This window comes from Gymnoscopelus microlampas, assembly GCF_963454915.1.
Source record: "Gymnoscopelus microlampas genome assembly, chromosome: 20".
Lineage (NCBI taxonomy): Eukaryota > Metazoa > Chordata > Actinopteri > Myctophiformes > Myctophidae > Gymnoscopelus > Gymnoscopelus microlampas.
The window spans coordinates 46873362-46991324 of NC_139957.1; the positions used below are offsets into that span (position 1 = coordinate 46873362).

General features: G+C 42.3%; 6 protein-coding genes across 7 annotated transcripts; 2 read left to right on the forward strand and 4 right to left on the reverse strand.

Moving 5' to 3' along the window:
* Positions 1 to 6133: 6133 nt before the first annotated feature.
* Positions 6134 to 7282, reverse strand: LOC311036177 (lactosylceramide 1,3-N-acetyl-beta-D-glucosaminyltransferase A-like; the record flags this gene model as incomplete). Its single annotated transcript, XM_084044709.1, has 1 exon — positions 6134 to 7282. The coding sequence occupies one exon, from the start codon at positions 7280 to 7282 to the stop codon at positions 6134 to 6136; it is 1149 nt and encodes a 382-aa protein (XP_083900835.1).
* A 43368-nt stretch (positions 7283 to 50650) lies between these two features.
* On the reverse strand, positions 50651 to 63513 carry LOC311036457 (amine sulfotransferase-like; the record flags this gene model as incomplete). The annotated part of the gene is made up of 6 exons (XM_084045164.1): positions 50651 to 50772; positions 56934 to 57114; positions 57358 to 57452; positions 60565 to 60691; positions 61532 to 61734; positions 63348 to 63513. The coding sequence occupies 6 exons, from the start codon at positions 63511 to 63513 to the stop codon at positions 50651 to 50653; spliced, it is 894 nt and encodes a 297-aa protein (XP_083901290.1).
* A 3412-nt stretch (positions 63514 to 66925) lies between these two features.
* On the reverse strand, positions 66926 to 96033 carry alkbh1 (alkB homolog 1, histone H2A dioxygenase). 2 transcript variants are annotated; one of them, XM_084045162.1, is made up of 7 exons: positions 95787 to 96033; positions 94381 to 94489; positions 91740 to 91902; positions 89726 to 89816; positions 88215 to 88408; positions 83558 to 84144; positions 66926 to 67053 (listed from the first exon to the last, which is right to left on the reverse strand). In XM_084045162.1, exons 1-7 carry the CDS (start codon positions 95910 to 95912, stop codon positions 67046 to 67048), a joined length of 1278 nt encoding a protein of 425 aa, XP_083901288.1. In that variant the 5' UTR covers positions 95913 to 96033; the 3' UTR covers positions 66926 to 67045. The 2 variants fall into 2 exon arrangements, with proteins under 2 accessions (XP_083901288.1, XP_083901287.1); XM_084045161.1 differs by lacking the exon at positions 66926 to 67053 and having other exon boundaries at positions 83203 to 84144.
* On the forward strand, positions 69163 to 71430 carry LOC311036933 (E3 ubiquitin-protein ligase LRSAM1-like; the record flags this gene model as incomplete). Its single annotated transcript, XM_084045944.1, has 1 exon — positions 69163 to 71430. One exon carries the CDS (start codon positions 69163 to 69165, stop codon positions 71428 to 71430), a length of 2268 nt encoding a protein of 755 aa, XP_083902070.1.
* Positions 74245 to 77352, reverse strand: LOC311036934 (unconventional myosin-Ic-like; the record flags this gene model as incomplete). The annotated part of the gene is made up of 1 exon (XM_084045945.1): positions 74245 to 77352. The coding sequence occupies one exon, from the start codon at positions 77350 to 77352 to the stop codon at positions 74245 to 74247; it is 3108 nt and encodes a 1035-aa protein (XP_083902071.1).
* Positions 96034 to 96393: 360 nt separating the features above from the next.
* slirp (SRA stem-loop interacting RNA binding protein) lies at positions 96394 to 108537 on the forward strand. Its single transcript, XM_084044966.1, has 4 exons — positions 96394 to 96487; positions 97032 to 97090; positions 99576 to 99683; positions 107527 to 108537. Exons 1-4 carry the CDS (start codon positions 96415 to 96417, stop codon positions 107593 to 107595), a joined length of 309 nt encoding a protein of 102 aa, XP_083901092.1. The 5' UTR covers positions 96394 to 96414; the 3' UTR covers positions 107596 to 108537.
* Positions 108538 to 117963: the final 9426 nt, after the last annotated feature.

Consider the following 117963-nt stretch of genomic DNA (forward strand, 5'->3'; position numbering starts at 1 on the left):
ATATGATTGATTGAATAAGGATATAAGGATAATTCCTTTAACCCATTGATACCTGGAACGCATCTGTGTCACTTTAGATGTCTTTGGCTATTCAAAAATAGCAGATCTACAAGCTTGTAGCTTGTAGATCTGCTATTTTTGAAAAATGGTGAAAATTATTTTTTTATATTTTTTTTCCAAAAAACTGTCAGGATTTAGAAAATGTCTAGAAGCGGCCTCAGGTCTTAATGGGTTAACAGTAGAGATGCGCGGATCGCGGTTTTAGCCGCGGTTGCCGCAGTTAACCACGGTTTGGGTGGATTCGGGTCAATCAAATATAATTATGAATTAATATCGGATAAACCGCGGGTGAAATATTGCGGTAAATAAATTAATGACATCTAATATATCTATCCATAAAATAGCTAAATCTCTGCGTGCTTGTGTCTGTGTGATGCGATCACAACATGCATTGTTTTAGCCTATGGAATCTCGGTGCGTCTTTTTTCTTTTTTTTTAAAACTAACGGGGAATACCAGAAAATAATAATATTTTGACATACGGGAAAAGCGGTTGGTGCGGATATTTAAATTGGATAATATAATTATTGTGGTTGGATAACGGGCGGATAATTAATTTGTACATGCGGATTCGGGTGACGTGAGAGGCCATCCGCGCATCTCTAGTTAACAGGTCCGTTCATGAAAGTCCTTGCGGTCTTGTTTCCAATGAGGGCCTGTGAGCGATTAGGGGTTAAGAGTCTTTGCTCAGGGACAAATTTAATGTCATCGACACATTTGCTGGCCTGGCCTGGAGTCGTACCTGTGGCAACCAGGGGCCTCTGGGCTCCCTAGGCGGGCTCACTAACCACTCATACCGCCCCGAATACTTTATTAGCAGTTTGCAAACATCATATAAACATGTTCATATAAACAATATGTAAACAATATGTACAATATGTACAGTAAACAGTTGGGGGGGGGCGTTGACTTTTAAAGGGGCGAGTGCTGCGCTATGAGCTTGTAGATCTGCTTTTTTATTTTTTGAAAAAACGTGAAAATCGCGGAAAAAAAAACATTAGCGAACATTTGTAAAATATTTTGTTCCAGGGACTCCCAGAAATCAAGATAAAGATTTGAGTTAAGAATGTTCGCTTTAAAAGACGTGCTATGAGCTTGTAGATCTGTTCTTTTTGAATAGCCCAAAGAAATGTAAAATGACAGAGAAGCGTCCCCCGGATTGATTGGGTTACGCAGTTGAATTAACCACTTAAAGCTAGTAAACTGATACTTATTTAAGCAGGTCATCTCTGTCCCTTCCTTCACTTCCCTGGACACCCCGTTGTGAAGCGTTATCATCTTCCATACAGAATAGGGATGCTGGGGTTGAAGTGGTTAAATCATAAAACAACATAGACTGGTGCTTTATGGCTGGTCGTATACTAGTGTACCATTAGATACATTTTATTTGTTGTTATTTTTATTTGTTTCTTCGGTTGAGGAGCAACACAGTCCCAAAGACACCTATTGAACTGATTTAATTGGTTAACCCCTTGAACCCCAGCATCCCTATTCTGGGGGAAACATTCTTTATAAAAAAAAATAGCAGATCTACAAGCTCACACAATGCGTTGTGTGTGTAGTCGGAAATAAAGCTGTCCAAGTAGCCTACAGTTTGCAGCTCAGGTCTGTTGCACCTACAATAGAGGGTTGAAGTGCTTAAAGGGATAGTTCACCCCCATAATGACTTTTTTCTCTATCTATTAGTCACCCCATAGAGACTTGAATTCATGGGTTTAGTTTTTCTCTCATTCCTGAGACAATAATTTGATGAGCGGCGTGCAGAAAGATGCTAATGTCTCCCGTAGCAAAACAATCTCCATGAATGCATGGCTTCATGGGGTGTGTAATGTAATTGATAGAAAACCTGTATTTTTGGGGGTGAACTACTCCTTTAATAAAGGCTGTGTTACAACGATGACCCCGTTTCCGACGATAAGGTCAATCCGTGTGTCGGTGAAACATCTGCCAAAGTACAGCTGAACTCCCCGGGGGAGAAGAGACAATATTTGTTTTGTTTTTGTTACTTCAATCAATGTTGAACCGCTGCAGTTTGCAGTTTGTTCTACAAACTGGGTCCTGGGCTATAGAGAACGAATGTTTCACCTCCCCGTGTTTCACCTCCTTCTCTGTGTGGGACTGAGACACATGAACAGCAGTGCTGTAAAGTAACTAAAGTACATTTAGTCAAGTACTGTACTTAAGTATTTTTGGGGCGGTGTAGCCGCCCCCTATAAGTGAGTTTTGGACACCGACCAATCCTGCACCGTGATTGGCCAATAGTCTACAACGCATTGTATACCCCCTAACCCTTCCATTGTTAATGCAAATCGATACTTTTGCAAAGTCAGCCAATCACATTACGGCTAGTGTCATCACCACTAACTGTAATGTGATTGGCTGACTTTGCAAATTCAGGACTGTGATTGGCTAGCGAAACACATGACACATGTGCAGCCCTATGAATAGCAGTATCATTTATCCTTTTTTTAAAGTGAGTCATGTTGTGATGACCACACACCGCCCACTTCACACTGGGTGTGATTTTTTTTTTTGTATTTGTGCTTTACTTGAGTATTTCCAATTTCCAAATATTTTACTTCTACTCAAATCTAAAATGACACAGATGCTTTTCCGGCTTTAATGGGTTAATGTTGTACTCCGTTGAGGGTACACATGGAACCAAATGATGAGGATTTTAATGTGAAACATCGTCCCACACTGACGCAACGTGGATTCACTCTCACGTTCCTCCCCGGTATCAGTCTGGACTTGGGCCCATAGGGAGCGAGTGTGAGGAATCAGAAAATGATTTAGATCCTTTTCACTGTTTGTACGGACAGCAGTTGAAACACAGTCACTGATTGGCCCGATCATCTTCTGATTTCTCATACTCGCTCCCTATGGGCCCAAGTCCAGCCTGATACCGTGGAGGAAGGTGAGAGTGAATCCACGTTATGGGTCTGGACAATGCCAGGCTAGATTTTGAGGCCAGACAAACGTACTAGTCAGAGTCTCCTCATATTGTGGAATAGAAGGAGTGAACATGTTAAACTGAGACAGTGGAATAGAAGGAGTGAACATGTTAAACTGAGACAGTGGAATAGAAGGAGTGAACATGTTAATCTGAGACAGTGGAATAGAAGGAGTGAACATGTTAAACTGAGACAGTGGAATAGAAGGAGTGAACATGTTAAACTGAGACAGTGGAATAGAAGGAGTGAACATGTTAAACTGAGACAGTGGAATAGAAGGAGTGAACATGTTAAACTGAGACAGTGGAATAGAAGGAGTGAACATGTTAAACTGAGACAGTGGAATAGAAGGAGTGAACATGTTAAACTGAGGTAAAGTAAAACCACGTGAGCTGATGACACGAGCAAGGAGGGAGGGGTCTAACCAAAATAATGTATAATTTGTCACATCATTTAAATCGCATCGCGACGCGCTGTGAGCTTGTAGATCGGCTATTTTCAAATAGCCGAAGTCTATATAGGGCTGAAGTGGTTAATGTATGTCTTCTAATAATATTTAACATCTTCTACAAAGTAACTAGTAAATAACGTTGTCCAGAAAGTACAATATTTGCCTCTGAGATGTAGAGGAGTAAAAGTAAAAGAATTGAAAATTTGAAATACGCCAGCAAAGTAAAAATAATAGAAAATTGTACTTAACACATGGGGTGCCGGTTTTAAAAAAAAACAAAAAACAGAGTACACTGAGTGCCAGGATTTTTAACCATTTTTGAGGAGCCGAGATACAGGCTTTTGAAGTCATAAGTTAACCAGGAAGTGGATTGCACCCAATGTGTTAAGTGCAGTACTTGAGTAAATGTACTTTACACCACTGCTAACTGCTACAGCGCGTCGGAGCTCTCCGTGGTGCTGATATGATGGTGTAAGTGTAGTAGCTTCACTCTGTGATGTAACAAAGATACAGAAGATACAAGATATGTTGTATTAATCTGAAGAAACATATTCATATGTACAAAACATGTAACATTTACATGTCGTGTGCACATACAAGCCAGAATCTCCCAGCTACGGAAATGTGTCCAAATTTGTGCTCCCTGTTGCATGCGCGCGTGTGTGTGTGTGTGTGTGTGTGTGTGTGTGTGTGTGTGTGTGCGTGTGCGTGTGTGTGCGTGAATAGGATGAATGTGTCCGTGATTGTGTGTGTGTCATTGGTCCATAGGAGCCTGTTCCTATTCAAGTGCCGCGCTATGAGCTTGTAGATCTGCTATTTTTTAAGTTCCAAAGAAATCTAAAAGTCTTATGCCTTAATGGGTTACAAAGACATTAAAAAAACATTGAATTATATGTGTGTCTCAAAGAATACAAACTGCCCCTTGTTATCTCTGCACGCACACGCACGCACGCACACACACACACACACACAGGAGAGAGAGGGTCTATTCATATGCTCGGCGGGGGGCTTGTTCTCTCCTGTGTCATCAGTGCCCATACTTGCCCATACGTGCCCATAGCCTAGGTGGGGTTGGTGAAAGGGCCTTTCTGTGTTGAGTTTGCATGTTCTCCCCGTGTCTCCTAGGGTAGTTAATACCCTCACAAAAAACATGTAGTAATCCTGGTCACTATACTGCCTCCCCCTGGTCAGCCAGGGCGCCTGATGGAGGGGAAAGGAACTGGTTGGAATAACGTGTTCCTTCCACGCGCTACGTCCTACCAGGGAAACTCCCTCCTGTCAGGTGGCAAGAAGGTCAGTTGGCTCTCATGCATTGAAGGAGGCAAGAGCCCGGCCCTGGCCTCCCTAGGTTGGCAGAGGGAGTGTAGTGCCCAGGATTACATAGACAATTGGCACTGGGTGTAAAAAATGGGGTTACAAAATCGTGGGATAACATTTTTAAACAAATATATATATATATATATAATATATTCACATGCTCTGTCTCCTTCATATGCTGCCATCTCTCATCAGCAGCCTCCATGTCCTTCACTGCAACCATTGTCTGTGTCTGGCCGTGGACCCCCATCTGAAAAAGGTTTTGTGCCAGGGGGACCCCCAGAAGAGAAGATTCATGTGAGCTTGTTGATCTGCTATTTTTGAATAGCCCAACAAATAAATGGATAAAGTAGTTAAGATGAATGTGATTCTAAGTTGACTACTTTTGCTGGGGAAGTCGTCCTTTAATAATAACTAGAAATAATAACCTTCTCAGCCGGGCCAGGCGGCTTATTGTGAGTCAGCAAAAAAAAAGGGGGAAAAAATGCAACATGGTGGAAAACTTGACAACATGACAGACAAACAGGGTTGTCACGCCTTGGGACAATAATATCGACACACATTTACCCACAACCTATTCTATACACGGAGCGCTGCCCTGTAGGTGGCGCCGCCATTGCTGCGGTGTCAGACAGCTGCTGCTGCTGCTGCGGTTCTGTCCGTCTGTTGACGTTGGCAGAGCAGCCATAAACTAGCCTACTGGCACCTGACGGAGGTGCTTCGTCCCATGTTCTGTACGTCTTTGTAAAGGTAGTGTTATAAAAAAGTTAGTAAAAAGCAGGTAAAAGCAGTCAGTGACTGACTGCCACTGACTGACTCCACAGCAGCCACTGACCGAGTCTGACACCGCAGGAAATGGCTGCCTACAGGGCAACACTATGAGCCTTGTCTCATAGTGCAGTGGTTCTCAACCTGTGGGTCGGAACCCCCAGGGGTGTCGCCACATGATTTCGGGGGGTCCCCAGGTGACAGTGAAAAACATTGTTTTTTTTCAAGTAAAGAAAACGAATAAAGAAACACCAGAAAGAGGCAAACATTGTGGAAAATAACAGATCTACAAGCTATTAGATCAGCTATTTTCACAATATTTATCTGTGGAACCATGTCAGACTAAATGTAATGCCTCAACTCCTACAATTCCAAGTGTTTGTCAAGGTGGGGGGGTCCTCAGTTCAAATATGATTAATTTGGGGGGTCCCCAGTTCAAATATGATTAATTTGGGGGTTCCCCGGTTCAAATATGATTCTTTTTGGGGGTCACGGCCTGAATAGGTTGAGAGCCCCTGTCATAGTGTACAGTGGTAGGTGTCATAGTGTACAGTGGTAGGTGTCATAGTGTACAGTGGTAGGTGTCATAGTGTACAGTGGTAGGTGTCGACCCAGAAGGGCAGACACAGGAGCGCCAGTTTCACCGCCTTGCAGTACGTCTCCCCGAGCGGCCCGGAGGCCGCCTGCTCCACCCGGGGGTCCGTGGCCGCCTTCCAGAGGTCGTGCATGTCCTGGCCGTGATGGCCGTGCGACGTCATCATCTGCCTGTAAACGCACGGGTGGTAGGGCGTCTTGCTCCCCCCCCCGAAGAACGCGTGATCCCGCGGCGTGACGCCCGCCACGTGGGCGCAGATGCCCATGAACGCGTCGTCTACGTGGATGGTGGCGTTCAGCGTGAGCGTGGCCCGGTAGATCTTCTCCACCACGTCGTTGGAGACCACGTAGCCGCCCCCGGACGTGTAGTCGGGGTAGGTGGAACGCGGGTACGTCTCGTAGGACACGCGGTGCTTGCTGTTCCGGCTCCGCAGGGCCGGCGCGCCGCTGTGCAGGCGACCCACCCACAGGCCGCTGACGTCGGTCCGGGCCGCCTCCCGCAGGTAGCCCACCAGGTTGGGCGTGTGGACGAAGACGTCGTCGTCCACCGTCATGAGGAAGCGGGCGTGGCCGCAGCGGCTCCGCGCCCAGTGGAACTGCGAGAGCAGCTTCAGCGTGAGGTTGCGGTACGAGTCCACGAAGTCCCGCTGGATCAGGTCGCCGTGGAGACGGTGCTCGCGCTCCAGATCCTCCCGGACGGCGACGCTCTCCGCGCCGCCCGGCTCCGCGGCTCCCAGGAAGAACACCACCTTGACCGCCACGCCCTGGGAGCGGAGGACGCGGGTCTCGTTGCCCCAGGTGGAGCGGATGTCCGCCCGCCGGTCCGCGTGCCTCGGCGCGCTCCTCACGGAGACGAGGAGCAGGACGTCCTGTCCGGAGCACGCGTCGGGGCGGTCCAGGAGGTAGGCGAAGTCGCTGAAGCGCCGGGCCTCTTGGCGCGTGATGGTGAAGTGCGTTCCGAGGAAGGAGAAGTCGTTGATCAGGCGGCGATAGACGTAGGACCGGACGCTGCTCGCCACCAGACCGTCCCGCAGATCCTCAGAGGAGATCCACATCAGGGCCAGCAGCAGCAGAGAGGTGGCGATGATGAGCTGAGCACAGCGCCGCCCGCTGCTCGCAGAACCCAAAGGCACAAACATCTCCGTTAAGAGAAAGTCCACCTCCGATATTATTCTGTCGGTGGGAGTTCGAGTCGGTTTCCGTTACGTTGTCGGTGTGTGTCTGACGCCTCGTGGCGCTGGATCTCTGACTTATTGAGGCCAGCTGGTGACGTCAAGCTGACGTCATCTATAACGTATATGAGCTCTATAATCTATAACGTATATGAGCTCTATAATCTATAACGTATATGAGCTCTATAATCTATAACGTATATGAGCTCTATAATCTATAACGTATATGAGCTCTATAATCTATAACGTATATGAGCTCTATAATCTATAACGTATATGAGCTCTATAATCTATAACGTATATGAGCTCTATAATCTATAACGTATATGAGCTCCAAATTTGGTCGAGGTGTTCGATCCAAATAGGGAAATAACGCGCGTCGCCAGTCGGTTATGCAATCCCCGTTATATATATATATATATATATATATGCCATTGACAGATTACCCGTTGTACCCTGCCTGTCTGTCTGTCTGTCTGTCTGTCTGTCTGTCTGTCTGTCGACAGATTACCCGTTGTACCCTGCCTGTCTGTCTGTCTGTCTGTCTGTCTGTCTGTCTGTCTGTCTGTCTGTCTGTCTGTCTGTCTGTGTCACTATAGCAGTGGCTCTCAAACTTTTTCATGTCAAGGACCCCCCAAAATGATATGTTTTTGGCCGCAGACCCCCATCTCAGAATGTTTAGTTCCAGGGACCCCCAGAAGCAAAGATTTGATTTTGATTATTAGCTCATAGCTACTCATACTCTGTTACAAGTAAAAGTCCGGAATTCAAAATTTAACTTGAGTAAAAGTGCAAAAGTATTGGTATCAAAAGTAAAAGTACTAAAATGTTTGAAATTAGCAGATCTTCAAGCTCACAACGAGCTTGTAGATCGGCTATTTTCAAACAGGCCTATGTATAGACGGATCCACAGAACGGCAATCATAACTGCGTTAGTCAAGCGACACCGCAGTTATGACTGCCTACAGGCAGCGTGTCTGTGGATTAGTCTGTAAAATAGGGCTAAAGTGGTTCATGTATATTTTATAATATGATACTTTATATCTGCAAAGTAACTAGTAACTAAAGTTTTCAAATAATTGTAGTGCAGTAAAAGTACAATATTTGCCTCTGCGATGTAGTGGAGTAGAAGTAAAAGTACTGACAATTGGAAATACTCCAGTAAAGTAAAAGCACCTAAGAATTGTACTTAAGTACAGTACTTGAGTAAATGTACTTAGTTACTTTACACTGGACATCATAGACATAATACCTATGATGCAGGCCTATGGTATGTATGTATCCATATTTGGGCAAAGTTTCAGCCAGATCCCATCCCCATTGAATTAGTCCTTGGGCCAGATGAGATATCGCTACCACTAAGTTGGCAAAACCTTACCTATACTAAATTGTTTTTTGGGCCAATATAAGTAAATAAAAATATGATAGACTTTCCATAGGAGCAGCTTTTTATATTTTTTGACATGTTGTTATTTTTCTCTATAGGCGGATTTTCATTCATAGCCAACAACATATTAAAAGTTATATAACACACTTTTTGGACATCACACTGCTCCTTTTTTTTAATAAATTAAACAAACCTGTGTCCAATTAAAGTAGTTGATGAAGTGGGTGTGGTCTATTTGGTGGTGGAGCAGTTTTTTCAGGAATCAAAGCTGAAGTAGTAGAGGCCCTAGGAGGGGTCCACGCGCGACTGCTTTTTTTTTTTTCTAGTTTTGATTTTTGGCATCCATAGGACCTCTAATATTGGGATTTTGATGATCCCAAGAAAAAAAGTGGTCCCAAGTGTGTTTTTTTCAATGTTTTATTAACCCTATGAGACCTGCGGGATGGCTGGCTGGAACGCCGGCGAGACTGTCTTTCGGAGACTGTGGAACACTCAAATTTAGACGTAGCCCAAAGATAGAGATACCATTTGATTCCAGACAACCTCAGGTTTCCAATGGGACCAACCTTGTCATGCTACCTTGTCGGGAAGGGGGCTAAATACCTAATGATTCAAAGTTAAGACAACATTTTGGCGAGGGAAAAACGACCATCACCATTTTCCAAATGGTCCCTTGAGCTGTCACCTCAATATATGTGAATGAAAATGGGTTACATGGATACCTACAAGCCTCTCCTGTACAGACATGCCAAATGTATGCCTATCTCATGCAGTTCTGGGCAAGAACCATGCAGTGTTTTGCATGCAGTACAAATATGTAATTTCTGCCTATTGTAAAAAGGAGAGCACTTCTAGGAGAGGAGACTGCATCTATAGCTGTATGAGACCACTGTACTGTATCTAGAAACCACTGTACTGTATCTAGACCACCACACTGTATCTATTGCTATATGAGACCACTGTATTGTATATATACCACCGCACTGTATCTATTGCTATATGAGACCACTTTACTGTATCTAGAGACCACTGTATTGTATATATATACGACTGTACTGCATCTATTGCTACATGAGACCACTGTACTGCATATATGAGACCACTGTATTGCATCTAGACCACTGTGCTGCATCTATATCCCACTGTACTGAATCTATAAACCACTGTGCTGCATCCAATCCCACTGTACTGAATCTATAAACTACTGTACTGCATGTATAGACCATTGTACTGCATCTATAGACCACATACATTGACCACTGTACTGTATCTATAAAGCACATTTAACATGACTATGTCGCCACAAAGGCTCGGTAGATGCAGTACAGTGATCTACAGATGCACTAGAGTGATCTACAGATGCACTAGAGTGGTCTACAGATGCACTAGAGTGGTCTACAGATGCACTAGAGTGATCTACAGATGCAGTAGAGGGGTCTACAGATGCAGTATAGGGGTCTACAGATGCAGTAGAGTGGTCTACAGATGCAGTAGAGTGGTCTACAGATGCAGTAGAGGGGTCTACAGATGCAGTAGAGGGGTCTACAGATGCAGTAGAGGGGTCTACAGATGCACTAGAGTGGTCTACAGATGCAGTAGAGGGGTCTACAGATGCACTAGAGTGGTCTACAGATGCAGTAGAGGGGTCTACAGATGCACTAGAGTGGTCTACAGATGCAGTAGAGTGGTCTACAGATGCACTAGAGTGGTCTACAGATGCAGTAGAGTGGTCTACAGATGCAGTAGAGGGGTCTACAGATGCACTAGAGTGGTCTACAGATGCAGTAGAGGGGTCTACAGATGCAGTATCGGTGTCCAGAGATGTCTACAGATCACGACAGTAGTCTACAGACATACTAGAGGGGTCTACAGACACACTAGATGGGTCTACAGATCACGACAGGGGTCTACAGATGCACTACAGTGGTCTATCGATACAGTACAGCAGTCTATAGATACAGTAGCTAGTCTATAGATGCAGTACAGTGGTCTTTAGATGCAGTACAATGGTCTATATATGCAGTACAGTGGTTTATAGATTCAGTACAGTGGGATATAGATGCAGCACAGTGGTCTAGATGCAATACAGTGGTCTCATATAGCTATAGATGCAGTACAGTGGTCTCATATAGCAATAGATGCAGTACAGTGGTATATACAGTATACACACACAATACAGTGGTCTCATATAGCTATAGATGCAGTACAGTGGTCTCATATAGCAATAGATGCAGTACAGTGGTATATATACACAATACAGTGGTCTCTAGATACAGTAAAGTGGTCTCAGATAGCAATAGATACAGTGTGGTGGTCTAGATACAGTACAGTGGTTTCTAGATACAGTATAGTGGTCTCATACAGCTATAGATGCAGTCTCCTCTCCTAGAAGTGGTCTCCTTTTTACAATAGGCAGAAATTACATATTTGTACTGCATGCAAAACACTGCATGGTTCTTGCCCAGAACTGCATGACCATCTTGGATGGCATCTTGAAAATTATGCCTTTCTGCTAAGTATATTTTCCTGGATATTTGGGATGTTCTCAAGCATGCCTAAAGGTACCAGAATCAATTGAAAACCCTTTTGTATCAATGTTTAGGGAGGTTTAGTGGTACCCTTTCTTATAATTCAAGGACCCCAATGGAAACAAGCCCGCAAGGACTTTTTTGGCCGGACCTTTTAGACAAAAGCATTATAAATGTAACTGTGTTGTTTTACATTCTTTTGCCTAATAAAAATTTCAATCAATCAATCAATCAATCAATCAATCAATCAATCAATCAATCAATGCCTATTGACCGGTCTATTTCTCATAAAAAGTGCTTGTTTAAGATAAGGCTGAAAATGACCACCCCAGAATGAAATACTATGGGTAAATTATACATTTCCTGAATCCTTAGGGTCATGTCAGTATTCCAGTTGTTGTGTTTTGTGTCTCTGATGTTTCTTGATGCCACAGAACTAAAAGAAAATATATGGTTTAGGCGGAAATTGTGAGAAAAAAAAGGTTATTAAAGGTTTGAAGAGCTCCAGTGACCACTGTACTTATCATACATACTCACCAAAGGGCTCGAATGAAAGCTCAAAGTGTCCCCTTAAAAATGATACCAAACATAAAATATAAAACATTGTAATATGCCCTGAACGTGAGCCAATACCAAGATATGCACATGTGTCTAAAATGCCATTTTTCAATGGGGGGTGGTAACTTTAGCAGCTGATAACCCCAATTTAGCTGGGCCTCAGGAAGGTCTATCATACAAAAATAATATCTAGGGATGTATAGGAATAAAAAAATCCCAACTAGAATTTGCCATCCCAGGTGGTAGCGATATGTGAGATTTTGGGGTTTGGCCCAAGGACTAAATACAAATAAATACTGGCAACAAAAGACATGTCAGACATGTCATGATAGGTGAACAAACAGTGACACTACTTCATGCAGCGAAGAGAGTGCAGTAGTGTAGAACATTGGTTCTCAAACTTTTTCAGGTCAAGTACCCCTAAATGAATGCGGATTTGGTCGCGGACCCCCATCTGAAAAGAGTTCCAGATGTGGTGTTACACTTTTTTTTTAAATATTCAAACATTTTCAAAGAATATCAAGATTTTTGGAAAATAGCTGATGTATGTAGGGCCCTGGGGGTCCCCGGACCCCACTTTGGGAACCCCTGCATTAGACCACGGACCACCTTAACTCTGAGAGTGTAAAAATGGAACCAAATGGACCCGTAAGGGTCCATTTGGTTCCATTTGTACACTCTCAGAGTTACAGCAACACAAGGGTCCATTTGGTTACTAACTATCCAACATTTATCTGGGTACCACCTGGAACCCACTCAAGGACCCCTGGGGGTCCCCGGACCCCACTTTGAGAACCATGGGTGTAGATGGGGGGAAAAGAGGTGACCAAGTACAGTCCCATAGGGGACCCCGGTCAACACAGTATATAGGGTTTAAAGGATGAAATGGGTGTGTCCTACCTGAAAATGTATTTCCTGTTTACTAAGGAGCTGGAGAGATACTCTATAGCCTCATAATCTATAGAGCTTTAACCTATATTAACAAAACAAAACAATAACACTTTTTTATTTTAACCAAAAAGATATCACTTACAGCACCTTTGAGAGATTAAAGGTATAACGGGTAAGTGACATCCTTTGGTTAAAACAAAAGTTGTTTTGTTTTAAGTACTCGAATGTTCTACTTATATTCTAATAATCATTGCTATAGAGTGTTTGTTCAGTAACAGGAGTCTCCCCGTCTCTCCAGCTCTTTATGAAACACAAAATACATTTACCGGTAGGTGTCAAAATACCAGCCAATCAGGAGAAAGTACCCATTTTTAAGCTTCATTTTATTAGTGTTCCAGTTCCAATTTTGCCTGCTCATTTCTTAGTGTCATCACTTCCTATTTCACTTGTTTAATCTATATCCTGATTGAGTTCTCTATCCTGATTGGATAAAATTGGAAATGAAACTGAAACTGAAACAAAAATGCATTTTCTGTTTAATAAAGAGCTGGAGAGACAAGGAGACTCCTTTTACTGAACAAACACTCTATAGCAATGAGTACTATCACAATATAGAGCTATTTAACACTTATTTTAACCAAAGAAAATCACTTACCCTACCTTTAAGTAAAAGTATCAATACTGCAATGTAGAGGTATGCCGTAACAAATAAAAGTCCCGAATGAAAAATTTACACGAGTAAAAGTACAAAGGTATTGGTATCAAAATGTACTTAAAGTATCAGAAGTAAAAGTACTAAAATGTTTGAAATCAGCAGATCTACAAGCTTGCGACGCGTTGTGAGCTTGTAGATCTGCTATTTTCAAATAGCCTATGTATACAATAGGGCCTTTTACCAACCAATCTCAGCAGTGCTCACCTCGGTGATCTCATTCAAAGGCAGTGGTCCATCCACAGCTCCACCATGCTGATCCACAAGGTCCACGGACCCCCCAGACAGTCTCCATCTCCCTCACCTCCCACTGACACAGTGGGAATAATTGGTGACTCCATGGCCTGGTCAGAAACATTCGTAATTACAATGCATTAACATACTGCTGCCCATGGTGCAAACACAACGTTTATCCTGGATAGACAACTCTCACATCTACATAAACGTTCACATTTCAAATGTTAAGTGCTGACCCCACGGCCACGGATGTTACAAGTTGAGCCGGACCACGATATGTACCCGTATCTCCCGTATTGTTCATTAAAAAAGCATTTTAATCCGATCGGCGGCCATTTTGTATTAATTTGTTATGTATCAGAGTGCAATACACCTCCCCAACCGGTAGTGTCGCATCGTTGAAAGCATCGGGGAAAATTCGGAGAAAATGGCCGGCGATCGGATTAAAAAGCTTTTTATTGAACAATACAGGAGATAAAGGTATTTAGACCTTTAGCAGCTCAACGTATTACATCCGTGTCCGTGGGGTCAGCGCTTTATATTTGAAATATGAACGTTTATGTAGATGTAAGAGTTGTGAATGTAAAATAATCGCAAACCAGGATGGTTTCAAGTGGTTCCATGACGCCTGTGACAGACAGACGAGCGTCATAGCTCTCCCATCCACAATCTTCACGTTGGTGTAAATGAGCGACCCTCCGTTGAAACGAAGACAAACATTAAAAACATCCTTTGGTCTCCTCCTATTAGCTGTGGTAAACATGTCTTTATTTAAAAAAATAAAATAAAAAACTGCCATCGCGATTTGCAGAGTGGTGTAAAGTAACTGAGTACATTTACCCAATACTGTACTTAAGTAAAATGTATCTGTTTTTACTTTACTGGAAACAAACAAATCACTTTGGTTTAATTTGCAACTTGCTGGTTTCACATACAAATATGTCCGAGTCAAACATGGTCATCATCACTCTACAGTTTGTTCCACCACAGTCCCCATACAGCACCTGCCCCCTTGTGGCCAGGTGGTCAAATTGCTCATGTCTCACCCTCAGTTGATGATACTTACATGTGATGTTTTGCCATTAGAATTCCTTCCATTATGCGGCTTAAGGGTCCATTTGGTTCCATGTGTACACTCTCAGAGTTACAGACCTGTAAGGGTCCATTTGAATCCCACCTCTGGGAACCTTAAGGGTCCCTGGACCACACTTTGAGAACCACTGCGTTAGGCCACAGCTAAGAAAGGGTGAAGAGCCGAACATTGATCATTCATTTGATGTGGCCCAAGCTGTGTCTGTCACAAAGTGGGGTCCGGGGACCCCCAGGGGTCCTTGAGGGGAATCCAGGGTGTTCCCAGCTAAATGAGTTAATAGCATCAAGATCAGTCTAACCATTAATCACTTTGCAAATCTGTCTATATTCAAGGGCCTTTGTCGCCGTCATGTGGACAAAATGAGTAAATATAAGTGGAAGTCTCTGTTTATAAAACTTTAAAATAAGATGAACGCAGCATGACGTCAGTTTATACATGAACAAATCTACAAGCTCACAATGAGACGCATTGTGAGCTTGTAGATCGGCTATTTTTTGCGCGAGACACCGTTGTAGAACAGAGTATTTAAGAAATAAAACGGTTGCATTTTGAAAAAAGACCGGAAGTGCTCAACGTTGCGTTGTGTGTGAGGCTTGTCACGTCATGTGTTTTATTTTGAAGAGAAAACGGAAGTGTTCACGTGGCCTTCTTATGTGAAGCATGACACTCAGTGTTTGGGAAATGTAGTCCTTTATAATGTAGTTCTCATAGCTACCCGTGGTGTAGTATGGGAAATGTAGTAGTCGATTGTAGTTCTTCTAACCACACATGGTGGATGGAAAATGTAGTTCCTTAAATGTAGCGCAGCGTTACGTTCGACGTGACAACGTGTTGCTGACGTTATGTGTGACGTATGTCTGTTTATGTAGCTAACGGCTAGCTAGCAGCTGCTTTATGCAGCAACAAACAAACAAACAAACCAATGAGTGGAGGAGGAATTAAAATACAAATCATCATCTTATTATGACGATGCTCTTTGTAAAATGATTAAATGGACTAAATATGGATAAATAGTGTTTGTTGAGTCACTGCGTCACAGTTATAAATAATATACCTAGAGCAGACGAGAGTAGAGTTTGTCCACTAGAGGGCGACACAGTGCATAGAATAGAATTAAAGGCATCATGTTCTAAGTTAAAGCTGTCATAAGATAAATGTTTATTTTATACCCAACTGTAAATAGTGTAGATTACATCAGTCATATTAAACACGCATATTAGACAAACCATAATACAAAGACATGTTGGAAACAATTAAAAGTTATTTTAAAAACACTGATTTGTGTATCAATGGTGATTGTGCAGAATTAACAGTCAACCTGTGAATATAAGCACAATGTCTGTATATGTTTGTATGTATGTATGTATATATATATATATATATATATATATATATATATATATATGTGTGTGTGTGTGTGTGTGTGTGTGTGTGTGTGTGTGTGTGTGTGTGTGTGTGTGTGTGTGTGTGTGTGTGTGTGTGTGTGTGTGTGTGTGTGTGTGTGTGTGTGTGTGTGTGTGTGTGTGTGTGTGTGTGTGTATGTATATAGACACATACTGAAGATACCTTAAGTATGAGAAACAAACTTTTGAGACAAGTATGTTAGTCCTTGTCTTTGTCTTTTGTTTTGTCTTTTGTGCTATTATGTCTTTTTTTGTAGATATTATTCTTTTGATCTAAGTTAAAAGATAAAAAGGGTAGGCATTATAAGCTACGGCTTCAGCCTACACCTTTTCTGTACAAGTACTGTTTTATGTTTTATTTTAAATTGTTGCGTTTTAAAATTTTGAATTCTTGATATAGAAATAAAAAAACATTCATTCATTCATTCATTCATTCATTCATTCATGTCCTCTGTGCCTTGTATGAAATTGCACCCTTCTACCATAATGGTACTAATTTAATTCTTCTGCCATATGAATCTGTCAATCATATTTATTAATTTCATTCACATTTTCATCCTTTAAATTACAATGCGTTGCACCGAGACGCATTGTGAGCTTGTAGATATGCGACGTAGATCTGTGACGTCACCGTACGTGCTCATTGGAGCGCGCTTTTCGGTGAGATCAAAGGGACAGCGCGAGCAGAGGTTTACCTCTCTCTCTCTCACACACACACACACACACACACACACACACACACACACACACACACACACACACACACACACACACACACACACACACACACACACACACACACACACACACAGAGAGAGCAGCAAACACGACAGAGCTCTATTTAATTGTTTGGCAGTGAGTAAAAAGACAGTTTCAACCAAACGTGAACTTTAACAACTACTAATGTAACATTAGTCCACATGGTTATGAGTAAAGTAATAGTGTTTATTAGACTGTAAAGTAATAGTGTTTATTAGACTGTAGAGTAATAGTGTTTATTAGACTGTAAAGTAATGGTGTTTATTAGACCATGTGGTGAAAACACATGTGAATGAATTGTCCATCCAGACGAACAGGTGAGTTCTCTTCAGGTTGTTAGCCTGGCTAATTAAATGCTTAGAATTAAAAGAATGGATGAAATTGTCATTTCAGTTACAGTATGGTAAAAAATAACAACCCAGATAGCAAAATATGGGTGAATCAACGTTGAAAAATAGGCGGCCATAACGGTTGAATCAACGTTCGATCTCAACGTTGAAACTGTACTGAAATCGCAACCCTAATCTTTGTTGATTCAACGTTTGTGTTTCAACCACTAACTAACACTATATCAACGTTGATTCAACCATCATCCAAATGGTATTCTGCACGCTGATTTTATGTTGAATCAACGTTATGAATCAATATTGATTCAACCATCATCTAAATGGTATTCTGCATGCTGATTTTAGTTGATTTTATGTTGAATCAACGTTATGAATCAATATTGATTCAACCATCATCTAAATGGTAATCTGCATGCACATTTTAGTTGATTTAATGTTGAATCAACATTAGGAATCAACATTGATTCAACCATCATCTAAATGGTAATCTGCATGCACATTTTAGTTGATTTTATGTTGAATCAACATCAGGAATCGAACACTGATTTAATTTATAAATTGATTATACTGAATCATGTTAGGAATCAATATTGATCCTGATCATCCAACAACCTAATGGTAATCTGCATGTACATTTTAAATTATGTGTATGCTGATATACTGTAAGGCTACATCTTGTTCAAAATTACCTTACATTTCCCAAAATGTGAAAATATAAAAATAAAGACAGACAATATGATTTGAATCTTCACATTTATTGAACCAAGGCATTTAGACCTGCTTTGAACTGCTTTAAGCATTGTTTTTATGATTTAACAGATGAAATATATAACATATAGAAGATTGTAGATCTGCTATTTATGAAAGAAATCGTGAAAATGTCTGCAAGCATTTGGATATTTTGTACGTGAATATATGCCACATGAGCACTTTACACCTATATAAAAATGCTATTTGAAAATAATTGATCTGCAAATTTAAATTACAAACCAAACCACCATTATTTACAAGCGATTCCACAAAAACAATACCCAACATGGCTTATAATGACCAAACGTGTACTAACTTTGCAGACTAAACCAACGGTCTGACAAAACACACTGACAAGTGCTCTAGTAATACAAATGGCGTAATTAATAAAGCCTAACGGGCCATCCACACCAAGCACTATATGTACACATTTTTAATTTATTTTATAGAATTTAGAGTAGCCAATGATTGTGAACCTCTTTTCGTCCACAAAGTCATTATGCTAATTAATTCCTCACACATTTCTGTGTTGCTACTGCAATTGTAGCCTAGTAGCCCCTCCATCCTTCTCCTCCTGTTCAACACAACTAAAGACGAACAGTATCTGTGTTGATGATGACAATATGAGTGATTTGCTGGAACTCTGGAAGACATGAGCAACTGCCCACTGAAATGATCATGTCTGCACTGTATTTAAACTAAATAATTCTACAACGATAGGATTGACAAAAGTGATATGCTTAGTGTGGACAGCCCCATTACAGTTTGAAAGAGTACATTATTTCACACATGAACAAGTGAACACTTGTCAATTTCAAAAAAGTGCCTTACTTTTACTTAATGGTATTACATTCAAAGTCTTAATAATTTGCAGCTCTAAAGTACTTAAAATGAATAAAAGTGGCTTCATTTAGAACTCCTATCACTTTACAACATTTTCTCATGCATGAGAAAAATAAAATGCATGCATTTTAGTCTACTGTCACAAAGGAGGGCTGAGGACAACCTGCCTACCAGTTATCCACTATACAATCTTTCTAAAATGACAGGAGGTTTTTAAGACTTTGCAGTTTGGGGGGTAGTTTTTTCCTTTCCCAAGCCAAGCATCACTCTTTGAATAAAGTTCAATATGTTCTTCATATCATTAGGGTACTTCAAATTGAGTGCATACGTCAGGCTAGACAGCAGGCACGGTGCTTGAGGGAGGTTATGGAAATTATCCATCACAATACCTCCTTCAAGGATGATGGCTGTTGACACTGGCTGAAGGTCGACACCATCTGAGGGAGGTGAATCTTCACTGCTCACAGTCAGCAATCCGACCGATACCTCTGACCAGGCGTCTTCACTTTCGCTGTCACAATCCTGTACAGAACCAAACAAAAACAACATTACAACAGGGAAATGTAGACACTTCACACACATCTGCATTGAGAAGTTTTATCAACATTGGTTGGCCTACTGTTTTTGACAGTATATTACTCATGGTAAACAGCACAGTAAAATATGTATCTGAAAACATTTTAGGCTAGAAATAAGCAACTTGGTAACAAACATTCTGCATAGTGGCCATCTCTCTCTCCCTTGAGCAACGTGTGAGTGCAGGCTACAAACACTTACACTGCACACCATGTGAGTGAGATTCCACCGTGCTATAGCCTGAAGGGATTGAACCTTCTGATTGGTTTGCAAGGCCGTTTCAGACTGAAACTTCAAAATAAAATTAACGAAAATGTAATTTCACTGGACCTTTAAGGTGTAACTATGATAACTTACCAAGACAGTGGTGTAGAAACTGCTGTGGTCATCTCCAAGCAGAAGAAGGAGGCCTCGGAGAACAAGCCTACCCAGCGCGGTCACGTCGGGTTTCTACAAGTGGATAATGAACAAATAAAGTTCAAGATCTGACCATCACAAGTTACAGTACAGTTACAGCATGAAACACCACAATATATGTTTGATGAACAGTTGCAGAGAACAGTTGCTGATTGGAGATGTGATTTAAAAATAGTACAATCCACAGCATTTAGTTATCAACAACGATCAATAGTTAGCAATACTTTAACACTCTGTAATACAGCCGGGAAGCAAGTACTATTTGGGGTAATAGGTTGTACATAAACTTAGTCATGATAATTACAAATATAAGAAGCATGTTGTAGACTTACCCATCAATTTGCTGCACAATTCCGGATAATTTATCTCTAATGGCACCTTTCTTGGACTTTAAGATAGTGACCAATTGTGGTGTATAGCGATCCAGAGCATCAAAGAAGTCTGTCTCTAGGTGTGTGGTGGCGATCCTGTTAAACTCAGCATAAGCCTACAACACAGCAAACCACAGAACAAAATACAGTGACTAAATACATTTGAAAAAGTGTGTAAATTAGGAAAACATTTGGTTAATTGTCATACAAATAATTATGATCAACAATGTAACCGTTTTGGCATTAAACATTGGACGAATTACATTTCGGTTCCGACTTTTAGGCTTTGTAAACAAAAAAGAAATGACTGACAATGACCGGGGCCAATAATACCATTATGTACTATGGCCAGAACAGGCCAGGCATTTAAAAATGTTGAAAAATAGTGAGAGTAGCCGACCTACATGTTCACAACACATCACTTTGCGAGATGTTGCGAGCTTGTAGATCTGCTATTTTCACTATTCTTCAATAGATAAATGTATACAGATGAACGCTTTTTCTCATAACTGTGATCAGACAATTACCTATATTAAAATTGGCTTACAGGAGATCCCCCATGCCACGCTCATGTCACCATGAGTCAGCCATAACAGGGCAGGGGTCTTCAACAGGGGGTCTGGGACTCCTAGGGGGTCTTCAGAGTTGCTACAGGGGGTCGGCCAAATCTATGTGATAAGATCATTGTTTCTTTATACAAACCACTTGAACAATAGCATCCCTATTCTACGGACAACTTTAGCCGAAAATGGCCGATCTACAAGCTCACAACGCCTCGCAGCGCGAGGCGTTGCGAGCTTGTAGATCGGCTATTTTCGGCAAAGAGGGGAAAAAGAGCAGACCAAGTACAGAGTGAAAGTTTACTAAGTATTGACGTCGTTAAATGTCTGACAATACACATTAACATGAATCCAACATCTATGAAAAGCTTTAATCTGCAACACAATTTTATGTAATATATAGTGGGGGTCCCTTCTTCATCTCTTTCTCAGTTAGGGGGTCCTTGGCCTGAAAAGGTTGAAGACCCCTGATATAAGGAGTTCCAAATGCAGCTACGCCCAATTATGGAGTGTCTAACCTCAATGTGTCATCATGGAATCAACAAACAAATTAGTCAGCTCCATATATACACCTCTTGTGTAATGGTCTCAATCACCTTACATCCTGGGTTCCAAACTGCATACAGCACCAGACATTCCTCTAAAGCATATTTTCATATGTCGCCCTGATAGTTCAATTGGACAGTTAATTCCCAACTAAACTTATGTTGCTCTGTTATTCGTGGGTAAAAAGGTGCTAACCTGTTCCCGGATGTCCTTGTAGACAGATGAAGATGGGCACAGTGCGTGTTGGCAGGAAGGTAGCTGAGGGGATTCTGGTCAGGGCCCAGGCTGACTCAAACTGCATGTGTTGTGCACCTATACAAACACAGAGGAGTGATTTTACACCAATGTCACATGGTCAGAATACAAGTTTTATCTGAACACCAAGGGCTCAGTCACAGGCTGACCCGGTCAGAGAATGCTTTTCATGTCAGCTGATAGAAAACCACCCAGATATCATTATGTGAAACCCCAAAGTTGTGCCGAGGGTAACCGCCTTGGGGTCTAAGCGCTCTGCCCTTCAGAATCTCTATGACCAGAGGACAGTGATGAAAGCAGGAAAGAATCCAAGAGACCCAACTCATAACCTCAGCACCTGCTAAGAAACATAGTTACAGTTCATTATTGTTTATTTAACCATTATGTTAAATGAAACCCCCACCTGAAGTGTGCAGTTCTTCCTCTTGAGGAATCCCACAAATCAAATTCTCCACACCAGGTGGAGAGATTAGGAGATCGAAGGATTGGGTCTACACAGAAGAGAACATAACATTATATAAACAATTGTAAAATGAGAAAATTAAAATAAAATCACTTATGAGTCTACTTATAAGAGTGTATGCAAGCAGTAGGGTATTGTAGATAAGCTCTTTGATAAACACACCATTGTGTGACAACAGTTTGAGAAAAAAGGAGTGGACCAAGTAGAACCCTGTGGACTCCTGTCTACAAAGTATATATTGTAGGGTCTAGGTGGTTAAACATAAACTTGTAGTGCATTGCAGAGTATCAGTCAAATAGAGTATCATTCAAATAGGCAAAACTGCAATAGCAAAATAATGTATTACCATGCCAGGATTGTCTACAAGCCTAGGGAACTATACGCCAATATTTCCGGTAGGCCTTTAGTTCCATTGCTGCGAATCCACTTGCCTCCATGTAGAGATGTTTGATTCATGTAGTCCTCAACCTGGGACACTGGACACCTATTGACCTTCATCCATTCAACCATTTCAATAAGTTTTTCAGGAGGCACATCAGATTCTGTTGAATGATAAGTACAGATTCATTATAGCTGATTTCAAGTATTTGAGGTTCTGGCCTACTTGGAGTGTGTGAAAAGTCGCCAATCGGTCCAGCGGTGCCTGAGACTAGTTTTTAGAAGATGATGGACAGAAGAGTCATGGGACCGCAAATATAATCCCTTGCATCTGTCCAATCTAGCCTGGTGGGGATAATTAACATTGGTTATTAGTATTACCTGGTGTACTAGGGACGGTCTGTTCCTCTGGTTCTTGGTGGTGTGGTCGTTTCAGCCTTCTCATGCGCTTCCTGGTGTTCCTCAATCGCTCCTCCAGGAAGTCTGTAGCAGGTTTTTTTCCCCGGCCAGGTGTGTACCAAGCTGCCTGTAAAAGAGACAATTAGGTTCAGCTTAAATTTGCCTGGCGTAAACCATGAAGATGGTTACATGGGATTTTAAGGAGCAATCCAAAAATGTGCGTGTGACTGTGCACTAGGAAAAACTTTGAGCACATTTCTTTTAGGTGTGTGTGTGTGTATGGAGTGTTCTCCTTTTTGTGTTGATTGATTGATGACTTACATAGCCACTGCCAACTGTAGTACCATCCAAATTAAGGCAAGGGCTTTCTTGGTGACGGCCTGTTAAATAGATGGTAGAAGTTTGTCAAAGAACGATGAAATGAGACAGTAATCATTGTTACAAATATATGACGATTCAAATCCCTGAATTGAACACTGAATGGTTATGCGCTTTTTAAGTGCATTCGATTCTGTGTCATTTTTAGATTTTACCTAAAAAGCATTATTTTACACTTTGGCTACTCAAAAACAGCAGATATACAAGCTCATAGCGTGGCACCGAGTGCTGCGCTACGAGCTTGTAGATCTGTTATTTTAGAAAAATCTTGAAAATGTGTGCAAATCTTTGAATTTTTAACGAACATTTGTAACTCAAATCTTTGTTTCTGGGGGTCCCTATAACAAAATATTTTGAGATGAGGGTCTGTGGCCAAATACATATACATTTTGGGGTCCTTGACATGAAAAAGTTTGAGAACCACTGACATAATAACACAAGTTAAAAACAAATAAATTTAGAAGACATTTTGTAGAATCGGCCTCAGGTCTTAATGGGTTAATTGAAGGTGTGTGATAACCAGTTCTTCTGATGAACTTGGCAAAGTGTTTCACAATGCATACTGATTAATGAACTCATGTTATACAAATGAAATCAGTGGTTCTCAAACATGTTCATGTCAAGGACCCCCTAATTAGTATGTACTTGGCTAAGGACTCAAGATTTACAAAAGTGTTTCAAAAATATTCCACAAATGTTGTTTATACTGTTTTTTAATAGCTGATCTACACCCTCACAACGCATCACCATGCACTGTGAGCTTGTGGATCTGCCATTTTCAAATAGGCAATTTATAGGGTTTAAGTGGTTAAACTGAGTTTCATGCTATATAATCTCATTTAGCTGGGAACCACATGGAAACCCCCCAATGACCCCTGAGGGTCCCTGGAGCCCACTTTGATGATAAACATTACCTGCTTTTGTTAGCTACTGTCTGCAAAACAAAACTTAAGTTAAAAAACGGATTACCAAATTTGTCTGCACACTAAAATCCTCAATGTTAATTTATTCTCCTTAAGGATACATTGGTACCATTTGTACTCTCTGTCTCTTAATTAAATTATTTTACTTTTTACTGTAGGTTAAAAACAAGATTCATATTAAAATAATAATTACAGTCAAAACAAATGTGGCCTCACCAAAGGGATATGTGGCCAAAATTAGCTCTCTTTTAAGAGCTAATGTTACAACTAACAAGTTGAATCATATTTTAACGTTTTAGGATGCCTGGTCGCATTGTAACATCATACATTTATATTAAATGGTGCAAACACATTGCTTTCTATGTAAACGCGGTTGATAAACCGTTAGTCCTGAAACATGATCATATCATGACGTTTTCTACATTTACAACCCATACATAAACGTTCAGATTTCAAATATAAAGCACTTAGCCCAGGGCCAAGGATGTTACAATTTGAATCGGGAGGGTCTAAGTATCCGTACCTCCTGTATTGTTCAATAAAAGTAATTTTAATCCGATCGGTGGCCATTTTCTCCGAGTTTTCTGTATGCTTTAAACTACGCGACCGTCGGTTGGGAGGTGTATTACATTATACACATGCATTACAACTATGAGAAAATGGCCACCGATCGGATTAAAATATCTTTTATTCAACAATACGGAAGATGCGGGTACTTAGACACACCCGATTAAAATTGTAACATTCGTGGCCGTGGGGTAAGCACTTTATAGTTGAAGTATGAATATTTATGTTGATGTACGGGTTGAAAGTGCAAAAAACAGGTTGAAATTCCGGCTATGAGGCTCGTGAAAGGACGAGCGTCGTGTGAACCATGGCTAAAACTCGGTCGTGCACGGTTACATGAACGTGTTAGTTCATGTAACCGTGTACGACCGTGTTTGGATAACATTTTAATTCCATAAACTAATTAAACTTACCTGTTATCTAGTACAGTAAACACGAAAGCACCCCGGTTTGAAAAAGAAATCTCTCAGCCAACAGCCGTTTCCTCTGCCTTCCGGTGTGATTTCAAAACTAACAAGCTCCGCCTTCAGTGTTGCCATATCCGCTTATTATAAGCGACTTTGGGCTTCTTTTTCTGTGAAGTTTTTTGGGCTTGCTTCCTTACTGTCGTTTAAACCAGTGGTGGTTCTCAAACATTTTCATGTCAAGGACCCCCAGATTAATATGTAGGCTATTATCCAATCAACGGACCCCCATCTGAACACATGTTATGCCAGGGGGGACCCCCAATACAAGATTCGTATTAAAATGTTTCAAAAATATTCCTAATTTTTCACATTTTCTTCCAGATAAGAGTTTTGTTTTAAAATAGCAGATCTACAAGCTCACAGCGCGTCGCATCGCAACCCGTTGTGAGCTTGTAGATTGGCTATTTTCAATTAGTCATAGTTGCTTCTTTTGGGCTAATTTCCATAGACCTGGTTGCTTATTTCTATCGCAAAATCTGGCAACACTGTCCGCCTTGTGCATGAAGGATGTCTGCGGTTCTCAACCTGTGGGTCGAGACCCTGACAATTTAAGTAATAATTTTAATACCTTAGAAAATAAATGAAAACAAATCAAAGAAAAAGACTGTAATACAAGTAATCAACAAACTATACTATAAACTGGTCAAACATTGGCCAAATTGTCAAATAATATAAGAAAGAGAGAAAAAAAGAAAATAGCCGATCTGCAATAAGAAGTTATAGATTTTTGAAATAGTTCAAAGTTTAGCTTTTCTCACATTTTTCTAAAATATTTTGTTTTAATTAAAAAACATGTTTTCAGACTCAGAAGAGGACGCTGAATTGAATGGGCTAGGTTTTGATTTTGTATGACCCTTAAAAAGTGGCTTAAACAAGCGTTAAAGTTTCATAAACTTGAAGCTTTTTTCACAAACATATTATTATTATCATTATTTTATTTTGACCCTTCAACCCTCTTATTTAGATGATTTAGAGTTGAATGGTAGGTTAAACAATAGTCTAGAATTGTTTAATAAGAAGTTAAAGATTTTTGAAATAGTTCAAAGTCTAGCTTTTCTCACATTTTTTAAAAATATTTTATTTTTAAATTAAAAAAAACGTTTTCAGACTTAGAAAAGGACGCTGAATCGAATGGGATAGGTCTCGATTTTCTATGACCTTGGGAAATACAAAAGCTCACCAAAAAGATTGGACGTTGACTTTTGAATAAAAAACAGATTTTGTTGAGCACAAAATCTGGAACTAATCGCTCCAGATATTTTTTAAAAATCTAAAACTTCTCTCCATCCATATTGAGAGTAAGCCAGATTTTTTGGCACCAGCCTTGATTTTTTTAGACACTGATAAAGCTCAAAGTTCAGCGAAAAGACTGCAAAGGTCAACCCTCGTTACATTTTTAGAAATTGTATTTTTCTTCGATACTCTGGCTTTAGACTAATGTGATGACGCTGATTCCAAATATGTAAGTTATATTTTTCTCGGAAAACAGGAAGTGCCTCAAAAGGCCACTTTCTGGTTGGTTTTAGGGTGTTCCAGGCCCGTGATAACCCCGATATATTTTTTTTCCAAATCTACATGTAAAATAATGCTAAAATTTGAAATCATCAAACCCTCATATCAAATCATGATTTAATTATCCCTTAATTGGCTATGGTTACGGCTTCGCTATCTCGCTCAATGTCTCGAATACGATAAGGACTTAGGGTCCACTTTTTGGATATGTTGTAGAGCTGGCTGAGACGCACGTGTGGATGTCTTGTTTGTCCCAGTACGGCACTTTTTTTTTTCTGACTTTGTCCTTTGGTATGGTCTTAAGGTTTAAGACTCTATGTGCCTTCCGATAGTGTAGGAGGTCAACTTAGGAGTGTCGTACCGGGACAAACAAGACATCCACGTGTGCGTCTTGGCAAGCTGTACAACATATCCGAAAGGCGGATTCGAAAAACGTATCGTATCGAGATATATTGCTTTATTGCGCATATAATAACTTGACATTGGACCCTAGCCAATTAAGGAGAACGGTAAGGCCGTGTGTTAGGGGAGTTATATGTTCGCGTTCGGGGCGACGCGCTGACCCAGAATTTGGTGTCCAATTTAGTTTTTACTCCTTTCAAACAGTTTTTCACTATTGTCTCGGCCCCTAGGGTGCGCCGAAACAATCGGACAATGGATTATCGATCAGCTCTTCAGTCATTTTGGGGCATAAACAAGAAGATGAAGGATACAATTAATAATGATGATAATAACTGATAATGATGATGATGTTCAAGTTTCTGTAATGATTTTTTTCCCATGATGCATTGCAAAATACAGTTAAACATTGTAAAATGACAGAACAGTAAATTACTGTACATTTTTACTGTAGAAATTACAGAAATTTGTTACAGTGTATACTTTGCACAGTATTGTACCATATTACAATTAATACAGATCCCTATAATGATCCCCCTCATTATATGAATATAGGTCAAATATAGTGATAAAATATAGGTTACGTACCTTGTGTTTTCATGTGAGAAGTGACAAAAAGAAGGTATCAGAATGATTCACAAGTGGGAAAATGAATAAAGCAACCTCTGGGTTAAAAATAACCCAGGCAGGCAATTGAAGCCCTAATAACCCCTTTGACCCATCAGTTTACAGTACCCAAATAACTCATAATTATGACCCAGCCAAATCAACCCAGCAATGTGTTTATAGAAATAACCCAGCATTTTTAAGAGTGTACTAAACACAGTGCAATTAAATGTTACTGATTCTGGGCAAGTAAACAAAGATGTCTTTACTTAATAACAATAAGTAAATTGTATTTTTTAGTACACGTTACTTGATTAAACCTAGTATTGTAACAAATGAGTAAAGCTAACTTATATTTATTTAAGTATAGATAGCTATTGGATTTTACAGTGTAGATTCAACATTGAATCAATGTTGGTATTTCAATAATTAAATGGGAGGAGGGGGGAGGGGGAGGAGGGGGTTGCCCCCCCTCCCCCCAACAAGAAAAAAAGAAAAGAAAACGGCAAACTGCATGGATAAAACGTTGAATCAATGTTGTCATTTCAATCATTAAATGGGGGGAGGGGGGGTGTGAGGAGGGGTGTGCCTCCCCCCCTCCCCCCATCAAGAAAAAAGAAAAGAAAAGGGCAAACAGCATAGATTCAATGCTGATTCAATGTTGGCATTTCAATCATTGAATTTGCACCATAGATTCAACGCTGATTCAATGTTGGCATTTCAATCATTGAATTTGCACCATAGATAAAACGCTGATTCAATGTTGGCATTTCAATCATTGAATTTGCACCATAGATTAAACGCTGATTCAATGTTGGCATTTCAATCATTGAATTTGCACCATAGATAAAACGCTGATTCAATGTTGGCATCACAATCATTGAATTTGCACCATAGATTAAACGCTGATTCAATGTTGGCATTTCAATCATTGAATTTTGCACTGCAATACAACAGTGATTCAATGTTGAAAAACCATCAGTCTTCAATCGTAACCAAAAATCAACCCTAACCACTATAATTCAACGTTGAATAACCATATTTTGCTATCTGGGAACTATTCAGGATGAAGCATTGTTTTGTGCGTGTGTGTGTGTGTGTGTGTGTGTGTGTGTGTGTGTGTGTGTGTGTGTGTGTGTGTGTGTGTGTGTGTGCGTGCGTGCGTGCGTGCGTGCGTGCGTGCGTGCGTGCGTGCGTGCGTGTGTGTGTGTGTGTTGCTGATGAGCATCACACACACATGCAGGCCCAGTCAGTGCTGGAAAGTACTCTAAATGTGTTCTAAATATTATAAGTAAGTTTGACCTGATACACTAGGCCAGTGGTTCTCAAACCTTTTCATGTCAAGGACCCCCAAATTGACACTGATTAGCCCGCTGACCCCCATTTGTAAAGATAAGCCAGGGACCCCCATAAGAGAAGATTATTTTACGGCTCTAGCAGTGATTCTCAACCATTTTCCACAAGGACCCCTAGTTTGACATGCATTAGGGGCTACGGACCCCCATTTAACGGCATTTCTATCTCTGGGACCCCAATATTGTAAAATCTATGTTAATGTAACTCTGAGAGTGTACAAATGGTGCATTCGTACACTCTCAGAGTTACAGACCCACAAGGGTCCATTTGGTTCCATTTGTACACTCTCAGAGTTACAGACCCACAAGGGTCCATTTGTTCCTAATCTTATCATTTAGTTGGGGACCCCCTGGAACTCCCTCAAGGACCCCTGGGGGTCCCCGGACCCCACTTTGAGAACCAAATGCACTAGTTGTGACAGGATACAATATACGTATATCTGGCTCTCGTCACTTGAATTAATGTTTGTTTTTTCTCTCTTTGTTTGTTTCTCAGAGTGGAGACAGACTGTGCTGAGGTAGTTCTTGTGTCCTAAATGGCCAGAAGACTGAGGTTCTCACAATATAACACCCTCCCAGAACATCCAGCTCTAATAGAGAACAGAAGTCCTGACGTCACTCGTTCATCCCCTGGTTCGTAAGGTAATGTCTCTATGGAGAATAACATTGGGTCATCTTAGAATCGTCTCATATAAGAATTGTGGTCCATAAATAAACAAACTGTCTCTACGATATTGTCAGGGAGGAGGTTCTGTATCGTTTATGATAGTCAGTCACTTATATTTGATACAGTCTGTTTCTGGTGAAAATGTAACTAATTCGGTGGAAGTAACATTATGGTTTTCTCACCGTCAGTTGATGCTTCATATCCATAAGAGTCAAACCACCGCAGGGTCATTTGTTTATTGTTGGAACACAGTTCTTATTTGACGGGATATTAAACACGTCTATGGGGATTCAGAACGGGGGGGAAACCGCGAACCATTTAGGATGTGTAAATTACGTCAGACTTCGTGCTCTATAACTACACAGAGGTTATCTGGTGAAACTACCTGAGAATTGTGAGGGTTTTTTTACTTTACTGGAGTATTTCCAATTTGCAGTACTTGTACTTCTACTCCACTACATCTCAGAGACAAATATTGTACTTTTACTCCACTACTATTATTTGAAAACTTTAGTTACTAGTTACTTTGTAGATTTTGATTATTACTAAACATATATTAAACACTTCAGGCCATTTGAAAATAGCAGATCTAAAAGCTCACAATGCATCGCATCGCGATGCATTGTGAGCTTGTAGATCTGCTATTTTCAAAAGATTTGTATCCATTTGAAAACTATTGAAACAGGACATTCTGCATAATGAGTACTTTATACTTTTTTGGGGACTTAACCCAAGACCTGAAGCCGATTCTACATGTCTCCTATAATCCCAATTCTATTCTATAATATTCTGAAAAACCTATGTTTCTATATCAGTGGTGCTCAATCTTTTTCATCTCAAGGACACCCAAAATTATATGTATTTGGCCGTGGACCCCCACCTCAAAATATGTTGTTCCAGGGGGTCCCAGAAGCAAAGATTTGAGTTAAAAATGTTCACTTTAAAAATATATATATTCAAAGATTTGCACACATTTTCAAAAATAGTAGATATACAAGCTCAGCATGTGAGCTTGTATATCTGCTATTTTTGAATAGCCAAAGTGTAAAATAATGCTTTTTAGGTCAAATCTAAAAATGGCACAGATTAAAGTACATTTTGATGCCGATACCTTGTGGTGTGACACACACACACACGCACGCACGCACGCACGCACGCACGCACGCACACACACACACACACACACACACACACACACACACACACACACACACACAGCTGAGTCAAATGACTGATTGACATCACCAGCTGGTTTGGAAGTGACAGATCAATTGTTTCCTCTGTGTGCATAATGACATTTTTAAAGCAACACACAAGGACTAAAAGGGTTTTAAATGTGTTTATTGAGGCTGTTGACCCTGTGAGGAAGTTAAATGATGTGTGGGTCACGTGTCTCTCCTCTGCAGAGCTGGTAGGGTAATCCTGTTGTTTGGGAAAGGGCTGTAGAGCGTTGGTTCTCAGAGTGCGGGGGGTTCCAGGGGGTCCCCAGCAAAATGTGTTAATATAGAATCACAATCATTTTATTTGTAACCACTTTAACCTTTTATACTTTGGCTATTCTAAAATAGCAGATATACAAGCTCATAGCACCGCACCGAGTGCCGCACTATGAGCTTGTAGATCTGCTATTTTAGAAAAATCATGAATATTTGTGAAAATCTTTGAATATAATATTTTTTAAAGCAAACTTCTTTCTTTCTCTCTCTCTCTCTCTCTCTCTCTTTCTTTCTTTCTTTCTTTCTTTCTTTCTTTCTTTCTTTCTTTCTCTCTCTCTCTCTCTCTCAGAGTGCCCAGAAGACTGAGGTTCTCACAGAGATGGCGGGAGACACCACTGGAAGGCTCAACCCGAGGATGCCCTTAGAGATGGAGATCTCTCTATCCATGGATTTGTCTGCCTGGGGGGGGATTCCTCCGTGCGGTTGACCCTGGTATTTGGGGGAACTCCACTGTGGCTCGATTGCTGCTCGATCAGATTTCTGTCGACTACGGTGGTCTCCACTGGTGGTCTCCGCCTAAAGACATCGGCCCGGCGGGGGTTTCCTCTGAAGACACCTCATAGTAGGACCTAATTTTAGGAACTAATGTTTCCTCTTCCTTTGCTGGATTCTGCAGTTGCTTCATGCTGCAGTCTGTTGGATGGTGCTTGTGGCGTATGCATGTTGGATGCTGATTGAGTCGTATGTGTGCTGATGTGGTTAAAGATGTTGCTCTGCTGCTTTTTTTTCCAGGTTGTGGAATCGACAATTGTATATGTCATATGGGATCATCAAAATCCCTATATTAGGGGTCCTAAGGATGCCAAAAAATCCAAACTAGAAAAGAAAATAAACAGTCGCACGTGGACCACTCCTAGGGCCTCTACTATGACTGAATATTCAATTTTCTCCGATTTGAGGTAGGCTATAATGCAGAATGTTGGCTACAGAAAGAGTAATGTTCAAGATACAAAGGTCATCTTGGGCTCAAATTGAAGCTTAGGGACATGGGAAGTTTTCTATATACAAGTGAGGCAGTGATATTCACCATGAAGTGCTGGGAAATAATCGTCTTTGTTGTTATTTGTCAAGCGGACAGTATTTTTTTTTGTTTTTCTGGGGATGTTGTGGTCATATTTAAAAGTACAATGGTAGCAAGCACCATTATCCTATTTTGCTACTTACCCCTATGTGTCAGGATACTCCATGCCGAATTTCATATGTGTAAGACAATTTATGTAATTTTAGTCAATTCATATTTACATTAACATAATTTCGCCCCAAAACAGGGGTTTTTGGGGCCCCTGAGGCCAAACGGCCCTGAGTTGGGGGTGGTCAGTATGAACTTGTGATGGCCCAAGGTATATGCTAACAGGAAATCATAGTGAAAAAAATGTAGCAGAAAACATTCTGAGGGCTGGGCCTGGCTCCCGGTCTATTAGAAACACAACATTGATCTAAATCCATTGAACTAATACAGTGTATTTTATTCAACACTCTTTGTCGCCCTCGTGTGGACAAAATGAATAGAGCAAGTGGAAGTGGTCAATAAATCCAGTGTTCACTCAGTTATCAACATAATTAAAAAAGAGATGACGCAATATGGCACTAGTTTATACAATGTTAGCTGTTAAGATCTACAAGCTCACAATGAGACGCTTTGTGGGCTTGTAGATCTGCTTTTTTCAGCCCGCGACGCCATCGTAGAACGGAGCATAAAGTAAGCATTACACCGATTTTAAGGGGGAAAAAAAGAGTAAGTCAAATGTAGTCAATTTACATTAAGTCCCCTCACATATGCAAATTACATCCTGCTTATTAATTCTACATTCATTCAAACTCTGAAATCTGACTGAGGGAGTCTGGGAGTCTAATGATCATTACAATGATATTGATATGAATGTAAAATTAAAATATGTTGTAAATATTTTCATTTTGATATGGTGTCATGATTGAATGTTATGTTGGTATGGCACACTGATTATCAAGAACATAGAAACATGGCTCTTAATCCATTAAGATCGGGAACACATCTTTGTCATTTTAAGATTTCTTTGGCCATTCAAAAAATAGCAGATATACAAGCTCATAGATAGATCTGCTATTTTTTGAAAAATCGTTGAACATTTTTTGCAAATCTTTGAATATATCAGGCCTATGTATGTTTTAAAGCGAACATGTTTAACTCCGATCTGTGCTTCTGGGGGTCCCTGGAACAACATATTTTGAGATGGGGTCCAAATGCATATCATTTTGGGGGTCCTTGACATGGAAACGTTGGAGCACCACTGATATAGCAACACACTGTTAGGCTTTAGAAAATATCTTTATACATGTATTTGGCCACGGACCCCCATCTCAAAATGTTTTGTTCTTGGCAACTTGGAAACACTTGGCAAGTTACTTTATCTAGTCTTCATTAGGGGGCCAAGCACTTAGTGCTATGGTACTGTATCTAGTCTTCATTAGGGGGCCAAGCACTTAATGCTATGGTACTGTATCTAGTCTTCATTAGGGGGCCAAGCACTTAGTGCTATGGTACTGTATGTAGTCTTCATTAGGGGGCCAAGCACTTAGTGCTATGGTACTGTATGTAGTCTTCATTAGGGGGCCAAGCACTTAATGCTATGGTACTGTATCTAGTCTTCATTAGGGGGCCAAGCACTTAGTGCTATGGTACTGTATGTAGTCTTCATTAGGGGGCCAAGCACTTAATGCTATGGTACTGTATCTAGTCTTCATTAGGGGGCCAAGCACTTAATGCTATGGTACTGTATGTAGTCTTCATTAGGGGGCCAAGCACTTAGTGCTATGGTACTGTATGTAGTCTTCATTAGGGGGCCAAGCACTTAATGCTATGGTACTGTATCTAGTCTTCATTAGGGGGCCAAGCACTTAATGCTATGGTACTGTATGTAGTCTTCATTAGGGGGCCAAGCACTTAATGCTATGGTACTGTATGTAGTCTTCATTAGGGGGCCAAGCACTTAGTGCTATGGTACTGTATGTAGTCTTCATTAGGGGGCCAAGCACTTAATGCTATGGTACTGTATCTAGTCTTCATTAGGGGGCCAAGCACTTAATGCTATGGTACTGTATCTAGTCTTCATTAGGGGGCCAAGGTCCCCTCTTGTTTCTCTGGTTTACTCTTCCACCGTTTTTCCATATGCCAACAATGCAGTCAGTTTTTACAAAACTGCAATATGGTAGAGGTTATATGTGAAATGGCGAAGACACGAAGCGCACAACCATCGCCCAAAGGGCGGTGCTATAGCAATCAATTGAAAAATGCAGGTTGCATCAAATACAAATTTGACGTAACCTTTATAGTATTTAATACATTATGCATTTCATCCTCTATATATTGTCCAGCAAAAGAGGCAACGAAGGAGTATGGAAAGGTTTACGTTTGTCTGTGGATGTGAAATTTAACCAAACAAAAGTACATACGCGTAAAAACTGATGCTTGTAGATCTGCTATTTTCTAAGTGACACTGTTGTACTGACAAAGTATGAATCAAGCTTCAGTGTATGAGTGTTCAGAAATCTCATTAGAATCTCATTTCAAACCACTTAGGAATGTGATCCAAATCGGATTCATATAAATCGGGGAAATAATGCCAGAAAAAAAACTAAGCTAATCTACAAGCTCACAGCACGTCTAAATGCGGCATGTTGTGAGCTTGTAGATGAGCTATTGTCACTATATCTAGATCTACTATGTTCATTATATTTGAAATGGGGCTTAAGTGGAATTTTTATAAAATGTGTTTAAAACTTTGAAAAGTATTAAGAAATTGTAAGATTCTTCAAAATGTAGATCAGCTATTTGTAGGATTTGAACCCAGGACCTTTGGATCATGCAGTGTTTCTCTACACCATGGGGGTCTTCAACAGGGCGTCCGGGACCCCTAGGGGGTCCTCAGAGCTACTACAGGGGGTCCGCCAAATCTTTGTGTGATAGGATTTAGTTTTTTTTTACATTAACCACTTAAACCCTAGAATTCCTTTTCTGAAGGGAACATTAGCCGAAAATAGCCGATCTACAAGCTCTCAACGCCTCGCAGCGCGAGGCGTTGAGAGCTTGTAGATGGAAAAAAGAGCAGACTTAAGTCACAAAAAAAAACTTTAATCTGAAACACAATTTTATACAATATAGATAGTGTAAGGGGTCCCTGCTTCATCTCTATCTCAGCTAGGGGGTCCTTGGCCTGAAAACGTTGAAGACCCCTGCTCTACACAGTGAGCTGTTGAACTGACTGACTGACTGACTGACTGACTGACTGACTGACTGCATGGGTTTGAAACATAACATTGATCTAAATCCATTGAACTAATACAGTGTATTTTATTCAAGTGTCCTTGTCGCCCTCGTGTGGACAAAATGAATAGAGCAAGTGGAAGTGGTCAATAAGTTCAGTGTTCACTCAGTTTATCAACATAATTAAAAAAGAGACGTTTGAGCTAAAAAGCATTATTTTACACTTTGGGCTATTCAAAAATAGCATATCTACAAGCTCGTAGCGCGGCACTCCGCGCTACGAGCTTGTAGATCTACTATTTTTGAAAATTCGTGAAAATGTGTGCAAATCTTTGAATATATATATTTTTAAAGCGAACATTTTAACTCAAATCTTTGCTTCTGGGGGGTCCCTGGAACAACATATTTTGATGGGGGGTCCGCGGCCAAATACATATCATTTTGGGGGTCCTTGACATGAAAAAGATTGAGCACCACTGATATAGAAACACACGTTTTTCAGAAAACTGTTGGGATTTAGGAGACATGTAGAATCGGCTTCAGGTCTCAATGGGTTAAGTAAAACATTTGAGTACTCTTGCCACCACTGGACTGCAGGTCAGCAGCACGTACTGTATCAACGTCTAAGATGGAGGAGATTGAATCTGAAGTGTAAAACGAGCCACGTCAGATATTTCATATTTGACAGAGTTTAATCACCAGCTCTGAGTGCAAAGACAATTCACAACACAGGGAAAAAAAGACAGTTAAGAGACAGAAAAGACGGCTGTTCTCAAACATTTTCATGTCAAGGACACCCAATAATACCCCCTAATAATAATTAATATTAAAACACTGTTTCTCAACCTAGGGTTCTGGAACCACTGTAATGGACTTTAAATTGATTCACAGTTTGATTAAAGCAACGAGTGCATGGACATGCTGTGTACGTTTACTGTACAAAACTACAGCTCTAAATGGAGCTAGGTTCTATTAAAAAAATATTGTGCGTTCTTTCAAAAATAAATACAATTAAATATGTTTTTTTTTTAAACTATTACAAGCTATATGCATACATGTCTAGCCTTTTGGCAGGTGCAACATAGTGTATATGTATTTAAAAAAATCACACCCAGTGTGAAGTGGGCGGTGTGTGGTCATCACAACATGACTCACTTAAAAAAAAAGGATGAATAACTTTTTTTAAAGTCCATACTGCTATTCATAGGGCTGCACATGTGTCATGTGTTTCGCTAGCCAATCACAGTCCTGAATTTGCAAAGTCAGCCAATCAAATTACAGTTAGTGGTGATGACACTAGCTGTAATGTGATTGGCTGATATGAAAAAAGTATCGATTTGCATTAACAATGGAAGGGTTAGGGGGTACACACATTTTTTGGTCGGTGTCCAAAACTCACTTATAGGGGGCGGCTACACCGCCCCAAAAAAAAACATTGTTAATGCAACAAAAAGATCACTAGACTTTAATTGGCATCAGGATTGCTGTTATGAAGAGCGAAACGTCTACAATTAAAGGCAAGCATATAGTGATCAGCTGCGGTATTGCAAAGAAAAGAAAAAAGCATTTCAATCAATGACAATATATAACCTTTTTGGGTTCCATGTATACCGTTTTCTATATGCCCTGTCTGTCTGTCTGTGTGTGTACATCTTCATTATGTGCAATAATAATCAATATGTATTTCAGGGGTCTTCAACAGGGGGTCCGGGACCCCTAGGGGGTCCTCAGAGTTACTACAGGGGGTCCGCCAAATCTTTGTGTGATTTGATTGTTCTTTTTACCGTAACCACTTGAACCCTAACGTCCCTTTTCTGAGGAGAACTTTAGCCAAAAATAGCCGATCTACAAGCTCAGCGCGAGGCGTTGTGAGCTTGTAGATCGGCTATTTTTTGGCAAAGAGGCTATAGGTGTAGAGGGAAAAAGAGCAGACCAAGTAAACAAAAAATGTTGAATCTGAAAAACAATTTTATATGATATTGAGGGGGTCCCTGCTTCATCTCTCTCTCAGCTAGGGGGTCCTTGGCCTGAAAGCGTTGAAGCGATGTATTTATTTATAATATCTGTGTAGCGGTCAATCTTCTTTCCTATACTCTTGCCTATGGTTATGAAGTGTGTGTGGGTCATGATGGCAGATAGGCCTACAATCGGCCCGAAATTATGTTTCTCAGACCGGCGGCTGGCCTCTAATTACATTTACAATTTTGAGGTATCTTTACTTTACTGGAGTATTTCCAATTTTCATTACTTTTACTTCTACTCCACTACATCCCAGAGGCAAATATTGTACTTTTACTCCCACTACAATTATTTGAAAACTTGAGTTACTTTGTAGATTTTGATAATTGTTACAAAAGCATACATTACCCCATTTCAGCCCTTATATATACATTGCAGTCCGGGTTCCAGTCCGGGTTCCTAGGCTCCAATGTAGCCTGACAGCGTGTCGCGGGTTCGAGTCCTGATCCCGACAGCCTTTTTGTCACTCCCCATCTCTCTCTCCCCGTTTCCTATCTAACTTCACTTCACTATCAATAAAGGCATAAAAAGCCCAAAAATAAATATTTAAAAAATATTTTTTTTTAAATAGCAGGCTTTGCTCCACGGCATTGTCACTCAATATTTCTTTTACAGACATACCGTATCCTTAACACACTGGCGAAGGCTGATGGCTAGCCGAAACGTTTGTTCCTTTCTAAGGCATATAGAGAAATGAGAAAAATCATTGATCTTGGCACTCAGTGTGACCCTTCCTCATCCCTCCCCCCTCCCCCAATCGCCATTTTCTTTTCTTTTACAGTTATCAATACAAATGTATTTGCTGATGCTTGTTGGACTGTTGCCTGTAGATGTTGAATGTTTACATGGGCCGCAATGGAAACAAGCCTGTGGCTTTTTTGTGATTCATCCATTTGACTCTTTGTAACGTACTGTTGTACTTTTGAGTTGTCAGTAAAATATTCAATCTATTCAATGAAAAGTCTCTCCCTTTTAAACTCTACAACAATAACCCAAAATACCCCAGAATCACCAACTGATGGGCTGCTTCTGTTTTAAAGGAGAGCACGTTGTTGTGTTCGTCCCAATGTTTATGAGGAACCAAGTATACTTTTGGTTCAAGGAGATACGTTTCCAAGGTAACCCTTCAGGTCCAATATACACAATCCTATTGTTTCACAGTTAAACTGGGTGACACACCAAACAATCAATACAATCCATGGTGACAGAATACAACTTCAGGCTTTTCTTTAAATGCAGGAATAAAAACATTTTGTATTTATAAACGATTTTGCGGTACAGGGCAAAGATAATTAAGACAGTATAATGATCATAATCAATCAATTACAAAAAACTAAAAACTAAAGTCTGATTCCTAATGTTTTATTATGTGGTTTGTTAGGTATAGCAACAGTGGTGGACGTTGCGTTGGCCAGTCTCTTCCATGGCTTGTCATTGTATCTGAACTCCAGAAGAGAACGGGCATAAATAGTGGCCCCTGCAGATAATATACATGAAAATGTGATGTTTGCGCTGTGCTTATATTACTTATAAGTGGAAAAGTACGTATAGGCTCCAGTAAATAATATGAATAAAGGATTTTAAGTTAAAGCTGATCTTATTTTTAATGAAATTCATTAGTATTGTGTTTTTGTGTTTTTATTGTGAGCTTGTAGATCTGCTATTTTTGGCTGAAGTTCTCCTCATAAAAGGGATACTAGGGTTCAAGTGGTATAGGTAAAAAAAAAAAATCATATCACACAAAGATTTGGGGGACCCCCTGTAGTAACTCTGAGGACCCCCTAGGGGTCCCGGACCCCTTGTTGAAGACCCCTGGTCTAGATTATAAATAAAATAATCAATGTATATGTATATGTGTATTTTTATTTATTTTTTAGATCGCAAAAATAGCAGATCTACAAGCTCCCAATGCGATGCATTGTTCATTTAACTTTTCTGTGCAACAGTGTTGTGTTGTACACGTAAGCATGAAGTAGGGGTTCAGTGGACAGATCAGACTTATCGATTGAGTTGCTTTAAAAAAAAATCTATTACATTTATTTTGGGTGTTTTTTGTTATATAAATGTGATCCAAACACAGAACTGGCTCCAGAGATGGAAGATCTCAAAGACCATCTCTCTTGTAAGTCAGCTTCACAAACTGAAATATGACACAATACAATGTGTTTGTGCTACTGGGACGTAAGTCGGGGCTTGATCAACCCTGGCTGGGTCACCTGGGCGAGGGTGCATGTTGTATGTTGCGAGACCCGAAACACCCTATGACCCCAGGCTACAACACTGATGACGCGTCCCAGTTGCATCCATGTGATGTATTTCTTTATTAGTTATTCTATTTATAGTGGCTCATTGGAATTTATAGACTACGTGACAACCAGGAATAGTTTGGTGACCACAGGAGAGACTGTTGACAGCCGGAATGTAGACGGCATCCCGGGAGCAGTATGGGTTAGCGCCCCATGCTGTGTCTTCCGTGAGGAAGAAGCCCAACAAACCCACGGTGAGGCCTTTAGGAGGGCCATTCCATTCCAGTGTACCGCAAGCCGAGCTAATACCATTAGACGGCCCAATCTAGTGGTATCGGCCCAAGGAACCATCACGCCAGAAGGAAATGTTTGGATCGGGGCGGTGCATCTGATCTGCCGCAGCGCTCAGGTCCTGGACCTGGTGAGACGAAGGAGGAGCCCGGCCAGGAGACAACCCACAGTGCCTAGTCCCTCCACGTGCCAGAGCCTCCCCGAGTCCCGGCAGAGTACTTCCGGAGAAGCGGACTGAGTGGCCCTGTCTTTCCCTATAGGACTGACCGTGGGTGCTACTGGGACGTAAGTCGGGGCTTGATCAACCCTGGCTGGGTCACCTGGGCGAGGGTGTATGTTGCGAGACACGAAACACCCTATGACCCCAGGCTACAACACTGATGATGCGTCCCAGATGCATCCACGTGATGTATTTCTTTATTATATATATGTTTTGATAAGGTTGTCGACTTGGTAACGATCAGTCTGGATACATAATGTTGACACAAAACAACACAATACACTTTAAGGACAAAGTGAACATATATCATTTAGCTAAATATTGGTTTACTGCTGCATTAGTCTATGTAAAATTCATACAAAGCAAATCTGTATTAGTATTATTTTTGCTCACCTCCTCAATACCAGAGTGTAATAACTGGTTGTAAGTGAAGAAATGTGCTCCAACACGGGCTAACAGACCAATTTCCAAACTTTTTGCATTTTTGCATGATCACATGACCTCAAGTTAGGGGTTTCACAGAATATTCGGATATTCGAATATCAAAACCACTATTCGACGCTATACATCAAAGTCGATTATTCGCCGATATTATTGTCTCCGCCAGCCCGAAGGCATGGCGAGAGAGTATGTTTTACCCTCCGTCCGTGTGTGTGTGTGTGTGTCCGTGTGTCCGTCCTGTCTGTGTGTTACCAGCTAATCTCCGGCACCGTTGGCCCGGTCGCTCCGAAACTGTGCACACACACTCCCTGGATGCCAATTCAGAACCTCTGCCCCAATGTTTTCACATGGGCCTGTTATAGCGCCACCAGGAGGCCGATTTGTGCAAAACCCATTTTTTTGACATTACTACTACAGATTTTTTTTAAATGTCATGCAAATCGGTACACAGTATCTCTATAGTCATGTGATCAACACGGATCTGTCCCGTTTCCCATATTCCATCCTCATTGCCTATGGTTGGCTTCCAAATTTTGCAGGATTGGTCCGTTTTGAACAAAAAGCCTCAAACTATGCACGCAGCTTGCGATTTCCGTGACATTCCCACTAGGCACATTTACCATTGGCCTGTTATAGCGCCACCAGCAGGTCTAATTTAGCAAAACACATTTTTGGAACAAAATGCCTCAAATCAAGAATGCAGTGTCTCATTGCCGTGAAAAGCCTAAGAATAAATGGCACCCTTTTCACATTGGCCTATTATAGCGCCACCTAGTTTGTAATATTATTTGTATTTATTTATTTTCATTCATTTAGTATTAAGCAGTGGCAATTATATCTACAGCACACATGCAGCTGTGAGATCTGGTGTTGGTACTTCTCCTAATCCATTGATGGTTGATTGTTGTCATATCATTTCATAATGTAGGCTATGCGTGACGTCAATGTTGGTGGGGCGCTAAAACGGCAGCACTCATGTCAGCAAGATATAAAAAATAACATGGCTGTACGCTCGATGCTGACAACAGTGTGTAAAAACTTGACTTACTATTGGTGAGTTTAGTACTGTAGTTTGTTTAACAAGTTAGATTGGAGACGTGCCGTGGCATCCAGGGTAGGACACTCTTTACAGTAGATCTGCGGTGCAGATCTACTCCTACACAAACATCACACAAATCGGTACACAGTATCTCTATACTCATGTGATCAACACGGATATCTATCCGATTTCCCATATTCTATCCTGATTGCCTAAGATTGGCTTCCAAAGTTTGCAGGATTGGTCCGTTTTCAACAAAATGCCTCAAATCATGAACACAGTTTGTGATTTCCATGAAATTTCACACGCACATTTCTATTAGGCCGAGGAAGAAATGCCACCCTTTTACCGTTGGCCTGTTATAGCGCCACCAGCAGGTCTAATTTTGCAAAACACATTTTTGGAACAAAATGCCTCAAATCATGAATGCAGTGTCTGATTGCTGTGAAAAGCCTAAGAACAAATGCCACCCTTTTCACATTGGCCTATTATAGCGCCACCAGGAGGCCACAATAACCTACCTGACCTGGCGGAGACCTGTGCTCCGAGGAAACGTTTTCTAGTTTTCATACTGTAGCACAGCCGTTTGTCTCCACACGCGAGGTACTTTCCACTACCAGTATAGGACCACGATACAAACAAACCCCAGGGCTTTTTGTCTTATGCTTTAAGCATCGTTTTCAAAACCGCAGTGCCGTGCTGTTTTCATACGTGCCAATAAAGTATTCAATCAATCAATAAATCAAAAAAAAATCACACCCTGTGTGAAGATAGCGGCGCCTTTGATACATTATGTCATCGATATGTGTTTATAATGTGTTTATAGCCATGTGTCACATGAAGCTTGACCAATCACTTTGTTGACGTACGCACCTGACCAATCAGAACGTTGACGCATACGGACAAAGTCAGGTATAGAGCAGGATCGCGCCGCTAAAAATAAGCCGTCTTCAACAGGAAGAGATTTGGTCTGTCTCGTGCTGCAGTTCTACTGCAATATGACCATTTATTAATCTCACAAGTACATCAGCTACAGTAAGTAATCCGGAGTCCTAGTCATATTCCAGGAAGGTTTCTATCAAATTACTTATCTCTAACCAATATGCAGAGAACTTAATGTGTACTGTCTCACTGTTGCAAGCGAGTCAGATGGTCTCTTTTACCATACACCCACCGCACTAACCCTCACACAATGTCCACCGTCTGGGCTCACTGACAAAAATATGTTGAACATGTAAGCAAGACTTTAGTCTCAACGTGTGTTTTTCCCCTTCTCTTTAATGGTTAAATGAAAGTTTGTATTTGAAAGGTTTGAAAGGTGTAAAGAGATAGAGACATCTTATAATAATTTTAACAGTTTAGATGCCTTGGTCTATGTTTGGAATGACAGTATTCCCTTAACATGCTGTCTCTGTGATTATGATCTTAAATAATACATCAATCCCGGTAATGATTTGATGGCTAAAACCTTTGATATCATACGCAATGTTGAATGGTTAGAAGGTTTATTTTATGGTTAAACTTGTAGTATTAGTGTGTGTTTTTTTTACATGCAATGTAATTACATGGAATGAAAATGAAAATGATTCGTGATGATTAATGTGAAGTGTATTGTGTGAAACTGTGACTCATAGGCAACTATGTTAGGTTATTTTCCTGGGCAGTGATTTTAGATAATTAATAACAAAAAATGTACCTATCTTACCGAGGGACTGTTATGCTAAGAAGTGGTAGGTCATGTGAGAGATGGGTGAGATATGGGAGAATCGCTGATCGTAATCAGAATTCTTTGTGTGCAAAGCTGTCAACATCGCAGTCACATGGACATTGTTTTGGTTGGTTAAAGATCATACCACTGCAATTCACTCTGTATCATTGTCTGTGTGCAGGGACGTGCACAGATAGACTCTAGGTGGTGCTAGAGCACCTGCCCTTTGCCCTCTTGACCAGAAGTGCCCTTTTGAAAAAAAAGGGGGGAAAAAGGGTTTTTTTCTTCAGTTTACAGCTGGGGTCTTCAACAGGGGGTCCGGGTCCTCAGAGTTACTACAGGGGGTCCGCCAAATCTTTATGTGATATGATTTTTCTTTTTACCATAACCACTCGAAACCTACCATCCCTTTTCTGAGGAGAACTTCAGCCAAAAATAGCAGATCTACAAGCCCACAACGCCTCGCAGCGCGAGGCGTTGTGGGCTTGTAGATCGGCTATTTTTGGCTTTTTTTTATAGGTGTAGAGGGAAAAAAGAGCAGACCAAGTAAACAAAAAAAGTATAATTTACTTTAGGTATAATTTTATTAGGAGCACCTGCCCCTCAAAATGTCTGTGCACGCCACTGTCTGTGTGTGCATGTGCGTGTTTTGTGAAAGACAACATCAAAAGAGAATGTGCCTGCAAATGGCATGTAGGAAAGGGGTTATTGAAGCAGTCTTCCTTTCTGTGTTGGAATACGGAGATGTCATTTATGGAAATGCTGCTCCTTCTGTCCTCAAGGCAAGCCCTTGGATACGTTTTATCATTCTGCTCTGCGTTTTATATCTGGTGAACATTATAGACTCATCACTGCATCCTGTATGACAGAGTGATTTATATCTGAACATTATAGACTCATCACTGCATCCTGTATGACAGAGTGATTTATATCTGAACATTATAGACTCATCACTGCATCCTGTATGACAGAGTGATTTATATCTGAACATTATAGACTCATCACTGCATCCTGTGTGACAGAGTGATTTATATCTGAACATTATAGACTCATCACTGCATCCTGTGTGACAGATACTGCTAAATCGCATCAGTTTTCTGAAAAACGTATGTTTCTATATCAGTGGTGCTCAAACTTTTTCATGTCAAGGACCCCCAAAATTATATGCATTTGTCCGCGGACCCCCATCAAAATATTTTGTTCCAGGGACCCCCCAGAAGCAAAGATTTGAGTTAAAAATGTTCGCTTTAAAAATATATATATTTCAGAGATTTGCACACATTTTCACGATTTTTCAAAAATAGCAGATCTACAAGCTCGTAGCGCGGCACTCGGTGCCGCGCTATGAGCTTGTAGATCTGCTATTTTTGAATAGCCCAAAGTGTAAAATAATGCTTTTTAGCTCAAATCTAAAAATGACACAGTTCCAGGTCTTAATGGGTTAAGTGAACTGGAGCTGGAGAAATGCAGTGCTTTTCATCAAAATGGACTTGGACTGGAAGATGCAACGTTGATTGATTGATTGATTGATTGATTGATTGATTGATTGATACAAAACCATTTGGAAGGACTAGTGGTTGTACAGAGGAGTACTTCTTGAATGGATAGTGCAGTTTGTATGGCTAATACTACACATTCCCCTCTTTGTATTTGATACCATTTCAATAAATAAAACCCTTGGACCCTTTTCTGTGGCCATGCCTGCTTGTCGAAACACACTGTCCACTGGGTGAGCTCCACCTCTTAGATTTTCTGACAGTCATCTACAGCAGTGGTTTTCAACCAGTGGTCCTTGAGAGAGTACCAGGGGGTCCCCAGCAAAATTAGTTCATAGCATCACAATCATTTTTAACCACTTAGCTTAGGCTATTCAAAAATAGCAGATCTATGAGCTTGTAGATCTGCTATTTTTGAAAAACCTTGAAAAACTGTGCATATCTTTGATCATTTATATTTTTTAAAGCGAAAATTAACTGATGTCTTTGCTTCTGGGGGGTCCCTGGCACGAAACATTTTCAAATGGGGGTCCGCGGCCAAATGTATATCAATTTAGGGGTCCTTGGCATGAAAAAGGTTGAAAACCACTGATCTACAGAGTATTAATCAGTGGTGACAGAACAAACCCCCAGGGTGAAACATAGCTCACCTGACACACACTCATTCACCCTTCTGTCTGAGAGGATCCAAGTAGCCAACGAGGTGGTCAGAGAGTTCATCCAGAACGGATGGTTGGTCCGATGGTGGTGTTGATGCTTGAATGTGATGTGATCATGTGACAGCTGATGATGAAACATCAGCAAACAGTTTGGCATGAGTTTGTTTACTGCCAACAACGTGTTTAAATAAAAGATCAAGCAAGGTGACAGTACTGTAGCATCCACTCTGTCCTGCTTTACCAGTTCCTCCAGTGTCTTTATATTATGATCAGGGCAACTGTGTGTGTGTGTGTGTGTGTGTGTGTGTGTGTGTGTGTGTGTGTGTGTGTGTGTGTGTGTGTGTGTGTGTGTGTGTGTGTGTGTGTGTGTGTGTGTGTGTGTGTGTGTGTGTGTGTGTGTGTGTGTGTGTGGTATTTTTTTTTTTTCAGTGTGATGCTCAAATTATTTTTATTAAAACTGTGGTTCAGTAATTGTGTGTGCGTGCCTGGGACCTGTCTCGTCTTTCATTGTATTAAATTGACAGCAAATTCTGATTTTAGTCTTTGAATAACACCATTTAGTTTTAGTCATCTGGTATTGTTTAGTCTCTAGTCTTAGTCGACTAAATATCAAAATCATAGACCTTTCGTCTTAGTCAACAAAATGAACACTGGACAGATTTCATGTATGTGCAAATATACAGTGACAAAAAAACACCCCAAAGTATTATTATTATTATTAAGTTTAATATAGGATGACAAGACATTCTTTTCAAAAGTTTTTCTGAAAATGATAAATGGCGGGAAAAAGTGTTTGCATATTGTGTGAGTTCAAGGCTATAGACACAATGGTAAGGATAAACAATATTAACTATGTGAATGTGGTCTGGGGAAAAAGTTAGATTTTACAATAGCAATAGCAATAGCAAGTGATGACATTCAACCAAGAGCCTTTTGAGATTTGAAAGATATTGTATTCCTACTCACTCAGAAGTCTCCACAAGAAAATATCCATCTGTCTGTCTGTCTGCGCCTCTCTCTCTCTCTCTCTCTCTCTCTCTCTCTCTCTCTCTCTCTCTCTCTCTCTCTCTCTCTCTCTCTCTCTCTCTCTCTCTCTCTCTGCTCACCGTCCGTTGGTTCTTTCCTTGTCCCTTTCTCTCTTTGCCGAAGTGGTGGAAAAAAAACAGACAGGAAACCTTTCTTTTCTTTTCTCTCCTCTTGTACGGCCAAACTAGTTGTTCATATATCCCCTCCTGCGCCTCTTGTGAGAGAGCACAGCACACTACTGAGGAGGAAGAGGAGGGGGGACAGCTTACACACACACACACACACACACACACACACACACACACACACACACACACACACACACACACACACACACACACACACACACACACACACACACACACACAGAGAAGAGAGAGGGAGTGTTGCATACTTTCACGTTCAGTGTGAGGAAAGGATAGTTCATTCATGGTGTGATACTGTATGTACAGTACAATTAAGAGGAGCACTTTTCATAACATGTCTCATTTAGGAGGGTAGAGTAAAGGAATATTGAATTTAGAATGCCCGAGGATTTGGATGTCATCTGTTTGTCTTCAGTGTGAGTTTGATATTATTTGGAAAATGATGCATTTCAGACTCCTCCATTGGCTGTTTCTTATCATAACATTATTGGTGCGTGTGCTTTTGTGTGTGTGTGTGTGTGTGTGTGTGTGTGTACAATTTTGCGTGTGTGTGCGAAAAAATGTCGGTCTTAATTCGGTTATTTATTAATTTTTTATTATTGTATTCGGGTTTTTCTCAGTTTTTGAATTAATTTATTATTATTTTTTACCTCAAAACATTAAGTGTGTGCGAGAAACGGAGAGTGAGGGACGGAGGGAAACGAATACAGATAAAGGCTATAACACAACACTGATTTAGTCAGTAAACTTCCAAATTAACATCTTTCATCCTTCAAATAACGCTACTTGCTTTATTATCACCGTTTTGATTTGATTGTTCTTATTGTATTTGTATATAAAGTGGAACGGCTACATAACAGGGGCCACTTCTCCACTGAAATCAATGGATGCAGTGTTACTTTCTGTCACACTGTTAAGGAACCGCTTTTGAACCTTAAACGTGGTTACGTTCTGTGATATGCTGTTTGACTATGAAACGTTCACACAGGCAGACTGTGAAAGCTGTCTACTTACTTACTTCCACTCAGAGTAGGACAGAGAAAGGACAGCATATGTAGAGAAAGGGAGGGGATGTGCATTCTTTCACACTCATATGTGTGGGGGTCTTGTTTCTGGGAAATGGCCTGATCTGCTGTACAGCTAAAGTTACATGGTGGTAGGAGGGGAGGGGCTTCAAGGATATAAAGATATGTGTCTGTATCTGTAATATTATGTTCCATAAATTGATAAATGACCCAGAATAGAACAAAGTAAGAAGCATGAAATTAGACCTATTTGATGCTGCAGGGAAAATTCTGTTTTCAGCTTCAGCCAGCTGATTGCTGCCCGAATGGTCAGGCTGTTGCACCCTTAATATAAATATAATATAAAAGAGAAATATATAAATGTATAAATGTTGACATGCTCATAAAGTGCTCTCTGCTTAAAGTCAAAAGGTGCAGAAAAGAGCAGCATAGGTTTCGGTATATTTTCTCAGGCTCTGTCTAAGGAGTCTTCCTTAAAAGCTTTTGTGGAGTGCTAGTCTTTTTCGGACAGTTTTCCCCCTTAACTTCGCCTGCCAGAGTTATTTCAGATTTGTTGCTGTTGTCTGCCAGAGATTTTTCATTGAAATTTAAAAAGTACTCAGGAGCCGAGATACTTCATTTTTAAGTTTTAAGTTAAAAAGGAAGTGGATGGGAGTCTTTTCCTTCGAAAAATCATATCTCCTTGGTCTTTGGGTCAAATTGAATTATAATTTTTTTTCAATAGAACGCATTTATGCGATCTTGGCGGCCAAGTGCGCTATTTAATAGATCGCATTTATGCGTGATTGGCAGGAAATGAGTTAAACAGCAATGCCTCTAACTGAACTTTTGAAAAATCGTATAGATGGCATTACATGCATATTTCTAATTTAGAACTCATGGGAGCAAGACAGAGAGTGAGAAGGGGGGCGATTATTCACCTGCACATAGCTAAACCAACCGATCAGACAATTAGTTATGAATAAGTAAATACTGTAGCTAACTAGAACATCTAAGAAAATGTATCTAAGGAAAGTGGTGATGTAGTAGAGTAGTGCCAGTCTATCTCAAACCATAGATGGCAATAGTGTCAGTAAGGTAACAGAGCCTTCATTTGAAGAGTTTGACTGTGAGATGGTGTGTCTGAACAGCTGGATTGACAAAACACAGCAGCAGTGGCGTGCACAGACATTTTGAGGGGCAGGTGCTCAAGTAAATTATACTTTTTTTTGGTTTACTTGGTCTGCTCTTTTTTCCCTCTACACCTATACCTCTTTGCCAAAAATAGCCGATCTACAAGCCCACAACGCCTCGCGGCGTTGTGAGCTTGTAGATCTGCTATTTTTGGCTAAAGTTCTCCTCAGAAAAGGGATGCTAGGTTTCGAGTGGTTATGGTAAAAAGAAAAATCATGTCACATAAAGATTTGGCGGACCCCCTGTAGTAACCCTGAGGACCCCCTAGGGGTCCCGGACCCCCTGTTGAAGACCCCTGCTGTAAACTGGAAAAAAAAAAAAAACTTTTTTTTTTTTTTTCCAAAAGGGCACTTCTGGTCAAGAGGGCAAAGGGCAGGTGCTCTAGCACCACCTAGAGTCTATCTGTGCACGTCCCTGCACAGCAGCTTTCATGGACACTCCACAGCGAACACACACCGCAGAGGTGAGGTCATGCTGACAAAACGTTCCCGCATCACACTTAATCATACTTGATTGCAGCGAGCAGACGGAGAGTTAGTTATTCATCTGTCACCTGTCTTTCTAGAAATGTTTTCCACTGCCTTGTGGTCAAGATCAAGAGGTTTATTTGCCAGTCACGGGTAAAAGCAGAGAAGCGTTGCATTGTATGAGGAATACAAATTGAATTCTTCATATTTATTTTTAATTATGTGTTAATCAGTTGTAAAGGCATAGTGAATCAATGCTGTGTACATTAATCATGTTCCCACCCCAATCAAAAAATATGTATAGTTTCTACAGTCTACAGTCTGCTGTTCTTTTGTACAATACTGTAGTGGTCAACTTTATTTATTTTATTTCTGGACTGACTATAGTCCAGTTACCCTGACCTCCCTTATCATGAATTCCTTTGGAAAACTGATACAAACAGGAACATGCTAGCTTATATGCAAACTCTCAATTTTGGATATACTGTAGGATTACATATAGGGCCAGGCGCTGTGTATAAGACGCTACTGTCACCTTTCATTCAAACATCAGTTATGAGCAGTGCATGTGATTTGGTGTTTGCAAAAGGTGTGTTTAGCACCCCCCAATCCTGCTGTCACTATGAGTTTGCAGCCATGTCAAGAGGGTGGATTTTTACATTTAGCCCAATGTCATGGGGGAATGTGTGAGTGATCCCACGTGATCAGTCTGCAATGCCAGGCTAGATTTTTACTATAGCCTAAAATTAAAGTTAATCTGTTGCTACAGTAAATGCTTCGCAAACTAAAAGTACAAATACAATAGAGAATAAATAATGAACACAAACTATGTGAAGGTGTTTGTTTATAAAATAGCTGTAAATACAGTAGATGCAATGAGATGGCCACTGCTTTCACATACATTGGCACCAATGTATGTGAAAGTTCCCTTACCTGTCAGAGTCTGCATTTATACAGGCACACATTAGCAATGCTAGATGTAGCGTAATGAACAGCCACAACCCATAAGGATGTAATACGTTGCTTTTGTTTAGTAAACAAACTAGTGTAACTGCAGCAATATCACCTTTATCTTATGGAGAGAGAGAGAGAGAGGGGGAGAGGGAGGGAGAAGAGAAGAGAGAGAGAGAGAGAGGGGGAGAGGGAGGGAGAAGAGAAGAGAGAGAGAGAGAGAGAGAGAGAGACCCTACAGTTAATAGTGCTTTAGTCTTTGTTATTGTTCTTATGTTTTTAATGTTGTTAAACATACTTAATTATATTTATTATAATTTAAAAAAGGACATTCAGTGGGGCAGGTCAGAGGTCAGTGATGTCCCAGATGTATTTGACAGGAAAGTCTTTCATCTTCTCCTCATAAACTCTGTCAAAGCGTTCGCTCTGAGACACTGTGAGGTGGTTCTTCCAGTCTCCAATGGTTCCTAAAGGAACACACATACAACACAGGGTTAAAACATGCCTATTAAAACATAAATATTAAAATGACACAGATGTGTTTTTAAGCTTAACGCATTAAGAGCGTTCCCGGTCTTAATGCGTTAAGCATTTGTTTGAATGATTTTGGTTAGTGCTAAAGTGGTAAAGTGGTAAAGTGGTTAGTGGTAAAGTGGTAAAGTGGTAAAGTGGTTAGTGGTAAAGTGGTAAAGTGGTAAAGTGGTTAGTGCTAAAGTGGTAAAGTGGTAAAGTGGTTAGTGGTAAAGTGGTAAAGTGGTAAAGTGGTTAGTGGTAAAGTGTCAGGATGACAAGGCAAGGTCCTTTTATTTGTGTAGCACATTTCAACAACAAGGCAATTCAAATTGCTTTACGCAGAGCATCAAGCAAAGGCAACACAACAATACAATGATAAAGTGACATTAGGAGGCATAAAACTAAATAAGTACAAGTGTATAGATACAGTTACAGTGCTGGCAGGATGGCATGCTTATTCACATTGCAGGAGATTGTGGTATTATGGAACCTGTACATGTCTTCATATCAGGTGAGGACAACAAGACAAACAAGACAAAGTAACGTTTCCTAATATCTGCCACAGTTCACTGAAAATGGCAAACTGTGCGTTCAAGCCTTTGTGGGAGAAAAAAACGTTTTGTTTAGTTTTTTGAAAGACAATGGCTTAATGGAGTATACAGTATGATTTGTGAGTGATCACATACGGTGAGGGAGACCCGAAACACCCTATGACCCCAGGCTACAACACTGATGATACATCCCAGGTGCATCCATGTGATGTATTCTTTATACTGTAGTTAATGACTCTATGTATAGTGGCTCATAGGAATTAGACTACGTGACAACCAGGAATAGTTTGGTGACCACTGGAGAGACGGGTGACAGCCGGAATGTAGACGGCATCCCGGGAGCAGTATGGGTTAGCGCCCCCAGGCTGTGTCTTCCGTGAGGAAGAAGCCCAACAAACCCACGGCGAGGCCTTTAGGAGGACCATTCAAGCAAACCGCAAGTGTTCAGGCAGAGTACTTCCGCAGAAGCGGACTGAGTGGCCCTGTCTTTCCCTATAGGACTGACCGTGGGTAGCTACCTGGGATGTAAGTCGGGGCTTGATCAACCCTGGCTGGGTCACCTGGGCGAGGGTGTATGTTGTAGCCTGGGGTCATCAGTGTTGACCCCAGGCTACAACACTGATGCCATGTCCCAGGTGCATCCATGTGATGTATTCTTTATATATATATCACAGTGGAGACTGGTGCAGGAAGAGGGCAGGAGCGGATGTTACATGTTATCTGTTTACAAGGAGCTGTTTGCTATGAAGGCAAAGGAGGACAGAGAACTGGACAAGTATTGGAGGATTTTCATCAGTCTGGAGTAGACCTGGAACTGTGTCGTTTTAGGGGGAAGGCCAGGGGTGCAATGCTCAGTGGACGGGGTTGCACGCCGAGCAACCACTTATTTGGCCAGGAGGACGCGCAGGCACACGCATAGATTTAAAACTACTTTAAATTCACACTTGATCAAAGTTTACAAAGGCTCCCGACTCACGCCAGGTACATTAACATAGGAATTGGCCTATATGCATATCAATTGTCCATTGTGTGACCTGTACTGTAGGTGTTAAGCGACGTGCGCGTCACGTCATTAAAATAGAGAGCAACCACTTCTCAAATGAGCATAGCATCACTGGGGAAGGCTACTCTGCCTTTGGTGTTGTCCAGTTGTTGAGGGCACAAAGGCCAAGTGTCAGGGCAGGAAGGCCATGAAATAAAACCATTTTTCAGTCCATTGAAATAATTAATTGGATTTAAGGGTTAGGGATGATTTTAAATGTAATATGTTGACTATCTGCAGTGAAATAAATACATAATGGTGTTTACAATCTGATCCATGTATGCTCAGCCCTGCACCAATCAAAGTCACTGGATTGGTTTAAATAGGGACTCAGGGGAGTTAAGAATTCAGAATCTCAACAAAAGACACTGGTGTCTACAAGACTAGTGACACTGCATTCCTTTAAACGCTGTCATGTCTTCATTAATCTGTCGTCATGTACGCTTCTGTTTTGAATCTCCAGTGTATTTTTCCATTGTTCCTCGGCCACGCCCTTACATCACACCACCTACGCCTCATCTAAATACTTTCTCATCAAGATAGAATGCATGTTCATCTCAGTGGAAGCCACAACTAACAGAAAACTAGTAGAACTTGATCTCCTGTGCTCTGAACAGCCAGTAGTCTCTGTTGGGAGTACTTTTATGTCTTCATATTAATTACTTTTTTTAAAATATACCAGTTTAGTATATTTGAGTAGACACATTTCATCCTCTAGGGGCGCATCAGTGAGTGCTGACCCTAGGTACCTGGCTTGTCAGTTTGTTGTTTGTTTGTCTTGTACACTAACATGTACTAACTTTTAGTCACTATAACAAACGCTGTGCCTAGCAAACATGTTGGGGAACATGTTTGGCCAGTGTGTAACTGTGATCTGTGCTCTGGTGATGGCTGCCAGCTACAATAAGGCGCAACGTAACTCTGTTGACAATCCTATATTTTTATTGGGTGACTTCAACCGGTGCGTTATGTCCACCCACCTGCCAAACCTGGAACAATATGTGACCTGTCCTACAAGGAAGGATAAGATCCTAGACCAGTGTTTTGGAAATGTAGAGGGTGCCTATGTACCCAGACGCTGCCCACCTCTAGGACTGTCTGATCATAACATCATCCACCTCCTGCCAAAGTACCGTCAGAAACTAAAGAGGGAGAAGCCTGTTGTCAAGCACATTCAGTCCTGGACAGAGGACTCAATTGAAGAGTTGAGGGGCTGTTTTGATGCCACTGAATGGGACTTATTTTTCGATGACCAGGTTTCCTGTAATAACCCTGAAGTGTTGACTGATACTGTCACCAGTTATATCAAGTTCTGTGTTGACAATGTTATTAAAACAAAGGAGGTTAGATTTTACCCAAATAATAAGCCATGGGTCAATAAAGAAATCAAACATATTCTAAATCAAAAGAAAACAGCATTTCTGGAGGGGGACCAGATTAAAGTCAGAGACCTAGGGTCGGTTGCACCAAGAGGGATTAAGCTTTAACCTGGTTTAAATCAAGGTTTATCTATTAATCCAGTTGCACCAAACTTTAAACATAGTTTCCACTAACCAGGTTTAGTTTTAAACCATCCTTTAATCTTGTTTTTTATTTTCACAGTAAACCTGGATTAATGTTAATCCTGTTGCACCACTACTTTAAACTCCAATTTAAATGTCAGTAAGGGATTAATTCTAAACTTGCAGTACAGGTGGTTTAAATGTAAACATGGCAGCATATATCAGATGGCTTCATGAAAACGAAAGAGTAGCTCAAAGAAAAATAAGGGACCGTCTAAACCCAGTCGAATGTTATGATAATGCTGAATTTAAATAATGAGAATAATTGATAAAATTGGGCCTGCAATTGAACATGGCAGTGACAGGAATGCAGCTATACCACCCAAAGTAATTCTAATGATATTTGGCTCAAGAGAAGAAGTATTCCTTTTTATTTACAGCGCAAATCCAAGATGGCGGACACACAACAAAGTTTAATCCATGAAATAATCACTGTTTAAAGTTTTAATCACTGTTTAACGTTTTAATCACAGGTTAAGGATTTAAATCACAGATTTGTTAAGCAATGCTTAAAATTAAGTGGTGCAACACAACTCGAATTAAAATAAATCCTAGATCAACAAATCTTTGATTAACCCTAAACTAAGCTTTATTTAATCCCTTTTGGTGCAACCGACCCCTAGGGTCGGTTGCACCAAGAGGGATTAAGCTTTAACCTGGTTTAAATCAAGGTTTATCTATTAATCCAGTTGCACCAAACTTTAAACCTAGTTTCCACTAACCAGGTTTAGTTTTAAACCATCCTTTAATCTTGGTTTTCATTTTCACAGTAAACCTGGATTAATGTTAATCCTGTTGCACCACTACTTTAAACTCCAATTTAAATGTCAGTAAGGGATTAATTCTAAACTTGCAGTACAGGTGGTTTAAATGTAAACATGGCAGCATATATCAGATGGCTTCATGAAAACGAAAGAGTAGCTCAAAGAAAAATAAGGGACCGTCTAAACCCAGTCGAATGTTATGATAATGCTGAATTTAAAAGGCGGTACAGATTCAGCAAAGAGTCTGCAATGAGAATAATTGATAAAATTGGGCCTGCAATTATCTCAAAAGTGAATAAAAAAGTAATTCTAATGATATTTGGCTCAAGAGAAGAAGTATTCCTTTTTATTTACAGCGCAAATCCAAGATGGCGGACACACAACAAAGTTTAATCCATGAAATAATCACTGTTTAAAGTTTTAATCACTGTTTAACGTTTTAATCACTGTTTAACGTTTTAATCACAGGTTAAGGATTTAAATCACAGATTTGTTAAGCAATGCTTAAAATTAAGTGGTGCAACACAACTCGAATTAAAATAAATCCTAGATCAACAAATCTTTGATTAACCCTAAACTAAACTTTATTTAATCCCACTTGGTGCAACCGACCCCTAGAGAAGGAAATAAATCGCATGATTAAAAAAGGGAAAAGAGACTTTAAAGACAAGGTTGAAGAGAAACTGAGGAACGGCAATGCAAGGGATGCTTGGAGGGGACTGAATGCAATGATGGGTAGGGAACAAAAAGCAACCCCCCCCCCCATGTGACGACCCTGTTAAACTGTCTAACGATCTGAATATTTTCTATTCTAGAATTTCCCCAAATTCTTTGGCAGGAGGTGGATGATGGGTGGATGATGATTTGACACACATGACTTCAGTGACAAATGCAAGTCTGTTTGTGCAGGGCTGACACTCGCCCCTGTGACAGTTAACCCATTGAGACCTGAGGCCGCATCTAAAAAAAATGTAAATCCCAACAATTTTTCGGAAAAAAATATATATATTTTTTTTTTTACGATTTTTCAAAAATAGCAGATCTACAAGCTCGTATATCTGCTATTTTTGAATAGCCAAAGAAATCTAAAGTGACACAGATGCGTTCCAGGTATCAATGGGTTAAGGAACAGGAGGTCATTTCAATCTTCCAGCAGGTTAACCCTCACAATGCCACCCGTCCAGATGGGCTCAAGGGAAGGGGCCCTGAAAGAATGTGCCATCCAATTGGGACCCGTATTTTACCAAACTATTCCAAATGTTTCTCAATATCAGCTTTGTCCCCCAGGCCTGGAAAACTGCAACCATTGTCCCTGTGCCAAAAACAGGAGCAGAGGGCTCAGGGTCCATCTTTAGGCCTGTTACTATGAGTGGAGAGGAAGTGGAGCAGGTCAGTGACTTTAAATACCTGGGAACGACCATAGACAACAAACTCACCTTTCAGACCAATGCAGTTAAAATCTACAAAAAGGCAAGGCAGCGGCTTTATCTTCTCAGGAAACTGAGAAGTTTTAATGCCAGTAAACACACCCTGACCATGGTCTATAGATCACTCACTGAGAGTGTTCTCACTTTTAACATCGTGTCCTGGTTTTGGGAGACAAAAACAAGCTCACCCAGGTAGTCAACCAGGCAAGTAAGATCATTGGAGACAAACAATTGAAACTTCAGGGCATATACAACCGCTCCATAACCAAAAAAGCAATTCAGATTTACAGTGATTCTACCCCATCCTCTTCGCTCTGAGTTTCACTTGATGCCATCGGGCAGGAGGCTTAGGGCAAGATTAGCAAACAAGAAGGGTTACAAAAATGTGTACAGGTGGAAGCATCTAGGACAGCTAGTGAAGCGTGTGCGCGTGTGCGTGTGTGCGTGCGTGCGTGCGTGCGCGCGCGTGTGCGTGTGTGCGTACGTGCGCGCGCGTGCGTGTGTGCGTGCGTGCGGCAAAGTTCTTTGTCTACCATCATTATGAATTAAGTCACATTTATTGTGCTCATGTAATAACCTTTTATACATGTCCATGTTATGTATATTATTTAATATAAGTGAGCGAGTGAGTATCTATACATAATATATCTTTGACTCAAGTAATGGGGTTGAGTACTTGGCCCACCACTGGTCACTGAGCACAGGTATTTCATGGTATTCTAATATGTGATGATATTATTGCTGTTTGTGTGGGTGCAGGGTGTTTTACCTTTCCTGAGGAACTTGCCCTTGCTCTTGTCCTTGACGTCCTCGGGTAGGAACTCGTAGTTGGCTTTCTGGTCGTTCTTCATGTTGTTGAAGGTGGCTCTCTTCACGATGTCGTCTATCACCGCGTCCGACACCTTCTTCCCCACAAACTCACACACACGCACCACCACCGACCTCAAGTCCTGAACACACACACATCACACACACACACACACACACACACACACACGCACACACACACACACACACACACACACACACACACACACACACACACACACACACACACACACACACACAGAGAGAAAAAAACCCATAAATATAAATTACACTCCAAGTTCAAGTGTGTGTGTGTGTGTGTGTGTGTGTGTGTGTGTGTGTGTGTGTGTGTGTGTGTGTGTGTGTGTGTGCGTGCGTGCGTTCACCTTGATCATCTCCTCGTAGGTGAGGAAGAGGATGTTGAACTTGTCGTGGTTTTTGTACCATTCTCTGACATGATCGAACCAGCATCCTCCAATCACTGCACAGGAACACACAGGGCATATAGAGCATCGCAGTTGCACAGAATCCGGGTGCCGGAAGTAAATACTCAATGCATTTTTCCCATTGACTTTTCCAAAAATATTTATATCAATGAATTCAAGCCTAGAATCAAGCCATCCAGGATTCTGGTGAATCATGACCATAAAACCTTTTTTTCTGTGATTTTTTTAAATTTTATATTTAATGATATGATATACTATGTTTAATAAATACCCTTTGTTTTGCCGTTTTCAAAAAAGTTTTTTCACAGAATCAAACGTTTTATGGTCATGATTCACCAGCATCCTGGATAGCTTGATTCTAGGCTTAAATTAATTTATATAAATATTTTCGGAAAAGTCAATGGGAAAAATGCATTGAGTATTTACTTCCGGCAACTGGAAGTGGGCGGGAACTGCGACGCTCTATTATATAAACAGTTATAGGGTTCAGATTATTATCTACTGGTTTTATGTGTCAGCGCTACCAGCTGGGTTTGCAAAATAAACGGGAGCATCGAGATTGTGTCACTACTCAGAAAATGCACAAGCAGCAAAATGCAAGCGTGGTAAGGTCCGCCATGCAAAATTTAATTAATGATTTATTTATTCTCATTATTGATAAATAAAGCCGACAGGGTGATTGTCCGGTTCGAAGGAGTGAAAATGCTACTCTTAATATAGAACAGTTACCATTACTATGTACCTACAGTACACTGTAGTAGATGTTGAAAATAAGAACCACATAGAATGAAAGTCACAGTACGTGTTTGGTTTGATTGTTTTAGCAGAGAATGCACTTCAGACTTCTGGTGATTAGTAGTTTCGTTCCCTACCTATGTTGAATGCACTTATTGTAAGTCGCTTTGGATAAAAGTGTCTGCTAAATGACTGTAATGTAATGTAATGTAATGTAATGTAGTGTAATGTAATGTAATGATTAGGGGTGATTGCCTAATCACCCTGAGGGGATTTATTTATCAATAATGACCGGCGACCCGGCAATTATCCCGCAATTATTATTATTACACGGCTACTCAATAAATAAATTAAGAAATTGACCCAAAAGCAACAACAAAACTAAGTATTTCATTGCAATGCTTACGGCAATGAAAGTATTCCATAAGTGTTCCGCTGGCGTACGGTCGCCTCGGAAAACAACAAGGAAGTGTTGCTCAAATAGAATACATGTTTGTTACTGCATCGTCTATTTCTCACTTCAAATGTTTTCAAAAACATTGTTGAGAGCAACGTGTAGCTGTTAATGACATGGTGTGTGTGTTTACATGGCTGTCATGTTGGATACAGCGTTACATTCAAGCAGCACAGGTTGATATGAGCAGGTGTTCTGAGTCTTTGACTAGACCAGTGGTTCTCAATCTTTTCAGGCCGCGACCCCCCAAAATAATCCTATTTGAACTGGGGACCCCCCAAAATAATCATATTTGAACTGGAGACCCCCCAAAATAATCATATTTGAACTGGAGACCCCCCAAAATAATCATATTTGAACTGGAGACCCCCAAAATAATCATATTTGAACTGGAGACCCCCCAAAATAATCATATTTGAACTGGAGACCCCCCAAAATAATCATATTTGAACTGGAGACCCCCCAAAATAATCATATTTGAACTGGAGACCCCCAAAATAATCATATTTGAACTGGAGACCCCCCAAAATAATCATATTTGAACTGGAGACCCCCCAAAATAATCATATTTGAACTGGAGACCCCCCAAAATAATCATATTTGAACTGGGGACCCCCCAAAATAATCCTATTTGAACTGGAGACCCCCCAAAATAATCATATTTGAACTGGAGACCCCCCAAGATGATCATATTTGAACTGGGGACCCCCCACCCTGACAAGCACTTGGAATTATGGGAGTTGAGGCATTGCATTTTGTTCGACTCGGTTCCACAGATAAATATTGTGAAAATAGCGTTGGCAGGTGTTGTGAGCTTGTAGATCGGCTATTTTCTAAATGTGTGCTTCTTTCTTATAGAATTTTACAAGTTGGCCAATGTTTTTACAGTATAGTTTGTTGATTACTTTTGTTGCAGCAATGGTCTTTTCTCTTTTCTTTCTTTTTTTTTTTTTTTAGGTATTAAAAAGGTTTTGAAATTTCTCAAATTGTCTCTTCACTGTCCTTTGGGGACCCCCCAAAACATCTTGTGGGGACCCCCCCTGAGGGCCTGACCCACAGGTTGAGAACCACTGAATTAGACAGAGGTCAATTATCCAGAATGAACACACTACTGAATTCAGTGATGGATTCACTTGTGTCTATTAGTCAATAGGAGACCAATCTTAACGAGAGTTTTAGAGTTTATAGTATTCTTTTAAATAGTTATGCATTGGTACAGCGGGCGGACACTAACACAAGCTAAAACAAAATCTCCATGATTTCAAGGCTTCATGGCAGTGGTTCTCAAACTTTTTCATGTCAAGGACCCCCAAATAGACGCTTATTAGCCCACGGACCCCCATTTGAAAAGATAAGCCAGGGACCCCAATAAGAGAAGGTTTTTATGGCTCTCTAGCAGTGATTCTCAACCATTTTAATTTCAAGGACCCCCAGTTTAACATGCATTAGGCTACGGACCCCCATTTAATGGCATTTATACCTCTGGGACCCCAATTCATATGGTAAAATCAATGTTAATTTAACTCTGAGAGTGTACAAATGGAACCAAATGGACCCTAACGGGTCCATTTGGTTCCATTTGTACACTCTCAGAGTTACAGACCCATAAGGGTCCATTTGGTTCCTATCCATCATTTAGCTGGGGACCCCCTGGAACCCCCTCAAGTACCCCTAGGGGTCCCCGGACCCCACTTTGAGAACCAATGCTTCATGGGATGATTAATTCATAGGGAAAAAGAAAAAGCAAAAATATCTGATCAGTAGATTGACTATTTTCTCTTTTTTATGAATTTGCTTTAATGATGTAATTCCCCATTCAGGGATGCTCCTGATTAGAATGGAAACGTTAACAATAATTACAAAAAAAAGATAACAAATATCCCAGAACTTCACAGGTTGCAGAAAGTTTCCGGTTCTTTAAGGTTCTGGGTTAGTTAACCCTTTGCAGTGTGACTCACTCCATCCGGTGAAGAACTTCTCCATCATCTCGTCCCAGTGAGCAGGACTCTCCAGCTTCCTCATGAACTGAGAGAAGTGCATGTAGGAGACCAGGACGTCCTTAGGGTTCCTGCTCACGTAGATCACCTGAAATTATACCCACCTGTTAGTGGTTGGTGCATGCAATGGGTGCATGTGTTGGTGCATGCATGAGGGTGCATGCATTTGTGTGCAGCATGCACTGGGTGCATGCATGTAGGTGCATGCACTGGGTGCATGCATTTGGTGCATGTAATGGGTGCATTTGTTGGTACATGTGTTGTTGGTGCATGCATGAGAGTGCATGCATTTGGGTGCAGCATGCACTGGGTGCATGCATTTAGCTGCATGCATGTGTGTGCAGCATGCACTGGCAGCATTCATGTGTGTGCAGCATGCACTGGCTGCATGCATGTGTGTGCAGCATGCACTGGCTGCATGCATGTGTGTGCAGCATGCACTGGCTGCATGTATGTGTGTGCAGCATGCACTGGCTGCATGCATGTGTGTGCAGCATGCACTGGGTGCATGCATTTAGCTGCATGTATGTGTGTGCAGCATGCACTGGCTGCATGCATGTGTGTGCAGCATGCACTGGCAGCATTCATGTGTGTGCAGCATGCACTGGCTGCATGCATGTGTGTGCAGCATGCACTGGCTGCATGCATGTGTGTGCAGCATGCATTTGTGTGCAGCATGCATTTGGTGCATACATTTGGGTGCAGCATGCATTTGGTGCATACATTTGGGTGCAGCATGCATTTGGTGCATACATTTGGGTGCAGCATGCATTTGGTGCATGCAATGGGTGCATGTGTTGGTGCATGTGTGGGTGCATGCATGAGGGTGGGTGCATGTGTGGGCATGCATTGGTGCAGTTGTGGTGCATATGTGCAGATGCATGCGTCAGTGCTTGTTGTTTTATATGTGTATTTTGCAGAGACCGACCTTGGCCCTCTTGTTCAGGCCTGTGGGCATGTGGTGCTGGTGCAGGTGACTACAGAAGAGGCGAGGGGAGCGCTGGGAGTTGTAGTCCAGTCCTTTGTACTGGTACTCCAACCAGGGCATCCACTGGAACGTGGTCCTGTCCTTCATCTCTGGGAAGTCTTCCTCAAAGATCAGCGTGATGATGCGCTGTGTCCACACCGTTCCTGTATGGAGACACAACTCACTGATGTTACTGTGTCTGTATGGAGACACAACTCACTGAGGTTACTGTGTCTCTATGGAGACACAACTCACTGAGGTTACTGTGTCTGTATGGAGACACAACTCACTGAGGTTACTGTGTCTGTATGGAGACACAACTCACTGAGGTTACTGTGTCTGTATGGAGACACAACTCACTGATGTTACTGTGTCTGTATGGAGACACAACTCACTGATGTTACTGTGTCTGTATGGAGACACAACTCACTGAGGTTACTGTGTCTGTATGGAGACACAACTCACTGAGGTTACTGTGTCTGTATGGAGACACAACTCACTGATGTTACTGTGTCTGTATGGAGACACAACTCACTGATGTTACTGTGTCTGTATGGAGACACAACTCACTGAGGTTACTGTGTCTGTATGGAGACACAACTCACTGATGTTACTGTGTCTGTATGGAGACACAACTCACTGAGGTTACTGTGTCTGTATGGAGACACAACTCACTGAGGTTACTGTGTCTGTATGGAGACACAACTCACTGAGGTTACTGTGTCTGTATGGAGACACAACTCACTGAGGTTACTGTGTCTGTATGGAGACACAACTCACTGAGGTTACTGTGTCTGTATGGAGACACAACTCACTGAGGTTGTACATTTCAGTTGAGTTTTCATTAGTTTTATAAAGTCACATTTCTTTTATGAAAAGGCTAGTTTTAGTTTTTTTTCTCCTTTCTTTTATTGTGATATGGATTAGTCAGGGGAAACATTCAACAAGCTCAGAATAGTTTTTAAGAAATAGCAGATCTACAAAAAATCCACAAAACCTACCCAAAAAAAAGGGGGGGAAAAAGACTAATTGATCCATACATGTAATTTTTTGGTATAAGTGGGTCTAAAGGAGATACAAAATAATAGTTTTGGGTCTGGAGAGAACATGTTTGTGAACCCATGTGCTCCGGACACAACAAGCAACAACCAAGATAAAACTGAATGGCCTGGTTTTGCCAGACTGATCCCTCACACATTCACCCACCGTACTGTGATATCCAGACTGATCCCTCACACATTCACCACCATACTGTGATATCGTGGGTGAATGTGTGGCAATGCCAGGCTAGCTTTTTCAGTCTAACGAAACAAGACAACATTAATTGAAATATTCCAAAAGCCACTAATGAGCCACCTTTTTAGACTTATGCTTATGTTTCAAAAGAGAGAGGGAAAAAAAAGGATTTAATTTATTTTTATAAATAACGAATACATAAATTCATACATAGTTAAATAGCTGATCTACAGGTAAATGCTCATTTTATAAAACATACTGCTCTGTAGGTTTGACTTGGTGGGAAGACTACTTTCACAAAATCCACCATATCCAGTTTTTATGGAACTATTTATCTACTCGATGTCGTTTTTAATGGAATGATGACATACTGTTGTGTTTGTGTCTTTATTTTATTCATGTCTTTTTTTCTTTTTTTTTTAACAGTAGAAGCACTTTAAACTGACATGCATGTATGAAAGCTGCCATACAAACAATGATTATTGTAACACAAGTATGTCAGTCGGCGTCGGTCTGCATAATCCTTTCTTTCCAGACTCACCCGATTTAGGGAAGGTGACGAGGAAAACGTCGTCATCCCTGACCTCAAAATGTTCCAAACTATCGATATATTCCGGTGTCAGGTCGATCGTATCGTCCAAGATGAACACGCTGCCTTTGTACGCGAACAGAGTGTCGCCGAGCGCTTTGTATTCGTGTTGAGCCATCGCTCTGATCACATCAAATGTTTGTCAAATCGGTACCGTAGGTCTCGGCTTTTGTCAGACGTAAGAAGAAGGTTCCAAGAAAAAATATCTAGACCTGCTTGCTTGTAAAACATTTATCAAGTTATTGAAACTTTGGCACCACTAAACAGAGTCCAGGGTCCAATACTGATATATTAAAAAATAACTCCCCCCTGTCAGGTGACAAGAAGGTCAGTTGGCTCTCATGCATTGAAGGAGGCATGAGCTCGGCCCTGGCCTCCCCAGGCTGGTGGGGGGAGTGTAGTGCCCAGGAACACTTAGAAAATTGCCACCGGGTGAAAAATAAGGGTTACAAAATCGTGGGATTAAAAAAAAAAAAAGTCTGGAATTAAAAATGTACTTCAGCTTGTAGATCGGCTTGTTCATCGGCTTGTAGATCTGCTATTTTCAAATAGCCTAGGTATAAAATATGGCTGAAGCGGTTAATGTATGTTTTACAATATAATAATGTATATCAGCAAAGTAACTAGTAAATACAGTTTTCAAATAATTGTAGTGGAGTAAAAGTACAATATTTGCCTCTCAGGCGTAGTGGAGTAGAGGTAAAAGTACTGAAAATTGGAAATACTCTGGTAAAGTAAAAACCCCTCACAATTGTACTTAAGTACAGTACTTGAGTAAATGTACTTTACTAGTTACTTTACACCACTGGTCTCTCTACATCATGTCTGTAGTTTATATTATGATATTTTATTGTTTTGTTGCAGCTGTATATAGAGTAATAAAACTCTGAACTTGTACAGTAGATAAACCTACTGTAATAAAGCTTGTACTGTACGTCCAAAACCCTTCCTTTTGTATGAACCCATTAGGCCCGGGAAAGCATGCGTGTCATTTTAGACTTGAGCTATATTTTAACCACTATAACCATTATTATATACTTTGGCGATTTGAAAATAACAGATATACAAGCTTGTAGATCTGATATTTTTTGTAAATTCTTGAAAATTGGCGCACATCTTTGCAGTGCCAGCTTAATTTTTCGCATATATCACATATTTCACAACTTTCTGCAATTTCACCTCATAAAATTGCAAAACCTGCATATTTCATCGCATAATCAAGGATTTTTGCCCTCGTTTTTCTAGAGGGTCTACCTATAGAACTATCGCCCAAAAGCGGCAGAATTTAGAAGCAGAGGCAAAGTTTAAATATGGAGATAAGATATTTCTGCCTGACAGCAACGATGCTACATTGTGGCCAGTGGTTCATTGGAGTTGAGCCTGATCTCCAAGAATGTAGTATACATTGCACGGACCCAGTGCACGTCATTCCGTGCATAGTCGCCTGGAAACCCCGAAAATCCGTGCATATGTACGGCGAGACCCACGGTGGGCGTAACCAGTTGCAACCCGGAAAATCCTGGAAGCAGAGCAGTCCCCACAACAACATGTACCATTCTGTGCCTATCGGTACGTAACTCAAACGGCGCTGAGTAGGCTCAAGGGAACGTCGCAACGTTCGGGACGGCAACTCGCTCGCTTTAGCTCACTCGGTGGTCCCTTACGTGGCGACAGTTCCCTTGAGACTGCGCGGTGGTTTACCATGGTTTAGTCACAATGGGGGAGATGCGAGGCGGCTATGCACGGATTTTCCAGTTGTCTATGCACGGAATTTGAAAAACATTCAATGACAACCTCTGGCGATCGGGTTGCACACACACGCGCACGCACGCACGCACGCACACAGAGCAGAAAATCAATAGGACAGATTTTCATGACCCTTGTAGTTGAAATCACCTGCGTCAACTTAACGAGGGACACAGATACACACACATGCTGTCCATGTGAACTTCTCTTAGTTAAGGTAGGCTGTATATGTAAGCCTTATAAACCTCTTCAAATATCACACACATTTTCTTTTCTTTTCTTTTTTTTGTACACAAATTGAATAATAAACGTTTCTCTGATGACTGTCCTTTCTGCTGTGGTTGGTTGTCAAAGAGTTTGAATTGGGTGTGTGTGTGTGTGTTATTGTAGGGCACTTGCTAAAACAAGGCATAGGCCTACATCCATAGATATACAAAGGTAGAGGCGGGGCCATACAGTATATATTGTGAAAGGAGGGTTCATAAAGGCACCAATGCAACTAGTCACAACTCATTGCAACAAAACCGTTTTAAGGCCAGACGTCCTCCACACCAATTAATGCAACTCCTTACAACTGCCATCGGGGAGAATGGTTGCAAGTAGTTGCATTGGTGTGGACTGGCCTTAACCCATTAAGACCGGGAACGCATCCGTGTCATTTTTGGGCGGTACAACCGCCCCTATATGTGAGGTTTGGACATCGATCCAAATTGCACCCCCCCAACCCTGCGCTGTGATTGGCCACCAGTGTACCCCCCTAACCCTGCACCGTGATTGGCCACCATGACTCTATTCAGGACTGTGATTGGCTAGAAACACATGACACATGTGCATAGCCCTATAAATAGGACTATGCACTTAAAAAAAACACTTTTATGGTTATTTTTAAGTGAATCACTTCCATCACTGTGATGACCACTGTGACCACACCGCCCACTTCACACTGGGTGTGATTTTTAGATTTCTTTAGCTATTCAAAAATAGCAGATCTACAAGCTTGTATATCTGCTTCTGGGGGAGGGTCCCTGGAACAACATATCTTTAGATGGGTGGTCCTTGACCTGGAGAAGTTGGAGCACGACTGATATAGCAACATATAAAAAATGTGCCCGCGGACCCCCATCTCCAAAGGTTTTGTTCCAGGGACACCCCCCCCCACCAGAAGCAAAGATTTGAGTTACACATGTGTTCGCTTTAAAGAATTATACATTCAATGATTTTACAAATTGAGGCGTCACTAGAATCACCAAACTATAAATTACTTCATAATCATAACTTGCTTTTTTTGGGGTCATTATATTTTCTAAAATAGGATACATTGTTAAAAGGCTAAAATTGTAAAAAAATAAAATAATAGCCAATCTACAAGCTCACAACGCGTCATGATGTGACACATTGTGAGCTTGTCGATCTGACAAGAGTGTGTGTGTGTGTGTGTGTGTGTGTGTGTGTGTGTGTGTGTGTGTGTGTGTGTGTGTGTGTGTGTGTGGGGGGGGGTCTCAGCTTGTATCAGAATGGGGGCTTCATGGAATAAAAGGTTGGACCCCGGCTTTAGCCCGTATAGCATTTAAAGGAACATAACAGACCTTCTGGCACAAAAATGGGGGTCCGCGGCCAAATACATAATCATTTTGGGTGGTCCTTGACACAAACAAGTTTGAGAAGTACTGATTCATAAGGCATTTGTAGAATCGGGCCTCGGGTGAAACAAAAAGAGCTTCATTTGACACGCTAAACCCATACAGTGACGGTACTCACCTGACTTGGGGAAAGTGACCAGGTACACGTCGTCATCTCTCACTTCAAAGTGCTTCAGATTGTCGATGATTTCCGGCGTCAAGTCCAGGTTCTCGTCGATCAGGAAAACGCTCCCTTTGTAGGTGAACAGGGTGTCGCCCAGAAGCTTATATTCCTGTTGAGCCATGACTTTATAACACAAATTATGATCAAAATGCAATAAAAAAACAACAACAACTACTAAACGAGGCGTCTGTAGGGCTATGAAGCAGCCGTTGAGAGCCGGTGTTATTTCATAACGTGTCAGGTGAGGACAGGTTGTGGTTTAACTGCTAGTTTGACCTTTGGTTTAATAATCTGCAGTCACTGCTTTTTTCACAAGCAGCTGGACCTCAGCCTGTTATAACATGCTGGTTGTTCCAGGTCAAACAGACGTGTCTTTGTAGTCCAGGGTTCTGTCAAAGTGGGTGCAGCGGGTGGGCACCCTGGGGGGGTCCCCAGATGACAAGCTTAATGATGTGCACCATTGTTCTCTCACTCAACAGTAAACAAACCAACTGATACCTTTATTCTTCCCTAGTAAATACTGGTCCAAAACTATCGGTCAGATGTGAATTAAATACGTCAATAAATGGAGAAAACTTCTCATTATACAGTAATAGGATTTGGGTTTATTCCAAAGAAGAGCTATTACAAGCTGCGGAAAAAGCATGGTTCCATATATATGTATTCTTCCGAAGTTTTAAACAGAGAATACATAGTTTTATACACATAACGTGGGGTAACGTGGGCCTTTCGTCATCACGTCAGCCGTAAGTTGGGTCTCGACTTGCTCCGTTTCCTGGGCAACCGGGATTGTGGTGACGTTTATGCACAATGTTTATAAGAACAAATCCGTGGGGCAACAAGGTTAAACTGCTATCTGATATTGTTGACATACCAGAACGAGTCCCTCAGATCAAAGCAACGTTGCAGGCACTGCCTGAGGGACCTTGGAAGTTCAACCGAATCGTCACACAGGAGGCAGGCTGGTTGGCAAATATGAACAAGCAAACACATACAAATGAAATATATCTTTATCAGATTGATAAATACATGTTTATAAAAAGATATCACCAACATGCAGTATAAGTGTATACAGGGTATCTGCACATTTACTGTATAACGTTACAATTTAATGACCAATGTCAAGATACCTTTTTAATACCAAATTGTCAAATATTACGTGATGCAACACTTTGTGAGCTTGTAGATCTGCAAATGTCCCGCGTGTCATGTGCTCTGCTTGGCTCTGAGGGCGAGTGTTGGGATTTTTTCTGACTTGAATTTAGACACAGCAGTGGTTCTAACAGTGGGGTTAGGACACAGACAGACATATATACATGTTATGCCTATATGGAGATTTCTGTATATGAGAGAGAGAGAGAGAGAGAGAGAGAGAGAGAGAGAGAGAGAGAGAGAGAGAAGGAAAAGGGAGGGAGCGTATTTCACCCACACAATATCCTAGACCTAGCCAATGAAACCTGAACTCGCGGATCGACCCGTCGTGAAGCAACGTGTTGTCAACGTAATATATATTAAAAACAAATCACACCCAGTGTGAAGTGAACGGTGCTATTTATGAGTTATTAATTTCATCATGCATCTCGGTAGCCAATCACAGCACGTCCTGCGAAGTGACATGCTTACATTTTTTACATTATTATTCATTTTCATCATGCGTCTCGCTAGCCAATCACAGCGCCTCTGCAAAGTTTGAAGTTAATTTCATCATGTGTCTCGCTAGCCAATCAAAGCACGTCCTGCAAAGCTTAGCCTATGGGCGTGTTTTCCACAGCATGGCGTCACAGCGAAAGACCTATTTTCACGACGGAAAGAAAAACTTTCACCACGGATGGGTCCTAAACCCTCTTATAGGAGCGGTTGCACCGCTCAAAAAACAAGGAAACCAGGAGACTTGGTTCTGCCAGACCCCTAGTGGTTGATATCTGCATGGCCGGACTTCGCATGACGTGTGTGCAGAGGAAAAGGACCGACAGAGCCTCCTGTAGGCCGACCCCCTGGGTCTGGCAAACAACAAACATGTCATGCACTTTAACAAATATGGACGTCCTCCACTGCGTGACCAAATATGGATATGTATGACATCATCCATGATGTCACCAAATATAAACATCATGACATCAGAGACAGTATAGGACACACAGTCTCAACGTCACTTGACAAGGTGCGACGGGAGGAAGCCACAGCGTCGGTACTGACAACGGTTCGAACATCTTTGACGATGCCTCTGTTCTTCACCAGCAAGGACTCCAGAAAACGACTAGAACATCAGCTGTGTGCGTCTAGATGTGCGGGAGCCGATGACATCCTGGACATCTCAGCCTGTGAGCTCTCGGAGGTGCCGTCCAGCGCCCTCTCTGTCTGCCACGTTGTTCGGAAGAAGGTTCTTATCCTCCACGGCAACAAACTGAAGTCCCTGTTGCCCAAAAGATGTGATATCAGCACTCTGGCTACTATAAAGGTACTCGATCTGCATAACAATAGGCTGACGTCCCTCCCGGATGACATCGGGAACCTGGCGTCACTGCAGGTTCTGAACGTGGCCAAGAACCAGCTCAAGTCCCTGCCGGACTCCATCGGTGACCTGCAGCTCCTGCAGACGCTCGACGTCAAGGCGAACCGCCTCGGCGAACTGCCGTCCTCGCTGGGCCGCTTGGGCAGCCTGCGCATCCTGGACGTGAGCGACAACGCCGTTCGCCGTCTTCCCAAATCTCTCGGCCGCGTTCGCACGCTGGAGATCCTCGCGCTCGACGCCGGCGAGATGTCGTATCCGGCGGCCAGCGTGTGCGCGGGCGGCACCGAGGACATCCAGAGGTTCCTGTGCGCCGAGCTGGGAGAGGAGTACCGTCCTCCGTCTCTGTATCTCCTGCCGGCGCTGGAGAGCAGCAGCAGCGGCGGCGGCGACTGCAGAAAACAGCCCCGGCAGAACGACTCTGACGGCGTTGGCGGTCCGGAGCAGGCGTGGCAGAGCAACTTCGACGAGTACGAGGAGAGGAAGGATCGGAAGCACAAGGACATGTTGGCCGCGGAGCGCCGCCTGGCGGAGGAGACGTGGAAGGCGCAGGCTCAGCTCCTCCTGGTGAGCAGCGCCCGCAAGGAGGACCTCCTCCACTCAGTGAGGTTGGAGCAGGAGCGCGTGGAGCAGGGCGTCTCCCAGCAGCAGAAGGTCCAGGAGGCCGACAGGCTGTCCCTGCTGGAGACGGTCCGTCGGGCCGAGGACGGCGTTAGCGACCGGCTTACGGACGTCGACCAACAGAAGAGGAATGCCGAGACCTTACGGGCTTTGGAAGAAGATCGGATCCGCGTGGAACGGCTGACCGCCGTCACGCAGGAGGAAGCCAGCTCCCTGAGGAAGAGGGAGGTCGCGGCGGCAATGCAACGGATGCTGTCGGACGAACGCGCCATGAACCTCCTCCAGGAGGCCAACGACCGCCGCAGACGGAGCGCGGTTTCCGAGGCTTGCAGGAGTGCTCAGAGTTTGGACCGGACGCTCGATTGGGCCCTTTCTGTCCAGCGACTGGACAAGTCCAAGGCCATCGGCCGCATCTTGGAAGAGGAGGAGGTGCAGAAGGCCGCCTTCCAGGCCCTGCAGCTGCAAAAGGACGGCGTGCACGGATACATCCGCCAGCAGATCGGCCTCGTAGAGGCCCGGTTGATGCAGCTGAGTAAGCTGGAGCTGAAGAGATGCGACCTGGACGCGGAGAACCTGCGGGAGGCTCTGGAGAAGCAGCGCCCGGCTCTCAGTCACTCGTTACAGCAGCTGCTGAAGCAGAAGGACGAGAGGGAGACGGAGCTGAAGCAGGTTCTGGTCGAGATGGAGCGAACGTCGGCCTCCGGCCGGCAGAACTACTGGATGATCCAGTACCAGAGGCTGCTGGAGTCCAAGCCGCCGGCGCTGCGCGTGCAGGAGGCCGCTGTGGACCCGGCGTTAGTCGCCCTGTTGTCCCAACTGTCGGCTCAGCGCTACCTGCCCGTCCTGGCTCACCACCACGTGACCGGCGGAGACGTCCTGCGCCGCATGAACGCCTCTGACCTCGGCAAGCTGGGCGTCAGTGAGGCGGGTGTTCAGGAAGCACTGCTGGACTGGGCCAAGCAGCGGCGCCGTCTCTCTGCAACGCACAGCGACGATAAGCAGCGGGCGGGGGAAGAAGAGGCTACTTCTTACCCCGACCACCCCCACCGTACCCCCAGCCCCCCACCTACTCCTGGAACACAGGTCCCTCTGTCAGCCTGCAGCCCTGTGGAGGGACCGGCTGAGTCTGTGGAGGGACCGGCTGAGTCTGTGGAGGGACCGGCTGAGTCTGTGGAGGGACCGAGTGGTTCTGGTGAGTGTGTGGTCTGCATGGACGCCTTGCCTCAGGTCATCTTCCTGCCGTGTGGTCACATCTGCTGCTGTCGGCTGTGCGCCGACGCTCTGCACGACGCTCTGCACGACTGTCCTCTGTGTCGTCACAACATCTCCCAGCACGTGCGTCTCTACCAACACTGATACGCAATGCCTCTGGAGCGGCTCCTTCAGAGTTCTTTCAGAACAGTTTTTGAGCATTTTTACGAACCTTTCAAGAGACACCGAATATTTCGCTCCAGGACGATCGACACAGCGAGTGTCACAAAGGACGGAGGAGTGTCTCTGCTTCCATTGGAGAAGGAAAAGCGTGTCACCGTGACCCTCCGTTATAGCTTGTTGTTGCCAAAAACACAGAAAAAAAAACAAGAAAGCAGAGAAAAAAATATTTTTCTAAATCCTTTAACATTAGATGGGACGGAGCTGGGTTTGTTGTGATCACGTTATTTCCGTGTCTACTCTTTCTCAAACTTTTTCATGTCAAGGACCCCCAAGAATATTTTTGTTCCATGGGGACCCCCAGAAGTAAAGATTTGAGTAATAGAATTGCTATATACTGTATATATATATATATATATATATATATATATATATATATATATATATATATATATATATATATATATATATATTATTCAAAGATTTGCAAAATGTTTTACAATTTTGCAGCAGATCTACAAGCTCAGTGTGTCAAAGTGACGCGCTATGAGCTTGTATATCTGCTTTTTTAATAGCTACCATTTTAAATGACACAGATGGGTTAACTTAATTGCCTATACTTCATTGTGAAACTCGATAAAGTTTCTATTTGTGCTGTGGTTTATTTAGTTTATTTATTTGATGCCTATCTATTGTACACTGGCTGAACATGAGGGTAACCTCAATGTTCAAGTTGAAATAAAGGTTTTGAAATGAAATAAAACTAGAAAAAGTGCTCCTCGGAGCACAAGTCTCCGCCAGCAGACTTGTGTTGGGAATGTTGGGAATGTTCTAATTCTTATGTTCTAATTCTTACAAAAAATAGAACATGTTACTGTGTCATAGTAACATGACACAAGTGTCCTATCCGTCTGTATAACTGTCCTATCCGTCCTGTCTGTATAAGTGTCCTATCCGTCTGTATAACTGTCCTATCCGTCCTGTCTGTATAAGTGTCCTATCCGTCCTGTCTGTGTAAGTGTCCTATCTGTCCTGTCTGTGTAAGTGTCCTATCTAATTGTTACAGTATCCGCCATTTCTCATCCATTTTGTGATTATTCCTGTCTTACCTCACTTTGAAAGAGGCTAAGACTCTTTCAAAGTGACACATGTATTTATAGGCCGCTGTACGTCACTAGCCAATCAGATCACACTATTTCACCGTATTGTCACGTGTCACTTGAGGCTTGACCAATGTTACCTTGGCCGAGGGGGGCCGGGGGGGGGGACGGAAAGTGAAAACAATGTCTCCTGGCGGAGACAATGAGTCTTGCTGTAAAATCAAGTGGTCCATGTTATTTGGTTATTATTTAGTATTAGTTATTATTTGGTATTATTTGGTATTAGCACATTTAAAAACAACCGATGTTGACCAAATTGCTGCCCAGGATACAAATAAGACAAAACAAACATATCAGACAATGACAGTATAGGTTAAAACACAAGTTAAAACCACCTAATATGAACAGATGTCGGGTGGAAACCACAGCGATTTAAAAAAATGTACCTGTGTTCCAATTATTTATACACAAGCTCTCTCGTTAATACTTTCCATCGGTTCAATCATTACCATATAAGGAGTTCCCAATGCAGCTACGCCCAAATATGGAGTGTGTTGTCTAACCTCAATGTGTCGTCATGGCGTCAGGTGCAAACAAATCCCTCAGCTCCATATATGGGCAGAAAAGGGGGCATGCCCATATATGGGCATGTACTGATGACATCAGAGATCTCCATATATGGGCATAAAAGGGACAAGGACTGACAGATACAGATCTCCATATATGGGCATGTCAGTGGGATTGGCGGTGCGGTGTAGGTGTGAGGGCCGCGTGGCGTGTCGAACCTCTAGTATTTATAAAACCCACAGACACACTTAACCGCTTTCACTTTGACTTATAAAAATATAAACAAATAGCAAAAAAAAATGCTGATCTACAAGCCCACAACGTGTCTCATCGATGCGCGTTGTAAGCTTGTAGATCGCCTATTTTTGCTACTTTCGGGTGACACAGCATGACGAAGTAAGACATGAATTTATGAGGAACGCGTGGATACAAGGTTTCTGCATGACAGCAGTGATAAGTAGGTGGAGCCAAACAATTAAGGGCTTTACAAACAAAAAATACCATTTTAAAATCTACTGTGTTTGACACAAAGAGGGGGGGGGGGGCTATGCATTATACCTAGCCTGGCTTCAGCCCATAAATCACTAGCCTCGCATTCAGGTTCAACCAAACGAAAATTCTGGCTACATTATAAATGTAATGTAGTATGTTATGTAGACATCCATCCTATTTAGTGTGTATAGTTTCAATGTACAGATTATAGATTTTTTGGATATTCTACTGTTAGACGGATTGATGATAGGTTCTTGGTTTACCTATAATCGTATATAGATGACTATTTCGATGCATTTGATGTATTAACTCGTGTTTTACCTTGCTTACTGTAAATCGATGAAGAGCGTCTGCTAAATGGCTAAATTGTAAATTGTATTCCTCAAAATGTCAGTGGCAAATATTATTCTTTGTACTTACTCCCCTAAAATTACTGCGTTACTTTATAGATTTATAGATTTGTAGATTCATACATTAATCAAGTAAATCCCATTTTATACTGTGTCTATTCGACAATAGTCGATCTACAAGCTCACAACGCATCTCATCACATTGTGAGTTTGCAGATTTAGGCTATGGATCGTACCGGAGGGAACTACAACTTTTCAGATTTTATTCAAAAGACTAAACTAAATCAAAATCAACCCTGGGGGACATTCACAGACAGGTGTCCATTCTTGGCCTTGGCCACCAGTAACTGTGACCCCGCGACGGCGAAGTCAATGACCGCCTCTTTTCCCGGAGCCGCCGTGAACGTTATCCTCCCATCCTGGTTGACGTTTACGTCGTTTATTTTGTCCGCGTAGACGGCCACCTTCGTCACCGTCTCGATCACGTGTTCGCTCCACAGAACCACGTCTCCCTTCGTCTCCTTCTGCTTCTTGTCATCGCCGCTACGGCACGCGTGCAGCACGAACAGGCCGTCGCTGAGAGAGCTGACGGAGACGCCGGTGAGAGCTCCGTAGTCGATGCGCTGCTTGAGTTTGCCGTTCTCCAGGACGACGGCGCTGTTGGCGGTCAGTAGCAGCTGGCGATGCCGGGCTTTGTAGCCCCTCCTGTCGTACTTAATGACCGGGACCACGTACTCCATCTTCTCATTATCGCCCAAAGCCTGGAGCACCTTGGGGTTGATCTGCTCCACGCCGAGTCTCGTGCTGACAAACAGTTTGGCCACGCTCTGCGGGTAGTTGTCCTTCTTGTCCTTGAAGATCTCACTGGCGACGGCCTTCTGCTCCAGCTGGTGCTTCTGTTCGGGGCTGATTCTCTCGCAGTACGTCCGCACCATGTTCTGCATGCACAGCTTACGCAGGAGCTCCGACGCATCGGCGAGCGCGGTCGGCGGCGCGGGCCAGCTCTTGTCCAGCACGTTCCTAGGCAGGCTCCCGCGGAGCTTCACGAGGAACCGGTAGCGGATGTAATCCAGGAAGTATTCGTTCTCCGGACAACGCGGCTCACGGCGGTAGACGAAGCCCTTGACGAACGTGTGGATGGCGTCGGCGGCTCGTCTCCTGCGCTGCGCTCTCCTCCTGGCCAGGACGCCCCTCCACCGCGTCTGGATCACGATCGCAGAGTTTCTGAGTTTTTGGTATTTGGACTTCTGGCTGTATCCTCTCCACCCGGCCTGTAGCTTGGCGGCCAGACCGTGCTTCCTCGTCTCCAGCGCGTCCTCCGTGGCGAACAGCGTCTTCGGGAAGCGGATGAAGATCTTGGACCTGCCCAGTTTGTACTCGTCGGGCTTGTATCCTAAGTGTCTGACCAGCGTGGACACTCCGTCGGCCAGCCTGCCCCGCCAGCAGGGCCAGGTGTCCGGACACAGAGACTTGTACCTCCGCAGGAAGACCTCGTAGCGCCGCCTGTAGGCGAAGCCGGCCCTCCGGACCCTCAGGTTCTCCATCAGCCCCAGGTACTGGACCTGGTGACGGACCAGCGGCTCGTTAAAGCGTCCAGCTTGTTTGGAGTCGTTGGGCTTCATGCAGCGGACGTACGACGGCTCCTTGGATGCCAGGATCTCCGTGAGTCTCGCCAGGCTGGCCTTGAACTGCGTGGCCACCGTTTCCGGGCGCCTCTTGTCCGTCAGCTCCTCTTTGTCGAAGCACCGCCTCAGGATCGTGTTCTTCGACGCGCACATGACCTCCTTCAGGCTCCGGAAGAGAAGGTCGTTGTTCCTGTCCAGGAATCCGTTGACGTCGTAGTCCACCTCCCCGGCGTAGTGCAGCAGTCGGAACTCGTTGCGACCCATCGACTTGCGGGTTTTTCCGTCGGCCAGCCTGTGGGTGACGAGGTGGGCGTGGCCTCCGACGGTGTCCTCCAGCTTCTCCAGGAAGGTGAGGTCGCTGGCGTGGCCGGGCCTCAGGCACTCCTCGTCCAGGACGGAGATGATGCCTCTGAACTTCTCCTCCACCAGGTCGCAGATGATCTTGTTGTCGAAGAAGTGCACCGGCTCCCAGGCGATGCCTTCGGCCTCGTACTCCTCCTGTTCCGACCGGAGGGTGAGCTCGATGAACAGCTGCTGCAGCTTCTCGTTGCAGTAATTAATACAGAACTGCTCGAAACCGTTGTGCTGGAAGACCTCGAAGCCGTAGATGTCCAGCAGTCCGATAACGGAGCAGTTCTCGCGGGCGTCGGCCTCCGCGTCGTACGCCAGCGAAGCGTTGATCTTGTCGACGAGCCACGTGAAGGTGCGTCCGTAAACGGCCTTGGAGAGAGCGTCTCGCGCCAAAGACGCCTGCTCCGGGTTCATTGGGCTCATCAGCTCCTCCCCCCGGGCGATGATCTTCTTGTGCGTGAGAGCTTCGGTCAGCAGCGCTCCGTTCGCGCCCAGCAACCTGGCCAGGCACGTGACCAGCGCGTCGGTGGTGATGTGGGCGTTGCCTCCATGCTTGCCCGCGCCTCCTCCGTACTCCACGTTCCCCAGGTGGAGAACGCCGGCCACGACGCTCAGCAACTCCTCCACCTCGTCCTCGCCGAAGCCGACCACGCTCAGGGCCTTCCTCACCGCCTTCCACTCGCTGCGGTCGTTGATGGAGTGGACCGTGGCACAGTTTCCTTTCACCAGGTACCGGTACCCTTTCGGGTCCCTCTCCAGGCCCAGGCGCCCCAGCAGCTCGTCCCCCCCTCCCTCTAGCAGCTGGTAGAAGATGTGGAAGTTCCTCTCGCCGTGGTTCTGGTGCACCACCCGGGACTTCTCCAGCAGGTAGTCGAGGACGTGACCCCCCACGGGGGCTCCCTTTAAATCAAACTGGATGTCCATGTACTTCCCGAAGCGGCTGGAGTTGTCGTTGCGCAGCGTCTTGGCGTTGCCGAAGGCCTCCAGGACGGGGTTGGACTGCAGCAGGCGCTCCTTGACGGTCCCGACCTGGTCACTGGCAGGACAGGTGGCGGCGTAGTACTGGACCATCCTTCTGGAGGCCTCGGTCTTGCCGGCGCCGCTCTCCCCGGAGATCAGGACGCACTGGTCCCGGCCCTCGGCCCGCATGGAGCGGTACGCGTTGTCCGCCACGGCGAAGACGTGCGGCGGGACCTCGTAGAAGTTGACCCCTCGGTATCTCTCCGTGTGCTCCTCGCCGTAGATGTCCAGGTCCCTGTAGGGGTTCACGGACACCAGCACCGGACCGATGTAGGTGTAGATGAGGTTCTCCTTGAAGCGCTTGTGGAGGTTCTCCATGAAGGCCTCCTCGCTGGTGTGGTTCTCCAGCAGCACGAAGTCCTGCACCCCCACCCGGTCTCTGGCTGTCAGGGACGACTCCATCGTTTCCATCTCCTCTCTTCCTCTGTCTGTCTGTCTGTCTGTCTGCCTGCCTGTCTGTCTGTCTGTCTGTCTGTCTGTCTGTCTGTCTGTCTGCCTGTCTGCCTGTCTGCCTGTCTGTCTGTCTGTCTGTCTGTCTGTCTGTCTGTCTGTCTGTCTGCCTGTCTGTCTGTCTGTCTGTCTGTCTGTCTGCTTGTCTTTGTCAGTAGAGCGAGTCCTTGTTATGAAACGTAAACCTATAGAATGGAAGTCAGTGGAGATGTGATCTCGCTGAAAGCGTGTCCAAGTTTGGAGTCATACGTCACAGACACGTAATGGATGACATGTTAATATGGACTCCAGTTTTATAGAGGAGATGATGATGATGTGGCGTGATGTGATGTCACACTGACACTACCCAGGGGGCATAGCCGACGGCACAGTGATGATATGGCACAATGATGACATCACCAGGAACTCCATATTTGGGCATCTCCGTATTTGGGCAAGGCTGACATGGGACTCCATATTTGGGCATGGCATAAGGATGATGTAACCAGATTAAGAAGAGGGTGGAGCCTATGAGTTGAAGCAGGATGCGTGACCGGTCTGTCTTCCTGTGTCCCTTTTATGCCCATATATGGAGATCTCTATATCTGGCTGCCTCTGTCTCTTTATGCCCATATATGGAGATCCCTGATCCCTTAATAATATTACTTTTATTTTATTGTCTCCGCCAGAGGTGGAGAGTATGTTTTCGTCTCCGTCCTTCCGTGTGTCCGTCCGTCTCAGCCAAGCTAATATTGGTCAAGCTTCACGTGACACGTACCGTGATTGGCTGACTCTTTGCTTTGATTGGCTAGCGAGACGCATGATGAAATAAAAACCTATAAATAGGTGTGTCACTTCAAAAAATCATTTATATTTTTTGAAGTGAGCTTCCATCAGCCAAGCTAATATTGGTCAAGTGACACGTGACAATATGTAATATAAATAGGTAAGACAGGATTAATCAGGAACAGTACTGGCGGAGACCTGTGCTCCGAGGAGCACATTTTCTAGTTTATAATGCTCTTTACATTTACCCTACCTAAAGCTTACAGCGTGTTTTTATAGGAACAATACTGGACGCCTACAGACGGCTTCTGAATCAGTCGTTCTGAAACCTTCTAGTGCCAAGGACCGTCACATTGATATGTATTTGACCGTGGACCCCCCCTACACTTCAGTAGAACTACTGTTCTAAACCAGTGGTTCTCGACCCTTGGGGGGTCGGTCCTCACATGATTTTTTTTTTGGGGGGGGGGTCCCCAGGTGATAGTGAAGTGACAGTCTAAGGACTTTTAAGACCTTTTAATACCTCAAAACAAAAAACTAAAGAAAAAGAGCATTACTGCAACAAACGTAAATCAACAAACTATAGTATAAAACATTGGCCAAATTGTCAAATAATAAGAAAGAGGCAAACATTGTGTAAATAGCTGATCTACAAGCTCACAACGCCGCGGCCTCACAAACGCGAGGCGTTGTGAGCTTGCAGATCTGCTATTTTCACAATATTTATCTGTGGAACGGAGTCAAACAAAATGGGGGGTCCCCAGTTCAAATATGATTATTTTGGGGGGTCCCCAGTTCAAATATGATTATTTAGGCGGGTCCCCAGTTCAAATATGATTATTTTGGCGGGTCCCCTGTTAAGTCGCTTATAAATATTGCTAGTTGTGGGTTGCTGTTTCTTGGGGCTTGTTTCTGAAGTATAGCGGCTTATTTGGGCTTCCAGCTTCCTAATAATGTTGTTTAAACCAGTGGTTCTCAAACATTTTCATGTCAAGGAAACCCTTACATTAATATGTACCGGTATTTGTCCGCGGATTGTATTTCAAATGTTCCAAAAACATTGAAATTGTTTTTCAATATTTTTTGGGAAAATAGCGTTGCGTTGCGACACATTGTGGGCTTTTAGATCAAATAGTTGTGTGTGTGTGTGTGTGTGTGTGTGTTAGCTCATATGGCCTATACTACATTAGTTAGGGGAGACCGGGGACAAAAGTAACACCCTCAATAATTCTAATTAGAAATAAGCTAGAGGGGTGAGACTTCTTGTGCACATGCTCAGTAGGGTCCTCTCTCTGCCTATGGAAGGATAGAATGATCATTTCATCTCAGCAGAAGTTTTCAACAAAGATGTCAGCTGATTTAAACTAAGATGAATTGTATCTCTATGTTATTGGTCACAAATTAACGTCAGCAGCCTATGCTAGTATAGGTGTTTCTAGCTAGAATATGGGATTTTATCATGGTTGCCCCATCGGGGGCAATTGTAACAAAGTGACCGGGGTCAATTGTAACAATGTGTTTCAATGCAAGCAGATTTTGTGTCTGGGATTACATACTTTTATGTTAGTAAATGAACATATTTCACTAAATGTCACTACATTTCAAAGTAAAAATACATTTAAAGGTACAGTAGGGTAAGTGATTTGCGTTGGTTAAAATAATTGTTAAATAGCTCTATATTCTGATAGTACTCATTGCTATAGAGTGTTTGTTCAGTATTAGGAGTCTCCTTGTCTCTCCACCTCTTTATTAAACAGAAAATGCATTTTCGTTTCAGTTTCAGTTTCATTTCCAATTCTATCCAACCAGGACAGAGAACTCAATCAGGATATAGATTAAACAAGTGAAATTGGAAGTGATGACACTAAGAAATTACCAGACAAAATTGGAACTGGAACACTATATAAATTAAGCTTAAAAATGGGTACTTTCACCTGATTGGCTGAGATTTTGACACCTACCGAAAAATGTATTTTCTGTTTATTAAAGAGCTGGAGAGACAGGGAGACTCCTGTTACTGAACAAACACTCTATAGCAATGATTACTATCAGAATATAGTATTTTAACCTTTTAACAAAATGCTTTTTGTTTTAACCAAAAAATATCACTTACCCTACCTTTAAATAAAAAATAGACATACATTTGAAAAAACAAAATTTAAAAATAAAATAATTCGAATAAAAATGTTACAATTGCCCCCAACCACTGTTACAACTGCCCCCGTCACGGGGGCAGTTGTAACACTGTGACTCATTGCATTCAAATTAATATTTTATTCTTGTCCTTATTAGTGAAAGTTTAAAAATGGTATTATTAATTAGGGCACATACATATGTTTCTTATAGCAAAAGATGACTAGGATATTTCAAGTAGTCTGTGAATTATGAAGGCAAATACAAAAAGTGTTACTTTTGTCTCCGGTCTCCCTCTACTTATTTAGGCCTTTTTTCGTAGACCTGACCCGCCTGCAAAATGTGGCATGTGCCAAATTTCGTGAGAGAAACAAGCAACCAGATCTATGAAAACAAGCCCAAAAGAAACGAGTATGGGGGTATAGATGTGTGCAGATGTATAACCCTATATACATCTGCTTTTTGAAAACAGCAGATTTGAAAATGTTTAAGAACCAGTGGTTTAAGAAAACGTTTAGGAAATAAATGTAAGCACACACTTTAGAAACATCAAGCCCCCAAACACTAACACAGAGGCCTCTCTTTTTTTTTTCAAGCACTTTATTTCAAGGGAGGTTCATGACAGTCAAAACACTGAAATAAAAGAAAATAGAAAAATATCAACAGTCACCAGTTCTTTTGTTTAAAAAAACAAAGTGTTATTGTTGTTTTGTTAAGACTAGAGGTCAAATAAATACACACTATGATAGCTGACAGAATCAGATATTGTCTCTATTAACATTAATTTACATTTATTGACCGGGAAATGTAGTTTAGCATCCGCCTAATAGACACTAATGAATAAATAAAGTGTATGTGTGTAGATACATGTCACAAGTGGTTAGAGATCCCTCTAGTGGTCATTTTACGCCACTACATTAACACATTAACCCATTGAGACATGAAGCCGATTCTACATGTCTCCTAAATCTCAACAGTATTCTGAAAAATGTATGTTTCTATATCAGTGGTGCTCAATCTTTTTCATGTCAAGGACCCCCAAAATTATATTTATTTGGCCGCCGACCCCCATCAAAATATGTTGTTCCAGGGACCCCCAGAAGCAAAGATTTGAGTTAAAAATGTTCGCTTTAAAATTGTATTCAAAGATTTGCATACATTTTCACGATTTTTCAAAAATAGCAGATCTACAAGCTCGTAGCGCGGCACTCGGTGCCGCGCTACGAGCTTGTAGATCTGCTATTTTTGAATAGCCCAAAGTGTAAAATAATGCTTTTTAGCTCAAATCTAAAAATGAGACAGTTCCAGGTCTTAATGGGTTAAGACGTATGTTTATCAGTGGTGCTCAAACGTGTCCAATTCAAGGACCCCAAAATTATATGTATTTGGTCGGGGACCCCCATCTGAAAATATGTTGTTCCAGGGACCCCCAGAGGCAAAGATTTGAGTTTTACTCGCTTTAAAAAAATATCTATATATTCAAAGATTTGCACAATTGTTCACTATTTTTAAAAAAAAAAAAAAAAAGCAGATCTACAAGCTCATAGCGTGGCACTCGGGCTTGTAGATCTGCTATTTTTGAATAGCCAAAGTGTGAAATAATGGTTAAAGTGGTTACACTGATGCGTTCTCGGTCTTGAAAAGGTTAAGCAGTAACCATTGAGGAGAGCTTGTGCCACTTGCAAAAATGTAATCCCCAAATATAAATCCATTACAATCCAAAATGTAATCCATTGCTGGTCGCGGATTAGCACAGACCATGTTTATCTTGTGGATTAGCACAGACCATGTTTATCATCTGGATTAGCACAGACCATGTTTATCTTCTGGATTAGCACAGACCATGTTTATCTTGTGGATTAGCACAGACCATGTTTATCATCTGGATTAGCACAGACCATGTTTATCATCTGGATTAGCACAGACCATGTTTATCTTGTGGATTAGCACAGACCATGTTTATCTTGTGGATTAGCACAGACCAAGTTTATCATCTGGATTAGCACAGACCATGTTTATCATCTGGATTAGCACAGACCATGTTTATCTTGTGGATTAGCACAGACCATGTTTATTTTGTGGATTAGCACAGACCATGTTTATCTTGTGGATTAGCACAGACCATGTTTATCTTGTGGATTAGCACAGACCATGTTCATCTTGTGGATTAGCACAGACCATGTTCATTTTGTGGATTAGCACAGACCATGTTTATCTTGTGGATTAGCACAGACCATGTTTATCTTGTGGATTAGCACAGACCATGTTTATCCTGTGGATTAGCACAGACCATGTTTATCTTGTGGATTAGCACAGACCATGTTCATCTTGTGGATTAGCACAGACCATGTTCATTTTGTGGATTAGCACAGACCATGTTTATCTTGTGGATTAGCACAGACCATGTTTATCTTGTGGATTAGCACAGACCATGTTTATCTTGTGGATTAGCACAGACCATGTTTATCTTGTGGATTAGCACAGACCATGTTTATCTTCTCATAAATACTGTACATTTTTTCTTCACAGATATTTGTGTAAGAAGTGTCCTTGAGCAAGAGACACACTGAACCCTCAACTCTGTGTGTGTGTGTGTGTGTGTGTGTGTGTGTGTGTGTGTGTGTGTGTGTGTGTGTGTGTGTGTGTGTGTGTGTGTGTGCGTGTGTGTGCTTGCGTGTGTGTGTGTGTGTGTGCGTGTGCATGCGTGTGTGTGAGTGTAATGCACTTTGGATAAAGCCGCCATTTACCATCTAGTCTCTGTCGGGTGTAAACCTCATGTTCCAAAACTGTTACTTTTTCACCATTCAAATCCAAAAGCATCAAAAGTAGCAGATCTACAAGCTGGAAACGCGGCGCCAAGCGACGCGTTTCCAGCTTGTAGATCTGCTACTTTAGATGCTTCTGTGTGACGCTGTAGTTATGATGGAGTATGGTGTTAATGAACGGGGGAAAAAAACACACTAAAGGACCACAGCGATGAGGAGCTGAGATGTGACTGATTCACTACGTGGGTCTTTTTCTCACTTCGCTCCTCAGTCTGAAACCAGAGTCCTGTTAGACTGTTTCAATGACGTGAGCAAGTCAGGAAGTGACCACAGACCAATCAGAAGCCACGGAGGAGAAGTGAGGAAAAAAGAAAGCTCAGGTCTGATTCCAGCCTCACTGTGTGTGTGTGTGTGTGTGTGTGTGTGTGTGTGTGTGTGTGTGTGTGTGTGTGTGTGTGTGTGTGTTTACAGATCTGTTGTTTCACTGGACTCACTCCTCCGTCTCTTCTGTCCCACGTTGTCTGTGTCTGTCTGTCCACCGTCTGTCCTTCTGGGAGGGCCTGTGTCCTGGAGGCTCTGCCGGGGCCCCTGGAGGCTCTGCCTGGGCCCCTGGAGGTCCTGGAGGCTCTGCCCGGACCCCTGGAGGCCCTGGAGGTCCTGGAGGCTCTGCCCGGGCCCCTGGAGGTCCTGGAGGCTCTGCCCGGGCCCCTGGAGGCTCTGCCCGGGCCCCTGGAGGTCCTGGAGGCTCTGCCCGGGCCCCTGGAGGTCCTGGAGGCTCTGCCCGGGCCCCAGCACCTGTCTGATGGTCATGTTAACCCTGGAGCTCTGCATGTACCTCCAGCAGACCGCCCGCTCCTCCTCAGACACCGGCCCCAGGAGGGTGCCTCCTCCCTCCTGGGGGGCTTCTTCAGGGTTCGTCCCCTGGCTGGGGGCGGGCCCCGGTAGGATGCAGGGCACGGCGTGGTAGAGCAGGCGGGAGGGGCCAGACATCACCATGATGTCACCGCTGTGCATCAGCATGGCGGTGGGCGGGTCCTCCCGGCGGGGGCCGCCCAGCAGGAAGACGGCCGATTGGCCGAAACTGTCGTCAATCAATCAAAAAGAGAGAACACAACGTGGATCAGTGATCACACACACACACACACACACTAGTACGTATACAGGGAGTGTGTGTGTGTGTGTGTGCGTGCGTGCGTGCGTGCGTGCGTGCGTGCGTGCGTGCGTGCGTGCGTGCGTGCGTGCGTGTGCGTGTGTGCGTGCGTGTGCGTGTGTGCGTGCGTGTGCGTGTGTGTATAAATGCATCATTGACCATGTTGTATGTCGGGTAGAAACCTCACATGTTCCAAAACTGTTACTTTTCCCGGATTCAAATAAAAAAGAAATAGCAGAAGCAGCTGGAAACGCGACGCTTGTAGATCTGCAAAGAGTGTTCTGCCCGACAGCAACAGTAAGCTATAGCCTGCCTGATACTCCGCCAGATGGAGGAAGAAGCTTCGTGTCTACGTGACGCGCAGTTAGCGGCGCAACGTGTAGTGTTGTCGTTCGTGGTCGCGGCCATCAGTGGTGTAAAGTAACTAAGTACATTTACTCAAGTACTGTGTACTTAAGTCCAATTTAGAGGTACTTTTACTTTACTGGAGCATTTCCAATTGTCTATACTTTTACTTCTACTCCACTACATCTCAGAGGCAAATATTGTACTTTTACTCCACTACAATTATTTGAAAACTTTAGTTACTAGTTACTTTGCAGATATAAATTATTACATTATAAAACAAACATTAACCACTTTAGCCCTATTTTATACACTATTTGAAAATAGCCGATCTACAAGCTCACAACGCGTCGCACCGCGACGCGTTGTGAGCTTGTAGACCGTGCAACAACGGCTGATAAGTCTATTGAGAATTACGGAGCCATTACTGGTGGGAAACGGAACGCTCGTCCCAAAACACACTGCCCCATTTTTTTTCGCGGACAGAGGCCGCCGGTTTAGACCTGGGGCGAGGGTGTTTCAGGACGACAGTTCTTCTTCTATGTTCCATTTCTGAATGGAGAGAGGTGGCCGTCTCTGCGCAATGGAGAGAAGGACGGCCGAGGTTTCCTTTTTGCTACTCACAACAATAACGAAATGTGAAGCTATTTCAGGGCCCTCTTTATACTGTGTACCTGGCAGGAAACCGGTTTGACGGCTAAACTGTTTTTTTAATGGCCACTCATTAACAATTCGGCCGAATGCAAATGAGCCCCACCACTTTCTGTGGTCGGCTACAACAGAATAGGGTGAGGGGGCTGCTAATGCTGTTTTTTGTTTTTTTTTCCCTGGCGGATCTTGCCCCTACACAGGGACAAGCTGGGTTTACAGACCGGGCCATGGCCTCGTTGGCCCCAATGACGGTACGCGCCTGCTTGACATGAAATAGTTTGAGAACCAGTGCTCTACAGGGAGGAGAACAGTTCAGACTCCTCTCTACAGGGAGGAGAACAGTTCAAGCTCCTCTCTACAGGGAGGAGGACAGTTCAGACTCCTCTCTACAGGGAGGAGGACAGTTCAGAGTCCTCTCTACAGGGAGGAGAACAGTTCAAGCTCCTCTCTACAGGGAGGAGAACAGTTCAGACTCCTCTCTACAGGGAGGAGAACAGTTCAAGCTCCTCTCTACAGGGAGGAGGACAGTTCAGACTCCTCTCTACAGGGAGGAGAACAGTTCAAGCTCCTCTCTACAGGGAGGAGAACAGTTCAGACTCCTCTCTACAGGGAGGAGAACAGTTCAAGCTCCTCTCTACAGGGAGGAGGACAGTTCAGACTCCTCTCTACAGGGAGGAGGACAGTTCAGAGTCCTCTCTACAGGGAGGAGGACAGTTCAGACTCCTCTCTACAGGGAGGAGAACAGTTCAGACTCCTCTCTACATGGAGGAGAACAGTTCAGACTCCTCTCTACAGGGAGGAGAACAGTTCAAGCTCCTCTCTACAGGGAGGAGGACAGTTCAGACTCCTCTCTACAGGGAGGAGAACAGTTCAGACTCCTCTCTACAGGGAGGAGAACAGTTCAAGCTCCTCTCTACAGGGAGGAGAACAGTTCAAGCTCCTCTCTACAGGGAGGAGGACAGTTCAGACTCCTCTCTACAGGGAGGAGAACAGTTCAGACACCTCTCTACAGGGAGGAGAACAGTTCAGACTCCTCTCTACAGGGAGGAGGACAGTTCAGACTCCTCTCTACAGGGAGGAGGACAGGTCAGACTCCTCTCTACAGGGAGGAGAACAGTTCAGACTCCTCTCTACAGGGAGGAGAACAGTTCAAGCTCCTCTCTACAGGGAGGAGAACAGTTCAAGCTCCTCTCTACAGGGAGGAGGACAGTTCAGACTCCTCTCTACAGGGAGGAGAACAGTTCAGACACCTCTCTACAGGGAGGAGAACAGTTCAGACTCCTCTCTACAGGGAGGAGAACAGTTCAAGCTCCTCTCTACAGGGAGGAGAACAGTTCAAGCTCCTCTCTACAGGGAGGAGGACAGTTCAGACTCCTCTCTACAGGGAGGAGAACAGTTCAGACTCCTCTCTACAGGGAGGAGGACAGTTCAGACTCCTCTCTACAGGGAGGACAGTTCAGACTCCTCTCTACAGGGAGGAGGACAGTTCAGACACCTCTCTACAGGGAGGAGAACAGTTCAAGCTCCTCTCTACAGGGAGGAGAACAGTTCAAGCTCCTCTCTACAGGGAGGAGGACAGTTCAGACTCCTCTCTACAGGGAGGAGAACAGTTCAGACACCTCTCTACAGGGAGGAGAACAGTTCAGACTCCTCTCTACAGGGAGGAGGACAGTTCAGACTCCTCTCTACAGGGAGGAGGACAGGTCAGACTCCTCTCTACAGGGAGGAGAACAGTTCAGACTCCTCTCTACAGGGAGGAGAACAGTTCAGACTCCTCTCTACAGGGAGGAGGACAGTTCAAGCTCCTCTCTACAGGGAGGAGAACAGTTCAAGCTCCTCTCTACAGGGAGGAGGACAGTTCAGACTCCTCTCTACAGGGAGGAGAACAGTTCAGACACCTCTCTACAGGGAGGAGAACAGTTCAGACTCCTCTCTACAGGGAGGAGAACAGTTCAAGCTCCTCTCTACAGGGAGGAGAACAGTTCAAGCTCCTCTCTACAGGGAGGAGGACAGTTCAGACTCCTCTCTACAGGGAGGAGAACAGTTCAGACACCTCTCTACAGGGAGGAGAACAGTTCAGACTCCTCTCTACAGGGAGGAGAACAGTTCAAGCTCCTCTCTACAGGGAGGAGAACAGTTCAAGCTCCTCTCTACAGGGAGGAGGACAGTTCAGACTCCTCTCTACAGGGAGGAGAACAGTTCAGACTCCTCTCTACAGGGAGGAGGACAGTTCAGACTCCTCTCTACAGGGAGGACAGTTCAGACTCCTCTCTACAGGGAGGAGGACAGTTCAGACACCTCTCTACAGGGAGGAGAACAGTTCAGACACCTCTCTACAGGGAGGAGAACAGTTCAGACTCCTCTCTAGAGGGAGGAGGACAGTTCAGACTCCTCTCTACAGGGAGGAGGACAGTTCAGACACCTCTCTACAGGGAGGAGAACAGTTCAGACTCCTCTCTACAGGGAGGAGGACAGTTCAGACTCCTCTCTACAGGGAGGAGGACAGTTCAGACTCCTCTCTACAGGGAGGAGGACAGTTCAGACACCTCTCTACAGGGAGGAGGACAGTTCAGACTCCTCTCTACAGGGAGGAGGACAGTTCAGACTCCTCTCTACAGGGAGGAGGACAGTTCAGACTCCTCTCTACAGGGAGGAGGACAGTTCAGACTCCTCTCTACAGGGAGGAGGACAGTTCAGACTCCTCTCTACAGGGAGGAGGACAGTTCAGACACCTCTCTACAGGGAGGAGAACAGTTCAGACTCCTCTCTACAGGGAGGAGAACAGTTCAGACTCCTCTCTACAGGGAGGACAGTTCAGACTCCTCTCTACAGGGAGGAGGACAGTTCAGACTCCTCTCTACAGGGAGGAGGACAGTTCAGACTCCTCTCTACAGGGAGGAGGACAGTTCAGACTCCTCTCTACAGGGAGGAGAACAGTTCAGACTCCTCTCTACAGGGAGGAGGACAGGTCAGACTCCTCTCTACAGGGAGGAGAACAGTCATACCTGAAGGACAGCAGAGGTCTGCTGTGGTCCAGCTCAGCCTCGTCCACATGTATCCCCAGGGAGGAGTCACAGTGATAGTAGTTGAGGATTCCTGCCTCGGCCTTGAAGCCCGGGAAGCCGCACACCGCTGCAACGTGCCCGGACAGCCACTGGAGGGCGGCGGGGAAGGCCGTGTGGTGATCTGCCGAGTACGTCTGTAAAGGCAACAAACAAAACAAAACAAAACAAAACTCAGTTTAGTTTCTTCAAACAAACTGCTGTAGTTTTGTCTTAACTGATCTATCATTTGGTTCTTCACAAATGATATAACTTAATCCATTAAGACCGGGAACGCATCTGTGTAATTTAAACATTTCTTTGGCTATTCAAAAATGTGCCGAGCTATGAGCTTGTATATCTGCTATTTTAGAAAAATCGTGAAAATGTGTTATAGTGATAACTAGTACCTTAGTGTTCCAGTTGTAGTGATAACTAGTACCTTAGTGTTCCAGTTATAGTGATAACTAGTACCTTAGTGTTACAGTTATAGTGATAACTAATACCTTAGTGATAGAGTTATAGTGATAACTAGCAAAGCAAAGCAAAGTTTGTTGTTTACCCAGGGTGTTGGACTAAGTGCGGAACTTATTTACAGCCAGACCCTGCATGGAAGCCTTGCTCAAGGGCTATTCAGCGGTGATTCATGATTGATATGATGAATTGGGGAATCGAACTAGGGACCTTCCGGTATCAAGGCCGCCCCTCTAACCACTAGGCCACCGCTGCCACTAAGTACCTTAGTGTTACAGTTATAGTGATAACTAGTACCTTAGTGTTCCAGTTGTAGTGATAACTAGTATCTTAGTGTTCCAGTTATAGTGATAACTAGTACCTTAGTGTTACAGTTATAGTGATAACTAGTACCTTAGTGTTCCAGTTGTAGTGATAACTAGTACCGTAGTGTTCCAGTTGTAGTGATAACTAGTACCTTAGTGTTACAGTTATAGTGATAACTAGTACCTTAGTGTTACAGTTATAGTGATAACTAGTACCTTAGTGTTCCAGTTGTAGTGATAACTAGTACCTTAGTGTTACAGTTGTAGTGATAACTAGTACCTTAGTGTTCCAGTTATAGTGATAACTAGTACCTTAGTGTTCCAGTTATAGTGATAACTAGTACCTTAGTGTTACAGTTGTAGTGATAACTAGTACCTTAGTGTTCCAGTTATAGTGATAACTAGTACCTTAGTGTTACAGTTGTAGTGATAACTAGTACCTTAGTGTTAAAGTTATAGTGATAACTAGTACCTTAGTGTTCCAGTTATAGTGATAACTAGTACCTTAGTGTTACAGTTATAATGATAACTAGTACCTTAGTGTTCCAGTTATAGTGATAACTAGTATCTTAGTGTTACAGTTATAATGATAACTAGTACCTTAGTGTTCCAGTTGTAGTGATAACTAGAACCTTAGTGTTCCAGTTGTAGTGATAACTAGAACCTTAGTGTTCCAGTTATAGTGATAACTAGTACCTTAGTGTTCCAGTTGTAGTGATAACCCAGGGTCACCCAGCGAAGTTTCTCCAGTAGAGTCTTGGGTTGTCTTTTATCAGAACCTTTGCTCCTGTGAGGAAACAAACACAAACAGCATATTGTAGAGGATTACGAACACATGTGTCTCATTATAGTCTATAGGCTGCAGGGCATCGCTTCACCAGTGGGCGGGACAAATACGTTTTTGGGGGGTCCTTGACATGAAAAAAGAACCACTGATATTATAGTAACATACGTTGAAAAGGATTTAGAAGACATTTGTTGAATCCCCCCAGAAGCAAAGATTCGAGTTACAAATGCTCGCTTGAAAAAAATATATATATTCAAAGATTTGCACACATTTTCTCCGCTTGTATGGACATACAGGTGTATGGTCACACACTACTGTGTCCAGGTGACTCTATCTCTGTCCAGGTGAACACACTACTGCAGTGGTTCTCAAACTTTTTTATGTCAAGGACCCCCAAATTCACACTTATTAACCCGCGGACCCCCATTTGAAAAGATAAGCCAGGGACCCCAATAAGAGAAGGTGTATACAGCTTTCTAGCAGTGATTCTCAACCATTTTCATGTCAAGGACCCCCAGTTTGACATGTATTAGGCTACGGACCCCCATTTAATGGCATTTATACCTCTGGGACCCAAATTTATATTGTAAAATCAATGTTAATTTAACTCTGAGAGTGTACAAATGGAACCAAATGGACCCGTTAGGGTCCATTTGGTTCCATTTGTACACTCTCAGAGTTACAGAACCATAAGGGTCCATTTGGTTCCTATCCATCATTTAGCTGGGGACCCCCTGGAACCGCCTCAAGTGCCCCTGGGGGTCCCCGTACCCCACTTTGAGAACCAATGCACTACTGTGTCCAGAATGAATGATTTAAACCAGTGGTTCTCAGGTTATTTGTCTCTAACTAACCCCCATCTGAAAATGTTTTGTGCCAGGGAGCCCCGTACCAGATTTGTGTTGTTGGAATGTTTCAAAAATATTCCAAATATTCCAAATTGTATTGTTTTGCAAATAGCAGATCTACAAGCTTGTGGATCGGCTATTTTCAAATAGCCGATGACGTACAGTTTAGTAGTTATTTAAAAAAAAAAGGCAGCGAGGAGCTAAGCTCCTGTGATCACGCCCACCCCCTACAACCAGTGCAGTGCCCAATCTGTCAATCGATGTCAAATACCCAATGTCAATAATAATGATAAAACACTAGTCTTGTCAAGAGTCACATTATGGCTCCTACAGTAGTGTAGTGTATATAGTAGGCTTAAAGTGCTCACGTGGCCTACGTATAGTGTTGATTTTGATTCAGTTTTAGTCATAGTCTTTTGAATCAAATTCCATTTAGTTTTAGTCATATTTCTGTCATCTGAAACATTTTACTGTTAGTCTAGTTTATCATAAGGTTATAGTCGATTAAATCTACCGCTGATTTATTCGACTAAAATGTGTGTTGGCGGTGCCTGCCTTGATGGCATCGTAATGGCTGACTTTACACTTGGTTGCATGCTGAAAATAGCCGATCTACAAGCTCACAACGCGTCGCAGCGCGACGCGTTGTGAGCTTGTAGATCGGCTATTTTCAGAGCGCAACACCCGTGCGCAACCAAACATAAAGTGACTTGTCTTTTAGTTCTACTGGATCTCTTCTCCACTAGATCCCTCACTAACATTTTAGTCTAGTTTTTATTTGTTGACGAAACTGTCAATACACATTTAGTCTTAGTTTTAGTCATCACAGCTTTAGTTTTTATCGTTTTATTATGACGTTTTCGTCAGTGAAAAAAGGTATAGTCGACGGACATTTTTCGTCATAGTTTGTAGTCGACGAAATCCACACTGCCTAAGCATAGTCGCTTCCTTTTGGGCTCGTTTTCATAGACCTGGTTTGCTTATTTCTCTCCCAGAACTCACCGCATGGCGCGGGCGCTCTGGTCCCAGAGGTCGTGTGTGTGTGGGCGGGGGCCGGGGGGGCATGTGAACTCACCGCATGGCGTGGGCGCTCTGGCCCCAGAGGTCGTGTGTGTGGGCGGGGGGCATGTGCATGTCCAGGTTGCACACGTTGGGTTTCTGAGGGTACGTCTTCAGACACTGACGCGTCCACCACACATGAGCCTCTGGAAAGAACGGGTTGGAGATGAAGATGAACCCTGGAGGGAGAGAGAGAGAGAGAGAGAGAGAGAGAGAGAGAGAGAGAGAGAGAGAGAGAGAGAGAGAGAGAGAGAGAGAGAGAGAGAGAGAGAGAGAGAGAGAGAGAGAGAGAGAGAGAGAGAGAGAGAGAGAGAGAGAGAGAGAGAGAGAGAGAGAGAGAGAGAGAGAGAGAGAGAGAGAGAGAGAGAGAGAGAGAGAGAGAGAGAGAGAGAGAGAGAGAGAGAGAGAGAGAGAGAGAGAGAGAGAGAGAGAGAGAGAGAGAGAGAGAGAGAGAGAGAGAGAGAGAGAGAGAGAGAGAGAGAGAGAGAGAGAGAGAGAGAGAGAGAGAGAGAGAGAGAGACAGACAGACAGACAGACAGACAGACAGACAGACAGACAGACAGACAGACAGACACAGACAGACAGACAGACAGACAGACAGACAGACAGACAGACAGACAGACAGACAGACAGACAGACAGACAGCAGACAGACAGACAGACAGACAGACAGACAGACAGACAGACAGACAGACAGACAGACAGACAGACAGACAGACAGACAGACAGACAGACAGACAGACAGACAGACAGAGAGAGAGAGAGAGAGAGAGAGAGAGAGAGAGAGAGAGAGAGAGAGAGATACGCCTGGTTAATAGAGTCGTTCCGATACCAACGCCAGAATGGGAAAAGCTGCCGACGTTCTGCCTAAAATACTGGTATCAGTGAGTTAACAGTCTGTGTGTCATTACCATACCATCACCGTCATTTATCACATCATGATGACATGTCATTTACAGTAATGTGTCATTTACAGTAGGCAATTAGTTTGTATTTTGAATGCTTCAGTTCATGTTGCACTGTTTTTATATATATATATATATATATATATATATATATATATATATATATATATAAAATGTATTTTTTTCTGCGCAGAAAGTTATTTCTGTGTGGACCCCAGGAAGAGTAGCTGCTGCTAAGGTAGTAGCTAATGGCGATCCAAACAAACAAACAAACAAACAAACTTGTGTAGTGTGCAGAAAATAAAAACAAAAAGAAGCATTAGGTGAGTCCTGACCATCATCATTGGAGTGTGTGGTCCCTTCCTGAGAGAAACAGTGGAAGTTTTCTGTCTTATGTGCATTATCTTCCCAAACCAGCTCCTCCACCCTAGATGTGCACGAGAGGATTATATATATATATATATATATATATATATATATATATAGACTATATTTAGTAAAATGTTTCAGATGACAGAAATATGACTAAAACTGAATCAAAATCAACACTATACTTGGGCCACGTGAGCACTTTAAGCCTACTATATACACTACACTACTGTAGGAGCCATAATGTGACTCTTGACAAGACTAGTGTTTTTATCATTATTGACATTGGGTATTTGACATCGATTGACAGATTGGGTATATATGTATATATCCTACTATAATTCTAGTAACCTCTGTCTGTCTGTCTGTCTGTCTGTCTGTCTGTCTGTAGTGGTGTCACTACCCGGTTCTCCTCAGTGGCTGGAGCAATTGCTCTGATTTTGCACACAGCCATTGACCATTACCATCTGAACTTAACTGTGAAGCCCGTTTTTCAATTTCATCAAATCTCAGCTTCTTATTAGCGTTTATGTGTCAAACAATGTCGCCTCCCGGGTTGCCAGATCATGTGCGCATATCCCCCCACGGATGCGTCGACCGGGTATGGTCTAGTATATATATATATATATATATAGTATATATATATATATATATATAGTATGGTCTAGTATATATATATATATATATATATATATATATATATATATATATATATATATATATATATATATATATATATATATATATATATATATAGAAAAAAGGACGCTCTGCTTCTAAATTCCGACGATTTTCGCCGTTTCTTTTTCTCACACTGTTAGGTAAAGCCCCCAAGGTTGGTGCCCTGTGCTTTATCCGCCAGATTGGGACGTTCACGGCATATTTTGCACCATTACGGTGCGTCCATCATCGGTGACGAGTGCCTCTAACAGCCGCTGCTGGCTGCGTGCACGCAGCGAGGCAATGCAAGGCGATGCGAGGCAACGCGAGTCATACAATCACGTGCAGCATGCGTCCTCTATCCCTGTGCCTAATGGCTGTACATGGGGCCGACGGGTGCTTTAGAGTGATTGTGTGAGTGTGGCTTCAGGAAGTAAATTCCTAGCCTCGATTTCCAAGCTTTTATTTTTTAGTTTTGCTAAAAAATAAAAGCTTGGAAATTCCTGTCCCAGCTGTTGGTATGCAAAAGCGCCTCGCGTCGTCTGATGTGGTGCGCATTTTTTATTTTGGGTGCGCATGCGCACCTGCGCACCAGTTATGTGCACCCCTGTGTATATATATATATATATATATATATATATATATATATATATATATATATATATATATATATATATATAATACCTTTGAGAACCACTGTGATAAACAGTATAATGTAGTAAACCTGGGTATCCATTCAGACTGAAAGCCCTCCAGTCGCGGGCTGGTCTCAGTCCAACTGTCCTGGCCTCAACGTCGCTCACTGCAGCAGGGTCCAGATTGGCGGGAACCACCTGTCAGTCACCGCACACGCACACGCACACGCACACACATGTTTGTATTACTATACTTGTGAGGACATCAACACGTTAGGACAGCCATGTTATGAATGCCATTTAAATATAATAATTGCCATTTTTAACCGTAAGCCTAAAGCCGAAAAACAGCCGATCTACAAGCCCACAACGCGTCGCGCTGCGACGCGTTGTGGGCTTGTAGATCAGCTGTTTTTTTGGTGCATGACACTGGCGCGCAACCAAGTATAAATCATGTTGAACTCTTAATTCCAATCCCTAAACCTAACCTCTAAGACGCCTAAATGTCTAATCCTGACCTGAATGTTTTTCTAATTGTAAAAGTATCTATAAATATATATTTTTTTAACTATAAATCAACCATTTGTCTTGTGAGGACCAGGAAAACGGTCCTCACCATGTAGATTTCTTCAAATTCTACAATACTTGGTCCTCGCAAGTATAGTAATACAAACACGCACGCACGCATGCACACATGCACATATTTAGGGCCTGTCACAATTAACACATAACGGTCTAATCACAATTATTTGAGACATTCGCAGTTGTTGTTTGCATAATCGTCATATTCATAATTTCCGTGTTGAAAATGTTTCATAGTTTTCAGAAATAGTGAAAATAGCAGATCTACAAGCTCAAGATTGGCTGTATCCAACATTTTTTTTTTTTAAACTATAAAGTTATTAAATTAAGTTTATTTATCATATCTGCCCTCCTCTGTGTCCACCTTTTGTTTTATTAAGGCTAAAGGCTAAAACAGAAATGTAATTTTCCACTACAATTATCTGAACGCTTTAGTTACTATAGTTACTTTGTAGATTTTGATTATTATTACAAAACATACATTAACCACTTCAGCCCCTATATACATTTTGGACATTTGAAATCGTGATGCGACGCGTTGACGTTGTGAGCTTATAGATCTGCTATTTTCAAAACATTTTCATACGTTTTAGACATAATGATGATAACTTGTGAAACGGAACATTCTGCTAAATGACTTTTACTTTTGGTACTTTAAGTACATGTTGATGCCAATACTTTTGTACTTTTACTCAAGTAAGTAAATTTTGAATTCCAGACTTTTACTTGTAACAGTAGTAATTCTACACTGCAGTATTGATACTTTTACTTAAGTAAAACATTTGAGTACTTTTCCACGACTGACACACACACACGCACGCGCGCGCACGCACGCACACACACACACACACACACGCACGCACGCACGCACGCACGCACACACACACACACACACACACACACACACACACACCTGGTCAGTGTGTGTGTCTCTATAGAAGTCAGTCACGTGACAGAGATCAGGAGGAGGATTCCTGCTCTTATAAAACTTAAACATCTTCCTGAACAAGTCTTCTCCCGCCACCGAGCTTCCCGCCATGTCCACGCTATTATCTATACTCTATTACTATTATTACTGTTATTACTATTATTTATACTCTATTACTATTATTATGAATCATTCATTTCTACTTTGTCTGAACTCATTCTCTGTGCCATGGGGGCCGCCATCTTGAAAACAACTAGGCTCCTCCCTCCTCCACGGTGCCACGCGTGAAAACAGCAGATCTACAAGCTCGCGCTGTGAGCTTGTAGATCTGCTGTTTTCACGCCTCCCTCCCACACGCGCTGCGTCTGCCGCGCAACGCACACATCTGGTCTAGAGGCCGCCCTACTGTATCCGGTAATGTCCCACGCTCACACGAGACGAGTGCACGCACGCCGTTTCCGTATCCGGTTTTAGACCGGATGTGAGAACTGCAAAGTGAATGGATCCCAACCTAACCCAACCAACCGCAGCTCTTCATTCTGAGTCACGTGACGACTAAGACGGCGTTGTAGATGACGTCAAAGGGGTCAGAGTTTGTTGAAGGACATTCAAAATGGCGACGACCGGTTCCACTAAGAAGGTGTTTGAGCTGTTTGTGTCTAAAATACCCTGGACCATAGCTACTAGTGAGTATTAATACTTATATTACCTATAAATACCCTGGACTATACCTACTAGTGAGTATTCATTAATATTAATATTAATATTTATATTTATATTATATAAAAAATACCGTGGACCATAGCTACTAGTGAGTATTAATTAATATTTATATTAATATTTATATTATATATACATACCCTGGACTGGACCATAGCTACTAGTGAGTATTCATTAATATTAATATTTATATTATATATAAATACCCTGCCTGGACCATAGCTACTAGTGAGTATTCATTCATATTTATATTAATATTTATATATTATATATAAATACCCTGGACCATAGCTACTTGTGAGTATTCATTAATATTTATATTAATATTTATATTATATATAAATACCCTGCCTGGACCATAGCTACTAGTGAGTATTCATTCATATTTATATTAATATTTATATATTATATATAAATACCCTGGACCATAGCTACAAGTGAGTATCTTAGCTTTGTGCTCTCGAATGTAATGTAATGATGTCTTCTTCTTCTTCTTCTGTTGTCTTTCAGAGGAGATGAAGGAATACTTTGGACAGTTTGGACAAGTGAAGAGATGTCTGCTTCCCATGGTAACTTTATCAAGGGCAAAACTGTGTGTGTGTGTGTGTGTGTGTGTGTGTGCGTGTGCGTGTGCGTGTGTGTGTGTGTGTGTGCGAGACAGGCAGTGTTCATTTTGACAGCACATTTGTATTTAGTTTTTGTCCTATTTAGCCTAAACAGTTTTCTGAAAAAACTAACGTTGCCATATCACTGGTTCTCAAACTGTCAAGGACCCCCGATATATATTTGGCCGTTCCATCTCAAAATGTTTTGTTCCAGGGACCCCCAGAAGCAAAGATTTTAGTCTAAAACAATTGCTTTGAAAACATATGTATCAATATATTCAATATATTCACGATTTGTGTGTAAAAGTGTGTTGTGACTGTTTTTTTGTGGGCCTAGAGTAAATATCCCCCTTTTTTAGGGTTAGGGGTTAAAATCAAAATCAAAATCAAAATTCTATACATTCGGAATGTTGTAACTTCTAAGCGGAAGTGAAAATGGCCGATCTACAAGCTCACGACGTGCTGCGGATCAACGCGCTGTGAGCTTGTAGATCGGCTATTTTCACTCTTTTGGGTCTCGGGCTAAAAAGGTTTGGGAACCAGTGAGCCAGGGGTCCCGGGTCTTCAACCTTTTCAGGCCAAGGACCCCCTAGCTGAGACAGAGATGAAGCAGGGACCCCCCCTACTCTATATTGTATAAAATTGTGTTTCAGATTAAACTTTTTTTGTTTACTTGGTCTGCTCTTTTTTCCCCTCTACACCTATATCTCTTTGCCAAAAATAGCAGATCTACAAGCTCACAACGCCTCGCAGCGCGAGGCGTTGTGAGCTTGTAGATCTGCTATTTTTGGCTAAAGTTCTCCTCAGACAAAGGGATGCTAGGGTTCAAGTGGTTAAGGTAAAAAAAAAACATATCACACAAAGATTTGGCGGCCCCCCTGTAGTAACTCTGAGGACTCCCTAGGGGTCCCGGACCCTCTGTTGAAGACCCCTGCACTGAGCTATTGAGCATCGCAGTTGCGCAGAATCCGGGTGCCGGAAGTAAATACTCAATGCATTTTTCCCATTGACTTTTCCAAAAATATTTATATCAATGAATTTAAGCCTAGAATCAAGCCATCCAGGATTCTGGTGAATCATGACCATAAAACCTTTTTTTCTGTGATTTTTTAAAATTTTATATTTAATGATATGATATACTATGTTTAATAAATAAATACCCTTTGTTTTGCCGTTTTCAAAAAAGTTTTTTCACAGAATCAAACGTTTTATGGTCATGATTCACCAGCATCCTGGATAGCTTGATTCTAGGCTTAAATTAATTTATATAAATATTTTCGGAAAAGTCAATGGGAAAAATGCATTGAGTATTTACTTACGGCAACTGGAAGTGGGCGGGAACTGCGACGCTCTATTGAACACTGGAATGCACATAATGCCTCTGAGTGTGTTGAAACAGTTTTTTTCATTGAAACAGGTTTGGGGAAGAGCGCCCTCTAGCGTCATTCTTTTGTTTAAATGTAATTTACAAATCCTAGGTTTGTCTACCTGGTTCGTGGTTTTCCACCCCCATTCTGAATCCCATAGACGTATTTAAAGGGCAAGACCACTGTGGTAGAGGTTTGGGTTGTGTATTTACCTTGCCATGATTCAGACAATATAGAACAACACCAAACCCAGTACTGTTTTTTTTCTTTAATAAAAATGTTAACTTCCTGTTGATTTTGCTATTTTTATTAAGAAGAAAACCCGGACTGGATCCGTAGATCCGGATCTTCAAATAGTAAAATCAGCAGGAAGTTAACATTTTTATTAAAAAAATAAACAGCACTGCGTTTGGTGATGCTCTATATTGTCTGAATTAGCTTTAATTGTGTTCGTTTACGTGCTACAATAGTGACTTTGAGAGATTTTTCAGCGTACAATGTAAGTCAATGAGGAGCATATTTTGAATTATCAATTTATAATCAATGGAGCAATTATTTTTGATTTCTTGTCCAGCTTGGAGTTGCATCATGGCAGGGTAACTACACAACCCAAACCTCTACCAAAGTGGTCTTGCCCTTTTTAATATTGCGTCAAATAAGAACTGTGTTCCAAAAATAAACAAATGACCCTGCGGCGGTTTGACTCTTATGGATATGAAGCATCAACTGACGGTGAGAAAACGATAATGTTACTTCTGCCGAATTAGTTAAATTTTCTCCAGAAACAGACTGTATCAAATATAAGTGACTGACTATCATAAACGATACAGAACCTCCTCCCTGACAATATCACAGAGACAGTTTGTTTATTTTTGGAGCACAATTCTTATATGAGACGATTCTAAGATGACCCAATGTTATTCTCCATAGAGACATTACCTTACGAACCAGGGGATGAACGAGTGACGTCAGCACTTCTGTACTCTATGTGTTTAGTACAGTACTTGAGTAAATGTACTTAGTTACTTTCCACCACTGTTCATTCATTGTACGGACGGTCCATGTTGTTGTTGTGTTTCCAGGACAAGGAGACGGGGTTCCACAGAGGGTTCTGCTGGGTGTCCTTCTCCACCGAGGAGAACCTGAACAACGCTCTGCATAAAGAACCTCACGTTCTGGAGGGGGCCAAGGTACAGATCTACAAACCCACTGCCACATAACATTAACCCTTTGAGACCTGAGGCGATTCTTAAAAATGTTTTCTAAATCCTAATGTTTTTTTGAAAAAAATCTGAAAAATATTTTTTCACGATTTTTCAAAAATAGCAAATCTACAAGCTCATAGCGCGGGCCAAAGACATCTAAAGTGACACAGATGCGTTCAAGGTATCAATGGGTTAACATTATAGAATCTCTAGGTACTAGTGATGCACGGGTCGGGTTTTTTCATGACCTACACCGCCACGGAACCGAACCCGCCTCAACCCGCAAAACGATATATATAAATCAACGACTCGACCCGCCCCGCGGTGAAAAAAAAAGAAGATAATCATGAGCGAGTGAATTGCTGCGCGACACCGTAGCCTGTTCACACATCAGTATAAACAAATGAATATATGTGTTGGCCTTTACATCTACCAACCTTAATATGCAAAACCTACAGCTTGTGTTTAGTTTTGTTAATGTTATACATGAATGATGGCGCAAGGGAGGGAGGTTGATTACTTGCCTTAATAGTTGCCTGCAATGTGTGTGTGTGTGTGTGTGTGTGTGTGTGTGTGTGTGTGTGTGTGTGTGTGTGTGTGTGTGTGTGTGTGTGTGTGTGTGTGTGTGTGTGTGTGTGTGTGTGTGTGTGTGTGTGTGTGTGTGTCACCAACTTTCACCAGTAACACTATCCATTGCAGACAGACAGTCACTGTGCTGCTTGTATAATATCCATGACCCATACCAGTTCTGCTTTTGACGGGTTTTATTATCGTCAAGTGGGTCCGGCTTGGTTCATATTCTATCACTTCGGGACCCCCGGTTCTGTTTATCATTAGACCCTTATATATATATAATATATGTTTATCATAACCCCCGAGCGAACCACCCATACACAGCGCTGATTAGAAGGAGATGCAGGACAGCTGTGTAAAGCTTCATTTTTGCTTCGCCGTATGGCGCTGTTGTTGCGTATCGAAAATAGCAGACATACAAGTAGGGTGACCACCCGTCCCGAAATTCGCGGGACAGTCCCGAAATTGGACCCTCTGTCCCGCGTCCCGCACATGCAGAGCAATGTCCCGAAAATCAAAGATATGAAAAAAAACAAAAACGTTTTTTTTTGATAATAAATCGGTAAAATCAGGCAAAAATAAGAATTAAATAACATAACCCTAACCTAACCCTAATCTTAACCCTAAAACCGAAATAAAGAAACCAGAAACTGGAAAAAAACGAACCCAACCCGCCCAGAACCGTGCAAAAAAATCGCATGCGCGCACGGGAGGTCCCGCGGAACGGGTTTGTCTGTCCCTCAATGGGTCTGTTTGAAGGTGGTCACCCTACATACAAGCTCACAACGCGGCGCGTTGTGACGTGTTGTGAGCTTGTAGGTCTGATATTTTCAACGCACAGCAACACCATGGTACGAAGAATAGGCTGATCTGTGGGATAACTGCAGCGCTGTGAGACACAGCAGCACCAGGCTGTCAGGAATGAACCCACACTGACATCGTCAGATCATGATAAAAACTTTAAATAATTATGATGGGTTTTAGTGGTAGTTTTATCCAAATATTAATATTAATAATAGGCTTAAATGTGATTTTCTTTTGCGTGTGAGAGTGGTGTTGATGACCCGCAACACCCGCAGCCCGCATAAAGCCTCTGAAATCTTGACTGTCCGCCCGCGCATCACTACTAGGTACAGATCTACAAACCCACCACCACATCACATTGTCATCATAGAACCTCACGATACAGATCTACAAACCCACCGCCACATCACATTGTCATTATAGAACCTCAAGGTACAGATCTACACACCAGTGGTGTAAAGTAACTAAGTACAATTACTCAAGTACTGTACTTAAGTACACTTTTGAGGATTCTTTGCTCTACTGGAGTATTTCCATTTTTCAATACTTTTACTTCTACTCCACTACATCTCAGAGGCAAATATTGTACTTTTACTCCACTACAATTATTTGAAAACTTGAGTTACTAGTTATTATACAACAGGTTGTTACGACCAAGCAATCTGATTGGTTGAAATAGCTTTCTAGCCGTGCTTCAAACCAGCATCATAGCACGGGCCTAATCACATTAATAAATCACTCCGCAGTGCAGTCCAGTCCGCACCTGATTAGACCATTATGGCACAGCTGTGCTGTGAAGTCACTCTGTCCCACGGTAGGAAAACAAACAGACATTAGCCTGACCCACCGCCGCCACCGGAGAACAAACAGCTATGCAAAATGGACTATGTTGTTAATTTGGTGGATTTACGGTTGATCAATGGTTAGAAGGTTATAAATATCCTCCTGTGTAAAGTAAAATTAAAATGACTCCCATTTCGTTAACAGTCCAGTAGGCTATATGCTCCGTCGTACGACCGTGTCACGCGGCCAAAATAGCCGATCTACAAGTTCACAACGCGTCGCCATCGCGACGCGTTGTCAGCTTGTAGATCAGTTATTTTGGCCGCGTGACACGGTCGTACGACGGAGCATATAGCCTACTGGAATTCATTCCACTGCGCAAGCATTGATAGCTCAGCTGTGTTGATGAGACGGTGCCTCAAACTCAAAGCACTGCTACAGGGACTATTTAATGTCTCTCAGTCAAAAACTCTTCTCTTTACAGGGAAACGGACAATAGCGAAACATTTTTATTATTAATTGCCCCACAATATGAATACATTTGGATGTGTTTTGTTGGTAACTGTTGTATAATCGCAATATTACACTCGAGGGTGTGCTTTACCTTACATTATTGGCACTTCAGTGATGCTGGCGGAACTCGGCTTCGCCTCGTTCCTGACCGCATCACTGGCGTGCCAATAATGACGGTAAAGCACACCCTCTCGTGTAATATTGCTTAATTACAAAACATACATTAACTTCAGGGTTAGTGTTAGGGTTAGCCCTATATACATTTTGACCATTTGAAAATAGCCGATCTACAAGCTCACAATTGTGAGCTTGTAGATCTGCTATTTTCAAAAGATTTTTGAACACTTGTGAGACGGGACATTCTGTATAATGAGTACTTTTACTTTTGGTTCTTAAAGTATATTTTGATACCAATACTTTTGTACTTTTACGCAAGTGAATTTTGATTGCCAGACTTTAACCGGTAACCGGAGTATTTCTGCACTGCACAGCGGCCATATTGGAAAGAAAGTGGGGCTCTTCCTTACTTCCTTCAGGTGTCACCACTCTTCTCTACTATAATTGAAGCTTTGTAGTTTCAACTAGGCTACCTGGCTACTTCTATTTCTAGTAGTACCATTTCAAAATAAAATCACGTTACAAATATCCAATAATATAGATTTAAAAAAAAACTCTTGTTTTGAAATGCGAACCGTTTTGAGAGGAAACATATTTCTATTGAGGCCTCTTGACGACGCTCGTCAAGTGTGCGTTCTGCCGTGAGTAAAAACAACACAAACACAAGACTTTATACTAACCATGCTCTGTAACCAAGACAATGTAGGTTTGCGCGAAATTTGCGCGGTTTTGGATGGATTTCTTTTCTTTTTTTCCCCTGTTTTTTGGGTGGTTTTTGGTTACTTTATTTCGGTTTTAGGGTTAGAATTAGGTTATTTATTTCTTATTTTTGCCTGATTTTATCGATTTAATTATATTTAAAAAAAAAAAATGTAATTCATTTTATTTACCAACCAACAAATAATTATTATCCCATGAACATACTTAAAAATGTACCTATGGGAGCTAAATAACAACATTAAGGCATTAGGACTGTTTCAAAATCAATGAATGCATTTATTTATCATTCCAATTACTCCACATTGGAAGAAGTTGAATTGCAAAGCAGAAACTGTTTGGTAAAGTTACTCTTAGTTACAAATTACTCATGGAATGTAACACAAAATGATAACAATGCATACATACTGTCACATGAAGGCATAATGCAGCAACAAGTGAAACAACAGGTGCCTAAAAAAGCTCAGTTGTAAGAACAGAGTCTCTTTCTACTTTCTCATCCATGAAACAACATCAAATAACACTGCTTGGGTTCTACAATAAAACAGCTCATTTGCAAGAACAGAGTCTCTTGCTATCTCATCAATAAGATGGCAACACCAAATGACACTGTTTGGGTTCACAGGAAAATAAAATAGTTGTGCCTTGCACAATCTTAACAAGTAACATAAAACAGCTCAGTTGAGTCTCTTACTCAAGTGACTCATCATTACCACCAGTGACCAGTCTCTCACTCAAGTTATTCCTACAAGTTTGTAGTTCCAGCAGGCACATAGAAAGTTTCTCTTTTTCTTTCCTCCTCTTTCTCTCTCTCTCTCTCTTGTTGACTGTCCCTTCAATTCCCTGTGAAAACCACAAAAAGAAGCAAAGCTAAGAAACCAAAAAGTACACATCTACACAAGCAACATTCCATGGCTCACTATCCTATCAATAGGAGCGCGCTCTAATCCATGGTTCTAACAGGCGCGCTTCTCCAGCGCAGATGGCCGCATGCGCTCTCACACACACACACACACACACACACACACACACACACACACACACACACACACACACACACACACACACACACATCACAAGCCACACTGCAATATATTTCAATAGATTTAGGACAGATTCCTACCTTAAGCAGATGACTGTTTGCACTGAATGGAGTCCGTTAGTGCTGCGTAATCCGGACTGTCACGGCTGACAGCTAGTCTCAAGCAGGCCTCCAAATGTTCATCAGTTAAGGTGGAACGGTATTTGGACTTAATTATCTTCATGTGGGAAAACGCTGATTCACATAAATACGTTGAGCCAAAGAATGCTGTGAGTGAGGCTGCACATGTCCTGATGTTTGGATACTTTTCCTCCATGAGTAAGTTCCAAAACTGTCCATCACGGGCCCGTGATTTCAACTGTATGTCAGCCTGCAGTGCCAAGATCTCATTCTCCAGCGCAGATGAATTCATGTTAAACAGTGTTGCGATGTTCGAGGCCATGGAATCAACATCAGTGTCTTCTCCGAATGGGAAGCACATGAATGTAGCGATAGGCTCAAGTAAGGCAAAATCTCGAAAGCGTTTGTTAAAGTCTGACTGCACATTTTTTATTTGCTCTATGTAGCGCGCACTGTCAAATTGCGCAGCCGCCTTTCCTTGCCTCTCCAGCTCGGACTCTATGTTTGGAAACTTCGTCAGATCCTTGCGCTGCATTTTTGATAACAGCCTTTCTAGTTTTCGTTTGAAACAATTAACTGAGCCGATCATGTCGACCACAGTTTTGTCTTTCCCTTGCAGCTCCAAGTTAAGCTCATTCAACATGTTGGTCACATCAACTAAAAATGCCAAATCTAGCAGCCACTTCTCGTCATCAAGCTGTTTGTATTCTGCATGTTTCGCGCTAAGGAGAAACTCTTTTATCTCTGGTAGGAGCTCTCGGAATCTCTGCAAGAATTTCCCCCTACTCAGCCATCTGACATCGGTGTGTAGCAATAGGTCAGTGTGGTCGCTGTCAGCCTCTTCCAGTTGCGCACGGAACAGCCGTCTTTGAAGTGCTCTGGCCCGGATAGAGTTGGCGACTTTCATTGACACATCCATCACCTCTTTCATATTCAACATTTTGGCACATAGTGCTTGCTGGTGTATTATGCAGTGATAGTTAACAAAGTCGGGGAAATCGTCGTCTTGCTTGCATTTGGCGATGAATCCATTACTGCGCCCCACCATCGCTGGCGCACCATCAGTGGTGATTGATACCAATTTAGACATCGGGATCTGGTTTTTGTCAACAAAGCTTTTGAATGTCTGAAAAATGTCCTCGCCCCAAGTGTGTTCTTTCATTGGTAGCATTGTTAATAGTTCCTCTTTTGCTGTCATATCTTTGAATACCATCCTAATGAAAACACACAATTGTGCTGTATCACTTATATCGGTAGACTCGTCTAACTGCAACGAGAAACACTCACATTTTGCAATGTTCCTCTTAAGTTGATGAGTCAAATCATCAGCCATCATTTCACACCGCCGTGTAACAGTGTTTCTGGATAACTGAAGGGATTTGACAACTGATACTATTTCAGGTTGGTTTTTAAAATCACGAAATAACGAGTCTGCAGCCACAAGGAAGGCGTCTTTTACCATCTGTCCATCTTGGAAGGATTTCTTACTTTGAATGAGCATATGACTGACCCGGAATGATGCTTCAGTGGCTGCTTTTGCTTTTGAAGTGGGCTTTGTGAAATATGACTGCTGTCCGGTTAATTGTGCTTTCAGTTCGCCCAACCTTTTCCTTCTCAATTCACTTTTGGGAGGGAATTCACCGTTGAAATCCTTATGGCGTGTTGTAAAATGTCTCTCCAGGTTTCCTTTCTTTGCAAAGACGCTGGTGTTACATAGAAGGCAAACGCAATTGGAATGTGACATCGTGAAAAAATAGTCTTCTTCCCACTCTGCATGGAAGTGGTACGTTTTTGGCTTCTTTGCCGCGCACATCTTGATATAATTGTTATTTTTTAATAGACTTGAATACTGACGTTCCCCGCGCTATTCACTCATGAAAACAAGGCATTGCATTGTGGGTTTGAAGCCGCGGGCCGGGGCGTTGACAGTGAGGCCGACAGGCCGTGCATGCCAGTCAGTGAGCAGAAGACAAAAAGGGGCGTTTTATTTATTTCTTTATTTTTTTCCCCAGGGACACACACACACACACACACACACTAATACCGCAATACACATAAATACAAATAGAAACTACAGACTAACACAAGCTAAGAATACAGCACTAGTAACAAAGCACTTAAAGTACACTGCTAGTAACTTGCTAGATAAGAAATATGCTATACTCACTACCCAGCAGCCAGGAGCTAAGTTCACTCCAGATCTTGAAAAGCACACTGGATGGCCTCCTGGCCGGGCTCCTCCTCCGTCTCACCAGGCCCAGGACCTGAGCGTTGCACCAGACTCCCCCCGTTCCAAACATTTGCTTCTGGCGTGATGGTTTCTTGGGCCGTGGTGTTACTGCAGGCTCCACTTGCGGCTTGCTTAAAGTTTCCTACAGAACTGTACAGAATACATTCTGCACGCAGTGATGCGTCGCGTTGTCCTCAATTAAACTGTCTGCCGCCATAAATGTATTTGTCTTAACGGATGATATTCAAAATGCTCAAATATTAATATTGTCTCTTCTCGTGTTACACAAATGTAACGTGGTCTACTCAGCACTGACATGTTTGCAAACGTAGCCAAGCTATATATATTTAGTCATGAAGACATTAAAATATGACCTATTAGATGCTGAGCGTGTAGATAAGCATTTTTTTGGGGGGGGAAATCGCAGATATCTCCAGAACGTGGGGTCACACACCTGGCAAAGTCATTGGGTAACAGCTGCTAACGGTAAAAGGAAGAGGCCCCGTTTCTCTTCCAATATGGCTGCCTTGCGCAGAGCCTTGTTATTGTCATAGACATATAAAGGTAGACGCCTCCTCTGGCTCTAAAGCGTGTGTATGGCGGACGCACTTCCGCTTCTGGGGGGGCAGCTGGAAATTTCCGCGTATGTCACAGAAGGGGGGCGTTCAGTAGGCCAATGAGAGGCAGGTGGGGGCGGGACAACTAGATTCTGACAAGTCCTGGAAAAGACGCGCTGTGATTGGCCAGTAGTCAACGCGCTGTGATTGGCCAGTGCCCGTGCCCCCCGGAAATATGGCGGCCACCGTACCAAGCACGTCGCTCCAATGAACTGCAGAGGCCAATGAGGTATCTAGGTTTCTATATCTGTGGTTATCGTGGGCTTCATCGTCGGTGCGTCTTTGTGACCCAGACTGTTTGTCTGTCCTCAGCTCCAGGTCCAGAGGAACAGGAGACAGTTCACAGCACAGAAGAACAACAAAGAGACGGAGTACGAGTGAAGCTTTGTGACGTTGTGTCTTACTGTCCATTATGTCTCTATTATTATTATTATTGTTATTAAAGGTATAGGGTGAGTGATTTTCTTTGGTTAAAATAAGTGTGAAATGGCTCTATATTCTGATAGTGCTCATTGCTATATACTGTATATATATATATAGTGTCTCCCTGTCTCTCCAGCTCTTTAACCCATTGAGACCTGAAGCCGATTCTACACGTCTCCTAAATCTCAACAGTTTTCTGAGAAACGTATGTTTCTATATCAGTGGTGCTCAATCTTTTCCATGTCAAGGACCCCCAAAATTATATGTATTTTGCCGCGGACCCCCATCAAAATATTTTTGCTCCAGGGACCCCCCAGAAGCAAAGATTTGAGTTAAAAATGTTCGCTTTAAAAATATATTATATTCAAAGATTTGCACACATTTTCATGATTTTTCAAAAATAGCAGATCTACAAGCTCGTAGCGCGGCACTCGGTGCCGCGCTACGAGCTTGTATATCTGCTATTTTTGAATAGCCCAAAGTGTAAAATAATGCTTTTTAACTCAAATCTAAAAATGACACAGTTCCAGGTCTTAATGGGTTCATAAACAGAAACATGCATTTTCATTCGGGATACTCAGACAGGATACAGATTTAAACAAGTGAACTTGTTAAGTGATGACTCAAAGAAATCAGTGAAACAAAATTAGAACATTATATAAAAACATAATAAGCTGATAAATGGATACTTCTACTGACTGAACTTGTGTCAAAGAGCTGGAGAGACCGTGATATGGAGAGACCCCTCTGCTATTTAACACCGTTACTGAACAAACACTCTCTCTATAGTAATGATTGAAATGAATTTGTTTTAACCCAAAAAATATCCCTTACCCTACCTTTAATATTCTGTGTCAGTGTGACTTAATAATGTGACCATTAAAGCCTTTGTTACTCACACTGGTGTTGTTGAACTCCTGTCCCCATCATAGACCTCACAGTCCATCACCACACAACACACAACAACACAACAACACAACACAACACACAACACACAACAACACAACACACAACTTGACGTTCTTGTGTGTTCTTGGTAACTATTCAAACAGATGTGTAGATCAGGGGTCTTTAACGTTTTCAGGCCAAGGACCCCCTAGCTGAGAGAGAGATGAAGCAGGGACCCCCTACTCTATATTGTATAAAATTGTGTTTCAGATTCAACCTTTTTTTTGTTGACGTGGTCTGCTTTTTTTCCCCCCCTCAACACCGATAGCCTCTTTGCCAAAAATAGCAGATCTACAAGCTCACAACGCCTCGCAGTGCGAGGCGTTGTGAGCTTGTAGATCTGCTATTTTTGGCTAAAGTTCTCCTCAGAAAAAGGGATGCTAGGGTTCAAGTGGTTAAGGTAAAATAAAAAATCCCATCACACAAAGATTTGGCGGACCCCCTGTAGTGACTCTGAGGACCCCCTAGGGGTCCCGGACCCCCTGTTGAAGACCCCTGGTGTAGAGTATTACATTACTCATTATGTACAGTCAGTGTCCAACATGCAACAATAAATACATAGATTTCATCATGATCTGCATTGTGTGTCGTTTCATTTGACGCCAGAGACTGAGCTAGAATATGACGACCATACAGACAGACCTCTGGTCACTTTGTTCTCACGTTTTTTTGGTACGTAGGCGTGTTTTTTTTCTTAGATCACAATGTAAAAGAATATAATGATCATTTAGATGGCATTTTATTTAAAGGGTCTACACCATGAATTTTAACTTTTTCTTCATTTTTGTGTGTTTTTGGTCTCCCCCACCTCTCTTCTGTTCCAACAAATACCCGACTTCGAGCATGCAGGCTTTCATAGGCTATCTGTGGTTTTCATGTAAATTGGTCTGAAAACAGTCCGTCAGATTTGTTCCCCCACCCTACGTCACGTCTGGGAACAATTCCTCCCGTTTTTCAGTTCTAACCCCAAAAAAAAAATCCAAAAAAAAATATATATATTTTTTTTTCATTTTAAATTTTTTTTAAATTTTTTCTTATTTTTTTTTTTTACTTTTTCCACACAGAACCAGGACATGACATGCATACAAACTGGCTCAATAGCGCCCCGTGCCAAACAGGACAATGTGGTATTGCAGGTGAAAGTGCTTTATAAGCCAGAGAGAAGTTAGTTGGAATGAGTATATCTGAGGCTTGATTTAGGCTCAAACCTTTTGAAAAACGTTTGAGGGACATAAACAATATGATATCAAATATTATTATTATTTTTTAAATTCATGGTGTAGCTCCTTTAAACAGAATCAGGTTCATGGTTTACCTGGTATCCCATAGTTTAACTCTCTGAAGTGTTTGTACTGAATGTCCATCAGACATTTCTTCTGCTTGTCAGCCTTCAATATAGATTTAGTCTAATGATTAAAACATTATTCATGGGTTATTTAGGCCTTTTAAAGTTATTCAAATGGATGCATTGAGTGAGCTGTAAATGTAATATTTACATTGTATAGATATTTTAATGTTACAAAAATATAACTATATTAAACCAAATGAAGTCATTTTAAGGGGCAAAACAAAACAAAACAAAACAAAAACAGTTTAGAAGCTGATATGATTATAGGCCTCCTGCTGCTGCTCACTTCCACCTGTATTGATTCATTTTGTCCACACGAGGGCGACAAAGACGGTTGAGTAAGAACAGATCTTTGTAAGTGCTGTAAACATGAACACACTATTACGTGTGTGTGTGTGTGTGTGTGTGTGTGTGTGTGTGTGTGTGTGTGTGTGTGTGTGTGTGTGTGTGTGTGTGTGTGTGTGTGTGTGTGTGTGTGTGTGTGTGTGTGTGTGTGTGTGTGTGTGTGTGTGCACAGTATGTATGTAAGTGTTCTTGTACAGTAAGAGCATTTAGTGCAACATATATGGTCACTTATACTCAAGTACATTTGTAAATACTTTTATTTTTAAACAAAAAGTAAATATTTGGCTACATTTCCTACATTTAGACCTTCTTTGTCCACCTTAATTCATTCATTAATTCATTCTGTAAATATTTAACTTATTGTTTTATCTAAAGTGATATGAGACCTGTGGCTATTTCATTGTCACGTGGTCACATGACTTTCATCAGCAGTTGAATCAGTTTGAACAGAAATGATGTGTAAAAATATCTGCCATAAACATTGTTTTATTTATCTCAACACACACACACACGCACACACACGCACACACACGCACACGCACACGTACACACACACGCACGCACGCACGCACGCACGCACGCACGCACGCACGCACGCACGCACGCACGCACGCACACACACACACACACACACACACACACACACACACACACACACACACACACACACACACACACACACACACACACACACACACACACACACACACACACACACACACACACACTCTTCTGTGTTGTGTCAATGAGATTCAGACAGGCTATGTAATCCAGTCCATAATCATATTTTTTAATTGAATCATTGGTCACAACCATTCACAGAGGAGGGTCAGGTGGTGTTGGGTTCTTCTAGGTCATTGGTTCTTAAAGTGGGGTCCGGGGACCCCCAGGGGTACTTGAGGGGATACCAGGGGGTCCCCAGCTAAATGATTTATAGGAACCAAATGGACCCTATGGGTCTGTAACTCTGAGAGTGTACAAATGGAACCAAATGGACCCTAACGGGTCCATTTGGTTCCATTTGTACACTCTCAGAGTTACATTAACATTGATTTTACAATTCGAATTGGGGTCTCAGAGATAGAAATGCTATTAAATGGGGGTCTGTAGCCTAATGCAGGTGAAACTGGGGGTCCTTAAATTACAATGATTGAGAATTACTGCTAGAGCCGTAAAGATCTTCTCTTATGGGGGTCCTTGGCATATCTTTTCAAATGGGGGTCCGCGGGCTAATAAGTGTCAATTTGGGGGTCCTTGACATGAAAAAGTTTGAGAACCACTGCTCTAGGTCATCAGTAGTTGCTCATGTGGCTCACTTAATGCGGCTCACAGGTTAATATCGGAATAGGGAATGGGCGTAGGGAGGAGCCCAGAGGCCCCTAGTTCCGGTGGCCATCTTGGGTGGGCTCCATAGCAACCTCTGTATCAACAACATTGACAGTTAAGACCTCTACACACTGTACCATATTTTAAATGGTCGGTGAAGAGATCGTTAAGCATTTCACAAGTTTCTCTCTTGAAATCTGGCTAAATATATCGTTGTGATTCTCGCACGATTGATTGGTCGGCGACAGGGGTTCACTGACTGCAAGATATGTCACCACCATGTGATCCCGACCCAATACATACATTTGTTTTTATTCCAAACGTCTGACGAAAACGTGAAAGGCTCCCGTGAGAGACCCAGACAGGACACTAATGATTGACATTAAATAATTCTCAATTTCTCTGTATGTCTCTCTCTCTCTCTCTCCCTCTCTGAAACAAACGTTTCAAAAGTCAACCAGGGTGCAGTTCAGATCAGAAGCAGTTGTTGCCGTGTCCGCTTATTATAAGCCAGTTGCTTGTAAAAAAATATTGGTGGTTGCGTTTCCTTTTAGCTTATTTCCAAAGTGTAGTTGCTTATTTGGCTTTATTTCTTAATGTTTTTTCTTTTTCTTTGAAAATAGTTGCGACGCGTTGTGAGCTTGTAGATCGGCTATTTTATTTGTATATAGGTTTAAAGTTCTCATGCAGCCTATAGTCGCTTTTGTTGGGCTTGTTTTCATAGACCTGGTTGCTTATTTCTTGCGCAAAACCTGGCAATACTGTTCAGAGATACATACGTGCGTGTCACACACACACACACACACACACACACACACACACACACACACACACACACACACACACACACACACACACAGCTCTATCTCTGTCTGCAAGCCCTATTCCTCTCTAATAATAAACAGCCCCATCGTCGAGCAGGCTCGCTCACTCTAACAATCTGTTTTATCATGTTTAACAAATACAGGACAGGACTGGACGGTAATATTGTGGTTCTCCAAATGCAAATGCTCCCTGGCACAAAACATTTTCATGAAAAGATTTGAGAACCACTGGTTACATTTTCTTTTTTTTTTTTAAGCCTAAATAAGCAAGTACCTAAATAAGCCTAAAAAATGGGCAGCGGTGGCCAAGTGGTTAGAGGGGCGGCCTTGATACCGGAAGGTCCCTAGTTCGATTCCCCAATTCATCACATCAATCATGAATCACCGCTGAATAGCCCTTGAGCAAGGCTTCCATGCAGGGTCCGGCTGGAAACAAGCTTCGTGCTTAGTCCGACACCCTGGGTAAACAACAAACTTTGCTTTGCTTTGCTTTAGCAAGAACACTATAAATAAGCCACACAAAAAAACGCAACCCTTAACTACCAATTTTACAAGCAAGTTTACAGAAAAAGAAGCCCAAAGTCGACATGGCAACGCTGATGTTCGCCCTCGCCTCCAACAGATGTTTATATGTTTGATTGTGTGCTGTCATGCTCGTTCTTTGAGCTTATATGTGTTTGGGAATGTTGCTGAAGGTTATGTTATTTCGTCAGCTGACACCCAAGCCATACAACGTTTCCTTGATGTCTCCGACATCTGATCTCCATAGTGCAACTAGCATAGGACTAGTACAGTGTTGTGGCGTCAATCTACCCACCGGAAATGGCGGCCAAAGTGGACGGGGTTACACACTGCGACGTTACCCGGTCCCTATACTGATATATTATTAATTTCAGCTGTTACAATTCCAAAAATGCAAACATTACCCGCTTTAATTACTATATTAGTAGTAGCTTAATGACTACTATAAAAACTATTTTTTTATGTCCAATGTATTTGTATTTAAGTTCATAAAATTAACATAAGTATAACTAAATGCATTTGAAAAAAAATAAATAATAACTTTTCAGGATTCCAATTAAAAAAGGGCGAAAAATAAATCCCAATTCCAATTCAAAAATGGCAAAAATAGCAGATCTACAAGCTCGTTTTGAGCTTGTAGATCTGCTATTTTTGCTACTTTAGTGTGACAGTATATAATACAGTATGTGATGCAATGTGTTCCTCTGGAGTGAGTGTGTAAATATAGTGGTCCTCTCCATCGTCAGTGTTGCATTAGAGCTGCTTTACATAAAATATGGTTAAAATGTAAAATAACAGATGCTTCCCCAGTGTTAAACAAGGGATAATGCATGGGGAGGTGGTCATTATTGAAATGTGAAGCCCGAAGGGTGATTATGCACCGAGGCGGAGCCGAGGTGCATAATCACCCTGAAGGGCTTCAAATTTAAGTTCTATTTAAGTTACTGTAGAATGTGTTTACATTAACCGCAGATAGTCTGCGCAAGAAAATAGTCCCCTCTCCACATTCATTCACACTGTTATGCAGCTGCGCTGCCTGCAGGCACATCACACCTGCGTCACATTAGCTTACTTAGTGTCAGTATTCACGTTAAACTGAACATTTCCATTGAAGGTACAGTGAGACAGGGTGAACGGGACTTCTTTGGGAATATTGAAGTTGACGTTTCTGTCATTCATCTCTACGTGTGGTTCTTGCCGTGGCTTTATTGACACACCTAGGAAACACAACTTAGACTAAAATCAGGCAACTGCTGCAGGCCCGGCGCCAGGATGAAATGAGTGAGGGGGCAGTTGAAAATTGTGGGGGGGTACACCAGTCGCGCAGCGCGCGTGTGCATGTCGCGGGACCCTTGCGCGCGCGTGAAATTTTGCGGTTAATTGCGCGGATTGTGGACGTTTTTGGGCGTTTTTTTGTTACTTTATTTCGGGTTTAAGCTTAGGGTTAGGGTTAAGTTAGGCTTATGTTATTTAATTCTTATTTTTGCATGATTTTACCGATTTTTTTATCAAAAAATTAATTATAAAAAAATACATTTTCTTTTTTTTCTTCTCCCCAAAATAAACTGAGGGGGCACAATTTGAAACTGAGGGGGCCATGCCCCCTCAGGCCCCCCCGTGGCGCCGGGCCTGAACTGCTGCTAATATTAGCAGGATACACTGCTACTTATCGTGTCATTTAGTTACAAGACAGCAGTGTTGGGAAAGTTCACTTAAAATATGAACTAGTTCAAAGTTCAGTTCATAATTCAAAATTTTGAACTAAAGTTCATGGTTCAAAAAATGAACTAGTTCAGTTCTTTTTCGTTCTTTTTTTCCAATATATATTAGTGCGATTAATCGTATATTAATCGCATATTTTTTATTGGCTCAAACTTGAATGATGAACTGAAAAGCAGTGCATTGTATTGTATATGGAGCAGGATGCATCCAAATATATTATTTATTACGGGGCCAGAGCTCTGCTCTGGACACGTATTGTTATTCGCATTATTCTGTCACTTCTGCCACTTTTCGCAGTTCTGGCTGAACCGCGCTGTCGCTTTTTACGAAACTCGGCCATATGGTAGATGGTCATGAAAAACGATCAAAAAATAATTCTCACAATCTTTCGTCCAAAGGTGGCGCTATAGCACTCAATTGAAAATACCAACTTTGACCAGGTACAACTCATGCCCTGTTTGACCTACAGCCATGAAACTTGGATACACATATGCGTCTCCTCATGCTGAACAACTTTCACCCTCTGACTTTTGACCTCTGACCTTTAGATCTCCCACCATTTTGAATTATATGAAAAACAGTCATTGGCTCCTAACTTCTGCATTTTTTCACTTATGGAAAATCCGTTGGAAATTTTTGTAGGCAGAGGTCCAAAGTTCAAGTGTTAAACGTTTCGTGCAGATTGCTCAAAAATCCCAGGAGGAGATAGATTTTAACTATTACAGTTTTATGAAAATTATTCATCTGTGCCTAAAACATACATGCAGACTCACATTTCTTTGAAACTTTGCAGAAATGTACAGGGTCATTCCAAATATCACTGAAACCAATCTTACTCCAATTGGCCAAAAGGGGGCGCTATAGCAATTTTTTGAAAAGGCAGACTTTAAACAGGCATAAATCATGCCTCGTTTGGCCGAAAGTCGTGAAACTTGCTTACACATGTGCCTTGACTCATGAGGAACACACGTATCGATTTGACCATTAAGCTCCGCCCTTAGATTTTCCGCAATTTTGAGCAGTTTGAAAAATACTTGTTTTTGCCAGTTCTGGCTTAACCGTGCATACGCTTTTTACGAAACTCGGCCATATGGTAGATGCTCATGAAATCTACCAAAAAATAATTCTCACACTCATTCGTCAAAGGGTGGCGCTATAGCACTCAATTGAAAGTGCCAACTTTGAACAGGTACAACTCATGCCCTGTTTGACCTACAACCATGAAACTTCGATACACACATGCGTCTCTTCATGCCCGACAACTTTCGTGGTCTGACTTTTGACCTCTGACCTTTAGATCGCCCACCATTTTGAATTATATGAAAAACAGTCATTGGCTCCTAACTTCTGCATTTTTTCACTTATGGAAAATCTGTTGGAAATTTTTGTAGAAAGTGGTCCAAAGTTCAAGTGTTAAACGTTTCGTGCAGATTGCTCAAAACTCCCAGGAGGAGATAGATTTTAACTATTACAGTTTTTTGAAAATTATTCATCTGCGCCTAAAACATACATGCAGACTCACATTTCTTTGAAACTTTGCAGAAATGTACAAGGTCATTCCAAATATCACTGAAACCAATCTTACTCCAATTGGCCAAAAGGGGGCGCTATAGCAATTTTTTGAAAAGGCAGACTTTAAACAGGCATAAGTCATGCCTCGTTTGGCCGAAAGTCGTGAAACTTGCTTACACATGTGCCTTGACTCATGAGGAACACACGTATCGATTTGACCATTAAGCTCCTTCCTTAGATTGTCCGCAATTTTGAGCAGTTTGAAAAACACTTAAACCCAGGATTTTTCAGCTATTTGCGTGAAACTGTATCATCTGTGTGATCTCCTTTTTCATACACACACACACACACACACACACACACACACACACACACAGCTCTATCTCTGTCTGCAAGCCCTATTCCTCTCTAATAATAAACAGCCCCATCGTCGAGCAGGCTCGCTCACTCTAACAATCTGTTTTATCATGTTTAACAAATACAGGACAGGACTGTCCGGTAATATTGTGGTTCTCCAAATGCAAATGCTCCCTGGCACAAAACATTTTCATGCTTATATGTGTTTGGGAATGTTGCTGAAGGTTATGTTATTTCGTCAGCTGACACCCAAGCCATACAACGTTTCTTTGATATCTCCGACATCTGATCTCCATAGTGCAACTAGCATAGGACTAGTACAGTGTTGTGGCGTCAATCTACCCACCGGAAATGGCGGCCAAAGTGGGCGGGGTTACACACTGCGACGCTACGCCCGGTCCCTATACTGATATACTGTATTATTAATTTCAGTTACAATTCCAAAAATGCAAACATTACCCGCTTTAATTACTATATTAGTAGTAGCTTAATGACTACTATAAAAACTATTTTTTTATGTCCAATGTATTTGTATTTAAGTTCATAAAATTAACATAAGTATAACTAAATGCATTTGAAAAAATATATATAATAACTTTTCAGGATTCCAATTAAAAAAGGGCGAAAAATAAATCCCAATTCCAATTCAAAAATGGCAAAAATAGCAGATCTACAAGCTCGTTTTGAGCTTGTAGATCTGCTATTTTTGCTACTTTAGTGTGACAGTATATAATACAGTATGTGATGCAATGTGTTCCTCTGGAGTGAGTGTGTAAATATAGTGGTCCTCTCCATCGTCAGTGTTGCATTAGAGCTGCTTTACATAAAATATGGTTAAAATGTAAAATAACAGATGCTTCCCAGTGTTAAACAAGGGATAATGCATGGGGAGGTGGTCATTATTGAAATGTGAAGCCCGAAGGGTGATTATGCACCAAGGCGGAGCCGAGGTGCATAATCACCCTGAAGGGCTTCAAATTTAAGTTCTATTTAAGTTACTGTAGAATGTGTTTACATTAACCGCAGATAGTCTGCGCAAGAAAATAGTCCCCTCTCCACATTCATTCACACTGTTATGCAGCTGCGCTGCCTGCAGGCACATCACACCTGCGTCACATTAGCTTACTTAGTGTCAGTATTCACGTTAAACTGAACATTTCCATTGAAGGTACAGTGAGACAGGATGAACGGGACTTCTTTGGGAATATTGAAGTTGACGTTTCTGTCATTCATCTCTACGTGTGGTTCTTGCCGTGGCTTTATTGACACACCTAGGAAACACAACATAGACTAAAATCAGGCAACTGCTGCAGGCCCGGCGCCAGGATGAAATGAGTGAGGGGGCAGTTGAAAATTGTGGGGGGGTACACCAGTCGCGCAGCGCGCGTGCATGTCGCGGGACCCCTGCGCGCGCGTGAAATT

Coding starts and splice junctions, on each gene's coding strand:
- slirp (XM_084044966.1), top strand. CDS start 96,415: ATGGCGACGACCGGTTCCACTAAGAAGGTGTTTGAGCTGTTTGTGTCT. Junction 97,091..99,575: donor AGAGATGTCTGCTTCCCATG/GTAACTTTATCA, acceptor TTGTGTTTCCAG/GACAAGGAGACGGGGTTCCA. Junction 99,684..107,526: donor ACGTTCTGGAGGGGGCCAAG/GTACAGATCTAC, acceptor GTCTGTCCTCAG/CTCCAGGTCCAGAGGAACAG.
- alkbh1 (XM_084045161.1), bottom strand. CDS start 95,912: ATGGCGGGAAGCTCGGTGGCGGGAGAAGACTTGTTCAGGAAGATGTTT. Junction 89,817..91,739: donor CAGAGCGCCCACGCCATGCG/GTGAGTTCACAT, acceptor GTTTCCTCACAG/GAGCAAAGGTTCTGATAAAA. Junction 84,145..88,214: donor AGACCTCTGCTGTCCTTCAG/GTATGACTGTTC, acceptor GATTGACGACAG/TTTCGGCCAATCGGCCGTCT.